Here is a 144,179-nt window from a genome sequence, read left to right on the forward strand (position 1 = left end):
GTCAGATCCTTCTAAATGAGGCATTTTTATAGCCCAAATTTGGTGTGTTTTTCTTTGCCACTAAGCTCATCTTCAAGCTGGCTTAGTAGCAAAGAGGGGCATCTATAAACACCCCAAATTTTCATCATCCATTCTCAAACAACCCTCTTCGAGCAGTGCCAACCCTGTTAGGTCAGTGTAGGAGTCAAACCCTGGGTCAGTTTCAGAAAATCACCATTTTACCCATTTTTATTAGGAAAATTACCATTTTACCCCTAGGTCAATCCAGACCCCAGTCAGTCGGAGTCAACCAAGCTCGGTGGTCAGTTGAGAACAGTTAGAATATCAGTCATTTCAAGCTCATTTGAGCTCACAGTGAGAAGGTCATTTTCATTTCTGACCATTCCTGCCAAAATGGGATCGTTTCTTTAGAAATGAGCTCATTTCTCGCTCAAATCCAAGCCAATTGTCTCTGAGTCAGTCATTCACAGTCAGTCATATTCCTTAGAGTCTAACTTGATCTCACCAAGAGTTCAGGCACTCCAGTCTCAGTTCAAAATCATTTCCAAGTGTCCAGGAGCCCATTTTAGTCCATTTCAGCTCTTTCAGCTGAAATTGAGCTCAGTTCAGTCAATTGAGCTAGTGTTCGGGATTCAATTTTAGTTCATGTCAGTATTACTGACCTTTGTTCTAGCTCAAACCCAGCTCAGGTTCGTAATTCACTTCGCTTCAGTGACCATTCCATACCATTTCTCTAAAAAATGACAGCTTTTCTTGAAAATTCAGTCGGAAAGGCCAGTTGAGTCAGTGTCTGGTCAGTTCATTTGAGTTCTGAAACTCTAGAATCCAGTTCAATCCAACTCATTTCAGTTTGATTTAGCTCAAACCCCAATTTTCAGTGTCACTCTGGCCCGGTAGAGCCCGAAAATCATTTCTTCAACCATTTTGCAAATTTTATCAATTTTAATGCTTTTTAAACTGGTATAGCTGCCAATCGGGGTCTAACATAAAAAATTCTTCATTCAGGGTCTGCATTTTGCATGTTATTTCCAATCATTTCATATCATTTCTCAACATTTCATAACATTTCATCACATTTTCGAAATCCATAACTCCAGTTTTATAAATTTCAATTCAGATTAAGTTTTAAAAAGTTTTCAGAAATCAATTTCAAACCATGGGTTTCCAAATTTGACATTTTTACCCCCGGGAGTCTAAATTTAGAAATATTTTCTCTAGAAAAATAATCTGGATTTCTTTCAAAATTAAATTTTCAAATTCTACACTGGATTTGCTTCACAATGGGGTATTAAACTTCAAAATCCAAGCTCGTTTCAAAAACTACCAAAAATAACTCGTTTCGTTAGGAAATTTTCTGAAAAGACTATTTTACCTCTCTAATCGTCAAAATGAATTTCAAAAGTGGAATTTGGACCCGCTCTGAGATGGCCCATCCATTTGCATTTTCTGTTTTAGTTTATAAAAAAGAAAAAAAAATTACATTTTTCTTTATTTTTTTTGTTTTTTTAAGGTGGGACCCACAAGGGGGGTCGACCACTCTAGCCCTCCATTTCCTTTATTTTCTTTCCTTTTCCTTCTTCCTTTCTTTCTTCTTTTTCTTCTTTCTTTCTTTTCTTCCTTTCTTCTTTCTTTTCTTTCTTTCCTCCTTTATCTTCTTTCTTTCTTCCTTTCTTTCCTCTCTCTCCACTCACGTATACCCTCTTCAGCCCCCCTTCTTCTTCCCCTTTCTTTCCTTTTCTTTCTCCCTTCCCTCTTTCCTTCTTCTCTTCCCTTTCTTTCCTTATTTCTTTCCTTCTTCCTTTCCTTCCTTCTTTTTCCCCAGCCTCCAACCCATTTACGTGAATTCCTTTCTTTCATTAACTAAAAAAGAAAAAAACTTAGGAAAGATTTTATCATTCTCTAAGTTAAGAAAATCAAGAAAAAGCCATACAGCTGGGGCTTTTCTTCAAGGATTCAACGCACCTCTCTCTCTCTCTCTCCCTTGAACTCTCTCTTTTTCTCCCCTTTGCTACTACAGCCCACAACAACTCTCATCTTGGCTGCAACTTTCAGCCATTGAAACTCCACCAAGCAGCCGCTCCAGTCCAGCCAACCTCCCTTTTGAAGCCTCCACGCCTAGCAGCCACCACAAGAGGGATTTTACAGCGCCACCACCGTAGCTCCAGCCCCATCGTTGCAGCCACTTAAAGTCGAGCCTTCCAGCATCCACTCCAACATCTTCAAGGTGATCCTTTCATCTCCATTGTTCCAGCCGGCTGCACCATCTCCATTCATTGCAAACAAGGACCTTTGCTTCAAGCCACAACAGCTTCAAGTGCATCCAAACCATCTCCTTCAACCTTCAGCTCCCCCTTTGGCATCATCAAAGCCACGTCTCCAGCCACTTTTTCATTGGCAACGTCTCTTGGAGCCGTGCACCTTGAAGTACCTCATCCAGCACCCTCTACGCTACAACTGCAAGTTTCCAATAGCCTTCATTACAACCATTACCACCAGCACAAGGGCGGATCCAAGGTGAGCCCATTGTCCCCTTATGTCATGCCTTTTTCACTCTTAATAAAGCCCCCATGAAATCCACCCTTGTCGTCCTTTGGTTTGAAGTTTTTATTTTATTTCTTTTCTTTTTTTATGGATGCCATGGAATTAAATAAAAAAAATTGAATTAGCAATTGTATGAATGCATTATTCATAATTTATTTATGATAGGATTTCATTTTACATTCTTTAGGCTAAATAAACGTCGAGATTCATCCATCTATTGGATTAAATCCCTCGTTTTGAAAGCCAATATCAAAATAGGTCATGTGACCCTTTATGAAGATTTTGATTTTATGTTTTAGATAATTTCATATTTAAAAATTGCATTTAATTCAATCTCATTATGCATTTTACATAGTTTTATTAATGGTTGATTTAGAATCCATAGAACTGCAACTTTATGCAAAGTCCATGCGTTATTTTATGTAAATTTCTGCATTAATAAATTCTATAAAATTTAGAACAATTAGTATTATATGTCTTTGATTTATTGCAGAAAAATTGATTCAATTTGGGTTTCGAAACTCATCTAAACTGATCAAATCCCAATTCGGGTTTTTGGACTTCTCTGAACTTTCAGTTTTTGCTTCAGCAGACGAGAACCTCTGGCACCACCCTTGTGGGAAATCTAGATTGTTCTCCAAAAATCACAGTGGATTTATAATTGAATCTACTAATGATCTGGAAATTTTGAGGTTTTTCCAAGCAGTTTTGACCTTTGTCAAAAATCAGATTTCCCAGCCCTTGGGAAAATCTCGATTTTCCTTTGTCAGGGTATAAACTGACCCTAATGCACCAATTTCATTCAATCCGTAGCCCGTATGCAAAAACGTTCAACACGAAAGTTATTTCTATTTTCCTGTCATTTCCCAAAATTTGAGGATTTTTAAAACTGTATCAGTATTTTTTTCCGAAAATTTCTTTTTTGTTTGACAGATTCCAATATCCAGAAATTTCAGAGATTTGGGTCTCTGATAAGAGTGTGTCCTTTTCCAAACCGTAACCCGAATCCCAATAATGTAAAAAGATCAAAATTTTCCCTGTCTGTCAAAAACATGTTTCCACAATTCTAGCCTTTTCCCATCTGTTTGCTATTTTTCCCACATTTTCTACCAAAACATGTCTATTTCCCCAAATCCTAGAGTCCTCGGATTCCGATCTGTCTTGTCGGAGTGGTACAGCTCTGACCATAGGTCAAAACCATAAAGTGTAAAAGGAAACAATTCTTGACTTACTGTCCTCTGTCACTCCATAAAATTTGGTAAATTTTTATGGAAGTTTGATATCCGAAATCCCCTTTAGAATCAGCATTTTAGGCAAAATTTTGATTTTCTTAGGATTTTAGCTATTTTCCATATTAAGAAAATACAAAAAATTAGATTTTTGAAATCCATTCTGTTTCTAGGGTTAATTTAAGTTTCCATGCCAAATTTGGCTTAATTCCAAGTTTATTTAATTTACATGTTAGTTTATCTTTAAATTTAGAAGCAAAAATCAAGTTAAAATTGATATTTTATGATATTTTCACCATTTTAGGGTTTTATTCATGTAAATAAGCATGTCATATCACATTAGGGTTAATTTTAATCTTATTTTTATTTCATATTTTTCAATTTTGCAAAATTTATTTCAGAAAACCCTGGTTTCAAGGCCATAGTCTTGTTATCAGGGGTATTTTGGTCATTTTGACCTAAATTTTGAAATTTCAATCTTTAATTTCATAAATTTTCATGCATATCATTATGTTTCATCATATTGTATTTGATTTATTTCATTTGATTTTCAAATTTTTAAATTTTACAAAATTTATTTCAGAAAACCCTGTTTTCAAGGTCATCAGGGGCATTTTGGTCATTTTGACCCAAATTTCGAATTTTCAAGTTTATTTTAGAAATTTTTTCATTATTTATCATGTTTATATCAAAGGGGGTATGAATTTGGGTTTATATCTGAGTAATATCCGATAATTTCCCATATTTTCGAATAAATTTAGAAAAACCTACATTTCTATGTTAACATTGTTTTCTAGTTTTGCAGGAATATTCAAGAAGAAGACTTAGTTTTATTTTTTTTATTTCAATTCAATGTAATATAAAATGTAATAATTTGGAATAAGAGTTACTTTTCTGCTTAGAATAGGACTGCATTGATATAGTTTAATTTCTGCAAATTCTGATATCTGATGTATCATTCATGCACATTCTTCCAAATCCACTATGGTTGACAGGAATGACATGTGCACAAGCTCTTATGAAGTTTATAAACTTGGTGGAATTTGTATTTTTGGCCATAGTCAGAATACAAATGAGACCTAAATTTATGATCTTCATATTAACCACATTCAGCCTACACTCTTAGGCTAACTTAAAAAATGCACTGCATTTCTCAAAGTTTTAAAAGGATTTTTCAATTCCTCAATTGAAATTCTCTTTCAATTTCATATTCATTCATTCATATCATTCAAATTGCATTATTTTCAAATTCATTTTCAATTCCAATTTCAAGAAAATCAATTTTCTCAAGGATTTACCAAGTTTTCTCAGGATTGGATTTTCTCAGAATTCTAAATTTTTAAATGAGATTTCAAAGCATTTCCCAAGTTCAAATCAAGATTTTCCAATGTTTTTAACATTCTCAAATTTCAAAATCCCAAGTTTTCAGAAATCGATTTTCTCAGATTTTCCATTTTCCTAAGAATCCAGTTTCTAGAGAATCCATTTTCCATTTCAAAAGTCATTTTCCAATGAATTTCTTGATTTTCTCATAATTCTGAAATCCATTTTCTTAAAAAAGCAAATTCCAAATCTCAAAAATCGATTTTTCCAATATTCGAGTTTTCCTGAGAAATCACTTTCGAATCCAATTCCTGATTGTCAATGAAATTCAATGATTTTCAATGAAATTCAATGATTTTCAATGAAATTCAATGATTTTCTCAGGAATTCCAATTTCAAGCATCTTTTCAATAATCTTTCAAGCATATTTCAATTTTCCAAAGCAAACATCATATTTTCTCAAACTTGCATCTTTTCAAAATTTCATAGCACAAGCTTGATTCTTTGTGCATTCTAGGAAAAATAGAGCATAATTTAGATATTTGAGTCAAGTTGGAACACATAGTTGATCCTTGGTTCAATTACCCCTGGTAAAGGCGCCAGGAACGGTTGACCCTCGTACCGACATGCGGATCTCATTGCACGGAATTTTCCCACAAAGTTTTAAAACGGAAGCGAGTTAATTTTCAAAACAATTTTCAAAACTTTGGTCGAGTTTGACTCGTGAAATTCGTTTCTCTCTCGCAAGGAAGGGGAAAAAATTTTGCGATCCAAATACACTTGGGACTTTTTCATTTTTCTTTCTATACTTCTTGGACCCAATGTATCTACTGAATATCAAGAATGGTAGCAAACTGTCTGTCCACCCTCTCTTTGTCTTTAAATCTATTATCAATAAAGTTTGCTTTTTGTTTCACTGAAAAGCTTTTTGGGCCAAATTTTATCCTTTTATTCATTTTTATAGCATAAATGGTCACAATTCTTGTGACAACATCATCCCTAGTAATGGGATATTCTTTTTAAATATGTCTCCTATTCTTCTTCAATATCCTTTATCATGGTTTACGACCTCGCCTAGGTAACAAGGCACATTTTTTAGTTATCACAAAAATAGTAACACAATTATCACAAGTCTTGTGATGACCCGATCCCTGGTAATGAGATAACCTTTTAAATTGTCTACTAAGTCCTCCATTCTTCCATTTTATCAAAATTTTGTCTTATAAAACCTCATCTGCGCTCTAACCATTCCTTTGTTCTACAGAAAGCATTGGCATTGTCAAAGCATGGTTTAGACAAGGAGCGGAAAGCAGACTGTTTCGCCTCAACCCAACGACAGCGAGATAGAAAGAATGGACTCCCCTAGGTCATCCTGAGGACGAAGTCAGAACAAAGAAGATGATGTTGATCCCGTCATCTACGCTTTATTTCAGAAAATGATGGTCAAGTTGGTGTCCGAGCAAGCTGAGGCCAGTCTGAAAAGGGTAGTTCCTAAGAGCAAACTGAGGAAGAAGCCTGTGAAAATGCAGTTCAGGATCATCAGAAAGAAGGTTCAGCCAGACAGTACTTCTGAGGGTACCGAGTCAATAGAAGAAGAAGAATCAGAGGAAGAACAGTTCATGTTCAGTCAGAATCCTCCACGACAGTTTGTAAAGATAATTAAAGAGCCTGAATCGATAAACAAGCCCAAGTATGGGATTCCAGCAAAGGATCCGATGTGCAAACAATTCAGAGAAGTGACTCAAGCAGTCAAGGACATTTAGGCCAAGAGTAAGGGCAAGCAGACCTATACTGGCAAAGATTTCTACGATGGCCTCGACGGGGATGATAATCTGAAGAATCTTCTTCACAAATTCCTCAACTTTGACGGAACTGGCAACCCTAAAGCCCTTCTAGCTACATTTTATGCGGAATGCAACTACTTCAGAAAAGACAACAGGGCTTTGTTCATCTGCTTTCCACGCAGCTTGGAAGGAACAACGGCAAGGTGGTATACATACCACATCTATCCTATCGAACTATAAGAGTTCAATAAAGTAGTAAACCTATTCATGGAGTGCTTCATGCTCAATGTCGAGGCCTCACCCACTCTCAATCATTTGTACAACTTAAAGTAGAAAGAGAATGAGAAAGCAGGAAAATTCATTCACAGGTGAAGAAGCACCTATAACAAGATGAAGGTCCCCATTCCAGCGGAGCATGCACTGCAGATAATCCTCAATAATTTCTCTCAGCCTCTAAGGAGTCTCATCTCCACTTCTTCTGGAAAATCATTTATCAAGTTGATTGAGCGAGCAGAATGGCTCGAGACGGGATTAAAAAATGGCCTTTACGAAGGTTACCCGTTCATCCGAGGTAATTTCGAGCAGAAGAAGAAGGCACATTTCACCTACTCTACAGACATCTCAGGCAGTAGCAGTGGTACTAACAGCAAGAAGGGCAGAAAAAACTGCAACAAGAGCTCAGGAAACTCTAGAACTGAGAGAGCACATTATGCAGCCCAGAAAGGGAAATTTGTCAAGCCACAGCCTGTTCAACCAGTGCCACAGCCTGAGGTGAAACAACAAGTGAAGCCAAAGCACGACGACTGGAGTTATGATAGAGAATTTACTACTCTAGAACAATCCCATGAAGATGTTTTGGAATATATGCTGTCAAAAGGGATGGTCAAACTTCCTAAAGTGGCTTATCCTCCAGTTTTCATGGGCAAGTGGAAAGAGAAATTTTGAAAATTTCACTGAACCGTGAGACATGACACAGAACACTATTTTGTCCTAAAAAATATCATCCAGAACTATATCGACAAGAATTTGTTGATCGATGATGAGGACGAAGAACAACCCAAGATCTTGTCCAAGCTATTTCCAAAACATTCAGCTTTTGTCATTTCAGAGCAAGTATATTTTTCCCAAGGCAGTATCCGACCATGTTCTAGCTAGGACATTCAGGATCAACATCAAGTCCTAGTACTCTATCAAGCTCAATCCTCCACCAAGAGGCTGGATCTCATCTCGGTTCTCAGCAGGATAAAACCAACGAGTGAACCAGTAAAAGCATCAGCTGCTAGGCAGATTTCTGGGTTCCAGAAGCATTTCATCAAGCCTGTTTCAAAGAAAGATGAAACATTTGAGTCAGTTCAGAGGCCTATCACAGCCTTATCAAACATTTCCATCTTGGAGTTAGCCCATGCTTTCCCTAAACATCAGCAAGTTCTGGATGACTTGCTAAGGAAAATCAAGGTCAAGCCGAGCATGACTCCTCAGGATATGGCTCAGATTGTTAACCAAGCCATGACAAGCGCACCAATAACTTTTTTAGATGAGGATTTGTCAAAACCTCATACATTCCATAAAAATGCTCTCTACATAGTGGTGCGGACCAGAGGCATGACAGTCCCACATGTGCTCGTGGATAGAGGCAACAACCTCAATATCTGTCCAAAGATGACAACTAAGGTCTTGGGCCTTAAGGAAGAAGAACATGTCCTAGATCTGATAACGATCTATGGTTTTGACAACTATGGACAGACTGCCAAGGGGAAGATCTTTCTCAAGATTTTCACCAACTATTCGGTGCATACAGTGTTGTTTCACGTGATCAATGTGCCACCCACATACAATCTTCTGCTAGGGCGCACTTGGATCCATAATGCCAATGTTGTTCCCTCTACCCTTCATCAGTGTATAAAATGGTCGAAAGGAGGCATGATTACCACAGTTCTGGGGGAAGATCCGGAGGAGAGGCTCCCGCAACCTATGATTACTCATCCAACTTTCACTGTAGACATCCTGAGCATCCGGGAAATCGATGAGATCAAACTAAGTGATAGTTTAGACGTGCTGAAACTGAAAGAAGTGCAACCCGAAAAAAATGTTACAGCAGTGGTCCAATGGCAGGGACCTTATTTCTACAAGTTCGGAGGGCACCTCAATTGTGCTTCTCTTAAGGATCATCCTCTGTTTCCTTAGTTTGCAAAAGCGAAAAAGGGATTTGATCTATTGATGAAGCATGGCTACCAGCCCTTCAGGGGTCTTGGTAAGAATAAGGACGACATCCTGGAGCCGATCATCCCCGCCCGATATATCACAGGTGCAGGTTTGGGTTTTTTGGGCCAGACATCCGGAAGGGGCACTACCTTCATCAAATGGGCAAAATAAGGAAGATAATGCCATTTTTTCTGCTTTCTTTTCTTATCATTCTGTAGGGACAACTCAATCCCAATTTTCCTTTTCTTCACATCTTGGCTTATATCACTCTTTCCTTATATTTTGTCTGTCATTATTTTCTGTTTCTATACAAAAGGCTATTTTGAATTTTCTCATTTTTCTCAAACAAAACCTCTCTCAATATTTTTCAGGATTGCCAAAATCGTGGCTCCTAAGCCGCTCAAAAGGCTCACTATCAATCCCAATTTTTCTTAAAATAACTCTAAACCGGCTAGAACCTGCAAGATAAAGGTATGGGCAGGGGTCGGCTAGGTAACAAAGCAGATTGAAGAGTTAGCAGAGTTTGACTCAGCGATTCAAGAGTTGCCAGAATTTGCTAGTATTCAGAAACAGGATGTACCGTCGCCTTTGCTTCAGGATCCGACAGAGGATGTCAATATTGGTTTAGAAGATGATCCGAAGATCCTCAAGATTGGCTCCAACTTAAGTTCAGATGAGAAGGAAAGGCTCATGCTTTTTCTCAAGCAACATTAAGAGGTGTTTGCCTGGACTTATGAGGATATGCCAGGCTTGAATCCTAAGTTAGTTGAGCATCGTCTTGTTCTGAAGCCAGACTTCAAACCAATCAAGCAGAAGCTCAAGAAAATGGATCCCCAAGTGGCACCGCAAGTTAAAGAACTTGAGGAGTTGTTGAAGGCAGGATTCATCCGAACTATCGATTATCCAGACTGCTTGGCGAACATCATGGCAGTTCCCAAAAAGAATGGCAAAGTCTGGATCTGCATTGATTTCAGGGATCTAAACAAGGCTACCCCAAATATGTTTATCCACTCACCAACATCGATCTTTTGATCGACAACATGGTGAGCCACGCCATGTTTTCCTTTACGAATGGATACTCAGGCTACAATCAAATCAAGTTGGCTGCTCGTGACCAGTCAAAAACTTCTTTTACCATGCCTTGGGGGACATTTTGCTACACAGTCATGCCGTTTGGGCTCAAGAATGCTGAGGCAACCTATCAGAGAGCAATGACAGTTATTTTTCATGACCAGATGCATAAGAACATGAATGCCTATGTGGATGACATCCTAGTCAAGTCTAAAGAAGGAGAGGATCATCTCGATGCTCTCGGTCAAGTCTTTAAAATACTCATTCTGTACAAGCCGAGACTCAACCCACAGAAGTGTGTCTTTGGAGTAGAGTCAAGCAAACTGCTTGGCTTTATGATCAGCAAGAAAGGAATAGAGGTGGATCCAGCTAAGGCAAAAGTGATCATTGATATGCCACCTCTCACTAATCTCAGAGAGTTGAGGAGCCTTCAAGGGTGTATTTAGTCTATTCGGTGCTTCATCTTTAATTTGGCCATGAGATGCGAGCCCTTCAATCACTTGTTGAAAAAAGAAGTGAAATTTGAATGGGGATCGGAATGTTAGCTTTCATTTGAGCACATCAAGCAATATCTCCTCAATCCACTCGTTCTAAAGCCACCAGAACTTGGAAAGCCACTTCTCTTGTACATTTCCGTCAATCAAAATGCTTATGGCGGATTTCTTGCATAGTATGAGGAAGGCAGTCGGATAGAGCACGCCATCTACTATATAAGCAGGAATTTTATCGACTATGAGAAGAGATATTCTTAGATGGAAAAGACATGTCTCGCCTTGATATGGATGTGTCAAAATCTGAGACATTATCTGTTGGCATCAGAGATCAAAATTCTATCGAGGCTCAATTCTCTCAAGTACATCCTTGAGCAGCCTTTTCTTACTGGACAGATTGCAAAATGGTAAGTCCTCCTGATGTAGTACGACTTGGAGTATGTGTCTCAGAAGTCGGTCAAGGGCTAGTCTATCGCAGATCAGTTGGCAGATTTCCCGTTGACATAAGAGATCAAGGCGAAAGATGATTTTTTCGATGATCATATCTGCAACGTTCAAGAATCTTCAGTTTGAAGCCTATTCTTTGATGGAGCCAGGAATATGTCCGGTATAGGGATTGGGATCTTACTGATCACTCCCGAAAAGGAGATGATCCCTTATTCTCTTAAGCTCAACTTTCAATGTACTCATAACATAGTCGAGTACAAAGCTCTGATACAAGGCCTCAAGATTCTGCAGGACTTCAATGTCAAAAGAGTACATGCCTTCGACGATTCATTGCTTGTGGTTAGTCAAGTTAATGCTGAATGGTAAGTCAAAGATCAGAAATTGATCCCCTATCAGAAGATTGCATTAGCTCTCATAGGCAACTTTGAAGAATTTCAGCTCAATCACGTCAAGAGAAAATACAACCATATCGCCGATGGTTTAGCCTGTCTCGGCTCCATTTTGTCATTCAAAGGTAGTGAATATTGTTGTTCCTTCGAGATTGACAGACTTGATCAACCTGCCTTCATTTTAGTTGAGCAAGTGAACCAAGCCACTCAGAAAGAGAAGCCTTGGTACCAAGACATCAAAGATTTTATTGAAACCGGTGAATTTTCATCGGAGATGCCAAGAAAGGAGCAATGTGCAATCCAACGCATGTTCGCCTGTTATTTCATTCTTGCCAATGTCCTTTACCGTTGTGGGTTCAGTTTTGAGTACGTTAGATGCTTAGACAAGGATGAGGCCATGGAAGTTGTCCAAGAGGCGCATGAGGGAATTTGTGGTGGCCATGTCGGCTACCAAACACTCGTCAAGCAGATCATTCGGGCAGGATATTACTGGAAAACCATGCAGCAGGACTGTCATTGATTTGTGAAGAAGTAAGTTAAATGTCAAATGCATGCACCTTCTATTTCATGCGTCAGCTGCATACTTGCAGTCTGTGGTTTCTTCTTGGCCTTTTTCAATACGAGCCTTCAACATGGTGGGCCCGATCACTCTTTTTGCTTCTAATGGCCGCAAATATTTCCTCGCGACTATATAATACTTCACCAAATGGGTCGAGGTTGTAACTCTGCGAACAATAGAAGGCTGACATGAGGTTTCTTTTATTCATAAGAACATTTTATGTCACTTTGGCATACCGCATGATATTGTGTCTGACAATAGCAGCCCCTTCAAGAATGAGATAATGAAGACGTTCTGTTCGAAGTTTAGGATTCATCATCATTTCTTGGCTCCATATTATCCTCAAGGGAATGGTCAGACAGAGGCCACCAATAAGATTTTGATCCGTATTCTGGAAAGAACTGTGGAAACAGGCTGTGATTAACACGAGAAGATGCATGATGCACTTTGGGCATACCGAACCACCATTCAGACTCTGTTATCATCACAAAATTTCCCCCCTCCCTCTACGAGAGTGAGAGAAACGATTCTGTGAGTCAAACTTGACCAAAGTTATGAAAATGGTTTTGAAAATTACTCACCTCCGTTTTAAAAATTTGTGGGAAAATTTCGTGGAATGAGATCCGCCTGTCGGTACGAGGTTCAACCATTCTTGGCACCTTTACCAGGGGTAATTGAACCAAGGATCAAATGTGTGCTTTGACTAAGTTAAATTATCTAAATCATGTTCTATTTTCCTAAAATGCATAGAGAATCAGACATGTGCTATGAAATTTTGAAAAGATGTAAGTTTGAGAAATATGATGTTTGCTTTGGAAAATTGAGATGTGCTTGAAAGATACTTCAGAAAAGTGATGATTTTGAGAAAATCATGAATTTCATTGGAAATCAGGAACTGCATTGGAAAATGAATTCTCAGGAAAACTTGAACTTTGAGAAAATCGATTTTGAGATTTGGATTGCTTTTCTGAGGAAATGGATTTGAGAATTCTGAGAAAATCAAGAATTTCATTGGAAAATGATTTTGAAATGGCAAATGGATTCTCAGGAAAATAGGAAATCTAAGAAAATTGATTTTTTCAGATTGGAATTGCTTTTTCTAAGAAAATCGATTTCTGAATAGGATTTGGGAATTTTAGGAAAATCAATTTCAGAAATAATTCAAAGTTTTTGAGAAAATCAATTTTTGGATTTGAAAATGAGATTGAGAATGTGGGAAATCTTGATTTGAACTTGGGAAATACTTTGAAATCTCATTTAGAAATTCAGAGTTCTGAGAAAATCAAATCCTGAGAAAGACTTGGAAATTTTTTGGAAAACTGATTTTTCTGAAATGGAATTGGGAAATGAGTTTGAAAATAATGCAAATTGAATGAATGAATGTGAATTTGAAAGATATTTCATTGAGGAATTGAGAAATCCTTTTGAGTTTTTGAGAAATGCAGTGCATTTTTGAAGTTAACCTAAGAGTGTAGGTTGAATGTGGGTAATACGAAGATCACAAATCTTGGTTTTCTTCGTATTCTGACTATGACCATAAATACGAATCTCACTGAGTTTATGAACTCCCTAAGAGCTTGTGCACATGCCATTCGTGTCAACCATAGTGATTTTGGAAAAATGTGCATGAATGATACATCAGATATTGAAATTTCAGAAATTAAATTATATGTAATGCAGTCCTATTCTAAGCTGAAAAGTAACTCTTATTCCAAATTATTACAACTTGATATTGCATTGAATTAAAATAAAAGAAAATAAAAGAAAAGAAAAGTCTTCTTCCTGGATATTTCTGCAAAACTACAAAACATGATAGCATAGAGACATAGGTTTATCTGAATTTATCCAAAAATATTAAAAATTATCGAATATTATTCAAATATAGACCCAAATTCATACCCCCTTTGATATAAACATGAGAAATAAGTAATAAAATTTGAAAATAAACTTTGAAATTCGAAATTGGAGTTAAAACAACCAAAATACCCCTAATGACCTTAAATCAGGGTTTTCTAAAAGAATTTTTGTAAAATTTGGAAATTTAAAAACCAAATGAAATAAAATTAAACACAAGATGATGCAATATGATGATATGCATGAAAACTTAAAGAATTAAAGATTGGAATTTCGAAATTGTGGTCAAAATGACCAAAATACCCCTGATAACAAGACTATGGCCTTGAAACCAAGGTTTTCTGAAATAAATTTTACAAAAATGAGAAATTGAAATAAAAATGACATTGAAATTAATCCTAATATGATATGACATGCTTATTTACATGATAAAATCCTAAAATGGCAAAAATATCACAAATTATCAAATTTAACTTGATTTTCGCCTGATTTTTTCTTCTGAATTTAAAAGTAAACTAACAGATAAAGTAAATGAACTTGGATTTGATCCAAATTTGACATGGACACCTAGACTAACTCTAAAAACAGAATGGAACTCAAAAATATATTTTTTTGATATTTTTTTAATATAAAAATTAACTAAAAACCCTAAAAATCAAAAATTTGCCTAAAATGCTAATTCTAAATTGGATTTCGGATACTAAACTTCCATAAAAATTTCCCAAATTTTATGGGGTGATAGAGAACAATTAGGAAAATATTTATGTTTTTTACACATTCTAGTTTTGACCTATGGTCGGAGCTTGACAGCTCTGGCAAGTCAGATCATAATCCGATGACTCTAGGATTTAGGGTAGACTAACAGGTTTCAGAAACAATTATGAGAAAAATAGCAGACAGATGAGAAAATGGCTAAAATTCTGGAAACATGTACCTGACAAATAGAGAAAAATTTCCTATTTTTACAGCATTGGGCTTTGGGTTATGGTTTGGGAGAGAGCAAAGGATTATCAGAGACCTGGATCTCTGAAATTCTCAGACATTGGAATCTGATAGACAGGGAAATCAATTTTGAAAAAAATATTTAGATTATTCTAAAAATTCCCAAATTTTGGGAAACGACAGAAGGAAGGATTAGAAACAACTTTTATGTTATAAGTTTTGACATACAACCTATGGGTTGAACGAACACAGTGGGTTTGGGTCAGTCTAGACCCTGACAAGGAAAAAGTGAGATTTTTCCAGGGGTCTGGGAAAATCAATTTTTAGCAGAAATCAAAACTACTTATAAAAAGCGAGAAAAGTACTGGAAAATAGTAAACTTTAACATGGACTCACTGTAGTTTTTTTTTTAGAGAAATTCAGATCGTCCATCTAGGAGATCTCGGAGGTTCTTGTATGCTAAAACAGAACCTGGAATTTCAAAAAGGGCAAAATCTCAGTTTGGGGTTTGATTTTTGAAATGGAGTTACAAAACCTGATTAGATTTGGGTTTTTTCAAGAGATCAAAGACACATAGATCTAATAGCCATAGAATTTACAAAATTTATTGATGAAGAAATGCATGTGAAATAATGCATGGATTTCATACCAAAATGACAATTTACACATTCTAAGTTAAGTAGTAATGAAATCTATATGGCATGAATGAAATGGCTAATAAACTGAAAAATTTCATAAAACATAAGACTAAACGAAATTCAATGGGGGACATGATTCATTTTCTTGATATTGTCTTATGAAACGAAAGATTCAATCTATCGATTAGATGAATCTTTCGTTCTCTTAGCCCATACACATGTAATATGTGTTTTTCTTACTTCCTACCATTTATAATCATGAAAGAGGTTACTCGATCAGATTTAAAATTGGCTGCACACTATTCTTATGAAAGTAAGATGCAAGTGATTCACGCAAATTACATGATATTAGCAAAAAAAAAAAATTAGTGCACACCTAATGAAACAAGACATGTCTTACCTTGGACTCTTGCTGCACCGATGGAGAGGGTTGTAGCAAGGAGGAGATCCGGCTGCAATGAAGGAGCAGGCTGTGTTGATGTAGTTTATTGTGTGGGCTGTAGTGATGCTGCTAAAGATTGCTGCTGGAGATAGGCACCGGCTGTGAAGGTTGAAGGTAATGAAGGTATGCTTCAAAGCTTGAGGATGGTGGTTGCAATGGTGATTGTAGTAGCTGGCGTCTTTGGAAGAGGTGGTTGCAGCAAGGTGTTGAAGTGGCTGGCGTCTTTGGTATGGTGTAGCCTTGAAGGTTGGAGAAGGTGAACCAGCTGGCTGCTGAAGGTAAGAGTGAAGTTGTTGTCAAAAGGCACCAAGAGAGAGGGAAGAGAGAGAGAGCTTAGGGGCTGAGAGAGGATTTCCAAGGGGCTGGGCGTGAGATGCTAGAGGAATAGCAAGTGGAATATGGTAATAGGGGGGCTGGACAATGAGAAAGGAAAAGAAAGAAAGGAGGGAAAAGAAGGAAAGAAAAGGAAAAAAGAAGGAAAGAAAGAAGAAAGAAAGAAAGGAAAGAACAGGGAGAAGAGAAAGGAGGAAGAAGAGAAGGGAGAGGGGGAGCTGGTCGACCAAGGGGAGAAGGAAGAAAAGAAGAAGAAAAGAGAAGAAAGAAAGAAGAAAAGGAAAGGAAGAAAAGAAAGAAAGAAGAAGAAGAAAAAGGAAGAAAGAAAGAAAAGAAGAAAGAAGAAAGAAGAAAGGAAAGAAAAGCAAGAAGGAGAAGGAAAAAAGAGGAAGAAAGAAAAGGAAAGGAGAGGAAGAGAGAGGGGTTGGTCGACCCCTCTTGTGGGTCCCACCTCTTCTGAAAAATAAAAGAAAATAAAGAAAATAAAAGAAAACAAAAGAAAACAAAGAAAGAAAAGATACATTATTATTATTATTATTTTGTTTTAAAATAAAAACGTAGATGTACATGAAGGAACCATCTCAGAATGGGCTCACTTTCCAAATTTGAAATTCATTTTGAGGATCATAGGGGCAAAATAGTCTTTTTATTAAATTCCTGGATGAAACAAGCTATTTTTGGCAGTTTTTGAAATGAGCTCAGAATTTGAAGTTCAATACTCCATTGCAAAGCAAATCCAGTTTAAAATTTGAAAATTTGAGTTTGAAAGAAATCCAGTTTGTTTTTCTCGAGAAAATATTTCCACATTTAGAATTTTGGGGGTAAAAATGTTAATTTTGGAAACCCAGGATTTGAAATTGATTTTTGAAAACCTTTAAAACTCAATCTGGATTGAAATTTATAAAACTGAAGTTTTGGACTTCGAAAATGAAATGAAATGTTATGAAATGCTGAAAAATGGTATGAAATGATGAGAAATGACATGAAATGCTATACGAAATGCTAACTCTGAATGAAAAAATTCGGATATTAAACTTTGATTGACACTTGTACCAGTTTAAAAAGTGTTAAAATTGATCAAATTTGTAAAATGGTTCAAGAAATGGTTTTCGGGTTCTACCAGACCAGAGTGACACTGACAATTAAAGTTTGAGCTGGATTGAACTGAAATGAACTGGATTGAGCTAAGTTCTAGAGTTTCAGAACTCAACTGGACTGACAAGACACTGACCCAACTGAACTCTTCGACTAAATTTTCAAGAAAAGCTGCCATTTTTAGAGAAATGGTACGAGATGGTCACTAGAGTAAAGTGAATTGCAGTCCAAAGATGGGTTTGATCTGAAACAAAGATCAGTAATACTGATATGAACTAAAATCAAAGCTCGAACACTAGCTCAATTGAATGGACTCAACTCAATTTAAGCTAAATGAGCTGAAATGGGCTAAAATGGGCAACTAGACACTTGGAAATGGTTTTGAACTGAAACTGGAGCACTTGAACTCTTGGTGAGCTCAAGCTAGACTCAAGAGAAAAGGATTGACTAAGAATGACTAACTCAGAGACAATTGACTTGGATTTGAGTAAAAAATGAGCTCTTTTCTGAAGAAATGATCCCATTTTGGTAGGAATGGTCAAAAATGAAAATAATTTGTTTATCATGAGCTCAGGTGAGATAGAAATGACTGGTATTCTAACTGTTCTAAACTAACCAATGAGCTTGGTTGACTCCGACTGACTGGGGTCCGGGATGGCCTAGGGGCAAAATGATATTTTTTCTAATGAAAGTGGGTAAAATGGTGGTTTTCTGACACATACTCAAAGTTTGACTCCTACACTGACCTACCAGGGTTGGCACTGCACAAAGGGTGTGTTTAAGAATGGATGAGGAAAATTTGGGGTGTTTACAGACTCCAACCAATGCTACTCCTTCAAAACTTGTTTATGAGACCGAGGTAGTATTACCTCTCCATGTTCAGAAGCGTGCAGTCAAATTTGTGTCACTCATTGAACTCCCGCTTGATCAGTATTAGCATCAAAGGTTGGTATAGCTTGACCTATTGGACGAGAAAAGACTCAAGGCAGCAGAGCATGCTCAAGCTTATCGTCAGAGGATAGCTCGACACTATGCCAAGTCCGTCATTGAGAGAAGATTTCAGATTAATGATCTAGTACTCTGATCGACAACTCATCTCAAGCATCGACCATGAAGCAAGTGGTCACCCAATTGGGAAGGTCCTTATGTAGTTAAAGAAGCATTGCCTCACAATTCGTATTGTCTGATCAATGCAGATGGGGTGGAACTGCCGGATCCTATCAATGCTCTGCACTTGAAGAAATTTTATACTTAAAATGTTCATTCTAGCCTGTGTACTCTTCAAAGAGCCTTTTCAATAGACAATGATCTTCTATCATTCCAATATTCTTCTCCATGATACTAGGACATTTTATTTTTGTCTTCTCTTCAACATGTGCAGGCAGGATCAGACAAACTCTTTCTCAATTTTATCGATTTTTTATTAAACCTGAGCAGGAAAAATACCTCAAAGGTCGAGGTTCAAGTTTATCCCTTAACCTGAAAGGGTAAAAGAATACCTCAAAGGCTGAGGTTCATGTTTATCCCTTAACTTGAAAGGGTAAAAGAATACCTCAAAGGACGAGGTTCAGGTTTATCTCTTAACCTGAAAGGGTATACCTCAGAGAACGAGGTTCAGGTTTAACCCTTAACCTGAAGGGGGGAGATAAAAAATGTCAAAAACTGATAAAAAGTTGATGAAGAATTAATAAAATTGATCAAAATTGATAAAGAATAAAATTGATAAGAATTGATAAAAATTGATAAAGAATTAATGAAATTTGACAAAGAATAAAAAAATTGAGAAAAGTTGATAAAGAATCAATAAAATTGATAGACATTGAATAAAAATTGATAAAGATTGATGAAAGTCTGGTGAAAATTGGTGGAAAATCGATAAAGATGTATAAAATTGACAAAACCGATACCAAATCAACTCGGATCGAGCTGAAATTTGGTATGCAGACAGTTAACACACCAATGTGGAGAACAAAAAAATAATGTTCAGAAAAGTCGTGAAAAATCCACAGGAAATAATGAGTGCACGATCGGGTAAAAATTAGGGTTTTGGTTCAGTGCACTATTCATTTCTTTGAATCCACAAATGACATTTTAACAATAAACCACATGAAACAACAGTCCTAACGACACCTAAAATACTGCTAAACTACAACAAACAATAACAATTAAACTAAGTTATTAAACTTGGAAATAAATTACACAATCTAAACTAAAGTTAATCTAAACATAAAACCATACTAATTTATACTCAACTAAGTTATGAACCTACTTATAACATCTATATAAATGCAACTAACTAATATCATGTAATCTATCTAACTTAAACTAATGAATTAACTAATTATCTAACTAATAATTCTAAAACCTAAGTAAACAACTATTAACCTATGGTTATGTTAACTAACTACCTAGGATTAGATAATTGACTAAGTTAGATACTAACTAGGGTTAATTAGATGTACGGTTAGGGTTTTAATTAACTAGGGTCTACTAGGTTGATTTCTAACTAAGGGGAGTTAACTAGGGTAAACAACGAAGTACGATTAGATACCTAGGGTTAGTCGACTAAGGCTCACTAGGGGTGACAAGGGTCGATTATGGTTAATAGCATTAACTATATAACTAAGGTTTAGACTAACTAGGATCGGTTGTGAATAGTAGGATTTAAATAAGGCAGGATTTGGTTAGGATTAATTAACTATATAGGGTTAGTCTAACTAAGACTAGGGTACGAATGGGGTAACTAACTAGGGTTAGGCTAACTAGTTCTACTAAGGTAGGGTTAATACTTAGTGTTAATTAAGGTCAACTAAAGATAAATAACTAATTACGGTTAAATACCTATGGTTAGACTACTTAACTAAGTTTAGTTGGGGTTAAACTATGGTTAAACTAGGGGGTCGGTTAGGATGATTAACTATAGGTAAGGGTTAACTAACTAGCACTACTAACTAGGGTTAAACCTAACTAGAGTTAGATAGGGTCGGTTAGTGTTAGTAGGGGGCGGTTTAAGGTCTTACATTAAAATGGGTCCACGCCACCCTAGTTAGGTTAATTAGACTAATAGTTAAGTGTTATTACCTAACTTACGAATTTAATTCTAATTTAACTCCTAACTTCAACGTAACTAAGGTTAGCACTTACCTAACTAGACCTACACGACTTTTACCAACTAATCCTAATTCAAACTTACTAAGTTAACTACTACCTAATTAATGCTAAGTCAAAAACTAGGAAAGGATTAATTAGGGCTAGTAAATATGAGAAACACGATTTTGGTAAGGAGCCAACTCCTCCTCTTCTTGCCTTAATTGCACATTGGAAAGTGTTTGATTTCAAAAACCGTCCAGCCCCTTGGGACATGCGTTTTGGATTTCTTTCATTAAAAACCATAGAGCTCATTTTGAAAACCTTTCCAAAATCACATTCCATGAATTTGGCTGGATGTAAAAGAGGCTATAGCATTAAATTTTTGCCTTAATTGCTCATTTGAAAGTGTTTGATTTCAAAAGCCATCCAGCCGTTTGGTAATACATTTTTCAATCTTTCATTCAAAGCATTAAATCCCTTTTGAAAACGTTTCCCAAAATATTACACGCATTTTTGGGTTGGCTTTAAATGAACATTTGAAATTTCAAATCTTGCCCAAAAATCGTGTAGATACCTTTAGAAGGCTCTTTGGAATTCCAAAGGGTTTCCACATTGGAAAGGAGAAGTCATTTATGACTTGGCTGGGAAATAGAGCTCTCCTTAATTGCATTTCATGAAATTAGAGAGGCTAGCCTTCATACCAAATTTGTATTCCAACACTAAAGACCTAATTTCCCCTTGACTAAAATACAAAATTAAATAATGATCTACCCTATTCTAAGATTAATTTAACTACTCTAACCTATGCACACATAATCAAAAGGGTATAAACGAGAACACAAATTAATTGGAATAGCCTACGTTAATACCTACATAAAAATCGAATTAACTAATGGTATAATACATTGACTCAACGAATTCTAATAAATCTAAACATCCTAATTAACATGAAATTACATTTATTCTAAAAGGCACCAAATAATAATTTAACATACTATTGCCTACGAAATGTGAATAAAGTAAGAAATTAAACAAACATTATATTTAATCTACACTAACACATCAACTAAACTATATGAAACGAATAACTCTAATCAAAATCTAAATTATGCTAGATTAACAAACGATTAAAACTAAACTTTTACAACTATGAATCACTAAAACTAATATAATTAACATGATGGGAATTAAACTACACAAAAACAGAAAATTGCTAAACAAGAATCTATTACAATCGACTATCGCTAAAACACACAACATAAATTCTTAAACATTAAATCGATTCTAAGACTATAACTACATGAATCTACACAGCAACTTGAATCAATTAACTACTAAATCAACGAAAATTATCTAAAACACGCTACAGCTAGAATGAAATTAATCAAATAGTGCAAACTATAGAACTCGCTATTCCCTAAACTCACTCAAACGACCAAGAATTCAAAAACGACACTAAATATGAAAACATCTATAGAATCTAATGCGAAATAAAACCTCTTCAGACCTGACTACTGCTGGGAAACATGATGGAAACTGCAGACACACAACAACAAATATTGGATTACACGCACACACCCAAGACTCCCAACGTTGGATTAAAAAGATTATTTTTTAATAAACCAAACCCCTAAACATTCTACGTGCTGGCTTTTGCATGAAAAATCTATGCTAAAGCTGGACGAAATACAGAAAATACCTAACACCTAACTCACGCACATGATAGGTTTTAACTAGAAGAAAGGGATGAGACAACCAACCTCCAGGGCGATCCGACGACTGAGGGGGAGAAAAGAGCGGACTTTGTTTGGCTTTGCATCGTTTGGGACCTCGTTGATGCTGGAAATACACCATGGAACCATGTCCTACAGCTGCAACATGTTGGAAATCCACCGAAGATGGAGGGTGAACCGATTCTCGATCGGGGGGCGTAGAAGACCGGATGGAGGTAGAGCCGGCCCTTCTCGTTGGAGTGTTTCACACTTCCATACGAGAAAAGATGTTTCCTACCTCTGCTGCACCTGCAAAACATAGCCATAATGAGATTAACCAACAAGGGAGATTAAGAACTGAAAATATTTGGAAGGGAGGCACGAATAATGCTTGGATTTCAAGCTTTGATTCATGGTTTCAATGGAGATGGAAGGAGGTGAGGGTTGAGAAAGGGCTGGAGTTAGATTCGTGTCCCTAGGGCACGAAAACCAAAGCAAAGACAAGGCTGGAATGGGCACCCCTCACCCCTATACATGATTTTGCCTCTTTGAGCGTTTTTACAAAAACAATGTTAAAATAAAAATATTTGTTGGGCGACTCTTTCTGCAAGAGGTTTTCAGAAAAGGTTTTATGAAAACGTAAATGGGCTGGATTTGGGTAGAATCTATTCAATATGATCCAGATCCAAGGTCCAAATGGGTGTCTGGATCCAGTTCTCTCAATTATGCTCCGAGATTTGACCCGCTACACTGTAAATGCATTAATTCCCTCAAATTAACTCCGATTTCGATGAAATTCAAACCAGAGTTTCCTAACATCATTATGCACCTAAGTGTATGCTTTTAACTTATAGATGATGCATTTATGCAGTGAAATTATATTAATAAAACGTATAATTTATGCATCATCAAATACCCCCATGCTAGAATAATTGCTAGTCCCTAGCAATACACTCTACCATGCAATGAAAATATGGACTACCCAATAACATGAAAGCTCTTATTAAATAAAATAAAAATACTAAAGAAAAAACTAACTCACTTTCATAGGAATCACGGTTGCATTTAGCACATGCAACAAGCCCTTTAAACCCCTGGGTTACCCCAGTGGACGAGTAAGGTCTCGTGAGGGTTTGCAGAGATGCTACCCACAAACATCAATATCATGCATGAATAATTTTTTAGAAATAATAGGCAATTAAGAACTCATTGCAAACAAATATTTCATGTAATCTACATTCTCAAAACAAATTCTGAAATTTCTATGCCACCACAGTAAAAAACATTTTATTTCACTTCTCTAAACTTGTAATTATCTATGAATTTTCTCAGAAAGTCAAGTATTATCCTGTTTTACTCATTTATCCTCACCTGTATATTTTCTGCACAGTATTCAATAATTATTCACAAGCAATGAAATTTTTCTTAGTAAGCTCATTCTTTTTCTATTTATATTCAATTTTTCACTCTTTTTCATTCTTTTAACTTGAGCACTATTTCGAATATCAAGTCTCATGACCCATGTAGCGAGCTTTAGGTCAGTGACTCCCAGGTCAGACAACCTTAGGGCACCAGATACAAAGTATCCCTCGGACTTAATTGCTCGAGTCACTAAACCTTCTATTCTAATAGTTTACGTATAGTTTTCCTCTCATCATGTGCAATGTCCCTATCTCTTAGGCTTTCTATGTAGTCCATGTAACAAGTTTTCGAATCGGTGGCTCCCAAACCAGATGGCTTTAGGGCACCAGGTGTAAAACACCCTTCAGACTCTACTTACTCGAACCACAAAGGCCATAAATATCGACTAGATAAGAAGATGATCTCCTTCGTTATCCATTTCGTAAAGAGACTCACACACTTCAACTCGTGTCTGAGTTCTACTACTAGGACTCACAAAGACATCCACAACTAAATGTTGCTCTATCTATTAAGCTCATTCTTCAAAACATTATTCAATTGCATACTTTTTCTCATAAAACACACTGTGCATACTTATACTAAAGTGATTCAAAACTTTATAACAATCAAATACTATCTTTTCTTCAATTATTTCATAAACAACTACTCTATTTAAATCAGATTAGAAAAAAAAATTCACATGTGGCTTATACATTTCTAAATTGTCAGATTATGCAGAAATACAATCATAAATGCTACAACTTATTCTCAAAAGACCTACTTTTATGTGTTTTAAGCTATCAGACATAAAGAAAAAATTTTAAAATTTGTGCATCCAAATCATCCCCCCATGCTTGAATGACACTGTCCCTAGTGGCATAGGGAATAATGCAATCATGCAATGTAGATGCACACTGCAGAACAATAAAATGAATAAGGAGAAAGGATTGATACAACCTGGCATGCTCGAACCTCTGAAGCTATCGATTGACTGGACTCTGCACCACCACTATGCATGTACCAATGCATAGTTTTCTGCTCATCTGGTCAATGTTCTACTTCTGAAGACTTCTTCATGACTGGTGACTTTGACTCATACATTGATTGATCGATGCTCATACATGTAAACAATAAAGTTCAAAATAAGATTAAAACAAAATTTAAAACACATAAACAGATACTGATTTATTCTAATGTACCTATGATACATCCTATACTACAGTTAATAACATAAGAACACTAATACATAAAACGACTAGACTATGTTAGAATTATTCTATAAATGCAAATAATAAACCTAAATCTAGATCTAAATCAATAAAACAATAAACAAAATAGCAGCTAACCTATGTTAAGCTATGTCAGAATAATCTAATTACTTTACGAAATAAAAAGACAATTCTACTCTAAATCAGAAAGTTAAATAACTAAACTATTTTAAACTGTGTTAAAGCTATCTAATTACTCTATGAAAACAATTCTATTCTAAAACACAATATTAGTAAATACAGGAAAACACTACTATTTTATCTAAGACTCACCTGTTTAAATAAACATTAAAGAATGGACTTCAGTGAATCCTAAGAATAACAACATGTGCATCCTATATTTTTCTAACTATATTCATTCTACAAACTAAAACAATTAAATAAACTAAACTAAACTAAACACATATATTAACAAAATGATATCTCAGAAATAATCAGAATATATCGTCGTTCCCCGGCAACGGCGCCAAAATTTGGTTTGACTTTTGGAGTAGATAATTTTAAAAGATATTTTCAATGAAATGCATGGGAAAATCGTCAACCAAAAATATAAAAATCCGACTTTCCACAAAGTGGCGAGTACGGGTCGAATCCACAGGGAACGGGATACTTCTGAATTAATTCTAAAATAAAACTTTATTAATATAACAAAGTTTACAATCTATGTCAATATTACAATTTAGATCAAATTACAATCTAACTATGAAAATAAACTAAAATAGGAGGCTAAGTCTTCCACAGGTCTCCAAGGGCATTTCTATCTTTTCACCACAAGTGCAGTTGCACTTCATAATTGAATTACACCTGTGAACCTGTTATAACTTATCAACCGACACAATAAACATACAAAGTCAATACACAATTAAAAATTAAAAGTAAATTATGTCTACAATTAATTCTAAACTAAAACATAAATTAAACTACAATTAAATAACTACAAAAAACTAAAATTCCACTAACTAAACTAACTAAACAAAACAACTATAATTAACCTAATTAACTCTAATTAAATCACTACAATACTAGAAAACACTAGAACTACACGAAATTAGACAATTGAATAAAAGACTATTTTGTCCCTAAAGAAGGCAAAAATGGACTCTGACAGCTTTTCGCAAATTACAGATTTGAGAGATCAAACAATTTCCAAAATTAACCAAACTACTTCTGTTCTGTAAAAGACAAATTCAAAAAGCTGACACATTTTACAGATTTGAAAAATACATTCTGGATCTCCAGATCTAAGCGTTTCAAAATCAGGATAATCTAGAAAATTGCAGGACCCGAAATTTGAAAACCCGAAAAAAGCTGTTTTCATAAAACGCTTAAAACACAGACCAAATCAACTCGAATCGAGCTAAAATTTGGTCTGCAGACAGTTAACACACCAATGTAGAGAACAGAAAAATAATTTTCAGAAAACTCGTGAAAAATTCACAAGAAATAATGAGTGCACGATCGGGTAAAAATTAGGGTTTTGGTTCAGTGCACTATTCATTTCTTTGAATCCACAAATGACATTTTAACAATAAAACACATGGAAGAAAAGTCATAACGACACCTAAAATACTACTAAACTACAACAAACAATAACAATTAAACTAAGTTATAAAAACTTCGAAATAAATTACACAATCTAAACTAAAGTTAATCTAAACATAAAACCATACTAATTTATACTCAACTAAGTTATGAACATACTTATAACATCTATATAAATGCAACTAACTAATATCATGTAATCTATCTAACCTAAACTAATGAATTAACCAATTATCTAACTAATAATTCTAAAACCTAAGTAAACAACTATTAACCTATGGTTATGTTAACTAACTACCTAGGATTAGATAATTGACTAAGTTAGATACTAACTAGGGTTAATTAGATGTACGGTTAGGGTTTTAATTAACTAGGGTCTACTAGGTTGATTTCTAACTAAGGGGAGTTAACTAAGGTTAGCTAAGGTCGACTAAGGGTAAACAACAAAGTACGATTAGATACCTAGGGTTAGTCGACTAAGGCTCACTAGGGGTGACAAGGGTCGATTATGGTTAATAGCATTAACTAATTAACTAAGGTTTAGACTAACTAGGATCGGTTGTGATTAGTAGGATTTAACTAAGGCTAGGATTTGGTTAGGATTAATTAACTATATAGGGTTAGTCTAACTAAGACTAGGGTACGAATGGGGTAACTAACTAGGGTTAAGCTAACTAGTTCTACTAAGGTAGGGTTAATACTTAGGGTTAATTAAGGTCAACTAAAGATAAATAATTAATTACGGTTAGACACCTATGGTTAGACTACTTAACTAAGTTTAGTTGGGGTTAAACTATGGTTAAACTAGGGGGTCGGTTAGGATGATTAACTATAGGTAAGGGTTAACTAACTAGCACTACTAACTAGGGTTAAACCTAACTAGAGTTAGATAGGGTCGGTTAGTGTTAGTAGGGGGCGGTTTAAGGTATTACATTAAAATGGGTCCACGCCACCCTAGTTAGGTTAATTAGACTAATAGTTAAGTGTTATTACCTAACATACGAATTTAATTCTAATTTAACTCCTAACTTCAATGTAACTAAGGTTAGCACTTACCTAACTAGACCTACACGACTTTTACCAACTAATCCTAATTCAAACTTACTAAGTTAACTACTACCTAATTAATGCTAAGTCAAAAACTATGAAAGGATTAATTAGGGCTAGTAAATATGATAAACACGATTTTGGAAAGGAGCCAACTCCTCCTCTTCTTGCCTTAATTGCACATTGGAAAGTGTTTGATTTCAAAAACCGTCCAGCCCCTTGGGACATGCGTTTTGGATTTCTTTCATTAAAACCCATAGATCCCATTTTGAAAACCTTTCCAAAATCACATTCCACGAATTTGGCTGGATGTAAAAGAGGCTATAGCATTAAATTCTTGCCTTAATTGCTCATTTGAAAGTGTTTGATTTCAAAAACCATCCAGCCGTTTGGTAATACATTTTTCAATCTTTCATTCAAAGCATTAAATCCCTTTTTAAAACGTTTCCCAAAATATTACACGCATTTTTGGGTTGGCTTTAAATGAACATTTGAAATTTCAAATCTTGCCCAAAAATCGTGTAGATACCTTTAGAAGGCTCTTTGGAATTCCAATGGGTTTCCACATTAGAAAGGAGAAGTCATTTATGACTTGGCTGGGAAATAGAGCTCTCCTTAATTGCATTTCACAAAATTAGAGGGGCTAGTCTTCATACCAAATTCGTATTCCAACACTAAAGACCTAATTGCCCCTTGACTAAAATACAAAATTAAATAATGATCTACCCTATTCTAAGATTAATTTAACTACTCTAACCTATGCACACATAATCAAAAGGGTATAAACGAGAACACAAATTAATTGGAATAGCCTACGTTAATACCTACATAAAAATCGAATTAACTAATGGTATAATACATTGACTCAACGAATTCTAATAAATCTAAACATCCTAATTAACATGAAATTACATTTATTCTAAAAGGCACCAAATAATAATTTAACATACTATTGCCTACGAAATGTGAACAAAGTAAGAAATGAAACAAACATTATATTCAATCTACACTAACATATCAACTAAACTATATGAAACGAATAACTCTAATCAAAATCTAAATTATGCTAGATTAACAAACGATTAAAACTGAACTTTTACAACTATGAATCACTAAAACTAATATAATTAACATGATGGGAATTAAACTACACAAAAACAGAAAATTGCTAAACAAGAATCTATTACAATCGACTATCGCTAAAACACAAAACATAAATTCTTAAACATTAAATCGATTCTAAGACTATAACTACATGAATCTACACAGCAACTTGAATCAATTAACTACTAAATCAACGAAAATTATGTAAAACACGCTACAGCTAGAATGAAATTAATCAAATAGTGCAAACTATAGAACTCGCTATTCCCTAAACTCACTCAAAAGACCAAGAATTCAAAAATGACACTAAATATGAAAACATCTATAGAATCTAATGCGAAATAAAACCTCTTCAGACCTAACTACTCCTGGGAAACATGATGGAAACTGCAGACACACAACAACAAATATTGGATTACACGCACACACCCAAGACACCCAACGTTGGATTAAAAAGATTATTTTTTAATAAACCAAACCCCTATACATTCTACGTGCTGGCTTTTGTATGAAAAATCTATGCTAAAGCTGGACGAAATACATAAAATACCTAACACCTAACTCACGCACATGATAGGTTTTAACTAGAAGAAAGGGATGAGACAACCAACCTCCAGGGCGATCCGACGACTGAGGGGGAGAAAAGAGCGGACTTTGTTGGGCTTTGCACCGTTTGGGACCTCGTTGATGCTGGAAATACACCATGGAACCATGTCCTACAGCTGCAACATGTTGGAAATCCACCGAAGATGGAGGGTGAACCGATTCTCGATCGGGGGGCGTAGAAGACCGGATGGAGGTAGAGCCGGCCCTTCTCGTTGGAGTGTTTCACACTTCCATACGAGAAAAGATGTTTCCCACCTCTGCTGCACTTGCAAAACACAACCACCATGAGATTAACCAACAAGGGAGATTAAGAACTGGAAAGATTTGGAAGGGAGGCACGAATAATGCTTGGATTTCAAGCTTTGATTCATGGCTTCAATGGAGATGGAAGGAGGTGAGGGTTGAGAAGGGGCTGGAGTTAGATTCGTGCCCGTAGGGCACGAAACCCAAAGCAAAGACAAGGCTGGAATGGGCGCTACTCACCCCTATACATGATTTTGCCTCTTTGGGCGTTTTTACAAAAACAATGTTAAAATAAAAATATTTGTTGGGCGCCTCTTTCTGCAAGGGGGTTTCAGAAAAGGTTTTATGAAAACATAATTGGGCTGGATTTGGGTAGAATCTATTCAATATGGTCCAGATCCAAGGTCCAAATGGGCGTCTGGATCCAGATCTCTCAATTCTGCTCCGAGATTTGACCTGCTACAATGTAAATGCATTAATTCTCTCAAATTAGCTCTGATTTCGATGAAATTCAAACCAGAGTTTCCTAACATCATTATGCACCTAAGTGTATGCTCTTAACCTATAGATGATGCATTTATACAGTGAAATTATATTAATAAAACGTATAATTTATGAATCATCAAGACTCACCCACTGACTATCCGAGATGGGGTAAATTATCCCTGTATCTAGCTACTTGACAACTTTCTTCATGTTGGGATTCAATCTCCTCTACATGTCTCACACAGACTTAAATCCTTCTTCATAATAAATTATGTGCATGTAAAAGGGAGGATCTATCCTAAGATCTGCCATCGTCCAACCTATCACTGCCTTATGCTCTTGCAAAACCTCAAACAATCTGGTCTCTTGATCCTCTATGAGGTTTGCAGAGATGATCACAAGACACGTATGGTTGTCTCCGAGATATGCATATTTGAGTGAAGCCGGTAAGGGCTTTTACTCAAGCTTTGGCAGACATTCTATTGAAGACTTGGTTGGTGTCTTCGCTAAAGCGGGGAGATGCTCGAATCCTCCTTTTGAAGGAAAGTGTAAACACCCCAAATTTTTCTCATCCATTCTCAGACACTCCTCATGGTACAGTGTCAACCCTGGTAGGTCAGTACAAGATTCCAACCCTGAGTTTGTCTTAGGAAATTACCATTTTACCCTAAGGTCATCCTAGACCCGTGGTCAGTTAGAGTCAACCAAGCTCATTTGTAAGCTCAAAATAGTTAGAATATCAGTTATTTCTAGCTCACTTGAGCTCATGATGAGCGGATCATGTTCATTTTTTACCATTCCTGCCAAAATGGGATCATTGCTTCAGAAATAAGCTCATTTCTCACTCAAATCCAAGTCAATTGTCCCTAAGCTAGTTATTCCCAGTCAATCCTATTCTCCTGAGTCTGGCTTGAGCTCACCAGGAGTTCAAGTGCTCCAGTTTTAGTTCAAAACCACTTCCAAGTGTCTAGGAGCCCATTTCAGCTCTTTCAGCTGAAATTGAGTTGATTTCATCCAGTTGAGCTAGTGTTTGAGCTTCAATTTTAGTTCATCTCAATATTACTGATCTTTGTTCCAGCTCAAACCCAGCTCTGATCTGTAATTCACTTCACTCTAATGACTATTTCTCTAAAAATGACAGTTTTTCTTGACAATTCTGTTGAAGAGTTCAGTTGAGTCGGTGTCTTGTTAGTTCATTTGAGTTCTGAAACCCTAAAACCCAGCTCAATTCAGTTCATTTCAGTTCAAACCAGCTCAAACCTCAATCTTCAGTGTCACTCTAGCCCGATAGAGACCAAAAACCATTTCTTGAACCATTTTTCCCAATTTTATCAATTTTACCACTTTCTGAACTGGTACAACTGTCAATCGGGGTCTAATATCCAAAATTCTTCATCCACTGTTAGCATTTCGCATGACATTTCATATCATTTCTCATTATTTTTCATTATTTCATGACATTTCATCATATTTCATTTCATTTTCGAGATCCAGAACTCCAGTTTTGAAAATTCCAATCCAGATTTGAGTTTTAAAGTTTTCAAAAATTAATTTCAAACCCAGGGTTTCTAAAATTTACATTTTTACCACAGAATTCTAAATTTGCAAATATTTTCTTGAGAAAACAATCTGGATTCTTTTCAAACTTGATTGTTCAAATTCTAAACTGGATCTACTCTGCAAAGGGGTATAGAATCTCAAATTTTGAGTTTTAATTCAAACTTGCCAAAAATAGCCAAAAATCTTTCTAAAGAATTTTACAAAATCAGTTTTTACCCTTTTTTGTTTTCGTCATAAGTGGGACCCACTCTAAGTGGCGTCACACTGAAACATTTTCGGGTTTTAAAATTTCCTTTTTTAGAAATTGTGTGGGCCCACTCCAAAGTGGCACCCACTTTAAAACCCTTTTTGAAAAACCATGTGGGCCCACTTCAAGGTGGCGCCACATGTAAAAAAAAAATATAATAAAAAAAAACAAAAAAAAAATCCAGATTTCTTTTCCTTCCCTCCTCTTTTTCTTTCCTTTCTTCTTTTCCTTTTCTTTCTTCTTTCCTTCTTTATTTTCCTTTTTCTTCTTCTTCTTCTTTCTTTCCCTTCTCTTCCTTTCTTTTCCTCCCTTTTCTTCCTTTCTTCTTATTGTTTCTTTTGTTTTCTAACTCCCCCAAGGGCCATACGGCTGGACCTCTCTTTCTAACACCCTATCTCTCTCATTAAAACCTAGGTTTTGGGGTTTTAATAAAAAAAAAGGAGACTACACGGCTGGAGCATTCCCATTAGTCCTCCCTTATTCAACCCTAACTCCATCTTTCTCTTCACCTCCATACACAACAGCCCCATCACCACCTCTTCCTTGAAACCTTCAACCATTGGAGCACCACCTTCAGTAGCACTTGCAGCCGACGCTACCACCTTCACCTCTAACCTTGGAGCACCACCTTCAGCAGCTGCAGCCTTCGGCCACACCAAGATACCAGCTTGTCCTTGGTGCCGCCCCAGCCCATCCTTTCAACTCCAAGACATCCAGCAAGTTCAACCTTCACCACCTTCAATTGACATCATTTCCTTTAACCTTGAAATCGCTGCCTCCACCCTCCAATCGATCCCAGCAGGGTGCAGCCCATCAAGTCCTCCTAGGCAGCCCCCTATAACCATCGTCTATCGTAGTTGTTTCAGCCATCTTTAAGCGTAAGCCAAAGGTAATGAAGCTCCACTTTCTTCTTTTATGTTTTATGCTGGTTTAGGGTCATACGGATGAGGTGATTCATCCACTCAATGGATGAAATCTCTCATTCTGAATAGCCAAAATCAATGAAATGCTCCATGTCTCCCTGCATTTTTGTTTTATCATTCAACGTATGGTCTTCATATTGCATTTAGGTAAATTTAGTTAGTTAAAAGATTGTTTTATTCATATAGTATAGTCTTTGTTTAGGACTTACAAGTTTTGAATCTATACGTGTAGTCCAACTATCATTTCATGTCAATAAATATTGAATTTTTTGTGTTAGATGAACATGTTTATCTGTGATTTCCTGCCGAAAATCTGTAACAATTTGGGTTTTGTAACATCACTGAACAAATAGAACACCAAGTTGATTTTTTAACCCTCTGGAGATTCCAGATCACCCTTTAGCAGGGTTGTTGGTCTGAGATGTCCCTTATGGGAGATCCATATCCTTTTCTAAAAAATACAGTAGATCCATGGATGGATATATTATTTTCATGTATTTTTTTGGATTTTTCTTAAAGGATTTAGTCTCTTCCAAAAATCGGATTTCTTAGACCTTTGTGGAAATCCTGTCATATGTTTGTCAGGGTCTAGACCGACCCTAATCTGCTGTGGCACTTCAACCTGTGGGTCCAATGCCAAAACTATCAAAATAGGAGTTGTTCCTCATAAATTCTTCTACCATTTCTCAGAATTTTAGGAATTTTAAGGTTTCGATTCCTATTTTTCAAGATTTTACAAGTTCACTGATTAAATCCCTATTAATTCAATTTTATCAGAATTAAAGGTATGATAATCCTCTGTGTCCTTCCAACCCATATGTTCAATGCCAAAACTATCAAAATAGTATTTGTTTCTCTGTGTGTCAAGGACCTTCTCCTAAAATTTCAGCTATTTTGAACACTATTTATTATTTTTTCTGCATTTTTTGTGAAAACCTGTCAGTCTGCTCTAAATTCCAGGGTCACCGGATTCCGACCGAACTTGCCGGAGCTGTAGACCTCCGACCATAAGTCGAATCCTAAATTCATAAAAGGAAACAATTCTTGCCTAACTGTCCTCTGTCACCTCATAAAATTTGGGGCATTTATATGGTAGTTTAGTACCCAAAACCAGGTCTTCATTAGGTCAAATCTAGATTTTTAGGCAAAATTTATGTAATTTAGACTTTTTATTTAAATTTCTATATTAGAAAATGCCAAAAAAGTATCTTTTCGGATGTCATTATGCTCTTAAGGTTAATCTAGGTGTACATGCCAAATTTTGGCCAATTCGAAGCTCATTTTCCTTTTGTGTTAGTTAATTCTCAAAATCAAAAGCGAAACTCTGGCGAAAATCAATATTTTGTGATTTTTTTTTTATTTTTAGGGTTTTAATATGTTTATCATCATCTCACATCATATTATAGTTTATTTTCACATTATTTACATTCATTCGAATTTCAAAATTTGCATTTTTACAAAAATTATTTCAAAAAACCCTAATTTTAAGGCCAAAGTCTTGTTATTAGGGGTATTTTGGTCATTTTGAACTCAATTTCGAATTTATAAACTTTGATTTTCATATTTTTAATTATATCATACCATCTTGTGTTTAATTTATTTTCATTTGGATTTCAAAACTCTCATTTTACAAAAATTATTTCTAAAAACCCTAATTTCAAGGCCATAGTCTTGCTATTAGGGGCATTTTGGTCATTTTCACACCAATTTCAAATTTCCAAGTCTCATTTTCATATTTTCAATCCATTTTGATCATATGTTTTTTATGTTTATATCAGAGAGGTATGAATCAGGGTTTACATATAGATAATATCCAATAATTTTCCAATATTTTTGGATAAATTCAGATAAACCTGCATTTCTATGCTAACTTGTTTTCTAGTTTTACAGGATTATTCAAGTGAAAGACTTAGCTCTTTTATTTCTTTTCTTTTATTGAATTCAATGTAAATATCAAAATGTAATATTTGGAATAAGAGTTACATTTTCAGATTAGAATAGGATGTATTGCATATAGTTTGCTTTTGCAATTTCAATGTCTGATGTATGATGCATGCACATATTTTGACAAATCCACTATGGTTGACACGAATGGCACATGCACAAGTTCTTAGAAATTTGAAAAACTCAGTGGAGTTCGTATTTATGGCCATAGTCAAAATACGAATAAAACCCATATTTGTGATCTTCGTATTAGCCATATTCAACCTACACTCTTAGGCTAACTTCAAAAATGCACTGCATTTATCTAAACTCAAAAAGATTTTCTCAATTCCTCAAATAAATATCTTTCAAATCCATATCCATTCATTTCAATCATTTTGAAACAATCATATGCTTTCAATTCAATTCAGAGAAATCAATTTCCCTGAAATTTTCTAAGTCTTTCTCAGGAATTGATCTTCTCAAAAACTCTGAGTTTTCAAATGATATTTCAAGTATTTCCCAAGTTCAAATCATGATTTTCCAATGTTTTAACATTCTCAATTTCATTTTCAAAGTTCACAAATCGATTTTCTCAAAGTCTTTGAATTATTTCTGAAACTGGTTTTCCCAGAATTCTCAAATCCATTTTAAAAATTGATTTTCTCAGAAAAGCAGTCTAAATCTCAAAATAGATTTTCTCAAAGTCCAAGTTGTCCTGACAATTAATTTTCCCTTCAAAAGTTATTTTCCAATGCGATTCCTGATTTCCAATGAAATTCATGATTTTCCCAGGAATTTCTTTTTCAAGCACATTTCAATATTCCAAGCAATCATCATATTTCTCAAAATGTGCATCTTTTCAAATATTTCATAGCACATGCCTGATTCTCTGTGCGATTTAGGAAAATAGAGCATGATTTAGATAATTGAGACTAGTTAAAGCACACTTTTGATCCTTGGTTCAATTACCCCTGGTAAAGGCGTCAGGAGCGGTTGAACGTCGTACTGACAGGCGGATCCCATTCCATGAAATTTTCCCCCAAATTTCAAAAATGGAGGCGAGTTATTTTCAAAACCATTTTTTAAAAGTTTGGTCGAGTTTGACTCATAGAATCATTTCTCTGTCTTGCAAAGGGAGGAAAAAAATTGTGATGATAACAGGTTTGGTGACCATGATGGGACCTGTCTTCACCTGATCAATTGTGTGGTTGACTTAGCTCAAATTGTCAAAATCGTGCTCTACAAAATGTCAGTTTTATTTTTTGATATCATGTGAACCTTAGAGCCTAGACTTGAACCCAACCGACATGAATTGCATATAGACTAGGTATGGTTTTGTAGGACCATATTGATGAGGAAATTTTCATGTTCACTTAGACTTAGGTCTGAAATACAACACTCCTCAATCTAGGAATTGTATGAAAACAATGTTTGCTTCTTCAAATTTTTCAAAGAAATCTCTATCTCTTTAGGTTTTAGAGCCCTCTGTTTGCTTGCATGTGCTCATTTTTCAAAAAGCACCCCACATATGTCTACCCGGTCTTCACGTTGCTGGGCTTTCTTCCAGAACCATAGTTCGGGACAAAGCTTCACAATTGGGCCACTTATTTGGGCTAACGCCCCCTGCCACGTACCAAGGGCCATAGTCCAATGTATATCGAAAAGCGCTCAAGGATGTTAGAAAACACAAGCCTAGAATAGAAGATAAATTTTTATGCCATGTACTTTGGGTCTCGACTCGAGTATATCGGCATAGCATGGTTGGACACAGCTGATCTAAGCCTAGAGTCAGGATTAGGGTCCTATAGCCATTTCAAAATTTGATGCATTTAGAGTCAGCTTCTTAGGGAATGTTGTATGTGCATAATTGTTTGTGCAAGATGTGATGTATTATAATCATTTTTATTTTATTTTCCCATATTTTTCCCAATTTTTCGAAAATATTGGATGATTTTTCAAAATACCTCATTTTCCAATTTATGAAGCATTTCTTGCTATTTTCGCAAACCCCTGGACGATTTTTCCAAATTATCTACTTTTTCTCAAAACTCCAGGTGATTTTCCATCCTTTTGTTCATCTGGATCTCGAATTTTTAGCTTCATTTTTATCTTGCCTGCAATTTTTTAAAATTCCTGTATTTTCCAAGTCTCATTCTAATTTTCCCTATTTTCCAGTCTGATGGCGTCCAGACAACTTGACTCTATCTTTCCTGAGGGCCACATCTCCTACGAGGTGCGACAAAGTCTTCTCGAGCATTGTACTCTCAACATCGGATCCTTCATTTCTCGGTGGTACTATTCATGGCTCAAGAATTTTTCTTGTATATTTCTGGACAATTTGAGTGATTGTGGATTAGAACTGTCATCAACAGTGGGAAAGCAGACAATCAACGACAATTTGATCCATGCACTAGTAGAGTGGTGGAATCCGCACACCTGCACCTTCTGGTTTCCATGGAGAGAGATGACCTTGCTGATGGACGAATTTTTAGAGATCATGGGATTGCCCGAGCCAGACGGTCAGTCTGGAGATCCATTGGAGCAGCAGTTTTTTATCAATGTCAAGGGTTTGGATCCTCAAGACACTTTAGCTCGCATGGCAGGACGTAATCTTGGCCACCGATCGAGGAAGATAGAAATGAATATGTGAATTTGCTTGAGGTCTACCGACAATATGGGCCATTTGTAGAAGTCAATACATTATCCAGAGCAGCTCGAGAGAGAATTCAGCATGTGATGGCCCTATGCACTATGGGACTGACTTTCTTCCCAGATGGATAGAATTACGTGGACATCAGGATAGTTCAGCTCCTGCGAAGGTGGGGAAGTCGACAGACCAGCCGCCTCTCGATAGCCATGGTCGCGCTTGCTTTCTTGTACCGAGGGTTGACCCGTTTCACACTTGGAGAATCAATTCTAGTCGAAGGGTGCACCTATGCATTACAGTCTTGGTTCCTCCGGCATGTACCAACCAAAGCCAGCTCATTCAGATACAATGGCAAAGAGCTTCGTCCAGTTGCGCGATACCGATTTTTGATCGATAACCTCCAAGAAGAAGTTGTGTGGGACTATTTTGATCGTCAGGAATCTCCTCTCAGATACACTTATGCGTATGACCAGCGGTTTAAGCTACTTGGCCCATTCTTCTGCACCTACTACCATCCAGAGCGATGTGTTAGGCAATTCTCTCAAAGACAGAGGCGCATAGAAGCTCGACTACTTTCAGGGATTATGCCAGAATTTGATTTTGTATCAGTGCAGTGGTCTGGAGCATACCATTCTGCCAAATATGGCTGAAATTCCTTTATTAGTCTTACTCTTTTTCCGGGTCCTCGGGTGTTCAATGATTATCAGGAGTAGTGCAAAATTGTTTATCCTCCTTCTCTCTGTCAAGTTTATTATTGATAAAATCATGTCTTTCTTCAATAAAATTCCTTCAATTTTCATTCTATCATGGTTTAACGACCTCACCTAGGTAACTAGGCATATTTTCAGTTGTTTGTTCTTCTTGCAAAGAATAGCAGCGCAATTGTCATGACTCCAACGGTGACTCAGTCCCTAGTAATGGGATATCTTTCCAATTGTCTACCAAATTTCCAACAAATATTTTCTTTCCATTCAAAATCTTTCTCAGAACCTAAACCTCAGTTTTGCCCTGCAGAGAGCGTTCGTGATATTTAATGGTTCAGACAAGGTCAGGAAAGAAAATTGCACCAGTCGAGCACATCGTATACTCAACGGACTCAGAAGAAGAGATGGACTCCCTCCGGTCAACCAGGAGCCAAGGTCAGCAAGCCAAGGACGATATCGATTCCCAGATGTATGCCCTACTCCAAAAAATGATGAAAAAGATAATGAGTGAACAAGCTGGAGCCAGTTCAGAGAAGATTTCCCGCAAGAAGAAGGTCAAAGGCCAGATAGTCAAGAAGCCGGTAGAAATATCCAAGAGGCGCACTCAATATGAGGATACTTCCGATGAAGCTGAATCAGCAGAAAACACTGATGAAGAGTATGAATCTTAGCAAGCGCTTTAAAGATCCCCTCATAGACAAGGGACAACCTATAAATTGAAGAATCAAGCAATGGATGATCCAGTCCAAGTACATTTGAAGGAAATGACTGAGATGATTGAAGATTTGCAAGCCTGCGACAAGGGCAAGAAGGTCTTCACAAGCAAAGACTTCTATGATGGCATCACCCCCGTCAGGAATAATCAAGATTCAAAAAAGAAGACAAATTTTGCCTTCTTCGCCAATGCCAGCCGCAGTGACAGCAAAAATAGCAAGGGCAATCATACAGGGTAGAAAGAAAGGTCTTCAAAGCAAAATAAAAAATTGGACCAACAAAAAGAAAAGATAAAGCGGGATGGCTGGGATAACGATCACCAATTTACTCCTCTTGAGCAGCCTCTCGATGGAATCCTCAAATACATGTTGACCAAGGAATTGGTAAAGCTCCCTAGAGCCACAGATTCTCCCACGATCATGAGAAGATTTATGGACCAGTTCTGCAAATTCCATCGGGTAGTAGGACACAATACTGACCACTGTTTTGTCTTCAAGAACATCGTTCAGGACTGCATTGATAAGAATCTCCGCGTTGAAGATGAAAAGGAGAACCAGTCATCCTGACCAAATTTTTCCTCAATCATTCAAAAAGCTGACAATGCCAGCATTTTCTCATTTCTCATCTTGATTTTATTTTAGAAGGATGATATAATCCTGTTTACCTTTCTTTAATTTGTCATTTTTTCCTTCAATGCATAAATAAAATTATCAATTTTTCTCATAAGCTTGATGCTACCTTTTATTCTCCTTCTTGGCACAATGTCCTTTCGCGAGGAGTGATATTCTTTAGGATGCCTCTCTAATCAATCAAGAAGCCAATCACTTTGTCAATTATCTTCCTTTTATCCAAAATTTTCTTCCCCTATTACACTGGGGCATTTTTTTTTGAAAATTTGTTTTACTTCAAAATATTTTGTATGCAGACAGGATCAAATAAATCTCTCATTTTGCACGCATGTGCACCCATTTACATCATTTTGCATTTGTATGCATATATTTGCATTCATTTGCATTTGCATGCATTCATTTACATTAAGTTTATTACCCATTCAGGATAAGGGATAATCCTGAGACCCCGACAAATCATTCCCATCATAATTCCCAAACAGCTTTGGAACGCCAGTCTCTTATCAAAGTTTGAGTCTTGAGCAAAATCCAGTACTCGTACTGGTGCATTTTCAAAACCCAATGCTCGTACTGGTTCATTTCAAAAATCAGTTCTTACACTAGTTCATTTCAAGATGCGGTGCTCATGCTGGTTTGTTTTAAAAAATCCAACGCTCATGCTGGTTCATTTTCAAAATCCAGTGTTCGCACTGGTACACTTTAAAATTAAGTGTCCACACTGGTCTAATTTTTTCTTTGGGATTAGAGTTCCGATTTGAATTTTTTTTCCTTTAAAATTTTCCTTCAGGATTCGAGTTCCGACCCGAATTTCTTTTTCTTCTGAATTGGTCTAGAAAATTAGAGTTCTGACTCAAATTTTCTTCCAAATCCAATTCAAATGTCTAGAATTGGTCCAGAAAATTAGAGTTTCGACTCAAATTTTCTTCCAAATCCAATTCAAATATCCAGAATTGGTCTAGAAAATTAGAGTTCCAACTTGAATTTTCTTTCAAATCCAATTCAAATGTCTAGAATTAGTCTAGAAAATTAGAGTTTCGACTCGAATTTTCTTCCAAACCCAATTCAAATGTCTAGAATTGGTCTAGAAAATTAGAGTTCTGACTCAAATTTTCTTCCAAACCCAATTCAAATATCTAGAATTGGTCTAGAAAATTAGAGTTCCAACTCAAATTTTCTTCCAAATCTAATTCAAATGTCTAGAATTGGTCTAGAAAATTAGAGTTTTGACTCGAATTTTCTTCCAAATCCAATTCGCTTAGCTTTCCTTTAAAGGTTTGAACTTCTACTCGAACTTTCCAGCAAATTTAGTAATTGGTCTAGAAGATCCAAGTTCCGACTCGAATTTTCTTTCAAAACCCAATTCATTTAGTTTTCCCTTGAAGATTTGAATTCCGATTTGAATCTTCCTTCCAAATTCATTTTAGCACTGGTTCTTCCTAAATCCAATTTTTCAAATTGGTCCTTCCAAATCCGGTTTAGCATCGGTCCTTCAAAATCCAATTTTTCAAATTGGTACTTACAAATCTGGTTTAGCATCGGTCCATCCAAATCCAGTTTAGCACTGGTCCTTCCCAAATTCAATTTTTCAAATTGGTCCTTCCAAATTCAGTTTAGCATCAATCCTTACAAATCTGGTTTAGCATCGGTCCTTCTAAACCCAGTTTAGCATTGGTCCTTCCACACCCAGTTTAGCACTGGTCCTTTAACCAAGGCCCAGTTTTTACATTGGTCCTTCCATCTAAATTCAGCTTTGCGTTGGTCATTTTACAAAACCTAACCTCGCATTGGTTATTTTACCGACTCATGTATGTGTATTGGTCATTCTTTCAAATTCAATCTTTATATTAATTCCAATTCCCAATTTCGACCTCCGGGTCACCCAATTTCTAATTTCCAATTTCGACCTTCGGGTCACCCAATTTTCATTTTTCAATTTCCAATTTCTAATTTTCAATTTTCAATTTCCAATTTCCAATTTCCAATTTTCAATTTCCAATTTCCAATTTCCAATTTCCAATTTCCAATTTCCAATTTCCAATTTCCAATTTCCAATTTCCAATTTCCAATTTTCAATTTCTAATTTTTACCTTTTGGTCACCCAATATCAATCTTAATCATTTTCTCTTGCGAGGGACCCTTTTTACAGGGAGAGCTCGTTCTTTTCGCATGATATTCTTTGTTCACTTAGCCTCTTTTTAGGGAGAGTTTGAAGGGACTCGTGTCTTTGTGAACCGTTTGCAAAATAATTTCCAAATTCACACAAGGAACCCTTATTTCAACGAGAGCTTTGACGAAAGCTCGCTTTCCTTGTGGCCCCCAATTTTTATACTTGGCCATTTCATCATGAAGGACTCTCTTTTCAGGGAGAGTGTGATGAACTCGTTTCTTCATGACCAATTCACCGACCTCACCATTACGGGCCCCCTTTCCATAAGAGAAGCCTAATGTTAAGAAGTTTTGATGAAAGCTTAATTTCTCTTTGAAAGTTCATTTTGCAAACACCTCCTCTTTAGGGAAGAGAGAAGTATTTTCTATTTCCCATTTTAAATCTTCTCCTTTGGGGAAAGGAGAGGAGAATTTTTGCCATGGATGCGTTGAGTCGTGCTTCAAATGCTCACTTTCACTAAGAATTTTAAGAATATTTTGTCAATTTGTCATCAAATATTTATTGATTTTAAAACCTCTATTGCACAAAATCTTTATCTCAGAACACCTTCAGCATTACTTCCGAAAGAGCAAAGATTTCGCAAATAAAGATTCAAAATTCAAAATCTTTCTATTGGATAACCAAAAGGATGAAGAATAAATCCTCGACATGGCCAGTAAAGAAAGTTCAACGTTGTTATAAAACTGTAAGTGATTGATATTGATCGCAGTCAATGACACATTTTTAAAGACCATTCTTGTGGAAAATAAGGCAGTAGAAATATCCTAGGTGATAAAGAAAAAATCATTCAATTTCATATCTCCTCAATCATTTAAGCTACAATTAAATATCTACAAAAGGGATCTCTCAATCATCGTCAAGTTGAAGACTGGTGGATGAGTTAGACCCCCTGGGCCAAAGAAGATTTGGATCATCTCCAAGATGAAGGAGTTTGTGACAGATCCTTCCAGGGAAAGTTCAGATCACCGCCAAGTTGAAGGCGGATGCGACGAACCTCCAGACAAACCCTAAAAGATATTTAATTTCTTCTATCAACAAGAGATTTTCAACCAAAGAGACGACATCATTAGTATAATTCCTGAGACAAAGAAAGATCAAAACATCTCCAAGTTGAAGAAATTTATGACATACCCTTTCAAAAAAAAAGAAAAAGAGAAAAGTCAGGATATCTCCAAAATGAAAGATGATGTAATAAGCTCCCAAAAAACCTAAGAAAGCTTAATGTCTCAAAAAGAGTGCAAAAAGATAATCATGAGAAAAATCCAGGATATCAAACTGCCAAATCTACCAAGAATCCTCTTTAAATTTTGTGAAACTCTTTTATCAATATCCTTTCACCAATTGCTTTCACAATGAGAATTCTTTCTTTTTCGATCATATCAAGGAAATTGATAGCCTCCTTGAAAGAAAGTCAATTGCAAGCAATTTGAATTCGAATCTTGATTTTATGAAGTTAGCCTAATTAGAGGTAATACTTTGGGTAGAAAAGAGGAAATATTTTCATACCAATATACATCAGTTTCAAGTATTTTGAATCAACAAACAATTTTTAACATTTTGGCAATATCTTCTAGTTATCCCGATGAAGTAAAAAGCTCGATGCCCATCTTGACACATTCTGGCATCACCCTTTGCCTCCTTGAGAGAGTAACCTTTGTCATCTTTCGTGTTGTTGAAAGATTAGCCTTCTCTTTGAAAGGATAACCTTTGTCATCTTTCGCATTGTTGAAAGATTAGCCTTCTCTCTAAAAGGATAGCCTTTGTCATCTTTCATGTTGTTGAAAGATTAGACTTCTCTCCGAAAGGATAGCCTTTGTCATCTTTCGCGTTATTGAAAGATTAGCCTTCTCTTCGCAAGGATTCGCCTTGTTCATCTTTCGCGTTATCGAAAGAATCAACTTGCTCCTTTGGATCGCTTTATTCATCTTTCATGTTGTCGAAAGAATCGTCTGGGTCCTTTGGATCATCTCATTCATCTTTCGCGTTGTCGAAAGAATCACCTTTCTCCTTTAGATCGCCTTGTTCATCTTTCGCGTTATCGAAACAATCGCCCTGCTCCTTTGGATTGTCTTATTCATTTTTCGCGTTGTCGAAAGAATCGCCATGCTCCTTTGGATCGCCTTGTTCATCTTTCGTGTTGTCGAAAGAATCGCCCTGCTCCTTTGGATCGCCTTTTTCATCTTTCGCGTTGTTGAAAGAATCGCCTTGTTCCTTTGGATCGCCTTATTCATATTTCGCTTCGTCGAAAGAATCGCCCTTCTTTTTTAGATTGCCTTTTTTGTCTTTTGCATTGTCGAAAGAGTTGCCTTATTCCTCTTTAAGAAAGTTGTCTTATTCGCCATCCAACTTACCATTTCCATTGTCCGATCAGGTTAAGGGATAAACCTAAACCTCATTCTGATGAGGTATTTTATTTCTCGATCAGGTTAAGAGTCAAGCCTGAGCCTCGTTTCTACACGAGGTATTTTTCGTCCCATCCAGGTTAAGGGCAAAACCTGAGCTTCACTTCTTAGAAGTAAATCTTTCTTCTTTATTCTCCATTTCATATCTACCATTCTCATCAGGGCTAATCTTCTTGTAACCAGTCAGATCCTTCTAATTGGGGCATTTTTATAGCCCAAATTTAGTGTGTTTTTCTTTGCCACTAAGCTTGGCCCTAAACCAGCTTAGTAGCAAAGAGGGGCATCTGTAAATACCCCAAATTTTCCTCATCCATTCTCAGACACTCCTCCTCGTACAGTGTCAACTCTGGTAGGTCAGTACAAGAGTCCAACCTTGAGTCTGTCTTAGGAAATTACCATTTTACCCCCTTTTATTAAGAAAATTATCATTTTACCCCTAGGTCATCCCAGACCCCTGGTCAGTCAGAGTCAACCAAGCTCATTTGTAAGCTCAGAACAGTTAAAATATCAGTCATTTCTAGCCCACCTGAGCTCACGATGAGCGGATCATGTTCATTTTTGACCTTTTCCGCCAAAATGGGATCATTTCTTCAGAAATGAGCTCATTTCTCAGTCAAATCCAAGTCAATTGTCCCTGAGCTAGTTATTCCCAGTCAATCCTATTCTCCTAAGTCTAGCTTGAGCTCACCAGAAGTTCAAGTGCTCCAGTTTTAGTTCAAAATTACTTCCAAGTGTCTAGGAGCCCATTTCAGCACTTTCAGCTGAAATTGAGCTAAGTCCAGCCAGTTGAGCTAGTGTTTGAGCTTCAATTTTAGTTCATCTCAATATTGCTGATCTTTGTTCTGGCTCAAACTCAGCTCTGGTCTGTAATTCACTTCACTTCAGTGACTGTTTCTCGCCATTTCTCTAAAAATGGTAGCTTTTCTTGACAATTCAGTCGGGGAGTTCAGTTGAAACAGTATCTTATCAGTTCATTTGAGTTCTAAAACCCTAAAACCTAGCTCAATTTAGTTCATTTTAGTTCAAACCGGCTCAAACCTCAATATTCAGTGTCACTCTAGCCCGGTAGAGACCAAAAACCATTTCTTGAACCATTTTGCCCAATTTTATCAATTTTACCACTTTATGAAGTGGTACAACTGTCAATCAGGGTCTAATATCCAAAATTCTTCATCTAGGGTTAGCATTTTGCCTGACATTTTATATCATTTCTCATCATTTCATGACATTTCATCACATTTTATTTTATTTTATTTTCGAGATCTAGAACTCCAGTTTTGAGTTCAAAAGTTTTCAAAAATCAATTTCAAACCCTGGGTTTCCAAAATTGACATTTTTACCCCCAGGATTCTAAATTTGGAAATATTTTCCTAAGAAAACAATATGGATTCTTTTCAAACTTGATTTTTCAAATTCTAAACTAGATCTACTCTGCAAAGCGGTATAGAATCTTAAATTTTGAGTTTTAATTCAAACTTGCCAAAAATAGCCAAAAATCTTTCTAAAGAATTTTACAAAATCATTTTTTACCTTTTTTGTTTTCGTCATAAGTGGGACCCACTCTAAGTGGCATCACACTGAAACCTTTTTGGGTTTTAAAATTTCCTTTTTTAGAAATCGTGTGGGCTCAATCCAAAGTGGCACCCACTTTAAAACCCTTTTTGAAAAACCATGTGGGCCCACTTCAAGGTGGCGCCACATGTAAAAAAAAATATAATAAAAAAAAAACAAAAAAAAAATCCAGATTTCTTTTCCTTCCCTCCTCTTTTTCTTTCCTTTCTTCTTTTCCTTTTCTTTCTTCTTTCCTTCTTTCTTTTCCTTCTTCTTCTTTCTTTCCTTTTCTTTCTTTCCCTTCTCTTCCTTTTTTTTCTTCCCTTTTCTTCCTTTCTTCTTATTGTTTCTTTCTTTTTCTAACTCCCCCAAGGGCCATACGGTTGGACCTCTCTTTCTAACACCCTATCTCTCTCATTAAAACATAGGTTTTTGGGTTTTAATAAAAAAAAAAAGAGACTACATGGCTGGAGCATCCCCATTAGTCCTCCCTCATTCAACCCTAACTCCCTCTCTCTCTCTCTCCCTCTTTCTCTTCACCTCCTTACACAGCAGCCCCATCACCACCTCTTCCTTGCAACCTTCAACCATTGGCGCACCACCTTCAGCAACACTTGCAGTCGGCGCTACCACCTTCACCTCCAACCTTGGAGCACCACCTTCAGCAGCTGCAGCCTCCGGCCACACCAAGATACCAGCTTGTCCTTGGTGCCGCCCCAACCCATCCTTCCAACTCTAAGACATCCAGCAAGTTCAACCTTCACCACCTTCAATTGACACCATCTTCTTCAACCTTGAAATCACTGCCTCCACCCTCCAATCGATCCCAGCAGGGTACGGCCCATCAAGACCTCCTAGGAAGCCCCCCATAACCGTCCTCTATTGCAGTTGTTCCAGCTGTCTTCAAGTGTAAGCCAAAGGTAATGAAGCTCCTCTTTCTTCTTTTATGTTTTATGTTGGTTTAGGGTCATACGGATGAGGTGATTCATCCACTCAATGGATGAAATCTCTCATTATGAATAGCCAAAATCAATGAAATGCTCCATGCCTCCCTGCATTTTCGTTTTATCATTCTCCATATGGTCTTCATATTGCATTTAGGTCCATTTAGTTAGTTAAAAGATTGTTTTATTCATTTAGTATAGTTTTTGTTTAGGATTTACAAGTTTTGAATCTATGCGTGTAGTCCAACAATCATTTCATGTTTAGTTTTCTGTCAATAAATATTGATTTTTTTGTGTTAGATGACATGTTTATCTGTGATTTCCTACCGAAAATCTGTATCAATTTGGGTTTTGAAACCCCATTGAACAAATAGAACACCGAGTTGGGTTTTTAACCCTCTGGAGATTCCAGATCTCCCTTTAGTAGGGTTGTTGGTCTGAGATCTCCCCCATGGGAGATCCAAATCCTTTTCTAAAAAATAGAGTAGATCTGTGGATGAATATACTATTTTCATGTATTTTTATGGTTTTTTCTAAAAGGATTTAGTCTCTTCCAAAAATCAGATTTTCCAGACCCCTATGGAAATCTTGTCATCTGTTTGTCAGGGTCTAGACCAACCCTAATCTCCTGTGGCACTTCAACCTGTGGGTCCAATGCCAAAACTATCAAAAAAGGAGTTTTTCCTCATGACCTCCTCTACCTTTTCCCAGAATTACAGGAGTTTTAGAGTTCGGATTCCTACTTTTCTAGATCTTACAAGGTCACTGGTTAAATCCCTATTAATCCAATTTTATCAGAATTAGAAGTTTGATAATCTTCTGTGTCCTTCCAATCCATATGTCCATGCCAAAATTTTTAAAATAGGATTTTTTTCTCTGTGTGTCAGGGACCTTCTCCTAAAAGTTCAGCCATTTTGTCCACTGTTTATCATTTTTCTTGCATTTTTTGTGAAAAACAGTCAGTCCGCCCTAAATTCTAGAGTCACCGGATTCCGATCGAACTTGCCAGAGTTGTAGACCTCCGACCATAGGTCAAATTCCAAATCAGTAAAAGTAAAAAATTCTTGCCTAACTGTCCTTTGTTACCCCATAAAATTTAGGGTATTTCTATAGTAGTTTAGTACCCGAAACCAGGTTATCATTAGGTCAAATCTATATTTTTAGGCAAAAATTATGTAATTTAGAGTTTTTATTTGAATTTCCATATTAGAAAATATCAAAAAATATATATTTTTGAATGTCATTCTATTCTTAGGGTTAGTCTAGGTGTCCATGCCAAATTTGAGTCAATTCCAAGCTCATTTTCCTTTTGTGTTAGTTAATTCTTAAAATCAAAAGCGAAACTCTGGCGAAAATCAATATTTTGTGATTTTTTTTATATTTTTAGGGTTTTAATATGTTTATCATCATCTCACATCATATTATAGTTTATTTTCACATTACTTACATTCATTCGAATTTCAAAATTTGCATTTTTACAAAAATTATTTCAAAAAACCCTAATTTTAAGGCCAAAGTCTTGTTATCAGGGGTATTTTGGTCATTTTGACCTCAATTTCAAATTTCTAAACTTTGATTTTCATATTTTTAATTATATCATACCATCTTGTATTTAATTTATTTTCATTTGGATTTCAAAACTCTCATTTTACAAAAATTATTTCTGAAAACCCTAATTTTAAGCCCATAGTCTTGCTATTAGGGGCATTTTGGTCATTTTCATTCCAATTTCAAATTTTCAAGTCTTATTTTCATATTTTCAATCCATTTTTATCATACGTTTCTCATGTTTATATCAGGGAGGTATGAATCAGGGTTTACATATAGATAATATCCGATAATTTTCTAATATTTTTGGATAAATTCAGATAAACCTACATTTCTATGCTAACTTGTTTTCTAGTTTTACAGGATTATTCAAGTGAAAGACTTAGCTCTTTTATTTCTTTTCTTTTATTGAATTCAATGTAAATATCAAAATGTAATATTTAGAATAAGAGTTACATTTTCAGATTAGAATAGGATGTATTGCATATAGTTTGCTTTTGCAATTTCAATGTCTGATGTATGATGCATGCACATATTTTGACAAATCCACTATGGTTGACACGAATGCCACATGCACGAGTTCTTAGAAATTTGAAAAACTCAGTGGAGTTCGTATTTATGGCCATAGTCAGAATACGAATAAAACCCATATTTGTGATCTTCATATTAGCCATATTCAACCTACACTCTTAGGCTAACTTCAAAAATGCACTACATTTATCTAAACTCAAAAAGATTTTCTCAATTCCTCAAATAAATATCTTTCAAATCCATATCCATTCATTTCAATCATTTTGAAACAATCATATGCTTTCAATTCAATTCAGAGAAATCAATTTCCCTGAAATTTTCTAAGTCTTTCTCAGGAATTGATCTTCTCAAAAACTCTGAGTTTTCAAATGATATTTCAAGTATTTCCCAAGTTCAAATCATGATTTTCCAATGTTTTAACATTCTCAATTTCATTTTCAAAGTTCATAAATCGATTTTCTCAAAGTCTTTGAATTATTTCTGAAATTGGTTTTCCCAGAATTCTCAAATCCATTTTAGAAATCAATTTTCTCAGAAAAGCAGTCTAAATCTCAAAATCGATTTTCTCAAAGTCGAAGTTGTCCTGACAAACAATTTTTCCTTCAAAAGTTATTTTTCAATGCAATTCCTAATTTTCATTGAAATTCATGATTTTTCCAGGAATTCCTTTTCCAAGCACATTTTAATATTCCAAGCAAACATCATATTTCTTAAGATGTGCATCTTTTTAAAGATTTCATAGCACATGCCCGATTCTCTGTGCATTTTAGGAAAATAGAGCATGATTTAGATAATTGAGCCTAGTTAAAGCACACTTTTGATCCTTGGTTCAATTACCTCTGGTAAAGGTGTTAGGAACGATTGAACCTCGTACCGACAGGCAGATCCCATTCCACAAAATTTTCTCATAAATTTTAAAAATGGAGGCGAGTTATTTTCAAATCCAAATTTTAAAAGTTTGGTCGAGTTTGACTCGCAGAATTGTTTCTCTCTCTCTCACAGAGGGAGGAAAAAAATTTGTGGTAATAACAGAAGGGTACTGAAAACTATTGATGACATATTTAAGGACTCCCTATCTATGCTATCCCCTACTGTACAATAAGCTTCTAGTGGATCTCTAATCAACAAGTCAGAGTCTTCTTTCATCAAATCCTTAACAATATTCACCTAGAAGCAAGCCTCATCTCCAGTGGGTCCCATGACAATATTAAAGATATTCAATCTTACTTTCCTGTTGTCAAATGAAATATCCATCACTCCGGTATGATAATTGATACATACATTGGCTATTGCCAAGAATGGTCTGCCCAAAATAATCAGAGTATGGTGCTAGCTGTCTACACCCTCCATATCCAAGATAATGAAGTCAACTAAAAAATAGAACTCATCTACCTTGACTAGCATGTCCTTAAGGATTCCTCTCGAAACCTTGATACAACGATCTGCCAGTTGTAGGATCATAGGAGTCAGCTTCATCTCTCCTAATCTAAATGAATCATAGAAATACCCTGGCAAGATATTCACACTTGCCCCAAGATCTAAGAACACTCGCTCAATCTAGATATTTTCTATGACGCATGAGATAATAGGAGCACTAGGGTCCTTGAGTTTAGGTGGAGTTTGGTGTTGAAGCACCGAACTCACCTGCTCTGTCAGATGGACCTTGGTAGAAACCTTGCCTCTTGATTTGTGCTTCTGCATGCACAGATTCTTCGAAAACTTGGCGTAGACAGACACTTGTTGAATGACATCAAGCAGAAGAAGGTTGATTTGCACTTCCTTGAAAATTTTGAGCATCTCTTGCATTTTAACCCCTTGCTTGTTATTGCCTCCTAGGGACACTAGGGCTCTGGGATAGGGTGGTTTCAGGACATACATTGCGAAATCCTCTTCTTTCTGAGGAAACTCACCTTTATTCTTGCCTTTATCAGGGGTAGACGACTGAGAAGAAATAGAAGGCATGGTCTCACCTGGCTCATCTGTCGACTGTTTCAAAACTGATTGGTACTTTTGTCGACTCTCAAGGGTCATAACTACCTTAGCCTGCTGTTGGTGAGGATTTGTCACACACAGGCTAGAAGATATGGGATCCTTGCCCTTGGGGTTTATTACAGGTTGGCTCGGTAAGCTAGCCTCATTCCTTCTAGTCGATGCGTCTACTAATTGTCCCATCTGTGTCTCTAATTTAGCTATGGACTATGTATGGGAGTTTAGCACTTGGTTGCACTTTTCAAAGGCAGTTTGGTTGAAGGTTTTCACCTCCTAAAATGCCTGAAGAAGTTTCTCCTCAAAGGACAACTGCTAGGTGGTCTCCTGCGGAGCTGCTGTGGGAAACATAAGAGAAGGTTGGGGATATCTTGGCCTCTGATAGGTTTGAGTGAAAGCATTAGGCCTAACCTGCTGTGTTGGGGGGATAGAGACCAAAGCTTGTGGATTCTTTCATGAGAAATTAGGATGGTTTCACCAACTTCGATTATAAGTAGAAGAAAATGGGTTGTTCACGGGTTTGGCGAACCCCTGAGCAGCATGAACTTGTTCTTGGACAAATTCACGGTACTAAGATGCCGAAGGACACTCATCAATAACATGTGTTGGGATAGCGCATAGAGCACACACCATATGAGTAGGTGATGGGCTAGCAAGAAGTTGATTCAGTTTCTAAGTGAGCATGTCCACTTTACTGTGCAACTCAGTTGTTGTATCCACCTTAAGAGCACCATATTTTTTTACAATCCCTGGTGTGACCCTCTCAGCCCATGAAGTGGAGGCATGATGTAATGAATTCTCGCTCAAGGTGTCAAAGAGACGCCATGCCTCATCCTCACTCTTTAACATGAAAGTACCTTCACATGAAGAGTCGATCATCTGACGATTCCTTTCAGGTAGATTGTCATAAAAGCATTAAACCAGTTGTCATTTCAGCACCTGGTGGTGGGGACATTTTTTAAGGAATTCTTTCATTCTTTCCCAAGTCTTATGAAATTGTTCACCATCGAACTCTCTAAAGCTTGTGATGGCTCATCTAAACTGATTAGTATGACCAATAGGAAAATACTTCATGAAAAACTTCTTCTACATTTGATCCTAAGACCCTATTTTTATGATATCTAAGGACTTAAGCCAATACTTGGCCTTGTCCTTCAACGATAATGGGAACAAGGTTAATTTTAATGTATTATCTCTGAAATTCTAGATTTTTATAGTGGTGCATATCTCGAGAAACTCATCTAAATGCCTGTAGAGATCCTCTTGACTAAGGCCATAAAAGGAAGGTAAGACCTAAATAACACTGAACTTAATCTAGTAATGGGGCATCCCTACATTAGGTCTCTTGATGCATGATGCCTGGGTGTACTTTGTGGGTAGAAAGTACTCCCTCAAAGGGTGTGTAGGTCCAATAGGCTCCATTCCATTTCGCTTTAACCTCAAGAATAGTGAAGTTGTCTCTTCGAATCATTGACAAAAGGATACAACGGGAAGCCCAAAGATTTACACCCTTGCATACACTGATGTTTGTGTTAGGTATGAGTGCACTAACTATTCTAAACAAATAAACTTAAATATGACAATGTAAAAGATCATGTACCTATATTTACTAAGTTAAAGCCTATATTTACTAACTAAACAAAAATATCAATAAAGTGAGTAATGAATTAGATCTTAGCTACGTCGTTTCCTACCAACAACGCCAAAAATTTGGTGCAATTTTTGCAAGCAGTTATTTTAAAACAAGAACTACACACCAAATAATAAATTCAAAACTAGTCCTTTCACTCGTGTAGAGTGGCATGTCGGATTGTCTCCTCAGGGAACGGAAAATAAGGCATACTATTTCACTTAAAAACCTCACTTTATTAATACTTCAAAAGAAAATAAAAGATTTACACTATTTCTGCAATTACAATGCAATAAAAGTAAAAACAATTAAAATGAAAGCAAATCCTAAACTAAGCTCAGGACTTTCTCTCTTTGGGCTCAATTAAAGAGGCAATGATAGATATCTTCCTCCGCAAGTAGCAACCTTTAAGAGAGAATACATGCAAAACAAAATACACAACTATACATATACTAACAAGACCATTTTCAAAATAACAAAAAGCCCACAAGACTAACAGTTAAAAATTCAAACAAATTAATTCTAACTAAATTTGAGAACAACCAATCAATAATCATCAATAAATCTATCCAATTTAACACTACTAAAAAAAAAACAAAAGCAAAAACAAGAAGATTATACTAGCGATCACAACTAAAAATGAAAACTAAATAAAAACACCTCTGTTTTCTTGACTAAAATCAACGCACACACACACCAGAGCTAACTAACACTAATATATCGAATAACACAAAGTAACACCCAAAATCAATAAAATAAAACTAAACTATTTTACCTGATTTGTAAATAAAGAAAGCCTGAGTTTGGCAGGACCTGTCAACTTTAGACCGAGGATGGGCAAGGTCAAAATAGATCAAAATCTCCTCAAATTCGGCATAGACCTCCCCAATATCCTCTAGTTAAGTGTCTGCCTTGTCCTTGGATGAAACTCTACAAAAAATCGCATGAAATGATGCACTAAGAAGCGAAATTCATTTTATCAATTTCTAATTCTAATGATAATGCAATTAAAAATTAATTAAAACAACGCAAATCAATCTAATTAAATACTAATCAGAATGAAGACTATTCTAAAATCAATTCTAAACTAAAAAAATTAATCACTAACATGATGATGGAGTGCTAAAAATTAATTAAAAATACAAGGAGAAACTAAACCGCACGCTAAATGATCTACCGCTAACTCAAGCAAACACTCTGCTAAAATCGACTAATTTAATCCTAAAAATGTGGATGAAAACATAATCTGACGCAAACAACAAGATGAAAATAAATTTAATCTAATTACTATTAAACTAAAATTAATAAACGACCAAAATTAACTAGGACATGCTAAAACCGCAGGACACACTATATTGATTGACGCTATTCAAGTAAATCTAATTTATCTAATTCTAATTAATCTAATCTAAATAATATGTTTAAAATATGAGAAAATAATTAAATTAACAAATTGATTTAACAAATTAACAATAAACTATACTTCTAATCAAATTAAATTTATTCTATGCCTAACTACAAGTAGTGGGTGAGAAGACTTACCTTAAGGGTTATCAGATGAATTTTAGGCAGAAGAGACCGATTCACCTTTCTTGAAAATACGTACCTACATTATTTTTCTTGCTACACACTGATATCCTCTTGTTGCACATGTCCCAGAACCGAATCTATGAAGGGAGAGATCAATAGAGAAGAAAAGATGGTCGACGCTTGCTAGATGGAATTCTTGGTCGCCGGTCAATGAAGGTAATTAGCGTTTTCACGCCAAATCCGATTTGAAGCTTTAAAAGAGTATATCTGCAGTGATTAGATACAAAATACTGCAAGAAGAATAGAAAGAATGTGAAGAATATGAAGATTTACAAGAGAATCACGGAGAAAAAAAGAAAAGAAAAAGAAAATAAGAAGAGAAACATGTGAAGAAAAAAACATGAAGAAGAAGATGGGAGAAGAAAACCATGGCTTCCAAGAATGTTGGACGACTCTTAAGGTTGCTATAGATTTCTTTTTATATAAATTTTTTATCATATTTCCTAAAACAAGCCTTAATTAGTTGAAGCTAGTTTCAAGAATCACATTTAAATTATTAAAATTTGCAATTTACCTCTAGGCGCCATCTTTGAGGGTGAATTAGACTTTCTCACATTGGATCTGGTCTAAAATCCATAGTGAAGGCTTTGGGTCAGATCTGGATCTAAATTTCTTCGAAAACTGAACCCATTGCCTTGAAATGGCTCTATCTCTTTCATTTTAACTCAGTTTCAAGCGAAATTCAAATCAAAGCCTCTTTGCACCTAAAACATCATAAACATGGATACTTATGCCATAAAACCATATATAAATGCATGAATGTATGATAAAATGATATGCATTTTATGCATTATCAAATGCCACCATGCTTTGTCATACATGCATGGTGCGGGCCCCACAACATAGGCCTTGTGTTGCCCGTAGCTCCATTTGAGGTTGGTGGTGGATCCAAGATGCCCATGGATGATTTTGATAGCACATTTTTTCGGTTCAAACAGAAGTCATTATTGGCTTGGTTTGACGATGGGTTCCCTTGCAAATGTGGCCATGGTGCATAATTTGTTTTTCAACCTGTTTGCTCATAATCTTTCTCTCTTTATCTCTTTGCTTAACTTTTTTTTTTTTGTAATACATTTACTAGTTCTTACGGGAAATGGTTTCGTACTTGAATAGCATTCGTTAATTTTCTATTGATGCTACTCATAATCACCTGCTAAGAAACTTACTAAGAAACCTATGCCCACGTTATTATCCTAGATTTTGATCATCACCATTCATCCGGGCAATGCACTATCTCTTCTTGTCACATTCCTACTGATCAACATCATACAGGATGCATGCCTCTTCTTTTTTTGAAAATCCCTTTCAATCAGAGAGACATCCACTTACCACCTAACAGGTTGGTAGCTTGTTTCTACTGTAAGCGGGGTCCTGTGCCAAGCTGAAGGCACAGGTTCGAATCCCTCTGCCACGTGAGGCTTAAGAGATATCTGGTAGGGGTCTGCCTAACCCCAGCTTGCCTTTCAGAAGAAAAAAAGTGATGTCCTTATCATATTACTGTTCGTAAAACCAGCTGAGCAAAGCTGCATGCTTTGAATCTAACATTTTTCACGTAAAAATGAATTTTTTATTATAGGTTTTGGTGCATTCTGACCAATCAATTTTAGATTTCTTTGAAACATGGATACAAGTTTCTTAATTTGATATTGTTCTCCACTGGAGAACGCTACCAATATTACATTTATACCACTAAATTCTCAAAATATCCAATGCAATGTTGTAAACCAATGGGGATACTAGATAATATGGTACTATATATTGTACCAAAAATAAGTGCTCCCCCCCTAGCACACGTACACACACACCGCACTCTTGAACACAAGAATATTGGAAGTTTATTTCTTCGTTATTATGATTCATTTGGAGAAAATTTCATCTAAACAATTTTGTGATTTTAATTATTCCCCTTTTCTCTATGAAAAAGTAGACATATTTTTTCCAATGAACAGTCTCAGTCTTGGCTTGATCCATGTCAAGGTTGCTCAGGCTCAGGTAGACAAACCCAGGCTCGAGTTCAAGCTCATATCCTGCAAAAACATGCTAAGATTGAGCACGGCAAGCTTGTTCTCACTTCCTGACCAGACCTACCAGGGTGGAAGAGTAGTGCCCTTTGCCAAGAACTCAAGCCAGTCAAAACGGACTAAACCTGGCCAGGTTGACTGGAATACTGGAATAACCAGAAGCAAAAGAAAGAAAAAAAAGGACCGTTGTTAACACGTCACCGTCAACCCTCGACCACATAAGGCCGAAACTTTTGACCCCCCCCCCCCAATAGCTTTACGTATCAAAATTACACGTGTTTTGTCAAGACGTCATCATGACGTCACAGAATACGGATTTCCGCTTCCAAAAAAAACATTGGGGATGGAGATTTCTTCTTGACACGTGTCGATAAAACAGTGTTCGGCAAGCAATTTGTAGAATCTAGGAGGACCCCCGTTGGATTTTGTTTGCCTCATCGTATGTCGCCTAGTCACGTGGATGCCATCAGAGGTCGGCAAGGGGCGATATTGACAAAATTATCTGTCTTTCGTAAGAATGACAAGAGTGCCCATTAGGGTTTCCGGCCGGCCTCGTTTGCTATATATTCAGTTGACGAGCATGACCTTCTCCTTTCCTTTTTGATCTTATGACAATGTACATAATGAGTTTAGATTTGGTCCCTCGTAGGCCTGTTTGGGGTTCACCCAAGCTTGTCAAGCCTGTTTCCACCAAGGTCCAAGATCTTATAGGTCAAATAAGCTTGAGTGGGTTTGGTCGGTGCGTGCTCGAGCCGACCAGCTCTATCGACCAAAGTTTGCAATGTCTTTTGAGACCAACAACACCAAGGGGTTGTTCAAATGCCTCCATTAAGTTGAAGGCGAGTTCAATACCCACGTGAGTGCCCTTGCAGAAAGGTTGATGCAGGATGTACTTTCCGATGGGCAAGACATCCTCACCGTCCAATGCGCCAATCTCATGGCCCTAGTACAAGTTGTGGGATCCACCAAAAAAGTTAATGACGACATCAACATTGGCAGCCATAATGGTGACCATTGATCATCGTAATGGATGGTGAGGATGTCAAATCACTTGCTCAAAGTTTTTTTTTGGCATACTGCATGCATGGAAAACCTAGGGTTTTTACACTGATTACCTTTGCGAGTGAGTTGGTTTTTTTCGAGAAAAAAGATGATTGATTTTAGCATAAAAAATGAATTTGGTTTATTGGTTTCTCATAGAACCAAATTCTGTATTCTAATTCCTTAGGGGTTTGGTTTGGCACTATCCCAAATCGTCTCTCAAATATGTGAACCAAGCTACTTAAGTCTTTCAAAAAATGGCCTACCATTCAAGACACGAGCATACATGCTTCTTAAGATCAACATTGTAAGCATGATTCCAATCACGGGCCTCGTACCAACAATGAAGGCAATGTATGACATCAACACACATTTGTTGTGCATCGTTTCTTAATTTATCTACCCTTTCTTTCACATGAGGCACAACAATGTCTGTCATTTTTGCCCGATCTTTTTCCATTTCACTACAAGAAAAACTTTAATTAGCGACGGATATTGGCGATGAATTTTTTCCGTCGCCCATTTGCGACGGATTAGCGAGAGAAAAATATCTGTCGCTAACATTCGAATTATTTTTGGAATTAGCAATGGAAAACATGTCGTCGTGAATCCGTCACGAGTTAGCAACGGCCAAATTCTGTCTCAAACTCCGTCGCAAATGCGCAACGGCTCAGCAACAGAATTTTTTTTCGCTACTTCATCGCAAAGTTGCGATGGAGTATGCGACGAAAGTTGGCCGTCACTAATCCATTGCTAAATTTCCCGTAAATCCCTAATGCAAGCTCATTTTTTCTTTTTTTTCTGCTATCGCCCCCCGCCGCCCGTCGAGCTCCCGTCGCCCACCCACCGTCACCCACCCGCCACCCTGCGACCTCTCATCTCCCATCGACCTCCCATCCGACAACTGTAGGTGACCCCCCACCCCTCTATCTTCTTCTTATTTTCTTTTCTTTTTCCTTCCATCGACCCCTGTCGCATCTCCCACCCCCCTCTCTCTCTGTGGTTGCCGGAGGGCCCGTCCCCCTCTCTCTCTCTGTGGTTGCCGGAGGGCCGACAACCCCTGTCGTTCCCTCCCCTCTCTCTCTCTCTCTGTGGTTGTCGGGAGGCTAGCAGGAGGTCGGTGGCCCTCTACCGCATCTCCCGCCCCCCTCTCTCTCTGTGGTTGCCAAAGAGCTCGTCCCCCTTTCTCTCTATGGTTGTTGGAGGGCCCCAACTCAGAAGGGACTGAGCCCTTTAGCTAAGCGAACCAGACTGGGCTTGGTTCAAACCGATCTCAACTCGGTAGGGTGACTCAGGGGACAGGCACAACCCACGGCAAGTGGGTCTGCCATAAATTAGGGAGGAAGAAAAATGAGGGGGACAAGAGGTGAGGGGCTCCTGTGAGAAGAAACAATGGCGTCTGACCACTATGTTCACACAAAGTGAAGGAAGGAGGGGAAGTGTCAGATGACGCTTCCTCTTGGTTGAAAAAAACAAGAAGCAGAAAGGGGTGGGTTGCGGCTTCAACTGCCGCACCAGGTCGGCAAGGGAAAAAGAGCAGAGTTGGGGGGGGGGGGGGGGGGGGGGGCTCGACACCCTCCCTCCTAGCAAATCCAGGCTGGTGCCCCCCTGCCCCCTCTCTCTTTGTGGTTGTCGGGAGGCCAGCTGGAGGCCGATAGTAGAATGGCGGACAGAGGTCGTACCTGTGTCACTTTCTGTTATTTAGTATGGCTACAACCTTCTAAGTCTTCACACTTTTGCAGTTTTATGCAGCATCCACCTTTTGACTCCGCGGCTCGAGCCCTGTATCATTTACACTTGTAGACACTTGAGCGCGTCGCAACCTCACAAGGTAGGGAAAAACTGCATGAGGACTTTGAAAACTGTAAATCAGGTAAATACCTGTGGTGAGTAAGTGATGCAAGCGCATCACATGTTATTTAATTTATTGGATGCGACACTTTTTTGTTCACACACTCACTTAGTTGTGGATATCTAGGAGTGCTTTAATGGAGCTCGAAGATCATGTTGAGCATGTTTTAATATATAAGAATAGAAGTATTCTTATTTTTGGAGTTCGGATTCCATGCTAGTCATGGTAGTAGTTAGCGGGATATTGGAGTGTGTTTGATGCAGGTACATGTTTGACATTGTTTTGATATGAATGATTTGAATGTATTGTAATGTTTGATGTGATTGTATTCATGCTTGCATGAAGTTACTTTCAATTTGTTTATGACTTCCATGTGAAATGATATCATGAAAATATGCTTCAAATGAATGTATCATGTTATGAATAGTTTGCACATGAAAATATTAAGTTATCAATGCATGCATCATAGTTCTTGTGATTATATATATATATATATATATATATATATATATATATATATATATATATGTGTGTGTGTGTGTGTGTGTGTGTGTGTGTGTGATATATATCAAATCATTACATCTACCATGAATGCATGATAAATTTGATATTTTCTTTATCATAGCATTCTGCATTCTAATGTTTCTCTTTTAACTGGTTAGGATAATATTCGTAACATCATACAACAAAATAATTGCAAACCGTGAATGGATGTACCGTAGGATAGTTGACAATGAGGTATCGCTTGAATTTTATTGATTTGAAGGTATTGCGATGTTTGAATATATTGCATGACATTTTTTATTTGTTAGAATATATCTTCGATACATATAGAGTTATGATTTGAATGTATTGTAATGTGTTTGAATGATTTGAATGTATTGCAATATTTGATGTGAATGATTTGAATGTATTGAAATGTATTACAATGATTTAAATGATTTGAAGGTATTCCAATGTTTGAATATATTGCATGACATTTTTTATTTGTTAGAATATGGTTCATGGAGGTTACAATAGTCGATCGCCCACTAGTAGTCAGTCTCAGCCTTCATCTTTATGAGTTGCTTTGATAGGTATATCATTTAACTAATTGTATACTTGATTAGTTTAGATGCGCGTTCTGTGAATTTCTAACTCATTTTTCTACAGATGATGTTTCGTCTGCACATGACCCACCTACACCAATTGTTCATACAAGTCACTAGACAATGCTGGATGCAATGTCTTCTCAGTCTGACATAAGAAGACTCATTCAAATAGTGTATATCGATAATCGATCGTAAGTATTTTATTTTCACTTATCCTATACTTATCTTATAAATATTATATATTGATAGTTAATGTGTATCAATTTATGTATTGCGTGAGGTTCGAGCCACAAGAAGTAATATGAGAGATTAGGAATTCATTAGTTCAACATCTACCAGGATCGGTCGCTTAATGGAAAGAGTACCTGAAGGAGGTGTTACACAGATTGTGGTCCTCATTCATGGTATACAATCGTTTCTCATAGTTAATGTGTTTCATATTTAATTTTTTGTTATAGTCATGTCTACTAACTTTCTGAAAATATTTATAGGCTTCGAATCGCTTCACGACCACGATGGAGGAGCAGGATGCGAGGAAGGTGTGACAGAAGGTGGTTGTCAATCAATTTGCAGACATGTTGCACAATATAAAGACTGCACCAAGAAAAGCATTTGGCGGGATAAATGATCCACTGCAGCGGAAGGGCCATGGACCACCTACTATCAGGTCAAATGTTTGGGATGCAATGTGCGACAAGTGGGCGGAGCATGAATTTCGAAACCACTCAGCGAAGGCTGCACAAAACCGAACAAAAATGCCCGATACTCATTTACACACAGGTGGATCTAGAACTTTTGTGAGCCACCTGAAGAAAATTGTAACTCATCAATCTATATATTGTCAATTTTATAAGTATTGTTGCAAACCTATTAAATAATTTTTTTATCATTTAACTTTGCAGAAAACAGAAAAAGGAGGCATTGTGTCATACAAGAATGTGTTTGTTGAAACACATAAATGTAAGACCATGGGAGAGTTCGTATCAGAGAAGGCGAGAACGATAACGGTATGTATTTATTGTATTAATAAACATTGCAATATACAAGTTATCATAAATATTGTAATTCTTAATCATTAATTCATACTGTAATCATTACTTTGTAGGAGTCATATGAGCAACAGATGATAAAGTGATATAATGATGACTCCACTCAGCATCCACCTTTTGATCCTGCAACATGGTTGACTGCAATAGGTAAACCCAAAAAGGGTTGTGTGTTCTGGTTTGAAAGTAATATGAAGATCTCACCAGTCGTTGCTTCCTCCAGTCATGGCTCATAGAGTTCTCCCATCAACATCAGCTCCAAGCATCTGACTGACCTGCCTAATTCTTGGGATGGTGTACGCCAGCTCGTTAAGGACACAATGCGTGACTATTTACATGCAACAATTTTCGACGTTGTTTGTAATGAGTTGTGTAATTTTTTTCAAGACAGGGGAACTTCATCTGCAGGTGCCTCTCAGGTATGAAAGTTTCATGTGATGTATTGCATATCGTTAGATTTCATGTTACTTTGATTGTCGTAACTTAGGTGTATTGCATATAATTTATTTCATTATATTTTGTTTATCAATACTAACCTTTCTTTTCTCTTGTAGGTTGCTAGAGATAATCAACGTAGAGGAGCTGAAGGGGCAGATCCCGAGACAATGAAGAAGATGATGCACAAAATCTTGGCAATGATTAGATTCATGTGTTGAATTTGTTGTACCTTCTTGTTGTTTAAAAAATGTAAATGTTCACTTGTAAATAATTAGAACTTGGCAAAAATTATAGTGGATCGATAAATTATTTTAGTTGCTTTTTATATGTATTTTTTATGTATACTTTATTTTTTATACACAGAAAATATAAATTGTACAGGAAATATAAATTGTATCACGAAATTTTTTTCTCGATATTTATGTTTTAAACAATTTTTAATTTTTTTTTTCTTGTTTGCGATGGATTAGTGACGGATATTTTCCGTCGCTATTTACTAACGGCGTCCAATTTAGTGATGGACTAGGGACGAATATTAATCCATCGCAAATGTGAATCAGCCAATGTTTTTGCGATGGATTTTAATTCGTCGCTAAATCCATCGCCGCAATAGCGACGAAATTAGAGACAAATTTTAATCCATCGCAAAACCAAAATCTTCGTATATTAACGTCGGCCTTGCAATGGATCATGGCATTCGCTAATTCATTGCAAATTAGCGACAAAATTTATGACATATAGTTTCCATCTCTAATTAGCGACTATAATTTTATGATGGAAGCTATTCGTCGCTAAGCCGACGCTAATCCGTTGCTAAACTGTTTAGGGATGGATTGGAGACGGATTGAGGTCGTCGCTAATCCATAGATTTCTTGTAGTGTTTTTTAAAACAATATTATCAACATGAGACAAAGTCTTTCTATCATAAAAATCAGAGGCTTAGCACACAAGAAAAAAATTCATGCATTGAATGACTCTAATGTATTAGACGTTAAGCAACTGTATCATTTTTTTGGAAAATACCTGTTTGCTCAATACTTTGGATCCACATCTGTGGCAATGCAATCATATGAAGTTTGACCTTGTTCTCGTACCTTCTCAAGAAAGTATATGCATTGTGCTTTTGTCGTTGATCATGTTGCACTCAACCAAAGTGCAGTAATAGGTGAACCAAACTTTGATGCAAAATTGGTTACTATTCGATGTGACATGTACCTTGCCATACAACGAGAACAATATACAATAGTCCTGGATGCATGTCTAAGATCGTTGTCAAATATTTTCTCACGTGAAAAGAGTTAAAGTGGTTGAGTTCTTGCTTCACACCTTTCAAAAACATTCTCATGAATCTTTGGACTCCTTATCTACCATTGCAAAGTCTATGAAAACTGACTCATTATACAAATCTATACCAATTGCATACAATAATGTTCTCATATATTTTTCTTTTAGGAACGTTTTGTCTACCATAAGAATGGGGGGGAGGGCACCCTTATAGAAAATCATTAATGCATTGATGAAAAGATAAGAAAAGGTACTTAAATATTTCATGTCTATCCCTCTCAATGGCCCCTAGAGTTCCACGATTCACTCTCATCAAGTGATTCAAATAGGCAACGAGTTTCATAAAGGATTCTTCGATTATACCACACAATGCTGCTATTGCACGTTCCCTTCTATGATATGCCAGTTTGTAAGTAACCTCCACACCTTCCTCATAACTGATGTCATTAATAATTTATCATGGAATCATCTCTGGGTTATCATGCAACCTATCATGAATGACACCTAAGATCCACACAGAATAGATGTTTTCCACTCAAAAGTTGCCTGATGAATTGCCACAAGTATGATCACTTACATACGTTTTTAGTTGAAAGAAAGAATATTTGTAAACCCTGGTGCAATGGATCATTCATGTGCAATCCTCCTCACTTTATTGATTTTTTCTCGTGCATACAACAATCACTCTCTGGTTACCCATATTTAGTTTGTGGTTATTTTTTATCGTGTTTTAAAAAAAATCATTACAATAATACATATCATTAAACCTTTGATCAACATTGATGTTTGCGTCATTAGAGTGTGTTGTTTACCATTGAAAAGCTTTCTAGTTATCGACCCATTTAGTTTGCAACCATTCAAACAATTTACATGCTTATGCTTCTATGATTTTCAACTTCACTTTATTATAAGAGAAGTTGGTGAATGAGAACCTATGCAAACAAATGCATAAAATAATATTAGAAGTCAAGTTTCATACTGTATAACTGTTCACATACCTTAACATACTATGGATACAACTTTTCAGCTACCCTCATCCCATCTGCCATCCACATCCCGTCAAGTACCTTCCCCACCTTCTCCAGATTCAAAAAAGTCTCTCATGCCAATCAATAACCTTGGATACTATTCTGAGAATGATCATGAAAATTGTAAAGGCTTATCAACTGTGAAATCAATACGCTATGAGACCTGGATAGATGAAACCATACCCTTTTGAGATTGACTTAGTATCCTTTTTTTCAAAAGAAAAAACTCTTGTCAACCAATTTCAATAACGCCCTAATGCTTCGCTTTGCAAGTGCTTTGACTGTTAGAAAAATGCAATTACAATGGTTCACCTCATGACATCACCCACTTCTTGGCTGCTCACCAGGATATTGCCTTGAGTGGACCCTTATTACTCAAACAATTTGTTCAAACTCTCTTAGGACCTACCTTCCCATGGTACAACAAGTTAGCTCAAGGTTTCTTGTTGTTTAAACAATATCTTCTTCTGGTACTAAAAATGCAGAATCATCCATTCCTTCTAAATCTAGTGTTGTTTCAAAGTGTCCCTTATCATCGACCGCATATTCACTATCATTTTCATCTTTGGCTTCTGAATCATATCTACTAGTTGTCCAGATGCCAAAACCATATTATTCAGCATAGCGTTTAACTCATCATTTGCTTACAGACTCTTGCTATACCTGGATTTTCATTATAGTGAATAATCTCATAAAGAAAACTAATAGATCAAGAATTCAATTCATGGTCCAAAACAAGTATACCTCATGCTTTGTGCATCCATAGCTAAATCACAATTTGTACTATGGATGTTCTCCATGCTCTGTACAAGAGTGCATCTAACATCTATGACACTAATATGTTGAGACAATTATACATTCTCCTTCCGCCTAAGAGGATTATCTATAACAATAATTTACTGTGAAATATGTGCATTGTGGGCATTTTTAAGCTCTATATCACTAAATTCTTAGGAAACATGCATGTTCTCCACAACTCTAACATTCTGAGAGAGTTGAATATTTGCATGAGGACTACCCCTAAGGGCGATATTCTTTATTGTTTAGGATAACTCCATATTCTGTGGGTGAATACTATGATCATCTGAAGCATTGACTAATCTATGCACATTTTGTGCTACTCCGGGCATATTAGGTTCATGATATGCTTTTTGAACATCAATTTTAAAACTAGCAATGTTTTCCATTTGCTCGGGTGACTTTCATTGTCTTGACAACTCATTTTTTCTGACTGAAACAATTAAGTAAATATCCACACAATATATGGAATCCATATTATCATTATCTAGAATGAGTGTCAATATTTTTTACTTTTTATGTCTTCAGAATAATTGTAGTGGAAGCCTATATGCTCTTTGGAGTACCCAATTTTGAGAGACATCACCGCTGCAATCTCACTAAACATATTGTTTTTAGTACCATTACAGATCTGCATGTAAGAACATGATGTGTTAGTCCAAATAATCAATGAAACCAACGAATAAAGAATCAACTAAGTACAAATAATAAAAAAAATCAACAAATAAAAAGATGCAAAATAACATATGGACTCACCTTTTACAATGAATTTCTGGGGGCAAAGTAATGGTCGTAGGGTTTCTACAGGGCAAAGTAATGGCCGCTAGGATTATCCAAGAAGAGACAAAATTGGCCTAATTCTTTGTGCATCCAAAGTTCTCACATTGTCACCTTAAAGAAGAATACTGACCCGTGAAGAGACATAGAGTAACACTACAAGAAAAATGCTAATTAGCGACAAAAATTTGCGATGGATTTTTTCCGTCGCAAATTTGCGATGGATTAGCGAGCGAATACTATTTGTCGCTAACATTTGAAATATTTGCAAAATTAGCGACAAAAATATTTTCGTCGCAAATGCCCTCGCTAATTAGCGATGGATTAGCGACAATGTTTTTTCGTCGCCAAAACACTACAAAAAATTATAATTAGCGAGGGAATTTTTCCGTCCCTAATCCATCGCTAATTAGCGACGAATTAGGGACGAAAAAATTCCCTCGCTAATTCCGTCGCTAATTTTCGATTTAAAACCGTTTCGCCTGAGGCGCGAAATTTTCCCTCCCCCCTGTTCAAAAAATTTCTTCCCTCTGTTTTTCCACCACAGAATATTAAACCGATTCAGAGAGATTTTCAATAAATGGGTGAAGTGCCACCAATTCAGGCCGACCAACGTCTTCTCGCCTTCTCGCCTGGAAGGCCGTCTTGGTTTTAGATTATCAGAAAAAATGGCGGGAGGAAGAAAAAAAGAAGGGACTCATCGGAGAACCTATTCTGTCCAGGATCCGGTCAACGGCCTCCGTTCCTCGCAATAACGGCCTCTCCATCTCCGGCGTGAACTCCACCGTTCTTGGGAACGCGAGCCTCTTCGCGACCGTCCGATTTGAGCTTCTCCGGCAAGAAGACCGCTCCGGGATCGACGGTGCACCTCAGGGATTCCTTCAGAGACAGTCAGATCGCGTGCATCGTCTCCTTCTCCCTCTCCTTCCGGCCAACCCTAGTTCTCATCCAAACAGGAACTTGTCTCTCTCGTTCTTCCTTCGCGTGCTTCCTCGACGGGAAATCGAGAACTCGTACGCCCTGCCCGCAGACTGGGAAACGTAAAGAAGAGCAAAGAACTCAGCCTCGGTTCGATTTAAACCATCCTCACCTTCTCCTGCCGTGAATGGCTCACTGCGGAAGAGTGTCCCGACGCCGGAATGCGCCGGTTCTGTGCAAAAAAAATTGCTCCCTGCCGGAATGCGCCGGCAGCGAGCAATTTTTTTTAATTTTTTTTTTTTTAATTTAACGACGGATTAGCGACGGATATTATCCATCGCTAATTTAAAATAGCGAAGGACTCGCGATGGATAATATTTGTCGCTAATCCATCGTAAATTAGCGACAGATAAGTTCTGGCACTACTTAGCATCGAAAAAATCGCGATGAAAGTTATTCATCGCTAATCTGACGCTAATCCGTCGCTAAACAGTTTAGCGACGGTTTTAGGTCGTCGCTAATCCACAAGTTTCTTGTAGTGTAAAAGGGGAGAACAAAGTTAGTTAGTATTAGGGTTTTAGCATTTTTTAGCTAGACACATAAAGAAAGAAGAACCACCAATTTGGATTCTTTTAGGATATGATTTTCTTATGTAAAATCTGAATGTGGATTCGGGTTGCATTCAGATTTGTTCAATTAAATCACTTTTAGATTCAGGACAACATTTTAAGTCAGATCTAAGGTTGATCCGAAGCAATATCCGACCCAGATGCATTTTTCACATGTAAATAGACTATTTTGTTCTCACATTTTTTGGATCCAATATTACCACATCCTCTAATTTAATTTGAATCTTACTCCATTTTGAATCTATTGTTTGCATTTTGGGTTAGAATTCAGATTAAAATAAAAGTTTTATTTTGAGTGTTAACCTATTAAATACCATCATCTATGAGTCTAATAGATGCAAATCTCCTCACGTACGAGTTTAATAGCTGCTAAATACATATAAACTAGTCAGTGAATTCAGAATGATGCAATGATTCTGCTAACCTCGTATCCGAAAACAATCACATCCAAAACTAATAGATGCACATCTCCCTTGCTACACGTTTAATAACTATTAACTTCCTATAAAAGAGTGAGTGGATTCAGAATGATCCATGGTTTCTGATAACCTCCTCTTAAATACTATAAAATTTAAGACTAATAGATGCATATCTCCCAAACTACATGTTTAATAGTTGATAACCTCCTATGAAAAAGTGCGTAAATTCAGAACGATCCAATGATTCAACTAACCTTCCATTCAATACTATCAAAGCAGAAAATTTAATGTTATTTTGAGTGTACCTACTGATATTCGCACTAAAACCTTACGAAGAAGAGACTTGCAAGTACTAAAACATTATATGCACAAAATCTAACATCAGTTGAAGCAAGCTGCAAATGCCATAAAAGTGTGATTGGTGGAGATGTACACTAAAGATACGCTGACCTCCAAACATCCGTTCGTATTTCTCGTAAAAATGAGAATCCACTTTGAATAGGAGACACATAATCCTAGTGCAAATGTCATAGGTCTGCACAAAACACTTGTGAAGGGTAAAATCGTTTAAGAAAAGTTAAGAATCAACATTTTTGGATAGGCGAAGAATTTTGATGAATTAGTAGGTATTTGTTTAAATACACCAGATTTCATAGATAATACGATCATTTTTTGTAAGTCTTTCAAGTCCTTGATCAATTCATGCGGCTGAGTTATGTGCCAATAGTTGGTCATTTTAGGAAATTGGTGCATCTAATTGAATTGCTCGCCTGGTTATGCCACAAATTGCTTGAAGATCATTCTCAAGCTGGTGTGAGCATATCAAAGGAATATTAAAGCGTTAAAAGTTAGGTGCTTTTGGTAATTCTAGTCTAGCAAAATATGCTTGGAAAACTCTGTTGTCTTTTTCCATTATGTTTCATCCTTTTAATATTTGTACACCAACTATGACCCTTGTGGCCTTGTCGGCTTCATTATTTGTGCAAATAGGTCCTCCAAGATTTGGTGCTGAATTAAAAAAGCCGTCATTGTCTCCTTTAGTTTCTCTTGCATGGCATGCACACAAGGGGTTGAATGGTAGGAGCTTTGATATAATTATTATCTTATTCTATTGCTATTTATTATTTGTTATGGAAAACATTGCTATCATCGTTAATGCAAGGCTTCCACACGACGATTTGAGTGATGCATTGATTGAGAATGTGCACACTTTTTCTAAGGCTTTGGGCTGGAAGGAGTACATTGAAAATGACCAGGGGAATCGTTCTTTGACAAAGAGACCTAAAAGCGATATCAGTGAATCAAGAGAATATAAAAGAAGAACAAAAGCTTCTTTTGAGTCCCCTCCTCTTTCTCAATCAACACTCCTTAAAAGAAGGCATCTTGGGGCAATTATTGCACGCTTACTGCTTGATTTTCCCTGGATTCCCAGACAAGGATTGTTCACACAAAAGAAATGCATGGTTGAATTTGCGGCACTAGCTTTTTCTCCCATTTTTTTATTCAAATTGTTTATGTGAAGAATTATTGAGATGGTGTTTTGGGGAGTTACCCGCTAAGCTAAATGACAAGAAAGAATAGTCTCACGCCAAAAAGATGTTTATTATCAGAAGAAAAAGATTGAACAATCCATGGTTGTGGCGGAAAGCGTAGGTACGTAGCTTTCTCAACTACCGTGGCTTCCTTTGGAGATCTACAACATTGTTGAATGGTCCTTTAATTTGTGCTAGGAAAAAGGTGAATAATCCCCTTTTCCTTGTACCTTTCTTTTGCCTATGTCTTTGAGTTTAAGCCAAAATGATTTTGTCCTCACTAATATTCAGGTTCCTTCTCCCTTTGCTAAAATGTTGTCAATTTCTCGGTAGCACAAAAGTTAGCTAGATTTGACCCATTCAAAGTAGACTCTCTATTTATTAATTTATTTATTTATCGTTATTGTTGTTTTTTGTTGGTGGTGGTCTACTAAGCAGTAGTAACTATTCCTATTGTTCTGCTATTATGATATTATTGTTTCTCACTGAGGATGATGTGGGAAAGGCACCAAAAGGAATAGAACGGAACCCTAGGCCCCTTGGTCAAGATGTTTAGACATTACCAACACCACATATTTGACTGGCTACCCATTGTTGGCTTGATGGTTGTATGAGATTAGACAAAGGTTTGTGTGATTAAGCGTTAAAAGATGTAATTAATGGCCTACAAAGTTAATCAAAATAAAATTGCTTTTATTTCTTAACAAACAAGATTGCAAAATTTCTACCTTGTTTTACAATAATTAAGAGTTAAATGTTGTGAATCTTAATGTAGATCCAATCAAAAGAAAAATCATGAAGTGTTTGCTACCTAAGAGGTTTAACTCAGTCAACTATAAGTGATACAACTGATAGTTATTTGTTCATTAATGATGTAGGTGATGATGAACATCCAACCACAAAATTGTGTCCTTTTTGCTAACCCAAGGGGAAACCTGGTTCTCCTTTACTGCCCTAGTGTAGGCCGCCACTGATAAAACCCTCTAGGTCCACTGACACACAGCTCGGGTATCGAACTCGCAGGTCTTTCAACTTGAAAGATAAAAAAATGTGATTAAAGTGTCTATAATCTAAACTTCATAATTAAATTTTATAGATTATTTAATTAGATGCACAAAAAACTATAACAAGATGGGCTACCGACCAATATTTTTGAACACCAGGAGCAATGTGTGATTTCGGGCCAACCAATATCCGTATCCGGCTCCGTGATGGATATGGATCTGAAATGGTTCTTGAAAATGCCATTCAAGACCAACCTGAAATTAAATCCAGTAATGTGCAACTCACGTTTTGATATATGAAACATGGTACTCAATTTAAACACAGAAAAATTAAATGGTGTATTTTGGATATGAAACTGGGTACAAGCTGGCCTCGTGCAACCCATGTCTGTAACTGAACCTGTACGGATCCAACATCCACCTCAGCCTTATTTTACTCATTAATTTTCTGCCCTTCTGCTAAGGTTGCCGCATTTTTGTATTTCTTGCTTGAACAAGTGGGTACCTATAATATTCATAACTAGCTCTATATCTAAGCCACATGATACTAGTTGATTTTCTCGATATGTAATCTTTAGGTGATATCATATATCGACTGTAATTAGGCATTGATTCTTCATACAGTAGGCCTTTGACTATAATGCTTTAGGGAGATTTTCAGTTAAAAGGGTCTCCTTTAATTTGCTTGTTATTTCAAAAAGTGTCATGTTTCCCGATAAGGCGTTTCGGGAGTGAACTTTTCACTGAAACTCTCAAATAGAGACTTGAAAATGATTTTATGGTTAAGATTCATATAAAATATTATTTTTAACCTTTGGTTTGGAAAATATGTTTTTGTCTATTTAACTATGCATTAGAGGCATTTTAGTAAATTGCTATACATAACTCACAGTTAAACTAAGTTACTCCAATTGAGGTTTCTATTTCACATATTGAATGAAAAGTTATTATTATTTTTTCTTTTTATGGCAACGAACCTGCCTAAGAATGGGGTGAATTAGTGCCTTCCTCCTCCTTGAACAATAAACTCTGGGTAAATGCCCTAGCCTGCAAAAGACACCTGCTGAGCAAGCTTGCTGTTGGGAAAAATGGGGTTCCACCGTCCTAACCATTAGGGGACTTAAGAGTCGGCATTAGAATGAACATGGTGTTCTTTTTTAAATATCAGGCAAAAGGGGAGGTTTTAAATGTAATTTTTTCAATAATAAATCAACATCATGACTGCATATGCAAATATTCTCAAAGAAAGACCAACGGGGCTATGCTTGTCTGGTGCACGTACGTCACCTTATGTTGAGACATCGCAATTTCAAAACACAATGGTATAGTTGTATAAGTATAGGGGTCTGCGCCTAACACCAGCTTTCCATTAAAAAAACATTCTTAAAGAAAGGGTTCATTATTTATGCAGCGGCCCTGCTATTGCAGACAATCCATCTTAGCATTTCTTGAAATGAACAACACACCCCTATTGAGAAATGCCTATTGAAAAATATGTTTTACTTAGTGGGTCGGACAACTGAGCTTAAATCAGGTACGCTCGGAGGCACGCATATACACACGATATCTTTCAAGCGATAGTTGCCCCACTTAAGATTAAGTCCTCAGTGCAATGAGTACTCATGCAACTATTCTCCTAAGATACAATCAAGCTTTTTTCTTCTTGTAAAAAATTGATCCATGCATGCCCTATACTAGGTGAGACTGATAACCTCAACATGAACTACCTTGAACAACCTCTTGACTAGCATAGGAAGATCCAAACTCGAATCGTGTATGAATCCTAGGTTCATATATGGGTATGGATCCTGCATTCAAATGAGTATAAACCCAAACTGCAAGCAGGTATGAATCCAAACTGCAATTGGATCTGAATCTTTGGTATGGATATGAACTGCAATCGAATCTAGATCTCACAATAATAGAGAGCAGAAGAGAGCCAAACTCGTGGGAGAGAGAGGAGAAGAGAGGAGAGCTTGAGAGAGATGACATAAATGAGAGAGGGATGAGGTTTACATTGACCCCAGCCCCCAGGCTATCCATAAAGGTCATTAAGAGGCTTTAAATGGGTTCAAACAGACCACAATAAAGAAACATGGTTGGCCAAACGGCCAACCATGAATGCCCAAACAGTTAGGAAGAGAGGGGTGCCCATTTTGGACCAAAAAGGTAAAGACTGAGTTCAAAATGATCCTAACAAAGGTCAAAAAAGTCCAAGACCGAGTAAACAGTCAAAGGGCTAGGAGGCTATGGACTATTAAGACCATTAAAGCCTCACGCAAAAACGTTGGGCTTGATCTAAAAAGATCTGGATCAAGGTAAAAAATATCCAAGAGAGATAAATAAATGCAAAATCAAAGTTTATTAATGGGATAGTCAAAGGTTGATTTTAGACATGGAGATTACATCCATCCTAGGTACTAAAAAGATAGATCCAAGATCAAACCGAAACTGAACTCAAACCCAAATCCAAGTTAAAGGTCCAAGGTCAAAAGTCAAAGGTCAAGGGTCAAAGGTCAAAATTCAAGAGTCAAGATCCAAGACAGGTACAGGCAGCCACATTAAAAATATGGTGATTTTATATGAGATATGTTATTTATGACAGATTTTGTAAAAATGGGTCATCAGGGATCCGAATTTTCCTAACAACTTGTGCCAATGATTAATTAGTAACATGTTTGGATCTTGTGGTTTTAAATTTTTTTTTATATATACTACATATTATCAGTGTTAATAGACCCCATTGAATCATAAACAAAGGGCTAAACATTTAGAAAGATCTTGATTAAAATTTATGCAAGTTGTAATTGAAAGATATTACCAAATCTTGATTGTCAATTGTAAATTACCTGTTTTGGTTGATTCCAAAAGAGAGCATTTCTATTTATATAATTATGTTCAACATGTTTAGATTGTTTAATATCTAAATTCATGCTTGACTTAATGAAAATGTAATGGTTTGTGTTTGAGAGAATCCAAACCCTGATTTCTCAAAAATCGATTTAGGGTTTTGAGCTCTTTCTTGAATTTTGATTCTTTCAAATGAATATGTTGTTGAGATATGATTTTTTTCAAGTTATGTACATCATGAACTGAATTAAGTTATGTGCATTTATATTGATTAAGCATGGCTACAACTAAACATAATTAAAAATATATAAGTCTTTCTGATTTGGGCTTATGGGGACCTGTATTAGAGAAATCAACTTATGTGTTTTATATACTAGTTGTAGTTGATTCATTGATTCAATCTCTTATCATAAATATTTTAATTAGGTCTAATATAATTTAAGTACTGTAAAAAATCAAGACATTTATTGGAGTCATGTTGATTTGCTCGGTGAAGGTTTATGGGAGCTCTTATCGAGAAAATTGAGGTTTTGTAGCTCTAGTTATACTTTGATGTTTTCATTAAATTTTTTTATAAATGCAACATTGAATTATATCAGATATGATATAAATATTTATGATAGAGATAGAGGTGAGTTTGATCACAATTGGTAAGTTTTGGTTATGGTGTAAGGATGCCATGTTTTTGATAAATAGGCTCCTACACAAATTGCATTTGAGATTTATAAGTAAATTCATTCATGACAGTTTAAATGTATTTATTTTCATGATAAATTGAGCATGAACATGATTATATTTGCAAAGCATGTGAAAAAAATGAATATGGACATGTTGATTTCATTGTAATTTGGCAACATGTTTTAGTTGTGCAGTTTCAGACTACTCTAGCCACGTGGCCTAAATAATTTGAGAGTGATGTTAGAACTGTGGTTCTTAGATTGATTCATATTTGTGATAATGATGCATGTTTATTTTTAAATATTGAAATTATATGATATTGTATAAATAAATTGTTGAATAACATGTTGACATAATTCATTGCTTATGAGAATGCATGTTATGCTTTGAGATGTAGTATTTGTGAAATGCATGCATGATGATAGAAATCTCATAGGGTTGCATGAACACTTTGGGTGCTCGATAAAATAGTAAGTTATGGTTTCAAAGAAGAAACAGTGATATGGCAATGCACTAGCCTAAATGGTAAATGCATTTACCTATCACCTAATTAATAAAGATAACCCTGAGCTGTATTTTTGGGTATGCATTTACCGAGGTATGCTGAACCAGAATGGATGGTGGTCTACCTTAGAGAGGGTAGCACTACAAGAAAATACGTTGTTAGCGACGGAATCTTTCCGTCGCTAGTTAGTGACAGAATCTTTCCGTCGCTAGTTAGCGACGGATTGGCGAGCGACAAATATTCGTCGCTATTATTACTGAATCTTATGAAAGTAGTGACGGAAGATAGTCCATCGCTAATTAGCGACGGCTGTTGCGACGGACTGTTTCGTCAGTACGATTGCACCATTTACCGACGACGTTAACGACGGAACCTAGTCCGTCGCTAAATAGCGAAGGATGTGGCGACATAATATAATCCATCGCTATTTTCGCGAATTTGATTTTACGTTGGCTTAGCGACGGAATGAATCCGTCGCTAACTTTCGAATAACCCTAATCCCAGGCAGTTTTTCCTTTTCTTCTTTCGCTGCTCCTGCCGTTCGCCTCTCCCGCCGTTCGCCGGTCCCGCTCCCGCCGTTCACCGTTCGCCGGTCCCACCGTCCGTTGGTCCCACCGTTCGCCGCCCGGAGAAAGGTAACGCCCTCCCCCTCCCGTTTTCGGCAGGGGGTTAACCCCCTGCCAAAAAACGCAAGGGGGTTAACCCCCTGCCGGAAACGGCAGGGGGTTAACCCCCTCCCGGTTCATGCAGTTAACCCCCATTTTCACGCAGAGGGTTAACCCCCGTTTTCACGCAGGGGGTTAACCCCCTCCCGGTTCACACAGGGGGTTAACCCCCTGTCGTTTCCGGCAGGGGGTTAACCCCCTCCCGGTTCACGCAGGGGGGTTAACCCCCTGCCGGAAAACGCAAGGGATTAACCCCCTGCATCCCCTGCCGTTTCCGGCAGGGGGTTAACCCCCTTCCGTTTCATGCAGGGGGTTAACCCCCTTCCAGAAAACGGAGGGGGTTAACCCCCGCGTTTTCCGGCAGAGGGTTAACCCCCGTGTTTTCCGAAAGGGGGTTAACCCCCTGCATTTCTTGCAGAGGGCTAACCCCTTGCGTTTTTCGGCAGGGGACCCTTGCCCCCTGCCTTTCCGGTAGGGGGTCGACCCGGGCAGGGGGTCGACCCCGGCAGGGGGTCGACCCCGGCAGGGGGTCGACCCCGGCAGGGGGTTAACCACCTGCCATAACAGGCTTGGGGTCGACCCGCTGCCCGAACAGGGGGTCAGTTAACTCCCTACGTTCCGTAAGGGGGTTAACCCCCTATGTTCCGTAAGGGGGTCGACCCCCTGCCGGAACAGCAGGGGAGTCGACCCCTTGCCAGAACAGTTTTTTTTCCGTGGTGACTTCATTTTAAAGCAGTGTTTTTTTGTGCAGATTTTTCAACGGAACTCGCTTATGCCCCGCCACCCGTGGTAAGTAAGTGACGAAAACAATGCAAATCGGGTAAACACCCGTGGTGAGTAAGTGATGCAAGCGCATCACATGTTATTTAATTTATTGAATGTAACACTTTATTGTTCACACACTCACTTAGTTGTTGATATCTAGGACTGCTTTGTTGGAGTTCAAAGATCATGCTGAGCATGATTTTAATGTATATATATGGAAGTGTTCTTATTTTTGGAGTACGGAGTCCATGCTAGGCATAGTAGTAGTTAGTGGGATATTGAAATGTGTTTGCTGCAGGTACATGTTTGAGATTTGTTTGATATGAATTATTTCAATGTATTGCAATGTTTGATGTGATTGTATCCATGCTTACATGTAGTTACTTTCAATTTGATTATGTCTACCATGTGAAATTGTATACTGAAAGCATGCTTCAAATGAATGTATCGTGTCATGAATAGTTTGCACATGAAAATATTAAGTTATCAATGCATGTATCATAATTCTTGTAATTGTATGACATCATATATTGCATGATAAATTTGATATTTTCTTCATCATAGCATTCTGATGGTTCTCTTTTAACTGGTTAGGATACTATTCGCACCATCATACGACAAAATGACTGCAAACCGTGAATGGATGTACCGTAGGATAGTGGACAATGAGTTATCGCATGAATATATGGATGGTGTTGACAGTTTTATTGAATTTGCAATGGCAAGTGTCAGTACAGTAGATCCCACAGGTCGGATTAGGTGTCCCTGCAAGATTTGTAAGAATAATCGATTTTTAGAACCTCATGGCGTTAGACATCACCTATACAGGAAGGGTTTTGTGAGTGATTATCAAAACTGGACGTTTCATGGAGAAGAATTTAGAAACGATTTTGATGCACGGGTGAATGTGGTGCACGATAATCCATATACGAATTTGATATTTGATGCCGCAGGAATAGAACTGGGTTCTGCTATGAGTTCTAGTGATGTAAGAACTGCCATAGATGAAGAATCACCAAACGATGCAGCTAGTAGATTTTATGATTTACTTAGAGATGCTGATGAGCCACTTTGGAACGGTTGTGAGAGTCACACTATCTTGTCTGCAGTTCTTCAACTAATGAATTTGAAGTCCGAGTATAATTTGAGTCAATCATGTTTTGACCGTTTGTGCATGATTGTGAAGAGTATGTTGCCTAAAGATGAGAAATTGCCACAAAATTTCTATCGTGCGAAAGTTATGGTCAACGCTCTAGGTATGGGTTACAAAAAGATTGATGTTTGTCCAAATCACTGCATGTTGTATTTCAAGGAGCAGGAAAACGACATATCATGCCCGTCATGTGGGCATCCTCGGTTCAAGCCAAAGACAAGAGGCAATGGTAGCACGAGATCAAAGGAAGTTTCATACAAGTCGCTCCGCTACTTTTCTATCACTCATAGATTGCAGCGATTGTATATGTCTTCAAGGACAGCTAAACACATGAGATGGCATGCAAATAAAGTTCGACACGATGAAAACAAGATCACGCATCCTGTTGACGCTGAAGCTTGGAAGCACTTTGATCGTACTCATCAGAACTTCGCAATGGAAGTGTGAAATGTTAGACTCGGTCTATGTATAGATGGATTTAATCCATTTGGGGGTAGATCAACTTCATACTCATGCTGGCCAGTATTTGTTACTCCATACAACCTTCCACCAAGCTTGTGTATGAAACGTCCAAATCTTTTCTCGTCTCTGTTGATCCCTGGTCCGACCTCACCTGGCCAAAATCTTGATGTATATCTAAGGCCATTGATTGATGAATTAAAAGTACTGTGGGATGACGGTGTTACCACGTATGATGCCAAAAAAAAACAAAATTTCAACATGAAGGCCGCTATTCTATGGACAATCAGTGACTTCCCTACATATGGTATGTTATCTGGTTGGAGCACACATGGGAGGTTGGCTTGTCCGTACTGCATGGAGGATTCCAAAGCTTTTAGATTGAGGCATGGAAGGAAGCCTTGCTGGTTTGAGTGCCATCGTCGATTCCTACCCAGCGATCATCCGTTCCGACGTCAAAAGAATGCATTTAAAGCAGGCACAACTGAAACGGAAGGTCCATCCTCAAGATTGTCCGGCATAGAGATTCTAAGAAGATTGCGATACTTTCCAGATGTATTAACATATGCCTGCAGTTCTACACCCTTCCGTGGATTTGGGAAGGATCACAATTGGACGAAAAAATCTATTTTTGGGGAACTACCGTATTGGCCGACCCTATTGATACGACATAATTTGGATGTGATGCATGTAGAGAAAAATGTGTTTGATAATGTGTTCAATACAGTAATGAATATTAAAGGAAAAACTAAAGATAATCCGAAGGCCCGTATGGATTTAAAATTAATATGTAAAAGACCAGAATTGGAACTCAAAGAGTATAATGGCAAAGTACTAAAACCAAAGGCGAAGTACGTGCTCGGACCTGATCAAATAAAACATGTATGTCAATGGTTGAGACAACTGAGATTTCCAGATGGATATGTCTCTAACATTGCTCGGGCTGTGAAGATTGACGATGGACAGTTATATGGGTTGAAGAGCCATGATTGTCATATCTTTATGCAACGATTGATACCCCTAGCATTCCATGATATGTTAGACAAACCTATATGGGGGGTATTGTCTGAGTTGAGCGGATTTTTCAGAACATTGTGCGCATCGGAAGTCGTTGTATCAGATGTAAAGAATCTTGAGGACTCTGTCATCACCACTGTTTGTCTGTTAGAAAAGATATTTCCGCCAGCATTTTTCGATGTTATGGAACATTTGATCATACATCTGCCATATGAACTAATGGTTGGTGGCCCTGTGCAATATCGATGGATGTACCCATTTGAAAGGTATATGTTTTTTTATAGCACATCTCTTTAATGACAGATATTTAAAATTTGAAATGTATATTCTTGTCAGATGCATGTTCGACCTAAAAAAAAAGGTTTGTAATAAAGCAAGAGTAGAAGGCTTTATTTGTGAGGCGTACACTTTAGAAGAGATTTCAAATTTCTCATCTATGTACTTCGAACCTCATATTCCAACACGTTACACATGCCCGCCCCGTAACGATGATGGAGAACAAGTAACTGTAGCTGACAAACTGTCGATATTTCAACCACTTGGGCATGCATTTGGTAGTTGCCGATCAAGGCTATTGACAGATCGAGAGCAAGATGCAGCACACATCTATATTCTTTTTAATTGCTCAGCGATCGACCCATACATCGAGTAAGTATATGTATATGCAACTCAATTATAAATCCTTTTATGTTCTATATGTGGATACATGGCTCGGTAATATAAGTATTTGTGGTTTGCAAACGATTTGATCTGGAGTTGCAAAGCGAAGTTTCACATCTCACTGATGCAGAAGTACAAAAAGAACGTGAAACTAAGTTTGTGGAGTGGTTGAAGCAGTTGGTAAATAAGCTAACATAAATTTTGTACTTATAAACAACACTAAGTTACTTAATTGATCATGATCACAATAATTGTTTATGTCTGTGCGTAGGTTCGCCATGGTGATGTTAAAGATCAAGGAATATGTGATTTAGAAAATGGTCCGACCAAAGTTGTGCAATGCTACAACGGGTATATCGTAAATGGTTATCGATTCCATACAAAAGACTACGGTACAAACAAATCAACGATAAATAGTGGCGTGTGTGTCAAGGGTAGCAGCTACGGTGAAAATGAACATGATTACTACGGTGTTATAGAGGAAATAATGAAGTTGACTTACTTAGGCATGAATAACAGGGTTACGATATTCAAGTGTCATTGGTTTGATCCAACTGCAACAAGACTCGACAAAGCTTCAGGCATTGTGGAGGTGAATCATAAATCCAGGTTTGGAACATATGAACCATTCATATTAGCCTCGCAAGCTCAACAAGTTTATTATACTTCATATCCGAGTATAAAAAAGTCAGATAGAAATGAATGGTGGGCAGTTTGCAAGGTGAAATCCAAACTATACCCCGAGTATGATCAGTTACAGGAAGATGAGTTAGCTGAAGACAGTGATTACTATCAATCAGATGATGTCTATGACTTCGCTTATGGTCACGATGTTGCGCATGATATGCATGTCATATCTCCATTGGCCGATGAAACATTCATAGAGGAATGTGATCCAAATGATGTACCAAGTGGATGGACAAACAATAAAGAAGAAGAAGAAGAAGAAGAAGAAGAAGAAAGTCAAACTAGTGACGAGGAAGAATTCTCAAGCTAGTGAGCAAAATCTTATACTACAAACCTCTATTTAAATGCATTGTAATACTTGATGTGAGTTGTATTGCAATACTTGGTGTGAATGATTAAAAATTTTATTTGAATGTATATTAATACTTGATACGAATGATTCGAATGCATTGTAATACTTGATGTGAATGATTTCAATTATCTGAATGTATTATAATTTATGCAATTAACGAATGATTTGAATTAGTGCAATAATTGATGTGAATGATTTGAATTATTTGAATGCATTGCAATGCTTGATGTGAATGACTTGAATGCATTGTAATACTTGATGTGAATTATTTTAATGTATTGTATGACATATGTTATTTGTTAGAATATGGTTCGTGGAGGTTATAGTGGTCGCTCATCCAGTAGTAGTCAGGCTTAGCCTTCATCTTCACGGGCTCCTATGATAGGTATATCATATAACTAATTGGATGCTTGATTAGTTCAAATGCGCATTCTAAGAATTTCTAATGTATTTTTTTACAGATGATGTTGCGCCTGTACACGACCCACCTACACCAGTTGATCGCACAAGTCAACAGCCAACACAGGAAACAAGGTCTTCTCAGGCTGGCACAAGAAGACTCATTCGAATAGTGTATATCGATAATCGACCGTAAGTATTTTGTTTTCAATTATTGCATATCTTTTAAATATTTTATATTGATATTTACTGTGTAACAATTCATGTGCAGCACGAGGTTTGAGCCACAAGAAGTAGTACGGGAGATTAGGAATTCACTTCTTCAACATCTACCAGGACCAGTTGCTCAATGGAAAGAGTACCCAAAGGAGGTGTTAGACAGATTGTGGTCTTCATTCATGGTATACAGTTGTTCCTCATAGTTAATGTGTTTCATATTTAATTTATTTAAGCAAAGTCTACTAACTTTCTGAAAATATTTGTAGGCTTCGAATCGCTTCGCAACTACGGTGGAAGAAAATGATGCAAGGAAGGTGTGGCAGAAGGTGGCTGCCAATCGATTTGCAGACATGCTGCACACTATGAAGAGTGCAGCAAAAAAAGCATCTGGCGTAGTAGATGATCCATTACTGTGGAAGGGCCATGGTCCTATTACTATCAGGAGAGATTACTGGGATGAAATGTGCGATAAGTGGGCGGGAGATGCATTTAGAAATCGCTCTGCGAAGGCTGCACAAAATCGATCGAAGATGCCCGAAGCCCATCTACACACAGGTGGATCTAAGACATTTGGGAGCCACCTAAAGAAAATGGTAACTCATCAATATATAATATTAATTTTATAAGTATTATTGCAAACTTGTGTACTAAATCTTTTGTCATTTAACTTCGCAGGAAGCAGAAAAAGGAGGCAGTGTACCATATAAGGATGTGTTTGTAGAAACACATAAACGGAAGACCACGGGAGTCTTCGTATCAGAGAAGGCGAGAACGACAATGGTATGTATTAATTCTATTAATAATCATTGTAATATATATGCAAGTTATCATAATGTTATCATTAATTATTAATGAATACTTTAAACATTATTTCGTAGGAGGCATATGAGCAACAGATGGTAGAGCGATATGACGAAGACGCTACTCAGCATCCATCATTTGATCCTACAGCATGGGTGAATGCAGCAGGTGAACCCAAAAAAGGTCGTGTGTTCGGGTTTGGGAGTAATATGAACACTTCACCAGTTATTGGTTCTTCCAGTTACGGCTCACCGACTTCTTGCGCCGACATAAGCTCCAAGCAGCCGACTATTCTTTCCGGTGATGATGTACGCGAGATCATTAATGAATCACTGAATAACTACTTCCAATACACCGTCGCCCCCCTTTCTCCAAAATGAGATCAAGACCGCTGTTCAGGATAGGGGATCTTCGATTCCAGGTCCCTCTCAGGTATAATCACATATATAGTTTTTTTGACTGGCTTAAAGCACATCTGAGCATGGTAGAATCACATATAGAGTTTTTCTAGATGCCTTAGAACACATATGAACATGCTATAATCACATATTCAATTTTTTTACTGGCTTAGCACACATATGAGCATGATAGAATCATATATATATATATATATATATATATATATATATATATATATATATATATATATATATATATATAACTTTTTGTCTGCCTTAGAGCATATATGAGCATGATAGAATCACATATAAAGTTTTTTTGACTGCATTAGAACACATATGAGCATGCTCGAATCACATATTCAGTTTTTTGCCTGCCTAAGAACACATATGAGCATGTTATAATCACATATTCAGTTTTTTGACTGCCTTAGAGCACATATGAGCATGCTATAGTAACATATAGAGTTTTTTATTGCATTAGAGCACATATGAGCATGCTATAATCACATATAAAGTTTTTTTGTCTGCCTAAGAACACATATGAGCATGATAGAATCACATATAAAGTTTTTTTGACTGCATTAGAACACATATGAGCATGCTATAATCACATATTCAGTTTTTTGACTGCCTAAGAACACATATGAGCATATTATAATCACATATTCAGTTTTTTGACTGCCTTAGCACACATATGAGCATGCTATAATAATATATAGAGTTTTTTTACTGCCTTAGAACACATATGAACATGTTATATATCATTTATGATAGAATCACATATAAAATTTTTTGCTTTGCGTGCCTTAGAGCACATATGAGCATGCTATATTCACATATTCAATTTTTTTACTGCCTTAGCACACATACGAGCATGATCGAATCACATATATAGTTTTTTGCCTGCCTTAAAGCACATCTGAGCATGGTAGAATCACATATAGAGTTTTTCTAGATGCCTTAGAACACATATGAACATGCTATAATCACATATTCAATTTTTTGACTGCCTTAGCACACATATGAGCATGATAGAATCATATATATATATATATATATATATATATATATATATATATATATATATATATATATATATATATATATATATATATATATAAAACTTTTTGTTTGCCTTAGAGCACATATGAGCATGATAGAATCACATATAGAGTTTTTTTATTGCCTTAGATCACATATAGTGTGTAATTTATTTCATTATATTTTGTTTATCAATACTGACTGTTCTTTTCTTGTGTAAGCTGCTAGCGATAATCAGCGTAGTGGAGCCGAAGGGACATATAAAGACAATGAACAAGAAGACACACAAAATCTTGGAAATGATTAGAGGACTGTGTTGAAGAAGTTCTATTTTTTTTATTTTTCCTAATTGTAATTGTTGAATTGTAAATAATTAAACTTCTTAATTTTAAGGTGGAACGATTAATTGTTGTAGATTCTTGTTATATGAATTTTTTGTGTGTTTTGTTTTTTATTTATAGGAAATATAAATTGTACAGGAAATAGAAATTGTACAGTTCTCGGTATTTAATTTTCAAATAAAATTTTTTTAATTTTTTTTCGTGTTTGCGACGGATTAGCGACGGGACCATCTGTCGCTATTCATATTAATCTAGCGACGGCAGTAAATCCGTCGCCAAGCCGTGGTCGTCGTTTAGTACAGACGGATTGGCGACGGAATATAGCGCTCGTTATTCCGTCGCAATTAGCGACAGACCTGGCGATGGAATTATTCTGTCGCCAGTTAGCGTCGAAATATTCGCGACGTAAGCATACTGTCGCCTCGTTGTCGCTAATTCGTCGCTAACCATGTTAGCGACGGATTCGCGACGGAATGTGGTCGTCGCTAATCTACTACTTTGTTGTAGTGTAGGCGGTATGAAACTATTTGGGCCTTTTCCTTCTTATTATGCTGCGAGGGGCAATGTCTCAGTGGTCTCTCAGCCTAGAGAGTTTAGGGGGACCAAGCTGTCTCTTATTTCCTAAGTGAGCATGTCCCTAGGACTTCTGCAGAAGTGAGTGATCATGCCACTACAAGAAAATTGCCAATTAGTGACGGATATTGGCGACGAATTTTTTCTGTCTCAACGTTGCGGCGGATTAGCAAGAGAAAGTAATCCGTCGCTAAGTCGCAACACACGCGACAATTAGCGAAGGATTTGGCGACAGAAGTTTTTTCGTCGCTACGTAGTTATCATAAAAGTTTTTTCGCCCCTTTTATTTTTTCCGACAGGGAGTCGCCCCCTCTTCCTCGTTTGTTTTTTCCGGCAGGGGGCGACCCCCCTACCTCGTTGTTTTATTCAAGCAGGGGGTGGGGGGCGACCCCCCAGCCTCATTGTTTTATTCAGGCAGGGGTCTCCCCCCCTGCCTCATTTGTTTTTTCCGGCAGGGGGGGAGACCCCTTGCCACGTTTTGTTTTTTCTGGCAAGGAGGCGACCCCCTGACTCGTTCTTTTATTCGAGCAGGGGGTCGCCTCTGCTTTTCTGGCAGAGGGTCGCCTCCCTGCCACTTTTTTTTTTTGACAGGGGGGGGGTGACCCCCTACCTCATTTTTTATTGTGTAACTTTGATTCCGGTGTTGGAACAATTCTATAATTTTTTTTCTTCAACCATCTATGCAGAAAGTGAAATTCAGAAGTTGGTTTTGATTTTTGGTGAGTTGTTGATATGAGTGTTTGTGTGGATTAGATGGCTCATTTTTTACTGTTAGTGCATCACTGATGATGCTTTTTTATTGTATAACTTTGATTCACTTGACAATACCATTAAAATACTCATAAAGTATGTTTATACTTTATAGTGATGATTCACAGTGAAAAAACTAATTATTCCTGTGAATGCCTGAACTGAGTGTTATTGTATGAAGGATCTCTTTTACTCATGAAAATCATTAATTTTTACTTAAAAAATTATTGTTATAAGTAAATTTAGTGAATAAATTATAAAACCCAGTTTACTGCCTTCCAAACAGAATTTTTCAGTTAATCAGGTTATGTACAGGTTAACAGTTGTCATCTAAACAAGAAAACCAGGTATTCATGATGTTTTGGAGATGAGGTTTTAAACCAGGTTCTTAGAATACCAGATTTTCAGAAAATAATGTTTTTTCAGCTTGTCACCAAATAGGGCTTTTTATTTCTTATTTTAGAGATGCTTGATTATTTCTCATTGCTGCTATTATTTTCACTAAATAAATGAAGACCTGTTGCCTATCTGATAGCCTGGTAGGAATTTAGGCATCTGGTAGGAATAAATAAATGATTTGAATGTATTGCAATACTTGATTTGAATTATTTGAATGTATTGAAATGTATTGCATTGATGTGAATGATTTGAAACAATTTGAATGTATTGCATGACATTTTTTATTTGTTAGAATATGGTTCATGGAGCTTACAGTGATCGTTCATCCAGTAGTAGCCAGGCTCAGCCTTCGTCTTCACAGGCTCCTTTGATAGGTATATCATTTAACTAATTGGATGCTTGATTAGTTGAAATACGCATTCTGAGAATTTCTAATGTATTTTTTTTACAGATGATGTTTCTCCTGTACATGATCCACCTACACCAGTTGATCATACAAGTCAGGAGCCAACACAGGATGCAAAGTCTTCATAATCTGGCACAAGAAGACTCATTCAAATAGTGTATATCGATAATCGACCGTAAGTATTTCGTTTTCACTTATTTCATATCTTATAAATATTGTATATTGATATTTACTGTGTACCAATTCATGTGCAGCACGAGGTTTGAGCCACAAGAAGTAGTACGCGATATTAGAAATTCACTACTTCAACATCTACCAGGACCGGACGCTCAATGAAAAGAGTATCCAAAAGAGGTGATAGACAGATTGTGGCCCTTATTCACGGTATACAATTGTTTGTCATAGTTAATGTGTTTCGTATTTAATTTTTTGTTATAGTCATGTCTACTAATTTTCTGAAAATATATATAGGCTTCGAATCGCTTCGCGACTACGATGGAGGAACATGATGCACGGAAGGTGTGGCAGAAGGTGACTGTCAATCGATTTGCAGACATGCTGCACAATATGAAGACTGCAACAAAAATAGCATCTGGCGGAATAGATGATCCACTACAGTGGAAGAGCCATGGCCCTATTACTATCAGGAGAGATTATTGGGAGGGAATGTGCGACAAGTGGGCGGGGGATGCATTTCGAAACCGCTAAGTGAAGGCTGTACAAAATCGAGCAAAAATGTCTGAAGCCCATCTACACACAGGTGAATCTAGGACTTTTGGGAGCCACCTGAAGAAAATTGTAACTCATCAATATATATTGTCAATTTTATAAGTATTGTTGCAAACCTGTTAACTAAATCTTTTATTATTTCACTTCGCAGGAAGTCGAAAAATGAGGCATTGTGCCATACAAGGATGTGTTTGTTGAAACACATAAACATAAGACTATGGGAGAGTTCGTATCAGAGAAGGCGACAACGACAATGGTATGTATTTATTGTATTAATAATCATTATAATATACAAGTTATCATAAACATTGTAATTCTTAATTATTAATGCATATTGTAAACATTATTTTGTAGGAGACATATGAGCAACAGATGGTAGAGCGATATGGCGATGACTCTACTCAGCATCCATCATTTGATCCTACAGCATGGGTGACTGCAGCAGGTGAACCCAAAAAGGGTCGTGTGTTCAGGTTTGGGAGTAATATGAACACCTCACTAGTCGTTGCTTCCTCCAGTCACGGCTCACAGACTTCTTTCGTCAACATAAGCTCCAAGCATCCTATTTTTTCTGGTGATGATGTACGCCAGATCGTTAAGGACACAATGTGTGACTACCTGCATGAAACAATTGTCGACGTTCTTCGAGATGAGTTCAACAGTTTCTTGCAGAACAGGGAAACTTCGATTGCAGGGTGCCTCTCAGGTATGAAAGTTTCATGTGATATATTGCATGTCGTTAGATTTCATATAACTTTGATTGCCTTAACTTATGAACATTGGATATAATTTATTTCAGTATATTTTGTTTATCAATACTGACCTTTTATATAATATTTTAGTATAATATTTTTATTGCCTTTGAACACATATGAGCACAATAGAATCACATATACAATTGTTTTTACCGCCTTAGAACACATATGAGCATGATAGAATCACATATATAGTTTTTTGACAGCCTTAGAGCACATATGAGCATGGTAGAATCACATATACAGTTTTTTTACTGCCTTAGAGCACATATGAGCACGATAAAATCAAATATACAGTTTTTTGCCTACCTTAGAACACATATGAGCATGGTAGAATCACATATACAGCTTTTTGACTGCCTTAGAGCACATATGAGCATGGTAGAATCACATATACAATTTTTTTACTGCCTTAGAACACATATGAGCATGGTAGAATCACATATAGAGTTTTTTGACTGCCTTAGAGCACATATGAGCATGATAGAATCACATATATAGTTTTTTTTACTGCCTTACAATACATATGAGCATGATATAATCATATATACAGTTTTTTGTCTGCCTTAGAACACATATGAGCATGATAGAATCACATATAAAGTTTTTTTACTGTCTTAGAACATATATGAGCATGGTAGAATCACATATAGAGTTTTTTTAACTGCCTTAGAACACTTATAAATATTGTATATTGATATTTACTGTGTACCAATTCATGTGCAGCACGAGGTTTGAGCCACAAGAAGTAGTACGCGATATTAGAAATTCACTACTTCAACATCTACCAGGACCGGACGCTCAATGAAAAGAGTATCCAAAAGAGGTGATAGACAGATTGTGGCCCTTATTCACGGTATACAATTGTTTGTCATAGTTAATGTGTTTCGTATTTAATTTTTTGTTATAGTCATGTCTACTAATTTTCTGAAAATATATATAGGCTTCGAATCGCTTCGCGACTACGATGGAGGAACATGATGCACGGAAGGTGTGGCAGAAGGTGACTGTCAATCGATTTGCAGACATGCTGCACAATATGAAGACTGCAACAAAAATAACATCTGGCGGAATAGATGATCCACTACAGTGGAAGAGCCATGGCCCTATTACTATCAGGAGAGATTATTGGGAGGGAATGTGCGACAAGTGGGCGGGGGATGCATTTCGAAACCGCTAAGTGAAGGCTGTACAAAATCGAGCAAAAATGTCTGAAGCCCATCTACACACAGGTGAATCTAGGACTTTTGGGAGCCACCTGAAGAAAATTGTAACTCATCAATATATATTGTCAATTTTATAAGTATTGTTGCAAACCTGTTAACTAAATCTTTTATTATTTCACTTCGCAGGAAGTCGAAAAATGAGGCATTGTGCCATACAAGGATGTGTTTGTTGAAACACATAAACATAAGACTATGGGAGAGTTCGTATCAGAGAAGGCGACAACGACAATGGTATGTATTTATTGTATTAATAATCATTATAATATACAAGTTATCATAAACATTGTAATTCTTAATTATTAATGCATATTGTAAACATTATTTTGTAGGAGACATATGAGCAACAGATGGTAGAGCGATATGGCGATGACTCTACTCAGCATCCATCATTTGATCCTACAGCATGGGTGACTGCAGCAGGTGAACCCAAAAAGGGTCGTGTGTTCAGGTTTGGGAGTAATATGAACACCTCACTAGTCGTTGCTTCCTCCAGTCACGGCTCACAGACTTCTTTCGTCAACATAAGCTCCAAGCATCCTATTTTTTCTGGTGATGATGTACGCCAGATCGTTAAGGACACAATGTGTGACTACCTGCATGAAACAATTGTCGACGTTCTTCGAGATGAGTTCAACAGTTTCTTGCAGAACAGGGAAACTTCGATTGCAGGGTGCCTCTCAGGTATGAAAGTTTCATGTGATATATTGCATGTCGTTAGATTTCATATAACTTTGATTGCCTTAACTTATGAACATTGGATATAATTTATTTCAGTATATTTTGTTTATCAATACTGACCTTTTATATAATATTTTAGTATAATATTTTTATTGCCTTTGAACACATATGAGCACAATAGAATCACATATACAATTGTTTTTACCGCCTTAGAACACATATGAGCATGATAGAATCACATATATAGTTTTTTGACAGCCTTAGAGCACATATGAGCATGGTAGAATCACATATACAGTTTTTTTACTGCCTTAGAGCACATATGAGCACGATAAAATCAAATATACAGTTTTTTGCCTACCTTAGAACACATATGAGCATGGTAGAATCACATATACAGCTTTTTGACTGCCTTAGAGCACATATGAGCATGGTAGAATCACATATACAATTTTTTTACTGCCTTAGAACACATATGAGCATGGTAGAATCACATATAGAGTTTTTTGACTGCCTTAGAGCACATATGAGCATGATAGAATCACATATATAGTTTTTTTTACTGCCTTACAATACATATGAGCATGATATAATCATATATACAGTTTTTTGTCTGCCTTAGAACACATATGAGCATGATAGAATCACATATAAAGTTTTTTTACTGTCTTAGAACATATATGAGCATGGTAGAATCACATATAGAGTTTTTTCAACTGCCTTAGAACACATATGAGCATGATATAATCACATATATAGTTTTTTGTCTGCCTTAGAACATATATGAGCATGATAGAATCACATAAATATTATTTTTTTGACTGCCTTAGAGCACATATGAGCATGATAGAATCACATATATAATTTTTTTGACTGCCTTAAAGCACATATGAGCTTGATTGAATCACATATAAGTTTTTTTTACTGCCTTAAGAACACATATGAGCATGATAAAATCACATATACAGTTTTTTTACTGCCTTAGAACACATATGAGCATGATTGAATCACATATAAAGTTTTTTTACTGCCTTAGAACACATATGAGCATAGTTGAATCACATATAAGTTTTTTTCACTGCCTTAAGAATACATATGAGCATGATAGAATCACATATACAGTTTTTTTACTGCCTTAGAACATATATGAGCATGATAGAATCACATATACAGTTTTTTTACTCCCTTAGAACACATATGAGGACGATAGAATCACATATAGAGTATAAATAATTTAAATATATTTTGTTTATCAATACTGACCTTTCTTTACTTGTGTAGGTTGCTGGCGATAATCAACGTAGTGGAGCTGAAGGGATAGATCAAGACAATGAACAAGAGATCGCACAAAATCTTGGCGATGATTAGATTCATGTGTTGAATTTGTTCTACCTTCTTTTTGTTTAAAAAATGTAAATGTTGAATTGTAAATAATTAGAACTTGCGAATTTTACAGTGGATCGATTAATTGTTTTAGTTTCCTTTTATATGTATTTTGATGTGTACTTTATTTTTTATTCACAAGAAATATAAATTGTACAGGAAATATAAATTGTATCACGAGAAATTTTTTCTCGATATTTAATTTTCAAATATTTTTTTTATTTTTTTCCTTGTTTGCGACGAATATATCCGTCGCTAATTACTATTAGCGTTGAATGTAGTGATGGATTAGCGATGACTATATATCCGTCGCAAAACCAAAGTCGTCGTATAGTAACGACGACCTTGCGACGGATGTTGGCATTTGTTATTCCGTCGCAACTTAGCGACGAAACTGGCGACAGATACAATTCGTCGCTACTTAGCGACGGAATGGGCAACATATATATTTCGTCGCGATTTAGCATAAAAAAATTCACGATGAAAGATATCCATCGCTAATCTGTCGCTAAGCTGTTTAGCGACGGATTAGCGGTGGATTAGCATCGGATTAGCGTCGGATTTAGGTCATCGCTAATCCACAGGTTTCTTGTAGTGATGATCAGCGTTGTGGCACGAAGCCACTCTCCTGGGTAGATTCTCTCTCAGCACACCATTACTTCTCATAACCTGATTTTGCTCCTGGGGAAGACGACTCAGTCAGCTACTTAGAAAATTAAAATACATAGCATAATAAACACCTGAGTAGTCTAGTCTATTTTATGTTGGTCCTACGCATACTCGATAAGCATTTAGTAATCAAGTGAAACATAAAATACTTGCTCACTTTACTTTTCTGCACTTTTATTTATGTTCATGTGATTATGTAGATTCATGCATATAATTGAATATTTTGGTTTCAATTATAATGAACTTATGTATGCTTGAAATTGTTATAGCATGCTTATGTATATTTTTAAAATCATGAATGCATAAACTTTCTGTTTAATCATTTATCTGCTTATTAAATGTTGAATGTTATACTTTTGTGATTGATGAATAATATGCAACCTTAATGCATTGTATCTTGTGTTAGCCGTGTTAATCTTACTGAGACTCTTCAAAGTCTCATGCTTTCAAATTAAAATATTTTTCAGGTAATATGTGATCTGTGGAGTGAATGCAATATGCTGGAGGGGGCAGTGAGGGTTGATGTTTTCGAGATCTCCTAGGGGAAACTTGTCTAATTTTAATTTGACACTCTTTTGATTATTTAATTATCTATTTTTGAACAAATACTTAAATGGTTTAATATTAAATGAGACTATTTCATATTTCAATTAATTTCTCTTAGGGTTTATTAAATGGCAATATTTTTAAAATGTAATATGCCTGAAATGTTTAACCAAAAATCCAGCATGTTAAATTGATTTTAAAATCAATATTTTGTATTTGCTCACATAAATAATAACTTAAGGATTTTGTCATTTGAACGCTTTATTCTCAAACTTTGTTTTAAGGAGCTATTAAACGTCGATGCATGCACAAGATGACTCCTTAGAGCTTAATTTGGTTAAGGCAATGCCAATGTTGAAAGACTTAAATTAATAGTTTCTTTTATGTAATGGTTCAATCAGATTTGTTAATGGTGGTTTCGTACTAGATCTGATACTAGGAGGCTAAGACACGCCCGTGCTTGCGCTTAGGGGGGTCGTCTAGTACTTGGTACGATTGAAACATGTTTATTGGTGAGACCGTTGCATTATTACATATTAAAAAAAAAGAAAATTAACAATATGTTTGAAAAAAAAATCTGGTATTTTTGGGTTAAAATCTGTCGGGCCGTTATATTGAAACCTTAATTGGATCCAGATTCAATTGAGTCTGATCTAAATCTAATTAGTCTAAATAATTTTTATTTATTCAATACTTAGCATTAATTTACTATTAACTATAGATTAATTAACTTGCATAGTTACTTATAATTTAACATGGCAATTAGACACTAACTTAATTTATTCAACCAATAAATTAATAATTATATTAAATTATTAATTAATTAAATTTCTTAATTTAAATATCAATTAGTCATTAACTATCAATTGTACCTAAGTTAAACTCGAAACTTAGGATTTTAGCACAAATCATTAACACATGTTAATTAAATAAGGAAAATAATTTTTTTTTCACTAAACACAATAATTCCTTTTTAAAATTTTAAAATCTTGTCGGTCTTATAGCTAGCTTTGGCCGTTGGTGGGAGAATGTGCATCCTATCTTTGATTTCACTTACTGTCCCTAAGGTCCTTAGTGATAATGGCATGCAAATGAATGTTGTTTATTTTTTATTTGATGAATAAAGACCGATGCAATACTTTTATGGATTTTTTATGAATGCACGTATGTTAACAGATAAGTGCATGCAAATATGAAGAACATGAATGAGAATGCATGGAAATTCATGTCTTGATTTGCTCTGGAAGTTGACTAGAACTCGTTGCACTGAGCAAGCTCTAAAGACAAGTCACTTGTCATTAGAGGCCAGTGCGAACGACAACTCCTGAGGGAGGGTTGTCATTATTGGAAGCTGAATCCGGGTCCCTGGACCCTAGAATGCAGAAAAAGGGTCTAACGACAACTCTTGTTGTCGTTAGTAGACCATATCTGGACCCAGGTCAGAAGATCCAAATCCCTAACGGCAAACTAACAGGGACTGCTAACATTCGCGTGGGCATGCAATTGTCATAAGCTCTCTGACGGGTTTAAAAACTCATTCGAGGCTCTTTTTTTGCCATTTTTTTGAATTTTTTTGACCTTTTCTCAAAAAAAATTGGAAGATCTTTGTAATCCATGGAATCTATGAGTGGAAGGACATCTGATTCAACTAAATGAACCCTCTCTATATCCAAAAATCGCTCAAAAATGAGGTAAGTCAAAAAAACCCTCTTTTTTTAAAATTTTGATTCTTGATTTTTTATGCTGAAATCACTCGATTAAATCAGTGCAATGGGGTTATAGGAGAAAAACATAAACATAGGGTCTATTTATACAGATGAAAATATCAAAATCGGTGGAAATTGAAGGGTGATCCTTCAGTTTCCAAAAAAGACACAAATCCATTTTTTGGCAAAAATCCTTGTGAAAATCCAAATTTTTTAGGTCTAAAATGTTTAAAAACATGTTTAAAACATTTTGGGAATGATCAGAAATCCTGGATTTGGTATTTAGCGGGCAGGGTTGTCATCGAAAACCCCAGGACGCTGACGACAATTTGTTGTCAGCATCGTGGGTTTTTGCTATCTAAAAGAGATGTTGTCTGCGATTCTGGTCAAAGGCTTTGATGACAACTAGACTTGTCGTCAGAGAGCCTTCCTGGATCGACAATCTAACTTGTCATCAGAGGTCCTTTTAAGGTCTTTAACGACACTTGACTTATCGTTAGAGGTTCATTAATGACACCTTGAGTTGTCGTTAAAGGCTGTCCAATGGCATAGTCAGATTTTTAAAAAAGATATTCTAATTTGGGTGAGAATACCTACCAAGACCTTTCTTTTAGAGAGGAGTTAGAGGATTCATAGGTGTTGGCCCCTGGGACTTGGGGAGGAAGAGAGGGCGGATCTCATTTGAGGGTTGTGCCAAAGTGTATTATGGAGCTTAGAGAGACCGAGGTCCTTCCATGTAGGACTGTGCTGAAAGAAAGTCATGGGAGATACGTCCAGTAGTCCTTGGCAGACGGGGATGCTTTTATAGCCGTGGAGATCCCTATCTCAGTGCCAGATGGTGGCGACGACAACAATGCTTTAGCTCAGATGTCTTTTTTCTTGCACCAGTAGTTTTGGTGTTTCTCCCATACCAGGAGCATCACATTTCCAACTTAGCTCTTGTGGGAGAGGTACACTTATACATAGACCTTTTGGTGACTTTGACCTTTGATTTGAATTTTAGGAGATTTGGGATAAGAACTGCTGCAGACTTGGAGGCTATATGAAGATGTCGAGGTCATGGCTTCTGTAAGACCCGCGAATTTTCTGAGAAAAATTCAGTACATGATGAAATTTCAAAATATGCTTACATAGATCTATGTATACTTATATGTATGTGCATATAAACATATGTGTAATATGTTTGCATGTATATATATTACACATGTTTAATTACTCATAATAATACCCCTAAGTTTTAATTCAAATACATAAAATTAATTGAATCTTACCAATGAGATTTTAAATGATTAAACCTCATCATTTTTCATGATTTGAGAATGAATTGAGGTTTAAAAAATTCCTATGTCTTACCGGAGTTTAGACAAATCATTTTAAAAAAAATATATAGTACAACTCTAGTGTAAATTTTAATACTACAAGAATCATTTTTTTGGGGTTTGGTTGGGCTCGACTCGAAGAGCTCGGACCAAGACCCTAGCTGGGCCTGTTTGACCAGCTAGGGGGTTTGACCAGCTGGGCAGTGGCTTAATTGTAATTACTACAAAGTTTTATAAAGGAGCAAGGAGCTCATTGGCCATAGGGGCGGCAGCCCCATCGCATTTTTGAAAGAAACTCAAGTTCGCAAAAAGGATAAAAGCCTATTGGTCATAAGGGGCGGCAACCCTGGGACACCTTTTGAAAAATTTTAAAACTAAGAAGGGCATAAGGGATTTTAGTCAATGGCATTCTCTATTTTCAGTTTGTTCTTTTAGTTCATGTTTTTGGGTTGAGCAAGTGAGCCCGGACCAGCCGGTCAGGGAGCTGACCAAGCTGTGTATGTGTCAGCCCCGTTTTTGCAGCATCTCACAACTGCCTAGTTCAGCTGCTGGGCGCTCCAGCCGTGTGAGCCTGGACAGCTTGTTCTTGCAACTACATGGCTTTCTTTCAGCACACCAGCCGACGGGTCTGAGCCTGCATGTTAGGCTAGACCAGGTTGTTTGTTGGCCCAACAGTGGGCCAGCCCATGTTCCACACTTAGAACACCTTGTGACAGCACCTATGGTGCTGGGATTTCATGTTGCATGCCTGTCCTCTCTTGGGCAGCACTTGCATCTCTGCAAATTCACTTTTTTTCCATTGTTTGGACAGCACCTCTCATGCTGCATTTTCCCGCAACATGCCGCGCTTGTTGACAGTACCATGTTGCTGCAACTTTCTGCCATAAGGATGCAACATGGCAGCGTAACTTTTTGCCATCTTTGAGCTTGCCCTTCGGCTGCCGCTATGGCAGCAAGATGAGAATAGTTTGGACATCACATTACTGCTGTCAAACTCTCTGCATAAAATCCAAATTGGAAGCTCGAGTGTCTTAATCGAAATGCATTACTCAAAAACAATGAAATTGTGAATTGTAGCATGCCTGAATGTGACATATCACACACTACTGGACACGGCCATGAATTTCTATTATGAGCATGATGTTTAAGTGTCAAATAATTTCTCACTATGCTTAATGAATTATGCTATATCACGTACACTTGTCTCACATCTTGACACAAGTGCAAGAATACAAATGAGCATAATACGATGTGAAAATATCCATGTTATGGCACGAATAAATACTTGCACTTGTACATCATGTCACCGAACTTAGATGGATTGAATGAATTATGTTTACAGTCAAGTGCCTTATGCATATAGTTGAGCATGTTTATAAATCAAGTGTCTTATAATTAACGATGTTGCATAGCATGCAATGAATGCTTAAATAAATTTGTGTGCATTTATATTTGACACATGGTGCATGCTTGACACTTGATTCATCCTGAAAATGCAAAGGAGACTTGGGGTACATTATAGGGGTATAATTGTCTTTTGAGATTTGTGAGAATGTTGAAACTCCATGGCGAGTTATGTGTGGGCGATAGACCCACCTCATGAGCCGAGCTCACTTGTTCAAGAATGTCATACACCCCTAAATGATGAATATTGATACCTCCTTCACCGGAGAAGTGCTCATCTTGGCTTATTACGCTAGAGCATGTGAATGTGCGAGTGTGACCTTGTCATGTTGTTCGTGTTGCCCTGTGAGGAACACAAGTCCAGATGGGCTTAAGTACCTCGGAAGGAGGGAATGTTGCTAAATAAGCCTAATTATGATAAATTGCCCTATTGCCCATTCACAAAACGGTTTATGTTGGAGAAGGTGGATTAAAATCTGTTACCTGTGCGAGATTCCTTTGCATACCCGAACGATATAATCAAGACAATAATTAAACTAATGCGTTAATAATTGTCTTATGAGTTTGATGGTTTCTGTCGTAGTGAATTGCTTAAATTGCTACTTGCTCAATTGCTTAATTATCTAACTGTTTAATTGCTTAACTGCTTAAGTACACTGAGTTGTGAATCTAGATGCATGCTTGTTACACGATGATGTCACTCACTACCTTGTGATAACTCTGTGATTAAAGTTGTATTTCTCTGCTCATAGTTATAATTGTTAAAATGTCCATTGTTGTAATTGAATGTTAATTATCAATTACATAAGCATGCTAGTCTGTTGATAATGTTCTTACTACTTATCTCTGATCATGTTGCTAAGGATGTATTATCCTACTTACTATTCCCTCACTAGCTTATAACTGCTCTTGTTTAATTATCGCAAATATTTTTTTTTGTTCCATCATGTTAGATTTACTTGTGATTAGCCATTGTTGATAGTTGTGTACCATGCTATTATTGTTTATGTTTTTCATAAAATGGATAGTTGTGGATATTATCTCATCAACTCGCAAGAGTATTGACCCTGTTTTATGGGGATATAGGTGTCTGCTAGTGGTGCGATGGCGACAGAGACTTTGGACCCACACTTTGGACATACGCGATCTTGGCAGTTGGTTTGGGAAATCCTCAATTTTGTTTTGGGAGACCCTTTTGTAAATGAGTTGGTGTATATCTTTTGGTTGCATTTTATAAATCAAATGTGGAATGAAATATTTCTTTTTGTTGATCATTTTGTAACTCGCTCAAAATTTCCAATTGTTTTTCCCTTATGGTTTTCCGCTTGCCCAATGTTTTAAAAAAAAATTACTCTAAAAATCTAAGGATTTTCCAAGTTGGGATTTTGGGGCATTATAGCTTCTATGGATGAGATCGTCTTTGACTTCCTAGCTTAGTGTGATGTCCTTAGCTAACTGCAAGTTGATCCTGGTTTTGGTCGAGAGGTGGAGGCGAGAGACCAACACCTTTTATTTTCCTTAGGGTGAGATGATCATTACCCCTCATGAGGATCATCACTTGTTGGGCCTTCTGACGGGTATAGATCTGATGGTGCCATCTGGTGAGGACCCATCCTGGATTTTTCAGGACACTTTTGGGTGCCAGCCTCCTACAGATAGCAAGGTCTTGATGAGCTTGCTACAAACAGAGTTTGTGACTTCGACATAGGGCATCCGCCATTCTCTTTTTGTTCGTCATTCTGCCTATCTCCTATACTTGATGGGCATCATCCTCTTTCCTTCAAGAAATGGGACTCGTGTGCCTATTAAGTTTCTGAAGTACGTAGTGGAGTCGAGCCAATATGACTAGTACAACGGTATGCTAGCTCACTCCTCCTATTACTATAACCATTTTGTGCTGAGGAAGACTGCAGGTGCTTTGATGGGCTTCACTCTTCTCCTCAAGGTACACACTCTTGTTTTCCTCTTAAAATTTTTTGCTTTTCTCAATCTTCCATTTTGATTTCTCCTGACTTTTCCCTTTTGGGAAATCTCAACTATAGGGATATACATAGATCCATGTTAGTAAGGTGATTGTTCCACCTCCTTCCTGTCATCCCAGATTAGCTTGGTGGTCAGCTCCTCATTCAAAGGGGGATTATTCAAAGTCGACTCTACGGGTAACAATCAACTTATTAGACCACTCCAAGGTACAAATCTCTCTCTTCTTCCTTTTCATTTTTGTGTATAGTGCTTCCTCATGTCTTTTTTTGTTTATGACCCTTCCTTCTTTTCTTTCTTTTAGGTGGTATAGAGAACCTACACCATGGAGGAGGTACATTCCCTAGGAGCTGCCCTTTTGTTGGATCGTGCCCTCTGTGTCCTCTTGTTCAACTGGATTATAGAGCCTTATTATCTAGACAAGATGATGAGACAATTCGGTCTTCGATAGAGAATCCCAGTAGCACCAATGGGGAAGAGGATCTATACTTCTCATTGGTACGAAACAAGGGTCGAGAAGATGATGGCTGCTGGGAATGCTTGGAAGGTCCGAGGAGCTTGGGTGCTATAGGCATCACCTTGGGAGCGTCTCGAGGATGATGCTCAGTACTTGAGGTTGTAAATCTCACTGCATTTGGGCCCACTTTTACATAGTATGGGCCATGAGGGAGAGGAGGCCATAGTTAGAGCACAAGATGACACAACAACTATTAGAGGAGCCTTCTCAGGAGAGTACCAGAGAGCAGAGGTTGGCCATGATGTCTTCTCTTACGAGGAACAGATGGGTGAGTCTTCAAGACCTCATTGAGATCATCTTGAGCGAACAAAGAAGGAAGAGCCAGCTTAGCAACACCTTTGACTTGGACCTGCCCCTCGAGGCTTTAAGGTGCTCTTTGCTTTTGCTCTTGTCTCTCTTTTCTACTCTGCTGCTTATGACTTGACCTTAGACTGACCTTCTAACTTTTCTAGTAAGTGAGGGAGATATATGAGGCGTGAATTCAGAGCCTAGAGGACTCTTTGTCAGGGCAGATTGCTACGCTAGAGATAGTTTTGTTTGAGCAGGATATTGCACTAGATGAGTTATATACTACACTAGAGTAGGCTTAGAGAAGTTGACAATGTTGAGCCACTTATGAAAGTTCAGCGTTATACAGATCATGTGCAGATTATTCATGATCATTTGCGTATAACACAAAGCCATCAGAAGAGCTATGCAGGTCATCGTAGGGAGCTTACCTTTGAGGTAGATGACTTTGTGTTCATCAAGATCTCTCCTACCAAGAGTGTATTTTGTTTTGGCAAAAAGGGTAAACTCAGTCCAAGGTATGTTGGTCCTTTTAGAGTCTTAGAAAGGATTGGCAAGGAATCCTATCACGTAGAGTTACCACCTCAATACTCATCGATTCACAATGTATTTCATGTATCCATGCTGAGGAAGTATATTCATGACCCATCTCACAACATTCAGTACGAGAACATAGATATTTAGGAGAATCTGTTTGTTATTGAGAGGTTGATTCAGATTATTGACAGGAAGGAACAAGTTTTGCGAACTAGAACCATTCCTTTCATCAAGGTCCTTTGGCAGCACCATGACACTGAGTAGTGCATGTGAGAACTCGAAGTGAGCATGAGAGCAAAGTACCCTCAGTTATTTGTATCTGAGTAAAAATTTTGAGGATGAAATTTCTTTTAAAGGGGTAGGATGTAAAACTTATAAAATTTTGATATTATAAATAAATAAAGAGATTGCTTTATTATTGAGTTAGAAACGTGTTTCTAGCTTTTAAATGTCAATTATGGGTATTTTACATGCTCAATTATTCTTTTCTGACCATTAAGTGTAAAATAGTCATTTCAAAAATTATTTCAGACAAAATATTGTTAAAATATTTAAAGTGTCATGAAAACTAATGGTGTTAGTAAGTCACAAACTCATCTCAGTGTTTTTGAGGTGTTTTGAACTTAACTAGATGTATTATGATGGTTTTCAAAAAAAAATCTCAAAAAGGGCATTTTGGTCATAAAATAAAGTATGAGAAATATTTTAAATAAAATAAATTATTATTTTAGAAAGTACCAAAACCATGAACTATTTAAAGTTAGTATAATTATTTAATGTGAATAAAATGTAAGAAATTATTTTAGAAAAAAATAGAATTTAGAATGGACCCAAACTCTATTGGATCCAAATGGATCAACCCGAACATAAAGTTTTAGGATTTTAAACCACTAAACGAATATTACCTTTAATCCTAATTGGAATGTCTAAGCAAATATTATTTAAATATAACATTTATATGTAATTTAGTTTTGCGTTTTTATTTAGGATCAATTTTTTTGTTTGTTTTTAGGGCTATTTGGATCCAAATAGGATCCAATTTTGGATTTGCAAGCACATGAGAGGGAATGAGTGGGCGGGGCCCACTAGAGCACCCGACCCTCCCTCTTTTCTCTTTCTTTCTCACTCCCAAAGTCACAAAGCTCCAGCTGATGTTCTTTACTCGTCTTCCCCTCCCTCTCCTCTCCAATCCCTTTCCCCAAAAGGGGTGACGCTCACCATCCACGCTGGGAGCCACACGGCCACTGGCTATCGCCCTCCTCTTGCTTGCTGGAGACGACCCTCCTTCTTTCGAATTTCCATGAGGACCAGCTGCGAGTGGAGGTCAACCACCCCCATCTCATCCTTCTTCTCCCAAATAGCTGAACGCATGAAGGTGAGTTCCATCTCCTTCTCCCCTTTTCATTTTCTGGTTCAAATTTTTTTGAGAGGTTAATCCCTTCTCCTTCTTTTTATTTTTTTTCTTGGGTTTTTGTGCAAACCTCAGCCGAACCTCTTCACTCTCCTTCTCAAACCCAACCGAAATCCTCTTTTCACTATTTTTTTTTGTTTTTGGGTTTTGATTTCCTAATGTTTACTCTTCTTAACTCAACTCTCTTAGGGTTGTTCTGTAAAACTTGCATTCTCTGTTCGATCGTCGTCTTCCATCTCTGTCATCCACGCCGCCAGCAACCCACTACTGTTACTATCCTTGTTTGTTTGGATTTCACACTACAAACATAACCACCATCGATGCCCTAATTTGGTGAGTCTCTACCCCATTCCTTTTTTTTTCTTCTAATTTCATCGATTTTTAGGGTCAATTTCTCTAAGCCATTTTGCCTAATCAAGCTTATTTGGTTATTATGTGTGTTTTCCTATATTGGGATTCATGCCGAGTAGGTTGAACTTGTTTCCCACACCTGATAGCGTGCATAGGTATGTTATGTTCATTATATATATTTTATCTAGCAATTTATTATTGTTTTATTATTTTTTTATCATCTTTTTATTCATTTTGGTTCTCTTATTTTGTGTGCCTAATTTCCAGTGTTGAGAATCATGCCTGGCTGCTAATGACACCCTTGTTAGCCTTGACAACGTGGGTCTCTTTCATTTAGCTACCATTTCCTTCAAAAATTTTGTTCTAGATCGAATTTCCAAAGGAATTCGATATTTCTCTTGGAATCAAGTGCCTCGATCTTTGTGCAGCTACTATGGTTATGCATTGGACAACGTGCAAACCTGTGGAGATGCCCAACACAATCGTCCAACCTTGTTTCATATTTTTGGTATATTGCTTTATGGTTTTTTTAACAATCGGGTTACCGATTTGCATTGTTTTTTTGTGTGGAAGCATATTTCGACAAGTGTACTGTTATGTGTGCAATGTTGTAACACTTTCCCACTATAATAGGACACCCAGCTGACCCTATTCTCGTGGGTTTCTTGGTGTTGCGTGTCACATACCAAGTATTCAGTGATTTGCCTAAGCTGCAAATTCGTTGCGGTTTCGCAGAGCCTTTGACTTTCTAGGTTTCGCTAAGTATTTTTGTCAATTCACAAAGGTATGATTCCTAAACTAAGTTTGTAAAATATACTTTCTTTTTGCTTAAAAATCATAGCCTAGAGCTATATTAGCAAATTAGGTTTAGAAATGCCTAATTCGATAATCTTTATATGGAATAAATTAGTGAATACGTTGATTTTGTTATTAGCATGATTAATTTAGTGTACTAACATTGCAAGCATGTTTTATAATTCTAGAATTTAGAGCATGCCTTGGAAATTTTAATGTCTTCGGTGAAATGCCTAAGTGAGACCATATTCTAAGTTTGAATATGGTTTTTGAACAAGGTTTCAAAAGTGTTTAAGAAGTTGGATATGCATGTTTGAAACTTTGTTTTAAAATGGGTTTTATACAAGTTATACGTATGCTTTTGATTTCATAGTTTTACATCATAAACATGCACTTGAGTATTCACGAATGTGCATAGTTAACCATTTTAACATGCACATCACTAGTGAGGTCTTTGCGCGTGCACGCACATAGTTTGTGTTCGCAAATGAAATGTGCTTAGACGTACTTATCAGTTTAGTTGTAATAACATAAATGCTTAAAATTTTATATATTACCATGTGCTAATTGATTTGCAGGTACAAAAATAAAATAAAATAATACTTATTGTTAAGTACTGCTTGCGTTTAGAAATGCCATGCACATTAAATACAATGCAAAATGTGAATCGGGTAGATACCCGTGATAAGTATATATAATGTAAATGCATCACACAGTGAATTTATTTTATTATATGCAACACCTTCATGCTCACATACACCACTTAGTTATAAATATCTAGGATTATTGTTATTGTAGTTCGAAGATCATGCTGAGCATGATTTGAATATATGAGAATATAAGTGCTTTTCTTGTTGTGATTTAAAAAATTATGTCTTTGAGCATGCATTTGTGTGAAATAAATATTACATGATTGATGTGATTGACATGACTATTGTGAATACTTGTATGAAATAATAATTTTGTAAAGCATGTCTATATGTAAAGTATGTATCGCGAATGTATGATTTAAAATGAATTAATCATGTGTGTGTAAATGAATAAGTTATAACATGTATCATATTTATGTGTTGAATTATGATGTGATATATATCGTGCATAAAAAATTGAATCATATATGACATGTTTCATGCATAAAAACATATATGGTTGAATCATGCATAAGGCATGTGTGAACACCCCAAATTTTCTAAAAATTCCATTTTTGCTCTTGACCCCTAGCTTCTGAAATATTTGGGTCAATTTCTGATAAAAATTTCATTCATCTCTCAGAGTCACTGCCGACGATCCGAAATTCAAATTCAAATTCCACATCTAACCACTTTCGGATCGGCTCAAATATCCAAATCCAATTCTGAACCCGATTATCCAATTTCCAATTCAAAATCTAAAAATACAAAAAAAACATGTTTTTCAGACAATTCATCCAGTATCCATTTAGATCCATTCACTTCATTTCGAGGTCCAAACTCGAGTTTTTCCTAGAAACTCTGGATCCAGATCCATTTTGAAACAATTTTGTTATTTTAAAAGCCTCATTTTGTAAAAACTTCAAGATTTTAAATGAAGTAATTTCAAAAAGACCTCGTTTGGATCCCATCTTCTAAAACCTCGGGTTTTCCCTCGCATTCCTCTCGCATTTTTCCTCAAAAACATTTTTTAGAAAAACAACTTTTTCCCCTCTTTTTGAATTTTTTTATAAAAGAGCCCTCCCTTGCAAAATTTTGGAAAGCAGAAGGGACCCGTTTAAAACTTCTGCAATAACCTCTCCATGTTTAAACGACGATCGCAAAAGCTCCTCGCCTCACCCTTCGACCGCCCCTATGGAAGCATCCATCCCCAACTCTCTCTCTCTCTCTCTCTCTCTCTCTCTCTCTCTCTCTCTCTCTCTCTCTCTCTCGATCATGCTCGCTCCCTCTTCCGTCCATCTCCAACCTCCATCCAATCTTCTTCCTCTTCTTATATAAATTATCACAAGAGTCAATCAAAAGGATCACTTCTTCACCCCAGCACTCCTCTCGAGCACCCCTCTTCTTCTTCATGATCACTTCCCCCCGTAACTACATCAATTACTAAGCATTTTGATATTAGAATCGATCATCCGGATCGATGAGTTGACACATCCGGCAACTTTCCAAAGTTTTGAAGGGAATCTGACAATCGGTATTACCACTCTCCAAAAAGGCACATTTTATAGTTATTGTCAAATACCTTCTGTGCTAGGCATTGAGGCATTGTCTACTGGACTTTACCTTCGAGCTCGGTATGTAAATCTCACTGCGTCCCTCAAAATAAATGTTGTTATGCTCTTTCACTGAATTTTCATTTACTGTGGTTTGTTCTCTTTTCAACATTGTCTTAGAGAATAACAATTGAATGTCATTGTTCAACTAAGATGCTTATGACTACAAATTGTGTGCCTTGCGCAGTTTTACAGTGGAATTCTGTGTAAATCACTACTCCTCTCCTAGAGTCGAGATAGAGTCCATCAGATGTGTGTCTAGAATTAGTAGGGATCAAGTCATAACACTGAGATTCTTTTAGCAGTGTGTCAGCATGGGTGTGTTAGCAATATGTTAGGATTAGATGAATTAGCTTTGGCACATGAGTTACTGCACATTGTTCAGGTAGTCTGTATAATGAATTAGTCAGTCAGTGAGTTAGCATAGTCTGTGTTAATATATGAGCAATTAATGTGTGCATTGATGATCAGTGTATGGTAGTCTCTTAAATAAAAAAATATGTAAGTCATTGGATCTAAGTTGATGGTATATGGGTTAGCAATATGTGAGTTGATGTTACATGAATAGGGAGGTATGTTAAATAGTAAAATAATGAGCCAATAATGTGAGTCAACATGTAGGCATCATATGGGTCAGCAGTGTGAATGTATGATAGCAGTAGTCGGGTGAGCTATATGGCACAGTAGGGTAATGACAATATCAGACAAGCTGACAGTCTGTGTGATTAGTATGTATTGTTTATCTAGATCAGAGTACCATATGTTAGCAGTGTATGAGTGCATATAAGGTACATCATATTGTCATAGTGTATGAGGTAGTATACTATAATTTTACAGTTAATTCTTACATCCAAGCCTTATAATCGAGTTTAACTGATGGATATATCTAAGCTTTCATTACATTTTTGCTTATTGTTGAATAATGATCCCCAATGACCTGTCACTCTCATTAATTGCTGATTTTCACAACAAGTGTTTTACCTTTTCCTAATATCCCCCGTTATGCTTCTTACCTTGCATCTATCGTGGTTACCTTCATCCCATCATACATTACCTGTAACTTCCTACAGTTGCACCCACTTTAGTCTCCACCACACTACACTTTTACAGTACCCACTATGTTTCCCCACTCCATATAGCATATCTTTCACCCTCACTTGTCTCATATCCACTCCAGCACATGTGGTTACATTTTTGCATACATTTCATTACCCCTTTACTGTTGCGATCCCCTGTATAATCATAACACATCATCTACAACAATACATCATCTGCACTTATGCATTGTATTTACATTTCCGCTGTCACCTCCAACACTGTTCATCAGCTGCTACCTGCTACACTCTCATGCTCTTCTGTAACTTCATTTGCACATCATAGCATGCGCTTCTCCACTTCATCATTGCATTTGGAAGTTTCTCTTGCACACATGGCTCATTTGCTGCATATACGCTTCTCCACTTCATTACTGCATTTGAAAGTTTCACTTGTCATCACAATCAGCACCCACTGTCATTACATTGGTACTCCAACCCACCTTCCTACTACAACCACTCACATCTTGTCAGAGGAATTCACCCTTTTATTGTATATGCATTTATTGGCTCATAGCATAACCATTTGATAACTGATTATACCTCTGAACATTATCATGTATATCACCATCTAGCATTTTCACTGCATATTCACTAGCATAATCATAGTGTCCAGCAACACCCTTTCACCACTTGCTCATACCTGTCACCAACTGTGACTTCATTCATATAGTATCCATTACATATCACTGGTATTTCCGACATCACAATTCCCTTTCGTGGTCATGTCTTTGTCATTCATACATAGGTGCATCATATAATGCATTTCGTGGCTTTAATGATGATATATACATTTAGTTTTCTTATTAAATCTCCATCCAAACTCTAATGTATATGCCTACCAATCTAGTTCATGCATTCTAGGTTCGCATAAGATCTATGTCTTCATATATCTACATCATGTATGCATATTTTTAATAGTATAGACATGTCCTTTCATGTACCATCTAGGCATGATTATGTGCATTCTTCATTTAGACATATGAATGTTCCATCACCTTTTATATAATATGATATTTCCTTTTTATGTACATCTGCTATCTTGTGTTAAATTCAATTTTTGAGGGAAATGTGTAAAGAGTATTATTTTTTTTTAGTGTAATTCCAGTTCCATTAAACAGTGTAATAGCTAAATTATAAATGAGAAATTTACATTTTCAGTCTTAGATTAGAATATATGAGCATGCATATTTGCTAGAAATACTAGTTTCATGTCATTTTTCTCTTTTCTTTCAAAAACTCACGAATGGGAACACAAATGGCACGTGCACCATTCTAATAGAAGGTGATCAAACCCTAAGTTGACAATTTGCATCAATGGCCATAGGGTGTGAACAAAACTTATGATTTTCATCTTTTATGGGATAATATTGGATCCGCACTGGATCGCCTTTCAAAAATCATCATATTTTTAAATATTTCCTTTCTTTATCAGAGTTCAACTTAAAATTAACTCAAAATATATATCAAAGGCCATAGTCTGGATGTATTGAGAGTTAATTTCATTTTAAACTCTATTAAGGCACCAAAATGCATTTTATTCTTTACTTGAATTTAAATATGATTATTATATAATACATTTTATGACCATAGTCAGAAATGTATATCTTCAATCTTATTTCAATTCATTTAAAGAATGAAATATGCCTTTACAAAATCCAATTTCAAATTCTTTGATTCATTTATCATTTAGGATAGAATTATATCATATTTTCAAAATATTCTTTTCCAAAATCCAAGTGATTTTGAGATATATCTTCAAATAGCTTCTTCACTTCTCAAATCAATCTTCAATTCTTATAAATTCTTCTCTCTATTCTCAAATTTTATCTCATTCTTTTAATTCAAACTTTCACTTTCAAAGTCTAATATTGACTTTGAAATTTCAAACTCATTTTTATATTCAAAATTCAAATTCCAATTCAAACCAAATTTCAAAGTTCAAATTAACTTTGAAATTCCCAGATTCATCACCTGATTTTCAAGATTCAAATTTAAAATCAAATTTATTCTTTATTTCCCAAAATCTCCAAAGTCCCATTTGGATTTTTAAAATTCAAATTCATCTTGGATTCTAAATTTAGAACCCAATTCCATCTAGGATTCCAGATTTTAGGTCTAATTCTATTTTCAAATCTCATCTGGATTCCTCAAATCCAATCCCATTTTTTTTTTTTCATTTGGATTTCTCAAATCCAACTCCAGATCCAATGCCATCTTGAAATCTCGATTTCAAATTCAATTCCATTCTCAAAATCCTTTTGGATTTCTCAAGTTCAATTTCACTTCTAAATTCCATATGGATTTCCAATCCAAATTTCAGATACTATCTCAAATTTCTGACTTCAAGTCCAAATCCATGTTTTTCGAGTTTCATAATCAAATTCTCAATTCCATCTAGATTTCTTAAATCTCATCCAACTTTCATTCTGATTTCAAACTTTAAATCTAGAATTCCACTTTATTTTCAAAATTTTGTCTTGACTTTCAATTCTAAACTCCATTTTTGAAATCCATATTCAACTTTCAATTCCTTCTTCAAATTCAGGTTCATCTCAATCTTTGATTATTTCAAAACTCAAGATCTATTCTAAATCTTAAGTTAAATCTAAATTCTTCAAATCCATCTTCAACTTTCAAAAAACCATTTCTTCACAAATATTCTCAAATTCATTTTAAAAATCACTTGGAAAAATCTCAAACTATTTTTTTTAAAAAGCATACATTTCTACATTTGCATTACACAAGCATGATTCTTTGTGCATTTTTTTGACTTAGAATAAATTCTTAGATAATATTTAGGCAAAGCAAAAGGCATAAAATTCGATCCTTGGTTCGATTACCTTTGGTAAAGGTGTTAGAAACGGTCAAACCTCGTACCGACGAGCGGATCTTGTCTCTCCATTTTCCCGCAAATATTTCAAAACGGAGGCGAGTAAATTTCAAAATTTCTTTAAAATTAAGGTCAAGTGAGAGCTTCGCAAAAGAGTTCCTCTCTCTCTTCTTTTCTTTTCTTTTCTCTTTTCTCTTCTTTTTCTATCTTTTATTCTGCCTTCAAAAGAGAAAATAGAGGTTAGAAAGGAAAAGAGAAGGAAGAGAGAGAAAACCAAGAGAAAAAAATTTGCGATGACCACAACATGTTGTTACTAAATCATGCATGAAAGCATGTTATAAATGGATTATCTATGAGAGCATATGTATATGAATCATGACATAAGAGGATCATGCATGAAAGCAAATTTAGATATGTCATGTATTATGCATGAGGGCATAGTTACAAGATGACATATAACATGCATGAAAGCATGTAAGATTAAGTCATGCATATGGCATGAACTATTTAGTCATGCTTAAGGGGATGAACTATTGATATCATGCATAAGAACATGAGAGAGTTATATTGTGAGATAATGGCACTAGAATGTAACCTATGACTTAATAATAAAGATAATCCTAGACCATGGGTCCATTTGAGGCACTGGTGAAGCCGAGTTCTCAGAGATTGATGAGTTGTATCTTGATCTCATGTTGGGTCTATCCCGATCTCTTTGTCCTCTCGAAAGAGGAAAGGGTGGTACAAGCTTCGTGGGATATATTGAGTTTATAGGGCTGAAGTCACCTCTTATCCCCATTCCACGGAGGTTAGGGGACAAGTCTACTAATGAGTCCTAGGTGGTAGTACCACAACTCTCTGGCGTTAGGGATGCATGCTCAGCTAGTGATTTTGGTTTTGTATAGGCCAAAACCTAGAACCATGAGTCTGTTCTCTTAACAATTGCATTATAGGGTTGAATTGCTTGAAAAAAAACAAGTTAAGCTATAGAAGGGTAAATAAAATATGTAAAATAATAACTACTCATATGACTGTTTCTAGATGTCTATACCCTCTTTTGTACCAGATGAGTTTGAATAAACAAGAAAAATAATGAATTAAATTTTTAGAATCATTGTATCATATGCATAAACATATAGATGTGAACATGTAGAGACTATTAAGGTTTTTATATGGTATTACATATGAATTTCACATATAAAGAAAAAAGGCATGTTTATGGTCATGTGATTGACCTTTTGATACAAGTCACAGACTTGTCTGATGCACGTAAGGTGCTTGTGTGTGTGAGACACACAAAAAAGGTCGAGTTAGGGTTTGTTCCTTATATATCTTAATGCAAGAGTTTATTAATGTCTTGAGAATGCACTTGAGAATTTGATAATTGAAAAAATACATATCATAGTCATGAGTTGGACATGGGTATGCTCTTTTGAGGAAAAAAACGTGAAAGTTTACATTTTGCTAGACTGTTATGTCTTATTGCAATTAAAAGTATGCGCGTATCAAGTACACTAAGATAGTTGAATGAGACTTCGACCGATTGGTTATATGCATTTTTTTAAAATCATATGCCATGTTTGTGAGAGACTCTAATGTCCTGAATTATTTGAAAAGCATGTGTGTATGTTTCACGCTAAACGCAGTCAAATGAGATTTGGCCTAATTAAGTTGTGCAAATATATATGAATTACGTATTGACATACATTTATGCAAATACCTGCCATGAATATGAATGAATGTAATGTTTAATGCCATGGATAAGAATGAATATAATTTTGAATGTTATGAACGCAACTTATGTAATTATGAATGCCATGAAGTGAATAGTTATGAATGTTATGAGAATGCTTAGATGTGGATTTTCTTGACCCTCATTTTTGTAAATGATGTGAATCACACTTTGGTTGTACCATTACAAACTTGATATGCATTCTTCAAGTTTAGTTTTGAGTTTTCTACAAGTAAGTGGTTGATGCCCTACAATATTACAAATAACCTCCTGGAGTATTGAGGCGAAGTGCGAGCTACTGCGCGGCTGAAGGCTCCACTCTTATCTATTACGATTCCTGGGGGATTCAGATAATTTTGATGGTTATAAACTTGTAACGATTTAACCTTGTTATTTCTGGATTTTTATGTTTAAAGACTTGTAATTTTTTGGAATGAGAATATTTGTGAATTTTTCTTTCTATTTATGTAATGGTTGCATATATAATTTTAAAATATAAATATTTATGTAACTCCTTAATTGTCTTAAGCCTTAAATGAATTTCGTCTTCCACATCTTTCTACGTGTGAGGATCCTTAGAATAATAAGCTCAACCGGGTTGTGTTTATGAATGATTCGTACTTGATTTGATACTGGGAGGCTAATATATGCTCACGCTTGCGTTCAGGCGGGTCATCCAATATTTAGAACAGTTGAAATGTAGTCATAGATGAACTTGTTGACACATTACTCTCAAGAATCATAGAAAACTTTGTAACGCATAAAAAGTTTTAAATTTTTCTCAAAAATTTGGGTTTGGAAAAGCTTTAAAAATGTTGAAATTTTGAGGGACATCACAAGTTTTGTCAATTTTGATGCTCAGAAGTCCAATTATAACTCCAATTTTACTGCGAGAAGTGTTGCCAAGTTAACAAAGGGGGGATTAAAAAATCCTGGAAGGATCACCCCTCCCTCCTTTGGGGATGAATTATAGCTTCGCTGTATTATTTTCACAATTAGATTTTAATAATACCTGCTTGCCCAACCCCAGCTTGCCTTTCGAAAAAACAAAATGAAAGGCACAACTTGGTGGCAGTCTCGCAAAAATGAATATAAAAATCTACCATCAATAAATGAGACATCTCATAATTAGGGGTGTCAACGGGTCGGCTTTGGTCTGGATCCATATGAAACATAACCTGACCCTGATTTTTGGGTATGGTATAGGGTTCAGTCTTGGGTCAAATCGAACCCACCATAAGAGAAAGCATACCCGGACCTGATAAGAACTACATGAACTAGACCCAAGCCATACACAATAAAACAATATTTTTTTTATCATTTTTACATTAAAAGTTTGTGGGTCTTAATCAGAATTTGGCCTGGGCCCGGGCCTGATATAAAATTTTATAAACTATACCCGCATCTATGTATTAATTGGATCTTAAGGTTCGGACCTGTGTCTTAATTGGCTCTTCTTATTTATCACCATACCCAGACCCTATAAGTTTGGTTTCAGATCAGGTCCGGGTAAACCCGACCCGTTGACACCCCTACGTTGAATGACTGCCAACACCATCTCTACCAAACATGGGTGGCTAATTTTTCACACTTCACACGGCCACCAAGAACATAAAGAAAGATAAAAAATGGGAGGAAATTCGAAAAAGGAGAAAAACCCAAAAAGCATCTCGTTTGGCAGGAAGAAAAAGGAAATGTGGACCTTATTTTAAGGTAAAAAAGAAAGTCAGTCCCAGCTCTGGCGGTTTGCTTGAAAAGAGTGTCCTCGTCATTTTCTTAGTCAATAAAATATCTTCTTCTTTTTTTCTGAATGCCTTTTCCGCAGGATACAAACATAAAGGAACGGCTTGTCGTGTCCGGGTAGAAAAAGAAAGGTGGGACCCGATCCATTCTTTCTTTCCCTCCTACCTCGTGTTTCACCTAACACGTGTAGAAATGTTGGGATGCCGACAGTCGCTTTCCCCGTTGGGCATTGAATTCTTTGTGTTTGCCGACATGAAAAGGGTCGGGTCCTCATCTAACACGTCTGTGTGGATTGTGACTAGAGACCCTCCCCCCCCCCTCTCTCTCTCTCTCTCTCCCCGTACTTTCTAGTGAGAAAAATCTTGACATCTTGCAATATATGTTGTTATATATAAAAAAAATTATAGGATATATAATACTTTAAAAAAGGATTTAAAATGTAAAAATAAAAAAGAATTTTTATTGCATTAGTATCATGATAAAAATGTGACATTTTCAAAATATTTTGCGAATATCACATTTTTTTAGATTATATTAGCTTTAAAAATATCATGATAAAGTCGCAATATTTTCAAAATCTTACAGACTAAGCGAATAATAAAAACATTCGAATATGAATTCTAAGTAGTGAAAGACTGAAATCTACTTCAAAATTGATACGTAGAAATAGGTTTGAATTCAAATCCAAATTTTACGTAAGTTATCACGTTATCACGTGGAAAACAAGTATTTTACATGTAAAACATATAATTTTTTGAACTTATCTAAATTTAAATGCAAATTTAATAGAAATTGTTGATCCAAATCCAAATTTCAATAGTCCAAGCCTATAAATCTGAATCCAATCCAAAAACACATTTGAATCGCCTTCTAGAATTTGTCTAAAAATAATTTGAGGCTAATTGCTCGGTGCAATGGTAAAGGTTTTTGAGACATGCAATGGTAGAGAATCGTTACTATACAGTATGACCTGTGATCTGCTCTCCTAACAAATAGCCTCTTCTATCCAAAATCTATGTATTGGATTCGGATTGAAGGCCTGACCGAATCTGATCCATTTGTACCCCTGCTAACTAATGGGGGGACCAAAGATGGATGGTGAGGGTCTAGGCCGTGCCATGAATCAGTAGGTGGACCAGCCAACTATATCAGTGGGCTAGGCAAGTTTGTTGTGGCTCAGAAGGCTTGATAAAGGAGGCACATCACAAAGAGTCGTTTTCTAAGTTGATCTGGTTGTGTCATGTCTTAGTTCTGCTTGACACCCAGCAGACCTGTCATGCTCTCTGTTAGGAACAAGGAAGGTTCAATGGATTCTATGCGACTTATGACTAGGATATGACATGACCAAGCTGCCAAGGTTAGACCTTAAAAACTTTGGTGCAAGTTCAACCTAATTAGGACGTGATTCCCTTAGACTCCAAATTGGCTGCATGGTTCTCAAGTTTAGCCTCATGTGGGGCTCGTAAACAACCGAATGTACTGAAAAGAGGGTGTTCAAGCTCGGTTTGTTCTTATTGTGATCCGAGCCTAGCTCGAGCTAAATAAACTGAGTTTGAACCAGCTCGTTTACAAAAAGATACAACTTTTTAAAGCAGAAAATAATCAAATTTGGACTATGAACCTACTAAACCAAAGATCGAACTGACTCATTTTACAAAATAAATACATTGTTTGAAGGTTGTAAGCTGTAGGATTTGAACTCTGGTCTTATCGATTGCAAGCCAAACACTTCAACAATCATCTATACACTTATATAAAATATAAGAAAAATAATCATACACTACAACAAAAATGATGTGTTTTTCGAAAAGTTCTATAATTTTCAAAATCTGCCCCATGTCCAAATTCGCAAATGCTCAACTTGTTTAGGACCATTTTACCTTTTGCACAAGCAAATTTTTTTCAGATATGTGAATTTTCTCTCAAATATGTAGATATGCAAATTTTCTTCGAAATATGTAAATTTTTTACTAAATATGCGATTTTTTTTTCAAATGTATGAGTTTTATTCCAAATATAAGAATATGTGATTTTCTTCTTAAATATATGAATTTACTCTTAAATATGTGATTTCCTCCTAAATATGTGATTTTTTTCTTGAGTTTCGTGTGATACATTGCTACCACTACAACAAAGCAGTAGATTAGCGACAACCACATTCCGTCGCTAATCCGTCGCTAACATGGTTAGCGACGGATTAGCGACAACGAGGCGACAGTATGCTTACGTCGCAAATATTTCGACGCTAACTGGCGACGGAATAATTCCATCGCCAGGTCCGTCGCTAATTACGACGGAATAACAAGCGCTATATTCCGTCGCCAATCCGCCGGTACTAAACGGCGACCACGGCTTGGCGACGGATTTACTGCCGTTGATATGCCGTCACTAGATTAATATGAATAGCGACGGATGGTTTCGTCGTTAATCCGTCGCAAACACGAAAAAAAATTAAAAAAATTTTATTTGAAAATTAAATACCGAGAACTGTACAATTTCTATTTCCTGTACAATTTATATTTCCTGTAAATAAAAAACAAAACACACAAAAAAATTCATATAACAAGAATCTACAACAATTAATCGTCCCACCTTAAAATTAAGAAGTTTAATTATTTACAATTCAACAATTACAATTAGGAAAAATAAAAAAAATAGAACTTCTTCAACACAGTCCTCTAATCATCGCCAAGATTTTGTGCGTCTTCTTGTTCATTGTCTTTATCTGTCCCTTCAGCTCCACTACGCTGATTATCGCTAGCAGCCTACACAAGAAAAGAACAGTCAGTATTGATAAACAAAATATAATGAAATAAATTACACACTATATGTGATCTAAGGCAATAAAAAAACTCTATATGTGATTCTATCATGCTCATATGTGCTCTAAGGCAGACAAAAAGTTATATATACATATATATATATATATGTGATTCTATCATGCTCATATGTGTGTTAAGGCAGACAAAAAATTGAATATGTGATTATAGCATGTTCATATGTGTTCTAAGACATCTAGAAAAACTCTATATGTGATTCTACCATGCTCAGATGTGCTTTAAGGCAGGAAAAAAACTATATATGTGATTCGATCATGCTCGTATGTGTGCTAAGGCAGTAAAAAAATTGAATATGTGAATATAGCATGCTCATATGTGCTCTAAGGCAGGCAAAGCAAAAAAATTTATATGTGATTCTATCATAAATGATATATAACATGTTCATATGTGTTCTAAGGCAGTAAAAAAACTCTATATGTTATTATAGCATGCTCATATGTGTGCTAAGGCAGTCAAAAAACTGAATATGTGATTATAATATGCTCATATGTGTTCTTAGGCAGTCAAAAAACTGAATATGTGATTATAGCATGCTCATATGTGTTCTAATGCAGTTAAAAAAACTTTATATGTGATTCTATCATGCTCATATGTGTTCTTAGGCAGACAAAAAAACTTTATATGTGATTATAGCATGCTCATATGTGCTCTAATGCAATAAAAAAACTCTATATGTTATTATAGCATGCTCATATGTGCTCTAAGCAGTCAAAAAACTGAATATGTGATTATAACATGCTCATATGTGTTCTTAGGCAGGCAAAAAATTGAATATGTGATTTGAGCATGCTCATATGTGTTCTAATGCAGTAAAAAAAACTTTATATGTGATTCTCTCATGCTCATATGTGCTCTAAGGCAGACAAAAAGTTTTATATATATATATATATATATATATATATATATATATATATATATATATGTGTGTGTGTGTGTGTGTGTGTGTGTGTGTGATTCTATCATGCTTATATGTGTGCTAAGGCAGTAAAAAAATTGAATATGTGATTATAGCATGTTCATATGTGTTCTAAGGCATCTAGAAAAACTCTATATGTGATTCTACCATGCTCAGATGTGCTTTAAGCCAGTCAAAAAAACTATATACGTGATTAAACCTGAGAGGGACCTGGAATCGAAGATCTCCTATCCTGAACAGCGGCCTTGATCTCATTTCGGAGAAAGGGGGCGACGGTGTATTGGAAGTAGTTATTCAATGATTCATTAATGATCTCGCGTATATCATCACCGGAAAGAATAGTCGGCTGCTTGGAGCTTATGTCGGCGCAAGAAGTCGCTGAGCCGTAACTGGAAGAACCAAGAACTGATGAAGTGTTCATATTACTCCCAAACCCGAACACATGACCTTTTTTGGGTTCACCTGCTGCAGTCACCCATGCTGTAGGATCAAATGATGGATGTTGAGTAGCGTCTTCGCCATATCGCTCTACCATCTGTTGCTCATATGCCTCCTACAAAATAATGTTTAAAGTATTCATTAATAATTAATGGTAACATTATGATAACTTGCATATATATTGCAATGATTATTAATAGAATTAATACATACCGTTGTCGTTCTCGCCTTCTCTGATACGAAGACTCCCGTGGTCTTCCGTTTATGTGTTTCTACAAACACATCCTTATATTGTACACTGCCTCCTTTTTCTGCTTCCTGCGAAGTTAAATGACAAAAGATTTAGTACACAAGTTTGCAACAATACTTATAAAATTAATATTATATATTGATGAGTTACCATTTTCTTTAGGTGGCTCCCAAATGTCTTAGATCCACCTGTGTGTAGATGGGCTTCGGGCATCTTCGATCGATTTTGTGCAGCCTTCGCAGAGCGATTTCTAAATGCATCTCCCGCCCACTTATCGCACATTTCATCCCAGTAATCTCTCCTGATAGTAATAGGACCATGGCCCTTCCACAGTAATGGATCATCTACTATGCCAGATGCTTTTTTTGCTGCAGTCTTCATAGTGTGCAGCATGTCTGCAAATCGATTGGCAGCCACCTTCAGCCACACCTTCCTTGCATCATATTCTTCTACCGTAGTTGCGAAGCGATTCGAAGCCGACAAATATTTTCAAAAAGTTAGTAGACATTGCTTAAATAAATTAAAAATGAAACACATTAACTATGAGGAACAACTGTATACCATGAATGAGGACCACAATCTGTCTAACACCTCCTTTGGGTACTCTTTCCATTGAGCAACTGGTCTTGGTAGATATTGAAGAAGTGAATTCCTAATCTCCCGTACTACTTCTTGTGACTCAAACCTCGTGCTGCACATGAATTGTTACACAGTAAATATCAATATAAAATATTTAAAAGATATGCAATAATTGAAAACAAAATACTTACGGTCGATTATCGATATACACTATTCGAATGAGTCTTCTTGTGCCAGCCTGAGAAGACCCTATTTCCTGTGTTGGCTGTTGACTTGTGCGAACAACTGGTGTAGGTGGGTCGTGTACAGGCGCAACATCATCTGTAAAAAAATATATTAGAAATTCTCAGAATGCGCATTTGAACTAATCAAGCATCCAATTAGTTATATGATATACCTATCATAGGAGCCCGTGAAGATGAAGGCTGAGCCTGGCTACTACTGGATGAGCGACCACTATAACCTCCATGAACCATATTCTAACAAATAACATATGTCATACAATACATTCAAATAATTCACATCAAGTATTACAATGCATTCAAGTCATTCACATCAAGCATTGCAATGCATTCAAATAATTCAAATCATTCACATCAAGTATTGCACTAATTCAAATCATTCGTTAATTGCATAAATTATAATACATTCAGATAATTGAAATCATTCACATCAAGTATTACAATGCATTCGAATCATTCGTATTAAGTATTAATATACATTCAAATAAAATTTTTAATCATTCACACCAAGTATTGCAATACAACTCACATCAAGTATTACAATGCATTTAAATAGAGGTTTGTAGTATAAGATTTTGCTCACTAGCTTGAGAATTCTTCCTCGTCACTAGTTTGACTTTCTTCTTCTTCTTCTTCTTCATTGTTTGCCCATCCACTTGGTACATCATTTGGATCACATTCCTCTATGAATGTTTCATCGGCCAATGGAGATATGACATGCATATCATGCGCAACATCGTGACCATAAGCGAAGTCATAGACATCATCTGATTGATAGTAATCACTGTCTTCAGCTAACTCATCTTCCTGTAACTGATCATACTCGGGGTATAGTTTGGATTTCACCTTGCAAACTGCCTACCATTCATTTCTATCTGACTTTTTTATACTCGGATATGAAGTATAATAAACTTGTTGAGCTTGCGAGGCTAATATGAATGGTTCATATGTTCCAAACCTGGATTTATGATTCACCTCCACAATGCCTGAAGCTTTGTCGAGTCTTGTTGCAGTTGGATCAAACCAATGACACTTGAATATCGTAACCCTGTTATTCATGCCTAAGTAAGTCAACTCCATTATTTCCTCTATAACACCGTAGTAATCATGTTCATTTTCATCGTAGCTGCTACCCTTGACACACACGCCACTATTTATCGTTGATTTGTTTGTACCGTAGTCTTTTGTATGGAATCGATAACCATTTATGATATACCCGTTGTAGCATTGCACAACTTTGGTCGGACCATTTTCTAAATCACATATTCCTTGATCTTTAACATCACCATGGCGAACCTACGCACAGACATAAACAATTATTGTGATCACGATCAATTAAGTAACTTAGTGTTGTTTATAAGTACAAAATTTATGTTAGCTTATTTACCAACTGCTTCAACCACTCCACAAACTTAGTTTCACGTTCTTTTTGTACTTCTGCATCAGTGAGATGTGAAACTTCGCTTTGCAACTCCATATCAAATCGTCTGCAAACCACAAATACTTATATTACTAAGCCATGTATCTACATATAGAACATAAAAGGATTTATAATTGAGTTGCATATACATATACTTACTCGATGTATGGGTCGATCACTGAGCAATTAAAAAGAATATAGATGTGTGCTGCATCTTGCTGTCGATCTGTCAATAGCCTTGATCGGCAACTACCAAATGCATGCCCAAGTGGTTGAAATATCGACAGTTTGTTAGCTACAGTTACTTGTTCTCCATCATCGTTACGGGGCGGGCATGTGTAACGTGTTGGAATATGAGGTTCGAAGTACATAGATGAGAAATTTGAAATCTCTTCTAAAGTGTACGCCTCACAAATAGAGCCTTCTACTCTTGCTTTATTACAAACCTTTTTTTTTAGGTCGAACATGCATCTGACAAGAATATACATTTCAAATTTTAAATATCTGTCATTAAAGAGATGTGCTATAAAAAAACATATACCTTTCAAATGGGTACATCCATCGATATTGCACAGGGCCACCAACCATTAGTTCATATGGCAGATGTATGATCAAATGTTCCATAACATCGAAAAATGCTGGCGAAAATATCTTTTCTAACAGACAAACAGTGATGATAACAGAGTCCTCGAGATTCTTTACATCTGATACAACGACCTCCGATGCGCACAATGTTCTGAAAAATCCGCTCAACTCAGACAATACCCCCCATATAGGTTTGTCTAACATATCATGGAATGCTAGGGGTATCAATCGTTGCATAAAGATATGACAATCATGGCTCTTCAACCCATATAACTGTCCATCGTCAATCTTCACAGCCCGAGCAATGTTAGAGACATATCCATCTGGAAATCTCAGTTGTCTCAACCATTGACATACATGTTTTATTTGATCAGGTCCGAGCACGTACTTCGCCTTTGGTTTCAGTACTTTGCCATTATACTCTTTGAGTTCCAATTCTGGTCTTTTACATATTAATTTTAAATCCATACGGGCCTTCGGATTATCCTTCGTTTTTCCTTTAATATTCATTACTGTATTGAACACATTATCAAACACATTTTTCTCTACATGCATCACATCCAAATTATGTCGTATCAATAGGGTCAACCAATACGGTAATTCCCAAAAAATAGATTTTTTCGTCCAATTGTGATCCTTCCCAAATCCACGGAAGGGTGTAGGACTGCGGGCATCTGTTAATACATCTGGAAAGTATCGCAATCTTCTTAGAATCTCTATGCCGGACAATCTTGAGGATGGACCTTCCGTTTCAGTTGTGCCTGCTTTAAATGCATTCTTTTGACGTCGGAACAGATGATCGCTGGGTAGGAATCGACGATGGCACTCAAACCAGCAAGGCTTCCTTCCATGCCTCAATCTAAAAGCTTTGGAATCCTCCATGCAGTACGGACAAGCCAACCTCCCATGTGTGCTCCAACCAGATAACATACCATATGCAGGGAAGTCACTGATTGTCCATAGAACAGCGGCCTTCATGTTGAAATTTTGTTTTTTGTGGGCATCATACGTGGTAACACCGTCATCCCACAGTACTTTTAATTCATCAATCAATGGCCTTAGATATACATCAAGATTTTGGCCAGGTGAGGTCGGACCAGGGATCAACAGAGACAAGAAAAGATTTGGACGTTTCATACACAAGCTTGGTGGAAGGTTGTATGGAGTAACAAATACTGGCCAGCATGAGTATGGAGTTTATCTACCCCCAAATGGATTAAATCCATCTGTACATAGACCGAGTCTAACATTTCGCACTTCCATTGCGAAGTTCTGATGAGTACGATCAAAGTGCTTCCAAGCTTCAGCGTCAACAGGATGCGTGATCTTGTTTTCATCATGTCGAACTTTATTTGCATGCCATCTCATGCGTTTAGCTGTCCTTGAAGACATATACAATCGCTGCAATCTAGGAGTGATAGGAAAGTAGCGGAGCGACTTGTATGAAACTTCCTTTGATCTCGTGCTACCATTGCCTCTTGTCTTTGGCTTGAACCGAGGATGCCCACATGACGGGCATGATATGTCGTTTTCCTACTCCTTGAAATACAACATGCAGTGATTTGGACAAACATCAATCTTTTTGTAACCCATACCTAGAGCGTTGACCATAACTTTCGCACGATAGAAATTTTGTGGCAATTTCTCATCTTTAGGCAACATACTCTTCACAATCATGCACAAACGGTCAAAACATGATTGACTCAAATTATACTCGGACTTCAAATTCATTAGTTGAAGAACTGCAGACAAGATAGTGTGACTCTCACAACCGTTCCAAAGTGGCTCATCAGCATCGCTAAGTAAATCATAAAATCTACTAGCTGCATCATTTGGTGATTCTTCATCTATGGCAGTTCTTACATCACTAGAACTCATAGCAGAACCCAGTTCTGTTCCTGCGGCATCAAATATCAAATTCGTATATGGATTATTGTGCACCACATTCACCCGTGCATCAAAATCGTTTCTAAATTCTTCTTCATGAAACGTCCAGTTCTGATAATCACTCACAAAACCCTTCCTGTATAGGTGATGTCTAACGCCATGACGTTCTAAAAATCGGTTATTCTTACAAATCTTGCAGGGACACCTAATCCGACCTGTGGGATCTACTGTACTGACACTTGCCGTTGCAAATTCAATAAAACTGTCAACACCATCCATATATTCATGCGATAACTCATTGTCCACTATCCTACGGTACATCCATTCACGGTTTGCAGTCATTTTGTCGTATGATGGTGCGAATAGTATCCTAACCAGTTAAAAGAGAACCATCAGAATACTATGATGAAGAAAATATCAAATTTATCATGCAATATATGATGTCATACAATCACAAGAATTATGATACATGCATTGATAACTTAATATTTTCATGTGCAAACTATTCATGACACGATACATTCATTTGAAGCATGCTTTCAGTATACAATTTCACATGGTAGACATAATCAAATTGAAAGTAACTACATGTAAGCATGGATACAATCACATCAAACATTGCAATACATTGAAATAATTCATATCAAACAAATCTCAAACATGTACCTGCAGCAAACACACTCCAATATCCCACTAACTACTACCATGCCTAGTATGGACTCCGTACTCCAAAAATAAGAACACTTTCGTATATATACATTAAAATCATGCTCAGCATGATCTCCGAACTCCAACAAAGCAGTCCTAGATATCAACAACTAAGTGAGTGTGTGAACAATAAAGTGTTACATTCAATAAATTAAATAACATGTGATGCGCTTGCATCACTTACTCACCACGGATATTTACCCGATTTGCATTGTTTTTGTCACTTACTTACCACGGGTGGCGGGGCACAAGCGAGTTCCGTTGAAAAATCTGCACAAAAAAACACTGTTTTAAAATGAAGTCACCACGGAAAAAAAACTGTTCTGGCAAGGGGTCGACTCCCCTGCTGTTCCGGCAGGGGGTCGACCCCCTTACGGAACATAAGGGGTTAACCCCCCTTACGGAACGTAGGGAGTTAACTGACCCCCTGTTCGGGCAGCGGGTCGACCCTCAGCCTGTTATGGCAGGTGGTTAACCCCCTGCCGGGGTCGACCCCCTACCGGGGTCGACCTCCTGCCCGAGTCGACCTCCTACCGGAAAGGCAGGGGGCAAGGGTCCCCTGCCGAAAAACGCAGGGGGTTAACCCCCTTCCGGAAAACGCGGGGGTTAACCCTCTGCCGAAAAACGCGGGGGTTAACCCCCTCCGTTTTCCGGAAGGGGGTTAACCCCCTGCAGGAAACGAAAGGGGGTTAACCCCCTGCCGGAAACGGCAGGGGACGCAGGGGGTTAATCCCTTGCGTTTTCCGGTAGGGGGTTAACCCCCTGCGTGAACCGGGAGGGGGTTAACCCCCTGCCAGAAACGACAGGGGGTTAACCCCCTGTGTGAACCGGGAGGGGGTTAACCCCCTGTGTGAACCGGGAGGGGGTTAACCCCCTGTGTGAACCGGGAGGGGGTTAACCCCCTGTCGGAAACGGCAGGGGGTTAACCCCCTGCGTGAAAACAAGGGTTAACCCCCTGCCGAAAACGGGAGGGGGTTAACCCCCTGCCGAAACGGCAGGGGGTTAACCCCCTGCGTGAACCGGGAGGGGATTAACCCCCTGCCGTTTCCGGCAGGGGGTTAACCCCTTGCGTTTTCCGGCAGGTGGTTAACCCCCTGCCGGAAAACTCAAGGGGTTAACCCCCTGCCGGGGCAGGGGGTTAACCCCCTGCCGGAAACGGGAGGGGGAGGGCGTTACCTTTTTCCGGGCGGCGAACGGTGGGACCGGCGAACGGCGGGAGCGGGACCGGCGAACGGCGAACGGCGGGAGCGGCAGGAGCAGCGAAAGAAGAAAAGGCAAAGCTGCCTGGGATTAGGGTTATTCGAAAGTTAGCGACGGCTTAGCGACGGATTCATTCCGTTGCTAAGCCAACGTAAAATCAAATTCGCGAAAATAGCGACGGATTATATTTTGTCGCCACATCCGTCGCTATTTAGCGACGAACTAGGTTCCGTCGGTAAATTGTGTGATCGTACCGACGAAACAGTCCGTCGCAACAGCCGTCGCTAATTAGCGACGGACTAGGCGACGGACTATCTTCCGTCGCTACTTTCATAAGATTCATTAATAATAGCGACGAATATTTGTCGCTCGCCAATCCGTCGCTAACTAGCGACGGAAAGATTCCGTCGCTAACGTCTGTCGCTAACAACGTATTTTCTTGTAGTGTACACTCTTTGGATATCACAACCTCTCACTAAAAACCGTATTCACACGATGTTTTTATAAAAATCTCAAATTTCACATAAACTAATACGCGAATATGGCTACTTTTCATCCCAACAAAGTATATCCGCACATCAAATGTGTGCATCTTCTTTGTTTCTCAACCCCTATGCAAAATTGCTCTCCTTGAAATGTTGTACCTCACTTCATTTCACAACACCCATGCAGAATACATAAATTTGCGCATACATCATGCGAATAACTGAAAATCTAATCACTTTCCTAAATACCCTACAAGTTTTTTATATATAGTACAAAATTTGTGAGGAATCATGTGAAACTCCTTTTAGGATATGATCCTCTAGAAAATCCACAAATGTGTAGAGAATTTCATATATTATAATATGATACGAACTTTGAGAATATAACATGTGAACCTCTAAATACTTTTCGAGGAGATCTGCAAATGTATGCTTACATTTATAAATATCTTTATATGCCTATCTTGTGCCTCATATGCAGGCATTTTGATATTCGCACATTGGACATGAGATTCATAAATTTGTTGAAGACTTAAATGTAAACCTCCTAATTTTTTTTGTGAATGTTTGTACTAGCATTATATGTGATACTTTGATATTTAGAAATGGATCGTTTGTGTTTTAGGGTTTTGTTTGTGGTCCCCAACCCCTTTTGCCTCATTGTGTTTTTCTTGGCAATTTTTTTTAGCATTTTTTTAACGACTATTTTTCATCCAGTATTTCTAACGGTACTTCATTGGTGACTTTTTCAACATCCTAGACATCATCGATGACAAGAAATTTCGGTAAGCACGTCGTTAATGGTTGAAACGATTATTCTTTGAAATTTTTTGCATGAATATATTTTTTTAACTAAATGTTGGTATGAATCAGTTATTTTGGCATTCACCTTTTATGTTAAATGAATAGATAAATGTATAACTTTTAAAATTGCTTCATATTTTACTTGTTTATGTTATTTTGGCATTTTCTTTTCTAGTAAACACCATATTTTTGAGATTCTCTCTTTCTATTTTTTTTATTTTAAGTAAGCTTGTTTATCCTATGCATTGCATTTTATTTCCTGATGCTACTTGATTCTACTCTTGGTCATAAATTTAATATACTTTGTGGATCTTGATTTGGGTTTCATGATAAAAAAATATTTTTCAATCGACAAATGATCTTTCAATTAATAAGAAAAAGTTCTCCATCTTCACATATGTAACTTAAATTGTATTATAATTTGATCATGTTGCACATAGTTATTCTCATTTATGTCCTTTTGTATGATATAATATTTGATAGATGCAAGTGTGTGCCTTGAATTTTTTTTTTTTGAATTATGTTCTTGATCATCATGTCTTTTCTTATGTACAAGGATTGACCTATCTTTAAAGCTATGATCTTCAATGCTATCCATGAACAATAAGATCTAAAGACAATAATTGTCAATCATCAGTATGTCTATTTTGTTTTTTAGGAATTTTTTTAGTTACTAATTATAAAATGACGATAAAAAAGATTATCATGGAGGAAACAACACTGACACCTACTGATGGAAAAAAGCAAATAGAGCAACCTTACCCACTTACTGATCCATCCTACTATGAAGTACAATTGAGGTTTGACATGTGGATAAAGAAGGAAGCTACTCTGTGGCAAAAAATATGGGTGACTGACATATACCACGATAAATATAACATGAGTAAGTGGAGGCCTAGAAAGTTGGGCTCAAATAAGAAGCAACCAACACCTTCAGTGGCCAAAAGTATTGCAAAAGAAAAGGTTGAAAATCTTGAGGCCAAAACTATATCTCCCATCCCAGAAGAATCTAAAGAGTGAGATTCATGTGTGCAGTCAGTGGTGAAGAAGTTAAAGGAGCCAATGATTGTGTCTGAGGTTGTTGCTAACCTCAATGCCCAACTAAAAGAACCAGGAGACGTAGCCACCTGCAGTAGCAGTGTTGAGATGTAGAGGGATAGTATGGATAGGGCAGAGGAGGTACCTTAGTAAGGGGAGGATGCCATGGCTGAGGTGGAGAAGATAGGAGGTGGAGATGCTGAGGTAGTAAATGATGTTGATAGTCCTCAGTTGAAGGACAAAAAGAGTGAGGGTTCCTTTGTAGATGAGGTATTTCAGCAAAAGGAGAAAGCCTAGGTTATGGAGAGTGCATAATAAGATATTGAGGAGTTCGAGAAGGTGGAAGATGAGCCCTTGGAGGAGCAAGTGCATGCTTCAAGCAAGAGGTCGCAACGACAAAGAAGGTTTCTTGTGGACAGGTACTTTCTTCATAAATTATTGTGTTCAATATGTTTGTAAGATATTTGTGATTAATTTTAATATTACATTCAACCATTCATTAAATTGTCATATATATGTGTTCTTGGTTTTGAATTTAAAATATAATATTATATCAAAATTTTAATTTTAACTTATATCTTTTATCATGAATTGTGATATTTTACTGATTTCATGCAAATTTTATTTTGATTGCAGGATTCACAAGATCAATAGTTAGAGGATTCAACACCTCTTATGCATCAATTCTACTCATTCCAAGCACATTCATGGTTTTGAACACTATTGGAGGAAGCAAAGGACATGCTGAATTAAATGAATTTTCAAAAATTCTTGGAGGTCACACCATATCAAATTCATCAGTCTCATAGATTTCATGGAGTAGTTATGGAACCTGACAACCAACACATTTAAGATCTCTGATTATGAGATAACTATCACCTTGAAAGACATGACATGCATCACCAGACTGAAGTACCATGCAGAACTAGTGAATGCACCTCAGTTTGGAGATTTGAATCACCTATGTAAAGTTTTATTTGGAGTACTGAATATGTATTCAAAGGTGAATGGTTGAAGTTGTCATGATTGAAGAAGAAATATGAGAACAACAAGGTCAAGAATGTATGTACTGTGAATGTTTGTGTTACGGGAGAAAATATCCAATCTATTGCTCCAAGTGTAATACTCACAATTTTTTTTCAGTTATTAAACATATAAATGATAAAAACAAAACGTCCAAAATTGTGTCGATAAATAACCATAATTAAATTTTGAGGACGAAATTTATTTAAGGAGGAAAGGATGTAAAACCTACAAATTTTTGATACTTTTATGAGAAATAATGATGAATTTAAGGCTAAAACATTATTTGAAATTAAGTTTAGAATTAAATTATAATTTAAACATTAATTAGGATTCAGAATAAATTTCAAGTTGTGAATTTATTTTGAATTAGTTTTTTAATTTATAATCAGATTTAATCTAGATTTAAGCTGAACTTAACTAGAATTTAATTTGAGTTTCAATGTTAGTTAGGATTTGAATTGAGTATGCATTTGAATTTTAAGTCTTATTGAATTTCGATTTCAATTTCTGAAGTTTTATCAATTTAGATTTCGATTTGGGAATTTGAATTCAGATCAAAATTGGATTTGAATTCAAATTTGATAAATATGTCTTGAATATTATAATTTGATTCGATTTTGATTCGAGTCTAAATCAAGACTTAATTGAATATCAATTCAAGTTTGAATTATATAATAATTAGGATTTTTGTTGAAAGTGAATTTGGAATTCTAAATTAAATTTAAAAGTAATACATGTGAATTCTTCAGGGTATTTTTAATGAATAAAATAATATTAATGATGAATTTTAGAAGAAAGAAGTATAAAAATATAAATTAACCTAAGATGAATTATAAGAAATATCTTATAAAAAATTAAAGTTGATTCGAGTTGATTTAAGTGAAATTCTCATTCAGAATCGAATTTATGAAAAAGATAAAATTTAATAAAATATCTAATAAATTTCATTGAAATAAAGTTGAATATGATTTCAAACGAATTTATGATAATTTGATATGTATGTAATGTAAATTCAATAATTTTGAATTTACTTTCATGAGTTGAGATCTAATTTATAATAAAATAAAATGAAATACTCAAAACGACAACAGATCCTGCCGACCCTGGTGGAAATCGCTTTCGAAGTTTATTTTTGAGAAAATAATATTTTTGAGAAAAGAAATTAAATAATCTAGATAAATTAAAAATGATAATTAGTATTAAGTGATATACCATGGGTTATGAAAGACTTAGAAAAAAAAATTTAAGTGTATGAAATACACTCACACTCCCAAGGGTCTCATCGACCCTAGTGAATTCCCTTTTTTCAGAAACTATTTCTGAAGAATTCAAAAATCCTTAGAAAAAAAAATATGTAAATAACTAATGTATATTCAAATTTTAATAAGATGATATGCATTTACCTTTGAAACTAATTTAATTTTATTTAGTGTCATTTCACTTAATTCCACAATTTAGTTTTGAAAGAATTTAATTTCAATTTCAAGTGAATTAATTAGAAATTTATTTAGTGAAATGGAACTTGTAATTTAACTAAATTTAATAAAATTGTAGGAGTCCATAGGTGAGCCATTCCATCCTATGTGACACTCCTTTCTAACTTAAAAAAAAAAGTTAAAATAAAAATCTAACTTTAAAATCAAAAGTTTTTAAAACTTACCAAAAAAATAAGACATGAGTAGAAAAGTCATTTTTTTCTAAATGCCTAAGGGAAGACCTTCTAAGGAGGTTGGACGTCCCATCCTAGATATTTCTAGGCTGGGTTGAATGTTAAAAAGAAAGGAAGAAAAAAAAAACAAGGAAAGTGCAAAAAGGAAAGAAAGAAAAAAAAATACTTAAAAAAAAAAGAATAACAAGTCAAACTTGCTTGCCAAGCAAGAAAGTTTGACAATATTATAATATGGAAAGGTTGAAACCCCCAAGGGGGGGGGGGGTGTCGACCAGCCCATATGCCTTAAGAAGATAGTATATAATATATATAGTATACATTATATATGTATTACATAATATACATTAACCTAAAGTATAGTATATATAAAAGAAAGAAAGTTAATATAAGAGAATAGGAAACATAGTTTTAATAATAATAGGAAAGAGGGATTGAGATTTGGATCAAGGGCTGAGATTATCCCAGCCCATTGACCTAATCCTCTAACCTTATAAAAAGGGAGGATGGGCTCATGCCCCCCCTATTTGCCCTTTCTTATTTTTGTTCTCTTGCTCTCTCCCCTCTCCTTCTTCTCCTTCGTTTTCTCTTCTCTTCATCTTTTCTTCTTTTCTTGTGATTTTCCTCTTGCCCAACTAAGAGGTGAACCTAAGTACATGGTTGGAGCGAGTAGATCGTCTCGACGTGGCCACCCTATGAAGTGGACGATCGGCTCGCTTGTGAAATCTGTTTTTGCAACGAAAATAGGTATTTTCGCACGAAAGGTAGGGGGTCCTATGCCCTACACGTAAATCAGAATTCGTAGGCATGAATTCCTTCATTTTTTTGTAAAGACAGACCCTAAACCATGTCTCCCACATATGAGTTTGGCTCAACGTGAAAGTAATGTAAAAAATTTGGATGATTTTCATTAGGTCTTTCATATAAAAATATGTATTTCATGCTATTGAGTTTCTCATAAATAAATTTTGTAATTTTTAAAGAAACCATGTTATATTTAATTATTTTTATGAAAATTTAAATTAGAATTTGTAGTGATTGTGCATGTGATTACTTTATAATTATAGCATGATTTTTGGATTTTATTTCATGGAAAATTTATGTGTTTTAGATGTATTATTGTAAATTTTACCAAAACTATTTTTGAGAAAATAGGCTTCAAGGAGACGGGTCGGTTTTCTAGCCTAACAACTGCGAAAATACGATTTATCTATAGTGGATTAGTTAGAATTAATATAGATGTGGTTTTTATAAATTTTATAGCATGTTCATGAAAAAAATACAAAAGTATGAATTCGGGTAGCCTATTTTGGCCACACACAAATGCATATGCTCGTTAATACGTATTTTTAGCCTAACACCTGATCGGTAAATCACTCATATCTTCCTCATCTGAAGCAGTTTTATAAGAGTCTTATTGCATTGAAAAGCTAACAAAATTTCACAACTACTGTAAAATTTTGAGCTTTATTCATGGGCTGAGCACTATTCTGTGGCAGTCGAAACAGAAAAGTATAGGTTTGCACCAAAACGTTTGTAACTCTCTCATACAGATGAATTTTTATGAACAATTTGAAGCATTGGAAAGCTGACAAAATTTTCTAAAAAATATGAAAAATTCAGCTCTGATTGATGACTGAAAAAAATTTGTAGCCTCTGTAACAGTTGGATAGAGTTGGGTTTTTGCGAGTTTAGAACTGGTTTAGGACCCAATTTTTGATTTAGTGCAAAAACTATGCGTATGTGTGCATACTTTTAAGAATGTATGTTGGACTATTATTGACTGTTAAAAATATGAGTTTGCTGCAAGAAATTAAAGTGTCCACTTACATGACACAATCTGATCTATGTGTTAAGGCACAAGCGTGCCCTTGTGGCCTATATCGAATAGATGGACCAAAGTGTCCATCATGCGTATTGATATGAATGTTAAGTGATGTTAAGCATGCTAAAAATTCTGAAGATGACTACCATGTACATGATAAGAATGATGTAAATGAATGAATGCATATATTGTTTAAAGAATAGTCATTGCCCTATTTATGCTTTCTTACATGATTCGAAAAAAAATGAAATGTATGCAATGATGTCGAATGAAAGGTTTTAAAAGTGCATCCATAGGTTCTGAAGTGGCCGAATTCATTGACTGAGATTGTTATATGAATGTTGCATGTAAAATAAGTAATTAAAAGTTAAACATATAATATTAAAAAGATTGATACTCTCTAAGAGAAGGTGAGTGGTACTAGTCTGGCTCTGTGGGTATCAATTTGAGCACGAAAGATTGCTCCTCCCCAACCATAAAGATAGGAAAACCCTTCATATTAGATTGCAGTGTAGAGGTATAGAATCTTATGAGTAAAGTCCAATGCATCAGGATCGTAGTGTGAAAACTTCTCTCGCTCTTTGCATCCCTCATCCAACACTAGCGAATGATGCCCGGCTAGAATAAAGCCACCCCTTGATTGAAAACACCGTCTGTGCCATGGCCCTAACCCAGGATTTCTGTCTGTGTTTGTATCCGTAGGGTTCTGAAAATTGTAACTTAAATTATTGTGCATTAGATAGGCATGACATGCATCATCTAAGAAAGAAAAGTTAATTAAAGATAAGAATTGGCTCATGCATAAGATCGGCTTCTGCAATGGTAAGTGCATGTATTTGTAACTGTTCATGCATTTTGATTATTTATGTTTGAATGAATGATTCATTGGAGTTAGTTTCACAAATGCATGCTTACATGAGATATTAAAAATGCATGTTCAATTTTGTTGTATTTACTTTTGTTAAATGCATAAAAAATTGAAGTAATCTCTGCTTACTGGTTTTAATTTATGTGTTCTATATAGTTCTACCCTACTAAGACAAGTGTTGTCTGACCCTATGAATTTTAATATTTTCAGGAAGTGAGTGAGCTCATATGCGATGGCGAGAGGTTGTGACACAGACTAAGCCATGCCTTTCCCAAACCTCTAAGTGTTTTGGACTGAGAGAAATTTTAATTGCTCAAAACTCTAATATTTAATTTGATTTGTTAAATGGACTTTATTATTAATGTGGAGATGTAATTGGACTTTTACCCATTTATATTTGTTCATCTATTTTAAACTTGATGCATGTATGAATGTGATTGTAAACGAGGAGCAACACACCAAGTTTTTGTCCCATTTGGTTTTTCGTTGTTATTTTATAAAAGATATCTAAAAAAAAAATCCATAATTTTTCAGATTTAAAAATTTGGGGCGTAACACAAAGATTTAATTATCACTTCATCTTATCAAGGGGGGTTTTCAAGTCAAAGTAGAGCTCAAGAAGCTGATGTGGATACTGAAATGGCTCATCTCCTAAAAGAAAAGTTAATAGACACATGTTCACACTAGAGTAAAGGAGAATAAGGTAAGTGGGGTCCATAGGCGACCAACTTGGAAAGAGAAGACAAAAGAAAAGGAAAGTGGGGGGTGCCCCCTACTTTTTAAAAATATGTGGGGCGTCCCACCCTCTTTCCTACTTTCCACACTTTCCCAAAATGTGAGAAAGGGGTCCAAATTGGGTAGTATTTCCTATTTTTTAAATTATGCTTTTGGTAAGTTTTAGATATAGTTAGGATCTGGTTAAGGAGAAACTCTAGTCGCTCCAATTGACCCCCTTCCTAGTCTAGTTGTGACTATCAACTACATCTTATTTTAGTATTTAGAGGGTGCATGGTTTTATGGTTTGGATTTTACATTTTGGATAAGAGTTGGACCCATATGTAGAACAAACACTATACATAGAGGTTTGGAGTCTCCTTGTTTCGATTATTGAATTATGCAGCTTATGAGTTGAATCCCTTTCTCTCTTTCTTCTCTCTCTCTCTAGACGTCCCTCTTTCTATTCACCTCTCTCAGATGTCGTCTCTTCCCTCTTCTAGGATCCACCATAGGCTAGTCCTGAGGAACTAGCCCCAACTGGTCCATGTCATCCCTCAGTTAGGCTCGCCTTCGTGTTGCCTAGTACTCTATAAAAGTCCAACGTGGAGTTGATCTCCAGCTAGAGTTCTACAAATCCAGTCCCTTTTGGTGATTTCTGGGACCTCACATAGGTAACTCTAATCCTGATTCTAGCCCTAGACCAACCTTTTCCAATTTTTTAAAACTTGAAACCCGAAACTGCATCCTACCAAGAACCTATCCTACCCAATTGGATAGAACCAGTATCTTGGGATTGTTCATAGATTTTCCCAAAGACCATCCATTATCTAAACTTTTACTCATGTCCTAACACTATCACGTAACCCCGAGAAACTCCATTGAACCTTGGTAGCATCCCTTAGAACCATTCTCTGAAAAATGACATTACCGATAGGAAACCCCGCACGATTTTGATCACCTGACTTCTCCAACCCTCTTTGAAGACAAAACCTGATATCACATATCTCTTAAATGTGTATCAAACCTATACACATGTTTCAAGATGGACCTAGACCCCTAAACCAATCCCTACCCATTATGAGCCTAAACTCCTACCCAAGCCACTCATTGAGCCCAATATGAACTTATCAGGCTATCCAATTTGTTCTAAACCCTCAAGTACCTCTTCCTTCATAACCTTGAGAATTCCTTGGCCTCGTACCTACCATACTTGCAAGATTGCAGACCATAAGGCCCATAACCCATAGGACCAAGCCTAAGACCAGCAGGTCCGATCTGCTCGAGTCACGGAACTTCGTTTAAAGTAACCATTCATTGCCATCTGAATCTACTAATTGAGCTCGATTCTAATTTTATCTTCAGTGCATCCAATACAAACTCAAAATATTCAAAGGGTGCAATATATTGGTATCAAATCGAATGGTCCTTGATTATTTGAGCAAAAATCTTTGATCATCAGAGCAAACAAGATCAAGATTCGGTTGAATCTAGGTGCATTCAATAGACCTGTTGAGATATATCATGTTCATTCTTAAAATTTAGCCAAGATTCAAGAATTTGTTTCTCCCAATCCATGAGGAGTTGACCATTTATTCTTGGTCTATATTTAACCTTTCGTGTCACCTAAATCTTGGCAAAGTTTCATAATTTTTTGAGTTCCATACAGGGAGATAAAAATTTTGTACCCAGACCCATTTGTAGCATTCTGTACCAAATAGTGATTTAACCTATTTTGTTGTTCATTATTGGAAAATTTATATCTCCAAGTAGCCAAAGATTTGGACTTTTTCAATTTTATCTAAAATTTCTTGTAGGCAATAAAATTCTGCCATCTGAGTCTAATAACTTTTGTCTTAACTGGACCTATCATGTTCCAAGTGAGAAACTATCATCCATTCAAAAATTTGTATTTTCTAAAATATATGAAGTTTAACCCTGAAATGTGTACCATCCATTGCTACATCTATCCACTACCTATTATCCAAGTTTCATAATTTTTGGTCATCTCTACCTAGAAATAAAAATTCTACAACACCACACTGTCAAAATTCTAGCATGCATATCAGCCTAAGAAAAGGTCAACATAAAAAAAATTATAACTTCCTAGTCTTTAAGAGTTTAAGCCTGAATTTTGGTCTGTGAACTCGTATATATGTTGGCCGACTACTAACCAAATTTCATGATTTATGGTATCTTATGGTTCGAAATACAAATTCTAAAATAACTTTATTGATTCAAAGACAAGGTGAATTTGAACCTGTTAGACATGACCATTTTTTATTTGTAACCACTTCCACCTGTGTAAACCTAGCCAAGTGACCCCAAAGCTTTGTCCATAACCTTGAGCTAAGCCCCACTCCTAAAATACTCAATTGGCATCTACAAGTGCAGAAACATCATGCAGTGAGTTACTTTAAGAGGACAACCATGACCAATGGTGACCTGTGTCATCTTTTTACTATATGAAATGTTCATCTGAGATACATGAAGTTGGATATGGATGTATTGAAATGGAATTTGTCTGTGGCAGATGAATACAACCATTGAGGTGGGTAAACGAGTTTATGCTATAATCGAGGAACGTCTAGCCAAAGAAACAAACTCTTAAGCTCTTGACAACCTAAGACATCTCAAGGAGGTGTCTTGGCATGTACAATAGTGTGTTTGACATAGGAGCTTAGGGATGTGGACTATCCATGTATAGACTCTGCAAAGACAGAATTTGCCTGAGTGATGGATGGGCAAATTATAAAAATGAGCTATGTAGAAAAAATAATTAAAAGAGAGTGTTTGGAAAAACCCTTGCTAGATACAAAATCATAGTAGAATTATGAAGAAAAGATTGAGGAAAAAGCAATAGGAGGTTCGCGTGAATCTACCTTTAGTGAGAGTTTATGATACCCAAAAAGTGTATAAATATATCGCACAAACTTCAAGAGGTTCACTTGTGCGAAGGGTAAAATGATCATAAATAAGTCAGACATTTATGAATTCGGACATGGGTTGGATTTCTTAAATTATAGGGCACTTTGGGAAATGTGTTATTTTGTTATACAATACAATTATTTCCCCCATCCAAAATCACAAATGTTTAACTTATTTAGGACCATTTTACCATTCACATGAGCGAACCTTCTGAAGTTCTCATGATATATCGTACGCTCTTCGGGTATCACAAACTCTAACTAAAAGGTAGATTCATACATTTTTTGTGTACCTCACAAAATCTGCATAACTGAATATGCAAACTTCCTATAACTGAAACATGTCAAAACTTTGTAAATAGTACACTAAATTTGCATATATAGTATGAAGTTTGCATGACCAAAGTAAACTTTCTGTAGCTAACATTATCAAAACTTTTTAAATATTCTATTAAATTTGCATATATATTACAAAGTTTGCATAACTAAATTTGTGAACTTTTTGTAACTGAAACATGTCATAATATTACAAATATTTCACTAAGTTTGTATATATAGTATGAAGTTTGTTTGACCAAATTTGTGAACTTTCTGTAACTGAAACCTATCAAAACATTGCAAATATTTCAGTAAATTCGAATATATTGCATAAAGTTTGCATAACTGAATCTGTGAACTTTATGTAACTGAAACATGTCGTAACTTTGCAAATATTTTACTAAATTCGTATGTATAGTATGAAATTAGCATAACCATATATGCAAATTTCTTGTAACTGAAACAAGTCAAAACTTGGCAAACTAACTTCGCTTATATAGTATGAAGTTTATATAACCAAATATGCAAACTTTTTGTAACTGAAACCTATCAAAACTTCTTAAATATTCCACTAAATCCACATATATACACAAAGTTTGCATAGAACTATGCAAATCTGCTTTAAGTAACTGATGCAAAAGGGGAACTACAAATATGCAGCGATCTATGCAAATTTTTGATATGCGAATTTTCTTACATTTGTATGCTTGTTGAATCATATATAAAGTTGTTTTTATTCATTTTATTTATTTATTTATTTCTTTTTTAAAAGAAACCTAACCCCTTTTTCACTAGAACCCTCAACATTTTTCCTCTCCTTTTGCGGTGATTTTCATAAAAAAAAATTTGTTGCATTCTGACGAGGTTGCGATATCTTTCTCATAGACTTTCAAGGTTAGGTCGAAATGTGAGTTCCATACAAACAATATATATATGTATGCATATTGTTTTTATTTTACTTCAAACTTTTTTCTTTGTTTGTAGACATGGGCATTTAATATCCCCATGCATATTTGTGTTGGTTGTTGTTGTGGATGTTTTTTGTATGTTTCTTTATGTTTTATTCAATATTTGCCACAGATTTACCTTTTAAGATTTACTATGTTAAGTTTTTTTTCATATATATATATATATATATATATATATATATATATATATGTTTGTGTTGTAACTAATTTATGTTTGTTTGCTTATCCAATGTCATATATCCTCTATGTGTATCTTAAGTCTTTTACGATGTGGCACCTAAAGGAAACATGGCAATATGAAAGAAAAAAGGGTTGATGACAATTAGCCACGTGGAAAGAGTGTGGCTATAGAGTTGTCATAGCATGATTTCTACATGAACACTTTCTTAATCAGTGTTGTCGTCACTAGCCTCAATCTTAGGATCTATGACATGGTATATCTCAATAGTTTGGGAGATACAAAAAAAATAAGGTCAAATTGCTAAATCAGGTAGGTCAAAACTGGGTTCGATACACAAATTAGTAAGGGATTTCGGTTCAAGTCTGAAAGGACCTAGTTCAGGGCTTCTAGAGGGACCTAGGAATGTGTGTTGGGGTATGATATAAGTGTTAGAGGTTAGTCTGGGTCATTGGAGAGACCGATGAGGTCAAACAGGCAAAACTACACATTTTGTAATCATTAGGATGTAATTTTGGTATTTCAAGTAGATAAGGTTGAGATTAGTTTTAGGTGTTATGTAGTAGGTCTAGGGAGGTCCTACATGATTAGTAGAACCATGGTTAACATGGCTCCAACATTAGCTTTCACAGGTAAGAAGGTGCTCCACTATAAGACAAGGGTACAAGAAGAGCTTAGAATTTTGGAAGGGATAAAGGATCAGCTTAGGAAAGCCTGGCCTAACGTGAATCATAGATAGAAGAGAGAAAAACATGAGGGTGGAGAGAGAAGAGAGAGAGATGTCTAGAGAGAAAGAAGGAGAGAAAGAGAGGTTTTATGAAAACTTTAACATTATTTCCTTAATTAATCCATAATTCAAAGGAGTTCTCCAAAATTTTATTTATAACATGAAGGTCTGCAGTAAAGTCCTAATCCATAAGCCATAAAATAGTCTTATGTAAAACAAGAATTAGACTAGAGATAAGATTCTAGAATTATATCTCTAACATGAATACACACAAATCTAAAGTCCTAAATTCATAAAAGACAATTAAGCAGACCTAATTGAACTCTAGACATGCAAGGAAAGTAGGAAACATTTTAGAGAGGGGAGGATGCCCCCCATTATGGGCTCCACTGGCTTGATTTCATTAGTTATGGTGTCAACACATGTCACATGTTGGAGATGTCATCTCAACTTTAAAAAGTTCATAGGATGTTGACACTTGTCGCGTGTAGGGCTCACTCCTGATTTGCCACCTAAGCTGCCATATCAGAATGTGTAGCTTCCATGCTGACTAGGTTGTCCACCTCAACACTAGATTTGAGGTGCCATTTGGATTTAGATTATTTGCTGGAACTGGATCTCCTCTTGGGTCTGGAGCTCTAGCTGAATTTTGGTCAAGAACAACTGCTCCACCTTGATCCATTCAGACCCGACCCTCTTTTTTAAAATTAAATAGATCAAAACATTAAATATAACTAAAATTTAAAGAACGCCAAAGTAAATTAGGCCCGATTTTGGACCGTAACAACCAGTGATGTTAGTGTTAGGTTTGCATGATAGTTAGTTAGTTAGTTTATTATGTTTGTATATAGACTTATTTGAGTCTAACATGAACTTATCACATATGATGATTGCATAGCATCTATGTAGATTCATAAAAAGACTTATTCAAAATCATAATCAAGACATGGCAGCAGAAAAGAAACAAACAAAGACCATTTACCTTACCTCCTATTTATCGATGAGTCTCTAAAGTGGATATCCTCCTATGTTTCTACTGACTCAAAGAAACTAACTGCTTAACATTGTTCATAAAAAATAATCAAATATCCTAATACGAAAGAAGGGGCTCGCACTTTCTTGGAGAACCAAAATGTATCATATCCTTTTCAAGAATATGACAAGGTATCTATTAAACAACATTGCATACTTATATTTGTGTTTATATATAGATAAATTACTTATGTCTTGAACTCGATATATGTTGTAGATCTTAATTCTTTTTAAATGGGGCAATGAACACTAGGTCTTGTGGAAGATAGCCATAAAAGAAAAGGAGTTCAAGCTCTACAATTCTACGGGGTCCGTATATAATGCAGATATGGACATAAAAAATCTAGTACAAACTCATTACTTATTCAATAATATCTTTATTTTTTTCTCGTATTAGGTAAGATTAATGTTGGGTTGCAGGTTAATTTTTTTATAAAGTGCTTTGGCTATGACAATTATTCAGATTGGATGGCTTGTCCCATAGCTGATATTCCACAATAAGAGGAGTAATTACTTTGTACATGTACCCAAACTAGCGATGTACTTGTACATGTTGACTTTTTATACAATTTTTACAACAAAAATTATGTTATATTTGTCCTGATGTATATATTCTATTTGGGCAAAAACATGAGTATCAATTTTATGTAAGTACATGTTTATATATATATTTGTATTCTTGTGATATAAGCTAATTAGTTGTTCGCTAGTAATCTTTTTTTAAGTTGATGCAACAAACTGCAGCAAGTGTATGGTCAATTACTATAAAAATTTGAGAAAGAAGAACGGAAAAAGGCATCGCAAAACAAGGCAACGAAAGAGACAACAAAGCAAAATGAATAATAACAGAAAACATCCCCCGCAAGGAAAGCAAAGCCTACTACCTCAAAAGGTCTAGAGGATAAGCAAAAGGATCTAGAGGAGGTGCCAAAGGCCCTTGATGAGGAAGTTGACATGAAGAAAATATGGGATTTTCTGAGTTGTTATTGACAACATTCTAATCGGATATTTTCAATACATTGTAAATAAAATTAATACATGTGTATTACATGGTTTATTTTTTAATGATTGAATAAATGAATATATATATATATATATATATATATATATATATATATGAGTAGGTTCATTTTGAATCAATGGAATGAATGTATGAAATAAATATATGTATGTGCATATTCATTTTGAATGAATGAATGAATGTTTGTATGAATGTAAATACACATCAAGTTGCGAACATCAATATAATTGGACGACATTCTCACAACAGAATGTGCAAACCTAAACTATATTTGTGAATATGGTCAAATATTTATGGATGTCAGTATTCAAGATTTTTGAGACCATAAAAAATAACACGCAAAGTTCTCCACATGTGCAAATATGTGACCACATTCGCATATGAGAAGTTGACCTTATCAATTGGACCATATTCACACATTAGCATGTTCAAACCTAAAATCATATTTGTGAATGTGGTCACATATTTACGGATGTCCATCTTTGGGTCTTGTGAGATCTGCATGGAAATAATGTGCGAAGGTCCCCACATCTACAAATATTTTACTACATTCGCATATGAGGAGTTAAACTTGTCAATTGGACCACATTCACACATCAGAATGTGCAAACTTGAAACCATATTTGCAAATATGGCCAAATATTTACGGATGTCCATCTTCGAGATTTACAAGATCCGTATGAAAATGATGCACAAAGGTCCCCACATCTGCAAATATTTGTCATATTCACACATGAGGAGTTAACCTTATCAATTAGACCACATTTACACATCAGAATGTGTGAACTTGAAGCCATATTTGGAAAAGTGGTCAAATATTTACGAATGTCCATGTTCGAGATTTATAAGATCCACATGAAAATAACCCATGAAGGTCCTCACATCCGCAAATATTTGACCACATTTTCATATGAGGAGTTAACCTTATCAATTGGACCACATTCATACATTAGAATATGCAAACCTGAAACCATATTTGCAAATATTATGAAATATTTACGGATGTCCATCTTCGAGACTTGCAAAATCCACATAAAAATAATGCACAAAGTTCCTCAATCCACAAATATGTGACCATGTTCACATATGATCAGTTAACCTTATAAATTGGACCATATTCACACATCAGAATGTGCGAATCTGAAACCATATTTGTGAATATGGTCAAATATTTGTTGATGTCCATCTTTGAGACTTGTGAGATCCATATGAAAATAATGCACAAAGGTCCCCATATTCGCAATTTTTTTACCATATTTGCATATGAGGAGTTAACCTTATAAATTAGACCATATTTGCATAAAAAAACATGTGAATCTAAAACCATATTTACGAATATAGCTAAATATTTATGGATGTTCATCTTTGAGACTTGCAAGATCCACATAAAAATAATCTTTTCATATAATAATTCATTTCATTCATTTAAAAATGAACCTGCTCATACATATATTCATTAAAAAATGAACCTACTCATAAAATCATATATTAATTCCATTCATTAAAAATTGAATATGCTCATACAATCATTTATTCTATTTATTAAAAAATTAGACCACCTGCTCATATAATCATTCATTTAAAACTAAACTTGCTCATACATATATATTCTTTACAGTCATTCAAAAATAAATCTATTCATACATATATTCATTCGATTCATTAAAAAATGAACATGTTGCAAACATTCATAGTATATACATTCATGGTCTTGTTGTCGTATGTCCTCCTCAACCATGACAACTTCTACCTTTCACCTTTGAATGCATCATCGGGTGCTCCCAATAAGGCTTCATATATTTTCTTCAAATCTCCAAACCAAGGTGCAGTCACTAGCTTCCCGTAATACTTAAGTTTGGTGATGCGTGCCACGTCTTCCAAGGTGGCGGTCATCTCAAAATCGAAGATCTTAAAAGTGTTGGTTGTCAAATTTTATAACTGCACCAAAGAATCTACGAGACCATAACAATTTTTTCATGGTGTGACCTTCAAGAATTTTAAAAAATGCATTCAATTCAGCCAGTAATTTGCTTCCTCTGATAGTGTTAAGAACCATGAATTTACTTGGAACCAGTAGAACCAATAAATAAGGGGTGTTAGATCTTCTGACTCTTGAGCCTGCGAATCCTTTAATAATATTAAAATTTATAAGAAATCAGTCAAATATCATAATTCATAGAAAAAACATATAGCTTAAAATTAAAATTTTAATTTAATATCATATTTAAAATTCAAAACCAAGTATACATATATGACAATTCAATGAATGATTGAATGTAACATTAAAATTAATCGCAAACATCTGATAAACATATTGCATACAATAACTTTTAAAAAAAGTATCTGTCCCCAAGAACTCGACCTTCTTTGTCGCTATGACCTCTTCCTCGGAGCATGCACTTGCTCTTCTAAGGGCTTATCTTCTACATTCTTAGACTACTCAACATCCTCCTACACACTCTCCACAACCTGGGCCTTCTTTTTTTGATGTGATACCATTTTCGTAGAGGGACACTCACTCTTCTTCTCTTTCGATTGAGGACCATCAACATCATTCACCACCTTTGCATCTCCACCTTCTATCTTCTCTACCTCAGCCATGTCCTCCTTCCCTTGTTGATGTACCTTATCTGCCCTTCCCACCCGCATAGTATTCATATTATCCCTCTGTATCTCATCGCTGCCACTGTAGGTGACCATGTCTCCTGATTCCTTTAGCTGGGTATTGTGGTTAGTAACAACCTCAGACTCAATCAATGATTCCAACTTCTTCACCACTTTCTACATATATGAATCTCCATCCTTAGATGCTTTTGGGATATGGGACATGTTTTTGGCTATAGGATTGTTAACCTTTTGTTTTGCAATATTTTTGGCCACTCAATGTGTTGTATGTTTCTTATTTAATCCAAACCTTTTGGGCCTCCTCTTACTCATGCTACATTTATTGTGGTATATGTTAGTCACCCATATTTTTGGCCACGAAGCAAGTTTCTTCTTTATCCACAAGTCAAGCCTCAACCATACTTTATAGTAGGATGAATCAGTAAGTGGGTAAGGTTGCTTTGTTTGCTTTGTTCCATCAGTAGGTGGTCTTGCCTCGATGACAGTCTCTTCAATCATCATTTTATAATTGGTAATTGAAGAATTTTTTATAAAAAAAAATGGACACACTGGTGATTGACAATTATTGTCTTTAGAACTTATTATCTAGGGATTACATTAAATATCATAGCTCCAAAGAGAAGCCAATATATATATATATATATATATATATATATATATATATATAGGAAAAGACATAATGATCATAAACATAACTCAAAAATCAAGGCACACACTTTGCATCTGTCAAACATCATATCATACAAGTGGACATAGATGAGAAAAACTTTGTGCAACATGATCAAATTATAATACAAATTAAGAAGCATATGAGAAGAGAGAACTTTTTCTTCATTAAAAGATCATTTGTCTAATAAAAAACTAGTTTTTCCTTGCATTTTCAATATAGACTAAAATAACATAATGTTAGAGTAAATTGAACCATAATTTTTTTTATCATGAAACATAAATCAAGATCCACAAAATCTATTAGATTTATGATCAAGACTGGAATCAAGTAGCATAAAAAAATAAAATGTAATGCATAGAATAAACAAGCATGCCTAAAAGTTAAAAAATATTTGGAAAGAGAGAATGCCAAAAATATGTGCTTACCAAAAAAAAAAATGCCACAATAACATAAACAGGTAAAATATGAAGCATTTTTTTAAAGATATATATTTATCTATTCATTTAAGAGGAAAAGAGAATGCCAAAATAATTGATTGATTCTAACGTTCACTTAAAAAATTATATTCATGCTAGAAATTTTAAAAATAATGATTTTAGTCGTTAACAGTATGTGCTTACAAAAATATCTCATTGCTGATGATGTTCAAAATGCTCAAAAAGTCATCGATGAAGTGTCGCCAAAAATACTTGCCAAAAAACTTTCGCAAAAAATATACCAAAAAATTTTGTCCGGAAAAAACATGATGGGGCAAAAGGGGTTGGGGACCATAAACAATTCCCTAAAATGTGAATAGAAGCCCTAAAATGAGAATGATTGCTTTTTAAATATCGAGGTATCACATTTAATGCTAGTACATACATTCATAAAAAAAATGAGAAAGTTTGCATTTAAGTCTTCATCACATTTGTGAATAGCAAATGAGGCGCACGATCTACATATACAAATATTTGCAAATGTAAGCATACATTTATGGATCTTCTCAAGGAGTATTTACTTAACAGAGGTTTGTAGGTTATATTCATGAAGTTCGTATTATAATATGCAAAATTCTTCACAAATTTGAAGGTCTCCTAGAGAATCATATCCTAATGGGAGGTTTGCATGGTTTCTTGTAAATTTTGTACTATATATGCAAAACTTGTAGGGTATTTATGAAAGTAATCAGGTTTTTAGTTATTCGCACAATGTACACTCAAATTTATGTATTCTACATGGGTGTTGTGAAATAGAGAATGGTAAAACATTTCAAGTTGAGAAATTTCACATGGAGGTTGAGAAACGAAGAAGACGCACATGTTTGATATGAGAATCTACTTTATTGGGATGAAAACTAGCCATATTCGCATATTAGTTTATGCAAAATTCAATTTTTTTGTGAAAACATCATGCAAATATAGTTTTTAGTGAGTGGTTGTGAATACGTATCACACAAAACTCGAGAGAAAAATTACATATTTAATGCTGGAGCAGACATTCATAAAAAATAGGAAAGTTCACCTTTAAGTCCTCATTAAATTTGTGAATCTCATGTCCAATGTGTGAATATCAAAAAGTCCTCAAATGAGGCACAAGATTTGCATATACAAATATTTGTGAATGTAGGCATACATTTGTGGATATGCTCGAGGAGTATTTACTTAATAGAAGTTTACATGTTATATTCACGAAGTTCGTATTGTAATATGTGAAATTCTCTACACATTTGTGGATCTCCTAGGAGATCATATCTTAAAGGGACTTTCACATGATTCCTTAATAATTTTGTAATATATATGTGAAACTCATGAGGTATTACGAAAATGACCAGGTTTTCAATTATTTGCATGACATACATGCAAATTTTTGTAGTTTGCATGGGTGGTGTGAAACAAAGCAAGATATAATATTTTAAGGAAAACAATTTTTTCACAGGGTTATAAAACAAAGAAGATACACATGTTTGATGTGCAAATCTACTTTGTTGAGATGAAAACTAGTCATATTCACATATTAGTTTATGTAAAATTTAGGATTTTTGCACAAACATCATGCAAATACAATTTTTAGTGAGAGGTTGCGTGATGTATCACGCGAAATTCAGAAAGAAAATCACATATTTAGGACAAAATCACATATTTAAGAGAAATTCACATATTCTTATATTTGGGAGGAAATTTGCATATTTGAGAGAAAATTTGCATATTTGAAAATTTTACATATTTGCATATTTGAGAGAAAAATCACATATCTGAAAGAAAATTGTTTGTGCAAAGGGTAAAATAATCCTAAATAAGTCAGACATTTACGAATTTGGATATCGGGCAATTTTCGGAAATTGAAAAGAATTTCTTAAAACACATCATTTTTGTTGCACAAGTCATTTTCCGTATGTCCAAAGTGAGATTCCTAATAAATTAACCATACTAAATGCATATGAATATTCAGACCGAGCAAATAAAACTCACATGGAGGATTTTGGGGCAGATAGTATGGTCCTTTCAAGAGTAGCCAATATTTTTCCTTTGAAAAATGCCCACATGTTGCGGACAATAAAGTCTCCTAAAGAAAGCCAGCAACCTTTTCTGTAATTTGATAAATTTCAGTACTAGCTTTGTGTCTTCATCAATAATTTAGGTTTTCTTGGCTTTTTTTCTCTCATCTATAGTGTTGCATATTTGTGAGATCCAATCATATGAATGAAAATCTGCAAGATCTCATTGGATTTTTCCTTGTGGCATTAGTGATTATCATGTGAAACACTGGGATACAATAGCCAAACAACACCTACATTTTGTGTGCTTGCTGCAAGAATACAAAACAAGAGATCTAATGGGTCAAAAGCATTTGGAAGGTTGCTTGCTCAACCGCTAAGTTCCCCATGCGGGCTTGTTTGGAATTGTATCTTTATTTCCTCTCTTTTTGAAAGAGGAATAAGAATCACCAAGGACTTTCCTCACTTAGGTTTTAGTGTTGTTTCATATCAGGTTGAATAGGAATGCATGGTAAGCAAAATAAATAATAGAAGAATGGAGATACGCATCAGATTGAGTCGGTTGAATTTGAATGATTGGGTTGGAGACTCTTGCATGTTCTTGGGGAAATGAAGCACATTTGTGCTAAAGCTTCATTGACAAGGTTGGAAATGGGCTAGTGCTTGGCCCCGGCCCATCCTAGTCCATCAGAGCCTGAAAAGTCAAGCCATTGCCCTACTTGCATGTAATGCCAAAGCCAGGTTCATAGCAGCTTCGACTGTAGTCTTTGCAACATAGGCCCATCTAGTTTGGCACAGGCTTGATTTTCAAGCTTGGCACAGCCCACTGGGACTATAAATGACATGCCTTATTTCCCCATGTTATTGAAGTGCATAATAACCAAGAATAAATAGCTATTTAAAATAAAAAATAAGCAGCCCCCACAATCCATGTGGGTACAAAAAAAGGTAAAACCATTATTTCTTTTGGCATTATGTGCATATGAGAGTGAGTGAGAAGTTTTTCTTTTCAATTTATAACTCGAAAAAAATGCACTTGGCACGAAGACCTAGTTACACTGGCTCAACCTACCATACCTACGGTCATCGGGCCGGCACCGTAAAACTCTAAGGTTAGGACCCTTGCCCTTGGGGCTTATGCTCTTCATTGGCTTGAGAAGAGAGGGAACGCCGGTGAGAATCAAACCTTAGACTGCCGATCTAGCAGTCAAGGCCCCTTGGAGAGAGAGAGAGAGAGAGAGAGAGAGAGAGAGAGAGGTTAAAATACAAATTAC

The sequence above is a fragment of the Nuphar pumila genome, chromosome 9, assembly GCF_984573655.1.
Source record: "Nuphar pumila chromosome 9, dmNupPumi1.hap1.1, whole genome shotgun sequence".
NCBI classification, from domain to species: domain Eukaryota; kingdom Viridiplantae; phylum Streptophyta; class Magnoliopsida; order Nymphaeales; family Nymphaeaceae; genus Nuphar; species Nuphar pumila.